The sequence below is a fragment of the Physella acuta genome, unplaced genomic scaffold, assembly GCF_028476545.2.
Source record: "Physella acuta isolate Inbredline_101_S28 unplaced genomic scaffold, ASM2847654v3 ptg001975l, whole genome shotgun sequence".
Lineage (NCBI taxonomy): Eukaryota > Metazoa > Mollusca > Gastropoda > Physidae > Physella > Physella acuta.
In genome coordinates, this window is record NW_026733480.1 from 1 (window position 1) to 125,152 (window position 125,152).

General features: G+C 38.2%; 5 protein-coding genes across 16 annotated transcripts; 3 read left to right on the forward strand and 2 right to left on the reverse strand.

The window, feature by feature from the left end:
• Positions 1 to 2,820: 2,820 nt before the first annotated feature.
• On the forward strand, positions 2,821 to 8,815 carry LOC131931462 (protein phosphatase 1F). The gene is made up of 9 exons (XM_059288265.1): positions 2,821 to 2,868; positions 3,452 to 3,731; positions 4,938 to 5,119; positions 5,372 to 5,571; positions 5,812 to 6,000; positions 6,096 to 6,239; positions 6,366 to 6,459; positions 6,637 to 6,761; positions 6,995 to 8,815. Exons 2-9 carry the CDS (start codon positions 3,553 to 3,555, stop codon positions 7,325 to 7,327), a joined length of 1,446 nt encoding a protein of 481 aa, XP_059144248.1. The 5' UTR covers positions 2,821 to 2,868; positions 3,452 to 3,552; the 3' UTR covers positions 7,328 to 8,815.
• LOC131931461 (E3 ubiquitin-protein ligase TRIM37) lies at positions 8,785 to 30,231 on the reverse strand (the record flags this gene model as incomplete). Of its 2 annotated transcripts, none has more annotated exon segments than XM_059288263.1 (26): positions 8,785 to 10,174; positions 10,664 to 10,883; positions 11,498 to 11,634; positions 12,066 to 12,156; positions 13,219 to 13,359; positions 13,475 to 13,557; positions 13,784 to 13,934; positions 14,103 to 14,207; positions 14,456 to 14,571; positions 14,854 to 14,982; positions 15,265 to 15,386; positions 15,606 to 15,868; positions 16,045 to 16,096; positions 16,468 to 16,531; positions 16,850 to 16,995; positions 17,672 to 17,756; positions 17,888 to 17,964; positions 18,161 to 18,293; positions 18,566 to 18,758; positions 19,311 to 19,434; positions 19,801 to 19,923; positions 21,055 to 21,142; positions 21,505 to 21,627; positions 22,023 to 22,063; positions 22,187 to 22,288; positions 30,035 to 30,231. In XM_059288263.1, coding segments are annotated over 26 exon segments (2,997 nt in total). In that variant the 5' UTR covers positions 30,089 to 30,231.
• A 4,137-nt stretch (positions 30,232 to 34,368) lies between these two features.
• LOC131931466 (NAD(+) hydrolase SARM1) lies at positions 34,369 to 89,911 on the forward strand. Of its 8 annotated transcripts, none has more exons than XM_059288271.1 (15): positions 34,369 to 34,770; positions 74,943 to 75,463; positions 76,518 to 76,643; positions 80,052 to 80,228; positions 80,905 to 81,045; positions 81,602 to 81,698; positions 81,877 to 82,021; positions 82,647 to 83,256; positions 83,872 to 84,048; positions 84,540 to 84,664; positions 84,992 to 85,227; positions 85,711 to 85,846; positions 87,591 to 87,780; positions 88,254 to 88,375; positions 88,813 to 89,911. In XM_059288271.1, exons 1-15 carry the CDS (start codon positions 34,686 to 34,688, stop codon positions 89,045 to 89,047), a joined length of 3,123 nt encoding a protein of 1,040 aa, XP_059144254.1. In that variant the 5' UTR covers positions 34,369 to 34,685; the 3' UTR covers positions 89,048 to 89,911. The 8 variants fall into 8 exon arrangements, with proteins under 8 accessions (XP_059144254.1, XP_059144255.1, XP_059144260.1 ...); XM_059288272.1 differs by lacking the exon at positions 34,369 to 34,770 and adding an exon at positions 48,629 to 48,706; XM_059288277.1 differs by lacking the exon at positions 34,369 to 34,770 and adding an exon at positions 49,564 to 49,582 and having other exon boundaries at positions 88,813 to 89,910.
• Positions 89,912 to 93,458: 3,547 nt separating this feature from the next.
• Positions 93,459 to 114,163, forward strand: LOC131931464 (cytospin-A). Of its 4 annotated transcripts, none has more exons than XM_059288267.1 (15): positions 93,459 to 93,550; positions 100,048 to 100,185; positions 102,676 to 103,905; positions 105,434 to 105,562; positions 107,115 to 107,323; positions 107,958 to 108,099; positions 108,646 to 108,835; positions 109,205 to 109,343; positions 109,555 to 109,660; positions 110,089 to 110,349; positions 110,665 to 111,107; positions 111,459 to 111,585; positions 111,753 to 111,869; positions 112,481 to 112,540; positions 112,756 to 114,163. In XM_059288267.1, exons 3-15 carry the CDS (start codon positions 102,691 to 102,693, stop codon positions 112,846 to 112,848), a joined length of 3,231 nt encoding a protein of 1,076 aa, XP_059144250.1. In that variant the 5' UTR covers positions 93,459 to 93,550; positions 100,048 to 100,185; positions 102,676 to 102,690; the 3' UTR covers positions 112,849 to 114,163. The 4 variants fall into 4 exon arrangements, with proteins under 4 accessions (XP_059144250.1, XP_059144252.1, XP_059144249.1 ...); XM_059288269.1 differs by having other exon boundaries at positions 102,679 to 103,905; XM_059288266.1 differs by lacking the exons at positions 93,459 to 93,550; positions 100,048 to 100,185 and adding an exon at positions 101,524 to 101,675.
• A 291-nt stretch (positions 114,164 to 114,454) lies between these two features.
• Positions 114,455 to 122,832, reverse strand: LOC131931460 (uncharacterized; the record flags this gene model as incomplete). The annotated part of the gene is made up of 7 exons (XM_059288262.1): positions 114,455 to 117,868; positions 118,360 to 118,413; positions 120,140 to 120,341; positions 120,944 to 121,151; positions 121,427 to 121,521; positions 121,838 to 121,985; positions 122,709 to 122,832. Coding segments are annotated over 7 exons (1,063 nt in total), but the record flags the coding sequence as incomplete, so codon positions are not given.
• Between the last annotated feature and the right edge of the window lie 2,320 nt (positions 122,833 to 125,152).

Consider the following 125,152-nt stretch of genomic DNA (forward strand, 5'->3'; position numbering starts at 1 on the left):
CAAATTGGGCGCCCACCCCCCTAAGGTCGGCCGCCCGGGGACCATATTGTCCCCCTCACCCCCACCCCCCCCCCCCCGCCCCCCCCCCCTTCGCTACGCTACTGCTGTAATGTGGCCTTGTTGCCTGCGAGATTCGTTTCATTTAGGCCGTTACAGATTTAAATGGGTTTATTTTGTCCAAATTTGGTTCTTTTACCTGGCTTTCTTTTGACAATTGTCAAAAAAAAAAAACTTACTCTACTCCTTTAATTTACATACATTTATGCTCATTATCTTATCTCTAGTAAAAGATCGTTATTAGAAACGGTGTTAAATAAGTTTTTTCACCTTTTTAGTATTTTAAATATGGTAAAAGATATACGAGTAACTCGAGATATGAATTTAAAAAATAATAAAAATTGTAATCTATTTTTTTCTTTGATATTTCTTGATTAGATTAATGTTAGCTACGTCGACCCTATTCCTCCTCCCCCCCCCCTTCCTCCCCTCCGCCCCTCCTGGATAAAAATTATTTAGTTTTATAACCGGATTATAACTTCTAAACAATTATCTGCGCCTAAGTCGAGTCTGTGTTCGTTTCTCCTGTATGAAAACGTCAGTGATTATAGTTCGCAGACACCATGTTGAAGTGTAGATCAAATACAGCGATAAAAGCATAAGTAAAGATGTGTTTAAAACAGCTGGGGACAGCCGTGTGGGAACTATCAACACAACAGATTACCTGGTATTTTTATGACTATATAAACTATTATAACGTGAAGGTAATGTACAGGCAAGACAAGTTAAAGGGGGGGGGGGGGCGACGACACAGGGAGGGGGGGTGGGGGGACTGATCGGATAAGTTCTGGGGTTAGTAAAGGGGGAGGTGGGGTGTAAAACTTACGCGTCATTGCAGCTGTCTAATGATGTCTATTCAAGATGGCCAGCCAATCAGATGAGTTCAATAGTGGGGAGCGGGATCAGTTCAATAGTGGGATGGGGGGGGGATGTTCCGTGCTAGGTCTGGGGTTTTTATTGCTAATTTTTTTAGTACTTGTATGTGCGAAAATGTCGAGGAACATAGTGGATTGTGGCAATAATGGAATATAGTGGATTGTGACAGTGGTGGAATATAGTGGATTGTGGCAGTGGTGGAACATAGTGGATTGTGGCAGTGGTGGAACATAATGGATTGTGGCAGTCGGTGGAACATAGTGGATTGTGGCAGTGGTGGAACATAGTGGATTGTGGCAGTGGTGGAACATAATGGATTGTGGCAGTGGTGGAACATAATGGATTGTGGCAGTGGTGGAACATAGTGGATTGTGGCAGTGGTGGAACATAGTGGATTGTGGCAGTGGTGGAACATAGTGGATTGTGAGAGGAACCTCGAGGGTTCGAACTCGAGACTTTTCGGTTTAGCAACCATTAGGTTTACCAACTCGACCACGCCGACCCCATACTTTTAGGGATCAAGCGATGTCTCGCGTCGTTGTCTACTGGAAACTAAAACTTCTTACAATTCTCTCGTGCGCTTCTCTGTAAAATATAAACTCTCATTTCTGTAATCCTGTCAATCTACCCCCCCCCCCCCCCAACTCATTACATCATACACACAATCACAATGCTTGTTTATGAAAATTAAACATCATAAAAACAACATAAAATATCAGCCCGTAGTTGTACCCTCGATAGTTCATTAAAAACAACTAAACAAAGACAGACAGGTTTTTAAACAATTTGTTTTTAACTACACACATCCATCAACTTCATGTCTAGCAAACAGAGATTTTTGTTTTTTGTTTTTCTTGGATTTGAAAGAAAAAACAACAAGGAGCATTAAAAAAAAACTAACAAAAAAAAACCGCGGTGTAAACACTTTTGTACTGTGTACTTTATCGTCGCCCTCAGTTTATGATTTGCACTTGGTTGGCAGGTAAAGTAGAAGGTTGCTTAGGTTTAAAGTCTGCTTCGTAGATACGGTACACAACATGTTACTGCAACCACCTGGTTCTACAATGGGTAGGGATGGGGGGGGGGGGGTGTTCATAGAGACATGGGTAGGGGTGTTCATGGGAGGACAACGTGGGTAGGGGTGGGGCTGTTCATGGAGGGAGAAACGGGTAGGGGTGGGGTTGTTCATAAAGAGAGACATGGATGGGGGGGGGGGGGGGTGCTTATGGTTCACCATCGTTGGCTAGCTGATCAAGCGATCGATAGTATTCAATTTTGTAATCTCCCCTTATATTATTGAATTTAGTTACCTTTTAAATAAATTTTGATTAATGTTATGTATAACAAGATTTAAAAAATGATATTCTTGAATTGTTCTCGGAGACGAATGTATCTGGAAAACAAAATAGATGCATTAAAATTGGGTTTAAATTGAGACATTGTGATCTAAATAAAAGTTTATAAAATGTGTGGGAGGTGAATAAATCGACATAATAAAATTAGTATTTTTTTAAAAATATAACAAAACTTGTTGCACTTTAATAAGTATATATATATATATATATATATATATATATATATATATATATATATATATATATATATATATATATATATATATATATATATATAATAAACATGTGTACGCATGTATTTTTTACATTTACTTCATTTACTTTCTGAATATCAATCAATGTAGGCCTATATAAAATTGTACATGAAACGGTTTATTAGTCTGCTATTAATTAAAACCCCTATTTTTTTTTCAAATGGAGCTTGTGGAAATCATTAAAACAAAATAGAAAATCAAGCCTGCTTGAAAGTTTGTGTAACTCAAGGGGAAACGACCGTAAAAAGAAACAGATTTTTTGCCTCATTGGAGTTAGTTATCCTGACAGCGGAAAAACTCAATATTCTTTCAATGACTTATGATATGTATGTAAATATATATATATATATATATATATATATATATATATATATATATATATATATATATATATATATATATATATATATATATATATATATGTGTGTGTGTGTGTGTGTGTGTGTGTGTGCGCGTGTGTGTGTATTAGTGTGTGTGTGTGTAATGGTGTATGTGTGCGTGGGGGGGGGGGGGGGGGTGACTCCATGAGTTACACTGTTACAGCACCACCGCCATCTTAGCAAATCACACCACAGCGGTTTAACTTGTACCTAGATCACTTCAAAAAGTAGGCTAGCATAAATGTGTTGTCTGTATACGTTTTTAGACAACAACACAGGACCTAGGCCTAACACCAACTATCTCCCCAAAGCAAAGAGTTAAGTTTAGTTAACATTTTTGTAAAGTCTAAAATCAAAAAGAATTTGACGACAATAACAATTTTTGGCATTTATTTGAAAAAAAAATGAATATTGAATCCTATTTCAAATGATAACGATACTAAATATGCATCAAAATATTTTATTTTTTAAAATTTGTTTATATCCGTCTCTAGATTCCGCGTCTTATCACGTTTTTAATCTACATCAGATGTTCCGGAAATGTGCTTTACGTATTTTGTTTATGTGCACACCAGGAAGCTTACAACAGAGAGCTCTTTGTAGTGTGAAAGCGAATGTTGTCTCATCGCCATGGAAAATGGTGAACAGCAGGAGGTTTACAGGAAGTTTATTGAACAATTTTGTGCAAAAATTAATAATTTAACACCAGAAGAACAAGAAGCACCTTTTAGACTAACTTCCTTGTACTTAGTACCTTCCGAGGTTGAGGCCGAATGTCTGGAATGGATACGACGCTATCTTTCACTCAAGTAAGTTGCAGAACAGTTGGGTGTTGTCGTTGTACTGCACTTTTTTTTTACTTTCAACTTAGTTTGTTGACAAAAAAACAAAACTATCAATATTTTGCTCATTTTCTACTTCTATTACCCGTTCACTTTAAAGAAGCTTCACGTGGATCTTGTAGTAGATCTAGAATCTATGTAGATTTCTAACTAGATCAGGTATGACAGAGTCATGTGTGTAGTAGTAGTAGGCCTAAGTCTCAAGTAATAGTAAGGAGATCTCTGTCTTACACTCTTAACCTCTCAAAAAACATTTCTCACTTTACTAGATCTAGATCTACTATAACTAGTATAGATTTAGATTCTAGATCTAAACTTACTAAAGTTATTAGGGAGCCTATAATTATGCCTAAAAGAATAGTAAAATGTTATGATTTGTATTTTTAAGTTTGCATATCATGTAGAATGTAGGCCTACCTACATACACTACATAGCTTAATTTGATTCAGCTAATAAAAAGTCCTAGATTTTCTAGATCTAGGACCACACGTTATGTGCATGACCTAGTTTTCATGAAATTAACATACAAGAGTCAGTGATAAATTGTATGTGTTCTGTAGCAAAAATCTTAAAGTGAAGTAGTATTTCAAGAACTAGACTATATTTGTATTAACAACCACTAATTCTTCTTTCTGAACTTTCTTGCAAGTACTCAATAAAATACTTATATAAATTTAGTGTGAATAGTCAATTTATTTGATTTGGTTTTTTTTCTTCGTTCTTAATTTTAGTGTTGGGTTTCCCTTTAACCCAATTAAGCATACATGTCTACCGGTTATGCGCCATTCAGGCAGTTGACTTTGATTTCAGCCTGCTTTTCTTTTTGGATTTGCTTCCATATTGACATATTTTTATGGGCGGTGGGGATGAATTTTAGAAAAAAAAAAACAATATATTTTTTTTTTTAATATTATAAATATGTTGAGATGTTAGGGTACCATCATATTTGAGTCCATGAGAAAATTCTTCAAAAACTTGCATTTCTAATTTAGAATTAAAATCAATGTATTTCTGGCAAAGAAAGAAAGATAATTCATTTCTGTATACTGTATAGTATGAGCTGTGTTTTCATTCATTTGAGTGAGGACAATTCTCAAAGTAAATAACAAACAATAGCCGCAGCGTGATGTTTTGATATATTATTGTGTTTTTATCTGTTGGTTCTCTCTTCAGCGACTGCCCCAGTGGATTGTTATCCCAGCTGACGAGGGCTATTTTTACAAACTTTGATGACTGTGTCCAGCTGTCTGAATACTACACCCAGGCTTTTGATATTAGCTCCAATAATCAAGATGCCAGTGATAACAGTCAAGACAGCTCAGAAGATGATATCGTTGGCAACATTCGACCTCCACGTAAGTCTTATTTGTCATCTTTCTTCTTTCACTGATATCTACTTTGTTGTCTAAACTTTACTTAAACTTGTATTTTATTGTTTAACACAAAGAATGGAGGTTATTTTTAACACAGTAACATCCTTGTGCACAAACTCACAGACATGTTCCTAAACTTCCTAATAAGAATTTATTTTCTCTTTTACCAAAGTTAACCTTGTGGCTTTATTTATTCACCTCACTCAAATGTATAATTCTTGGTCACGATTCTAGAGTTGGATGCAAATAAATTGTTGGATGCAGTGATCTCCCATGTCCATGCAACAGTGAAAGAATGGAACACAAAGCCCCCAGTCATGCTACCCTCCTCCTGTAAGCTCCATGTTTTCTCCCATGCCATTAAAAATACACGGCGCAAGATGGAGGATAAACATGTTGTCATCACTGACCTGAACGTACTTTATGATTTAAAGGTAAATTTATGTGGCAGATTAACTTATTTGTCACAATAAATATCAAATTCTTGACTTTGTTTTAAAGTTGGCTTCTAAAACATTTTTTTACATCATTGCGCCATGATTTTTTAAGTCGTTTTAAAAATTTGTAACAGTCTCTCTAATAATACAATGATTCATTTCTAATTTTTTAAAAGATTCAAACTCTTGTCTTTTGTGATTTATCATTAAACAAATTGTAATTTCTTGTGTGCCTAGGATCATCCCCCGCAGTCTTACTTTGCCGTGTTTGATGGCCACGGAGGGCTTGATGCTGCCGTCTATGCAGCCACCCACTTACACGCACATCTCTTGGCCGACAAGTTGTTTCTCACTGACCCGGCCGCTGCCATGAAGCAGGCGTACAAAACTACAGACATCAAATTTTTGGAAAAGTCAAAAAGAGAGGTAGCTTGCTTTTGCCAGATTAACTAACCATACTCTTTTGATTTAGTGCAATTAGCCTAATGCTGAGTGATAATTTATGGAAAATTTATTTCCAGAATTTGAGGAGTGGAACAACTGGTATCTCTGTATTGTTACGTGGGTCTGAGATGCTGATTGGCTGGTTGGGAGACTCTCAAGCTTTGTTGGTTAGGTCAGGCGAACCAGTCCAAATCATGGTCCCCCACAAGCCTGAGAGGGAGGTAAGTCACAGAATCCATTTAACCCACTATATTGCTTCCCTGTCATTATTGCTTAATTTTTTAAACTTTTCTTTTTTAAAATGTTTGCAAAATCTATTTTTAATTACATGTTTTTTGTATTGTTAGGATGAAAAAAGACGAATAGAAGATTTAGGCGGGTGTGTTCTCTTCAGTGGTACTTGGCGAGTCAATGGCCACATGTCTGTGTCAAGAGCAATAGGTTGGTCTTTGTTTACTCTTACTGCAGCTGCTGCATGTCAGTCATGTTTTGTTTGAAATTGGTTGTCTCAGCAACTGATATGTTGATAATTGTTTTATAGCAACTGATGATTGTTCAATACCAATTGACAATGGCACTATGGCGATTGTTTTACAGCAAGTGATATGTTTTGTTCAGGTGATATCAGCCAGAAGCCGTTTATATCCAGTGATGCGGATGTGACCAGCCTGCAGCTGACAGGGGATGAGGAGTACCTGGTGATTGCTTGTGATGGCCTCTGGGACGTCCTCACTCCACATCAGGTTGGTTCAATATCCTACAAAATAACCTACTCAATCTTTTCACCTTTGTTCACCTACAAAAAAAATTCTGTCACAATTAGCAGATCATTGTTTTTTTTTATTTTATTTTTTTTAAATTAGTTAATTTGCCAGTTTTACAATCATCCAGCATCTGACCATCATATAACAACACTAGCCAGTTAATGTTTTCAATGGTCCTGCATCTGACCCCCCCTTCTACCTCTTACCACCAGGTCACAGAGATTGTTTACAAACATTCCTTGACCAGTCTGGACAACGTGGCTGTTGGACTGGTCAATGCTGCAAGAGACTCCGGCTCCTCAGACAACATCTCAGTCATCGTGGTCATGTTCCAGACAGCCCTGTGTCAGCCCAGGACAGCCACGGACGGGGCCACCCTACTCGGCCTCTCCTCCGAGAGCTCACTATCATCTAGTTCATTCCCTAAAGCCCAGCCACTGGGCGAGATAACTAGAAACAGCAAAAGTGGACCAAAAGACAATTCTGTAGGCAGCATTCAGTATGTGCAGACAATGCACGTGACACTGCGGCAGCCAATTGGTTGACGTGTACTGGATTTTACGCTACCTCATGTCGCTATGGTGCCATAAGGAAAATTGTTGCATGCGCTGAAAGGTTGTGGACAGTCACCGTCCGGTTTTATCTTGTATCACAAATTGTTATCCCTGCCCTCACAAGCATCGACTATTTAAATTTGAGCAGTATTTTTTTTTTACCCTTGATGTATATTGATCTCTGTGTTGGGCATAACTGTTCACATGGCAAGTTTTAAAGGGTTGATTGTCGTCTTATCATCAGGTTTGTCTATTTGAGCACCCAGCTTTGGCTAACGGCATTGCTTCTTTATTACATATCATATATCAAATATTTTTAGTCTTCAAACATTTTATAACTGTGAAACATACATTTTATTATCAATTTTTTAATTTTTATTTAGTTGACGTGCAATGATAAATTATCATATTTTACAACTAAGTAAAAATTAGATCTGTGCTGTATACCAATTAAGATTTAGTTCAGAGTAAATTTTAAACATAGTTTTACTGAATTTTTTTGTTGTTGAGTTCATTAGTTTTTGTTATTGATATATTTATTAAAATGTTTAGCTAGTTTTAATGCCTGAATTTACAAATGATATTTCTTCTAGGGCATTGCTGTTCATAATTGTTACATTTAGGTAGCACTGAGACTAAAAGCCTTGTTTAAATTTCATGAAACTTTATGTTAAATTTTTATTCAGTTTTTATTTACCTTACCTTGGTCGTTATGAAATTGGTAAAAACTTGTGTTCACGTTATTGACCATAGCAAATATTTATATTAATACCACATACAACTGTAACCACATATGAATTGGTGCTACTGATATCTCCACCATTGAATGCCATGTTATGATCATATATATATATTTATATGTACCCTATCACACATTAATCACGTACTCATATTTATCATGTAAGACCAACTAACCATGTCATACGACTGACTTTTGGGTGATTCAGGGGCCAAGACGTTTTGTTTATCAGCTATGTCCAGGTTGACTTGACTTTTTATCAAACTGTTGAACATGTAATTCAGTGTCTGAATACACTGCTACATGTAATATCTTTTTTTCTACCTCACTAATCAAAACCCTGTAAAATAAATGTACAACTGTTCCTCATTGACAAGACCTTTCATGTACATCTGTTCCTCATCGACAAGACTATGTTCAACTGTTCCTCATTGACAAGACCTTTTATGTACAACTGTTCCTCATTGACAAGACCTTTGATGTACAACTGTTCCTCATTGACAAACCTTTCATGTACATCTTATCCTCATCGACAAGACCTTTTATGTTCAACTGTTCCTCATTGACAAGACCTTTTATGTACAACTGTTCCTCATTGACAAGACCTTTGATGTACAACTGTTCCTCATTGACAAGACCTTCATACACTATCACTAAACCTGACAAGATTTTTCCTGCACCTAAGACCTCTCATAATTGTAATCATCCCCATCACCATGTACTAATATATAGGGCTTATATTTATAACTATTTAATCATTTTTAACCATTGTCCTTACCCAACCATGTAACCTTATCTACCACTGGAGGTGGGAAGCCCTGACTACACACTAGAAGTCCTTCAGTTCAACAGCTACTTATCAGGACTGAGAACTTCAGTGTGGAGCACTACAAAGAGATTTTATTTTAACTGTGTAGTGCACTGTTTTGGTAACATTTTGTTTCAGCAAAAAAAAAAAGAGAATTCCCTGTACTGTTAATCACATTTAATGAGAGTTGTCTCTCTTTAGTTATGTAAATATTTGTTATTTGTTAAACTCAGTGTGGCAGCTTCTAATCATATCACATTTCTTGCATGTAGTTATGGTTCAGGGATTTCACAGGTCTGGTGCAGATGAACTGTTAAATGCTTTCTTATTGAACAAGTTTCTTTTTTTTTTTTAATTGAATACTCACTTCCCCCATAAAGTATTCAGAGGAACCCCCTTAAAAAAACAACAAACAATTTATATTTTGTTAGTGATGTTTCTTGTTAAAGATACAAAAATGTGGTAACAAAATTTGTTGTTGTACATTTTTTTTAAATTGTCTAAGGACAAAATTTTTTGTTACATAGATTTAAACATAAGTACAATGAGATCCCCCCCTATTTTAAAGCTGCTTGATTGACCGTAGTGTTCCTGTATATAAATGACATTTGTTTACTTGGGGTGTGATGTGTGAATTTAATGGAAAACTAGAAGGATGTGATACTTGATGTTGGTTCCTTCCCATTAGTTGGATGTTTGTTGTAGGCTGGTTTCTCCCCATTTGTTGGATGTGATACTGATGTTACAGAAAGTGATATTGTGTCAGCCCTATGTATACACCACCAAGACTTACATTAAAATTTGATACAGCAGCTCTCTAGTCTGTGTTATTTCTGACTAATTAGACAAGGAACAGCGAATTCTTTAATTTTTATCAACCATTAGCTAAAAAACAAGAATTAATTTGATGATCTCCAAAATGAACTTTATACCCTTTCATACCAGCATTCACGCACAATAAATAATTGACCAGACATTCATGTATTCAAGATAACATTTTTGTCTGGTCAGCTCAGGATGACCCAGTTACCACTATCAAAGAATGCACACCACTAAAACATCAACTACTTGCAAAAAGTGAACAAAATCATAAGAAACAAAGGATTTCCAAAGTGTAAAAACTTGAAATAGGCTGTTTGCAAAACAAATTGAAATAAGTTGTTTGATGAATGAGTATTGGACAATGTATTCAGCCTTGATGTGCCATGTCCATGTGTGAAGCTGTTGTCCAGTGCTGTAAGCTGTTTTCTACTGCTGTCAAACAGCTGATGAATCTTCTGGACTGTCAGGTCTACAGAAAGTAAATTGTTTTATTAGACCACAATTGGTGAATCTTGAGACTCTTGTTACACAAGTTTCAAATTTTATTTTGTGAACTGGTCTGACAATTGCATGTTTTGTCACTCTTATAAAGTATGAATAAGTTGCCATTGGTTTAATGCTACTTTAGAGATCATAAAATCTTATCTTACGTGTGTGTAGAAAATCTAGGTTTAAGTGTTATCACATGACCTCACCTGTGTGAAAGTGTAAGAAAATGACCTCACCTGTCTGTAAGTACTAAACTGACCTCACCTGTGTGTAAGTGTAATCAAAAGACCTCACCTGTATGTAAGTGTAATCAAATGACCTCACATGTATGTAAGTGTAATCTATGACCTCACCTGTGTGTAAGTACTTAACTGATCTCACCTGTGTGTAAGTGTAATCAAATGACCTCACCTGTCTGTAAGTACTAAACTGACCCCACCTGTGTGTAAGTGTAATCAAATGACCTCACCTGTCTGTATTGTTATCTTGGCTACTGTTTCCACTCTTCTTGTTGTTGACATTTGCGCTGGTGCCATCAGGACAGGCTGGGGTGGACTGGCCATCTCCGTTGGTTCGGCCACCCTGTGAGTGAGGGGCGGGGCTGGGCAGGGCGACTGAGGGAATCTTGTCCTTGTCCTTCTTGTCCTCCTTGTTGTGCTTGAGGAAGTTGAAGGTCCATGTCTGCAGGTCTATAGGATGACAAGAGGATCAACATTTGTTATACAAGTCTCAGCAATCTTCACTCTTATCCTAACATGCTAGTAGACATTGATTAGCTGAGGTTTTGATGTGTGATTGTGTGTTCAGTAGATCAGCTCATCAGTTTAAACATGAAAGAACCATTGGTTGATGTATACAAAGGACTTTAGCTGTTCAGGACAACCTTGCCAGTGATTGGTACCATTAACACGACAGAACAGTAAATGTCATGTCAGATTCCATTAACATTCAGATTATGATGACAGAACAGTGAATGTCATGACATATTCCATTAACATCCAGATAATGACAGAATAGTGAATGTCATGACAGATTCCATTAACATTCAGATAATAATAACAGAACAGTGAATGTCATGACGGATTCCATTAACATTCAGATAATGATGACAGAACAGTGAATGTCATGACAGATTCCATTAACATCCAGATAATGACAGAATAGTGATTGACATGACAGATTCTATTAACATTCAGATAATAATAACAGAACAGTGAATGTCATGACAGATGACGTGACAGGTCAGTAACTGATTGAACACAACATGATTCATTCCATGCCTGGTGAGGCAGACAAAACTTACTGTTGTGAGTGGTGTCTTTCTTCAACGTTGATGTAGCCCCTGCGGTTGAAGCTCCACTGGATGGTGCTGCACCTCTTTTGGGGGACTTGACGTCACGCTTGGCTGGCTTCTGTTGCTCACATTCTGGCTCAGCTTTTCTGTTTGAGAAAACAACACGTCAATTTGATAAACATAGCACGGCACATCTATGGAGGGCACAGCACACAGTTCATTGATAACATAGTGGGACTGCAGCATAGTTAAAACAGATAATCAACAGTCAGAGAAGTAACTTCTCTGCTTTTTTTTTTACTCTTCCTAAAATTTGCAGGAAAATTTTTTAATAAAGAACAATTAGTTTCAGTTCTCTACAAATGCTGTTATTAAACACCTAATTTTAATGTTATTTGTAGTTTATTTCTTGATTTTAAAAACAAAATCAAGATTTGTATGGTCTTTAAACACAAAATAATGACATGGGTGTATTATGATTTGGCTCCACACAGAAGTGGTGGTGTGCTGTATTCTAAAGATGCTTGTAAGATGGTGATAGGAAGGTTTATAGGAGGACATGATGTTCTCTACTTACAAGATCCTGGGCCCAATGGCTGTAGAGGCAATGCTGGTGGAGTTGAGGTCATATTCCTCTAGTGTCATCAGATCCTCCAGGCTGGCCTCATCTGTCAAACAAAAACTGATGTACATGCATGTCTAGAACAAAAACTGATGTACATGTATGTCTAGAACTCACCACCACACTCAGTGTTACTGATAGATGGCTTATAGAGGCCATCTGTCAAACAAAAAACTTTTGTACATGCATGTCTAGAACAAAAACTGACGTACACGCATGTCTAAAACAAAAACTGATGTACATGTATGTCTAGAACAAAAACTGATGTACATGTATGTCTAGAACAAAAACTGATGTACACGCATGTCTAGAACACTCACCACTACACTCAGTGATAGATGGTTTATAGAGGCCATCTGCCAAACAAAAACTGATGTACATGCATGTCTAGAACAGAAACTGATGTACATGTATGTCTAGAACAGAAACTGATGTACATGTATGTCTAGAACAGAAACTGATGTACATGTATGTCTAGAACAGAAACTGATGTACATGCATATCTAGAACAGAAACTGATGTACATGCATGTCTAGAACAGAAACTGATGTACATGCATGTCTAGAACAGAAACTGATGTACATGCATGTCTAGAACAGAAACTGATGTACATGCATGTCTAGAACAGAAACTGATGTACATGTATGTCTAGAACAGAAACTGATGTACATGCATGTCTAGAACAGAAACTGATGTACATGCATGTCTAGAACAGAAACTGATGTACATGCATGTCTAGAACACTCACCACCACACTCAGTGTTACTGATAAATGGTTTATCAAGTCCAGGTCATAGTGACATAAGGAAGACACAGAGCCTGGAACTAACCACCTGCTCACAGCAGAGAACCAGTGTCTCTGACCTTGACCTACCTGAGTTGGCCACTCCTGTATGAGATGGTCTGCTGTAGGAATCTCTGAACAGGTTGGTGGGCTCTGACCTTGACCTACCTGAGTTGGCCACTCCTGTATGAGATGGTCTACTGTAGGAATCTCTGAACAGGTTGCTGGACTCCGACCTTGACCTACCTGAGTTGGCCACTCCTGTATGAGATGGTCTACTGTAGGAATCTCTGAACAGGTTGGTGGGTTCTGACCTTGACCTACCTGAGTTGGCCACTCCTGTATGAGATGGTCTACTGTAGGAATCTCTGAACAGGTTGCTGGGCTCCGACCTTGGCGATGTTGTTTCAAGAGAATTCCTCAAAGGCTGCACTATAGCCTGGATGGTGTACTTGGACTTTTTGCCTAATTAGGAGGAAAATGTTGAGAAGACGTCAGTTGAGAGACAAACAAAACTATTTTAACCAGCTACAAAAAGAAATGTCAATGTCATTGTACAAAAATATTCAAACAGCCTTACCATTTCTAAATTTACGAGCCTCAGTTTCATTGGTGACAGCAGCATTAGCAACAGCGTTGGTTGAGGCCGTCAACTCATTGAACCTGAAGAAAGGGAGAGGGGGACTCTGATCATACAGTTATAGAGGACGTTACCCAATCAACCAAAACCATTGTGTCTGATACTTATTGCAAAGGCAACTAGCGATCTTTTTTGAACAAGCTTATATTTCTATAATTTAAGAAAAAAATTAGAATGCGATGCTCGTTATGTAAAGCTGGTGTAAGTTCTTCATGAAAATAAAAATAGGGTGGTAGAAAGTGCAAGAACCTCTGCTGGAACTGTTCTAGAACATCAGGTTTCCTGGCATCAGGCTTGTCCCTCCAGTGATCCCCACCCACAGGCTCCTCCAGTAGAGTTCCAGTCAGGACAAGGTCATCAAACGAGGCGCCATCAAATGTTGCACATACACCGGACACACCTGCAACAAACAAGTACATTGATCATGTGACCTTATTTATGTTCTCACCTATAGAACATGTCCTAGCCTATATAAACTTTGAACACATCTATAGGCTGTGTGCTCATTGACTTAAAATTGGTACACACCTACAAACTGTGTGCTCCCTGACCTACACTTTGTACTCACCTACAGGCCGTGTGCTGCCTGTGCGTGCTACTGACTTGTCATTATTGCTGAAAGGTTTATCAATGTGCCAGTGACTAGTCCAGTTGTCGTCATTGTTTTCATCTGCTGTTAAACACAGACAAAAATTAGTCAACAACTTTGGGTACATGCACTGAAAAAAGGTACTACTAACTCACCATACTACAAAGTAATCACCATACTTGTACACAGGTAATCATTATGCCTGTACATATGTATAACTGTCTGTAGAGAGAGATTCCTGTACAAAGTAATTGCCATACTTGTACACAGGTAATCACTATGCCTGTACATATGTAAAACTGCCTGTAGAGAGAGAGAGAGAAACACCTTACCTATACTAGTGTGACGTAAATGGCTGATGGCTTCCTGTAGTGACCAGGCACCCGGCCTATCAGAGGAATGATGTTCTAGGAACTGGAGCAGGGAAGCTTCTTCATCTTTCTTTTGGCTGAAGTTAGACATTTTTTTTTAAAGCACCTTAATGCTAGCATCACTTTTGGCTGAAGTTAGACATTTTTTAAAATCAATAAAACAATTACTGATTGTTAAAAATTAATGAGCAAAACATTGTAGTCTGGTTTTACAATGACTTCTCTGTGATTAAGACTGTGATTAAACCCTGAGATTAGACCCTGAGATTAGACCCTGAGATTAGACCCTGAGATTAGACCCTGCGATTAGACTCTGAGATTGAGTACACAAGCCATGACACACAGCCTAGTGGCCATACCTTGAAGGTGGCTGGGACAAGTTGTTGGAACCTTTCCCAGGGCGTGTCTTGCCTGCGGAGCTGGTTGGTGCCAGGGACAGGACAGCATCATCCCACTGTATGGCATGTTCCACATCATTATCTACAGACCTGGTGACACAAAACATAGGACATTAGCACATGATGACATGATATTTTAACATATTAACATTAGCATTTATTTTCATATAATGATATTAGCGTATGACATTTTTACATGACATTTGTTGTCAGATGAAATCAGAAATATATAGCTAACACATAAGGCTACAAGAATGTATTCTTCATAATACCCAGCTAGTTGTTTCTCACCAATAGTTGAAAAAAAATTAGGAATGTCTTTTGAATATCAACTAACTCTATTAAGAAAAGAAAATTATTTTAAAAAATTACATTGTTTCCTCATCAATGTCATTCTCATCAGCATTCAGGACGTTGTCAATACCCTCGACTGAGATGTTGCGTAGGTCTTCTAGCTCACTGGGGTTCAATGACCTCAAGAAGGCAACATTTTTCTGGGAAATGGCAAGGTACTTTAAAAACAAAGGATCTCACAAAGATCCTAAAAGGTTATAAAAGATCCCAACGATCATACATATCCTGAATATCAGACAACTTCCCCTAGACTTAAAAAACCTATCGATTGTATTAGATCTTAAAAATTCTACCAAATTAGTACGTTACAAAATATCCAAAAGTCCAAACAATCCCCCTACAAGATATGAAACAAGTACCTGACTATACTCCACAGCCTCCGAGTCAGTATCATCCGATCCACTCAAGCTCTCCGCATGCCTGTCCTCCACATCATCCTCCTCATCATCGTCCTCCTCTGTCTGTAGGTCTAGCCCAGCCAGGGGTTTGGATGAGGTGGAAACAGCTGGTGTAGTTGGTGTGGTGGCAGTTGATGGTGATGATGAGGTGGACGAGGCAGGGGATGAAGCCAGGGCTGTAGAGCCGGAGTTGTCCTGGGAATCGTTCAGTGGCACTTCAGGAACTGCAACAAACAAAAGTAGGTTTACAATCTCTACTCTATTCATATCTAGGGAAAGAGACAGGGGGCATTTTATTAGAAGTTGTAAGAAAAAACAGAGGAAACAGAGGGATAAGGACACAAAATATGAAACAAAAAGCCTTAGAAAGAAAACAGAAATGTATCAGTTAATATCCTACCTAAGAGATTGGCTTTCTTGCTTGTGTTTCGTGACATCTCCAACAGAAGCCGCTGTTAAAAAAAAACAATTTTACCATAAATAACAGACATATCATTCAATCTTTCTTTAAAATTTACTTGTCAAGGAAAATCTATATAATAATATGCATAAACAAGTGATATTTTTGTTTTTTTAACTTTCATGTACCAGAAAGTTTTTTTATAACTTAAAATACTGCATTACTTTGAGCATGTTTTAAAATAGATCCCAGACACTCATTTTTAAAGAAATTGGAAGATCAAGCAAAATAATAAGATGGTTTCTGGTACTTAAACTTTCTAGCAGACAGACACACTACTATCTTTCAACTCCCCAACTGAAGGCACTTGTATCTACAAGAAAAAGCAGCTATCTTTTCAAAACTTCTCAAAAGTTGGCTTACATCTTTCAAGTCATTATTCTGGTGAAGATATTGAGCCTGTAATGCTTCTAGTTGATTGATGTACCTGTTAATAAAAAGTTTGTTCAAGAAGTGAGATGTGTACTGTAAGTTTACTATGTGATGGATACATTTTCCAGTTATATCAAAGTACAAAAACATAAGGTGATATTTTAAAAATATATTTTATGTTTTGTAACATGTATCAAAAATGATAGGGTAGAAATAATAAAATAGATCTAAAATTAGAGACAGCTTCTCTAGTTTCCAGGTTTTTAACAAATATTGTCCCCTATAGTTTCAAGTGTTATTAAAATATTTGTATCTAAATGATAAAAGAGTAAACACATCCCCCCACCTGTTGCCTCTGATTAAAGGATCTTACCATTGTTGATCTCTACACTTCTGGTAAAAGGTCGGAGGTCGCACCTGGAACCTGAGGACTAGGGTATCAGCCTCTGGCTTAAGGTAGCCTTCGTTAGCCAGCAAGTCCAGGCGGAAAAATCTGTTGTAGCCCCAGCACTCTCCCACCTGTCAGCATACAACAGAGTTATGTTAACCAACATATCTGGTAACACACAGCACAGAGATAATCTGTTGTATCCCCAGCACTCTCCCACCTGTCAGCATACAACAGAGTTATGTTAACCAACATATCTGGTAACACACAGCACAGAGATAATCTGACCAAACACACAGCTTTAGGATGTCAAGTCACCATACAACATAGTTATGTTACCCGACATGTCTGGTAACATACAGTACAGAGATAATCTGACCAAATACACAGCTCTAGGCTGTCAAGTCACCATACAACAGAGTTATGTTAACCAACATGTCTGGTACACATAGTACAGAGATAATCAGACCAAATACACAGCTCTAGGCTGTCAAGTCACCATACAACAGAGTTATGTTAACCAACATGTCTGGTACACATAGTACAGAGATAATCTGACCAAATACACAGCTCTAGGCTGTCAAGTCACCATACAACAGAGTTATGTTAACCAACATGTCTGGTAACACACAGTACAGAGATAATCTGACCAAATACACAGCCATAGGCTGTGAAGACTGAAATCCTTTACAGTTCTGGGCTAAAGGCTGAAACCTCAGGATAACATAACAATTGTTCTTTAGGTACTAAACTAAACAGATAAATTACCATCTCATGACTACAATAAAAGGCTGATAAACTTCTTACTTCAAAGTCAGAGGCAAATTCTCTGACAATATTTTTGGTCCAGTCCCTTGTAGCTTGGTGGACCATCTCTACTCTATATTCATATCTAGGGGAAAAGAAGGGGGGCACTTTATTAGAATCTGTATTCAAAGACATTGAGAAAGGAAGACAATAAAAATACATTATGAGACTAAAAGCCTAACAAACAAAACAAAAATGTACTACAGTGAAACTTACTTGGATGTTTCAGGTAGACCAGCTGAAAGTTCTAGAAACACAGACAAATAGTTGCCACGCACCACACCGTTGCCATCCTAGATAAACAAACAATATCAGTCAGACTATCAAGTTCATGAAAACATGTCTAGAACAATCACTTTTTTTTAAGATATGAAAGAACTGTTTAAAATATGGAGTGTCTTTTTTTAAAAATAATATAGGTTTCTATTCAGCCCAAGTAACTAAATAGAACTTTAAGCCTCCAACTAGCTAATACTACACGTAACTCACTGGGTACACTTTAAGCCTCCAGCTCAGCCCATGTACAAACAATATGGGGCTATACACTGGGTCTGCCCTCTGTCTCAGCACTGAAAAGTTTTTCATCACAAAGGTGCTGGTGTCATACTGGGGGACAATTTCACTGAAATAAAAACATCAAATGTCATACTGGGGGACAATTTCACTGAAATAAAAACATCAAATGTCATACTGGGGGACAATTTCACTGAAATAAAAACATCAAATGTCATACTGGGGGACAATTTCACTGAAATAAAAACATCAAATGTCATACAATTCTACAAAACAAAAACTATTTCACTGAAATAAAAACACCTCTCAATAGTTGTGATAAACCTGATTGATCAGATACATTGTGTGACTGACAAGACTGACAGGTGCTAGAGAAATTACCTGGTGAAGTCAGCTGGCACTGGTGTGGTGACAAACGAGGAGGTTGACTGCCTGTGGGCTGTACGAAACAGTTCCAGCAAGTCCTTGCTTCTCATCACCAGCTCCGCCTTGCCGGCATCCCTCAGGTCAGCCTCCACCTTCTCAATGGCCGACTCCCACACACTCACTTCCTGGGACAGCTGATTTCTCTGGCCTGAAATTTGTCACAGTCAAATCAGATTCAAATCAATTCTATTTCAATAAAGTCATATGTAAATCAGTTAATTTTATTAAAGTCACATTTGAATCAGGTCAAGAAACTTTCAGTTAATCAAAGCAACTTATTTCACATCAAATGAAGTCACATTCAAATATGTTACTTCATTTAAAGTATGAGATAGCTGCTACCATCAATTTAAACAAAATTGTTCCAAAATGTATGGATGCTCCAAAAACTGAGTTTAATAAACTCAAGCAGTGTAAATTTAAATTAAGGTCAGACTTCTAATCTGATATTCAATAAAACAATATTTAGTTTGATGTACTGGTAGAACATATTTAGAGCAACTTTAGAAAGGAAATAGGAAAGATTATCATTAGACAAGCAGTGAAGTGGAACACATAAGGATGAGAGAGAACTAAAGGACAAAAAGGCATGGGTAGATAAGTCAAGATGGACATAGGGAAATAAAGAATGGGAAGATCACTCCTGATGGACATAGGGAAATACTAGTAAAGCAGTGGGGGTCGTCATCATGGGACTCACCTACAAGAGTCAAAAGTTTACTTTTCAGCTGAGCTTCCAACCTGGCTATCATCAGCTCTACGGCGTTTCGAATTTCTCGCACTCTTTCTTCTTTTGCATTCTTCACACTTTCAATGTTGCGCTCCTAGAAACAGACAAAAGTGGGCAAAAATTTCAACATAGAAGCTCATCACTAACATAAATATATTGCCTAAATATATGGCACTAATTGCAATTAAAATGGTGTGATTATCATTAAACTGGGATAGCCTGGTTGAGCAGTAAAGTACACAACTGCTAACCCAAACTCCTGAACTCAATTCCCTGACTCAAGCTCAAGTCTATTAGATGTTCTTAAGGCCACCCAGCTCTGACTATGTCAACTCTACTTCATCTACGATATTGACCTTGAGGTTTGAATGGGTAATTTTATTTATTTACACAATATAGCAACATTTTTTAACCAAAAAAAGGTTTAATCTATGGACTTCTATTTAAAGCTAGGACCTACCACATCCTGCACCAGACATATGAGCTCTATATGCTGTGACTTGAGCTGACTCAGCTCTGCTGACAGTTTGGACTTGTGTTCTTCATAGATTCCTTCTAGTGGTTTAAATGTGTGCCCTGAATGCTGAAACACAACATTTGCTTTTATTTAATGGTTAAAGGTGGAACAGTCTTTAGGTGGAAATCATAGGGACAGTCACACAAAATACAGGAACATATTTCATGAAATTCAATGAGAGATTATAGTTAAGAATACATTTTTGTGATAATTACAATGTTTAATCACATACAAACAAATGAGGGTACTACAAACACATACAAACAGGTGAGGGTACTAAAAACTTACTGTCCCTCCCCAGAGACTACATACAACATTTAATCACATACAAACTGGTGAGGGTACTACAAACACATACAAACAGGTGAGGGTACTAAAAACTTACTGTCCCTCCCCAGAGACTACATACAACATTTAATCACATACAAACAGGTGAGGGTACTAAAAACTTACTGTCCCTCCCCAGAGAGCACATACAACATTTAATCACATACAAACTGGTGAGGGTACTACAAACACATACAAACAGGTGAGGGTACTACAAACACATACAAACAGGTGAGGGTACTACAAACACATACAAACAGGAGAGGGTACTAAAAACACATACAAACAGGTGAGGGTACAAAAATCACATACAAACAGGAGAGGGTACTACAAACACATACAAACAGGTGAGGGTACTACAAACACATACAAACAGGTGAGGGTACTAAAAACTTACTGTCCCTCCCCAGAGAGCACATACAACATTTAATCACATACAAACAGGTGAGGGTACTACAATCACATACAAACAGGTGAGGGTACTAAAAACACATACAAACAGGTGAGGGTACTAAAAACACATACAAACAGGTGAGGGTACTAAAAACACATACAAACAGGTGAGGGTACTAAAAACACATACAAAAAGGTGAGGGTACTAAAACACATACAAACAGGCAAGGGTACTACAATCACATACAAACAGGTAAGGGTACTACAATCACATACAAACAGGTAAGGGTACTACAATCACATACAAACAGGTGAGGGTACTAAAAACACATACAAACAGGTGAGGGTACTAAAAACACATACAAACAGGTGAGGGTACTACAAACACATACAAACAGGTGAGGGTACTAAAATCACATACAAACAGGTGAGGGTACTACAAACACATACAAACAGGTGAGGGTACTAAAAACTTACTGTCCCTCCCCAGAGAGCACACTGATGACATATGCAAAGTTTACATGTCCAGCAGTAGACACTAAGTTTCTCTTGATGTTCATTACATCTGGGGATAAATGAACGGACATGTAGATGATTGGATGGATGTGCAGATGGATTTGTGGATGGATGGATGAGTGGATAAATGGATGGATGAATATACACGAGGAGGATGGATGTGTGAATGGAGGATAGATGTGGATGGATGATTGTGTGGATGTCAGCATGAGTGTGGATGGCTGTGGGGAGTCTAGACTAAGCAGTGTTACTAACATCTTACAAAGTATACATCTATGTTAAGTCCTCTTAGTACACTGACTTGCGTTAAGCCCTGGATACAAAGTACTGACAGCTACACGTTTAAAATTTCTATAAAAAATATCCTAGAGTACAGGATAAAAAGGATCTAGACAGCAAAACCTGGCTTACATTTCTTTTCTTGATGGGCCATCACCTCGAGATTGTGGGGTTGAGTGTTGCAGTGTGTCCAGCTGTTGAGTTACTTCCTCCGCCCAGCGACAGTTGACCAACTCGTGGATGTGCAGGGATGCTCTATAACAAACCAGCCGGATCATTAATAATTGTTCATTGATGATAACACATGTTGAATTAATTTAAGGTGAAATAACAGAAATAAATAATTTGTATTTGTTAGTAGTGTTAGGTGAAGAATAAAAATAATAGGGACATTTATTTTTTGTGACAGAAATTGAAAAAAGACAATTGAATTAGTAAAAATGATGTGATTAAACTGTTTAATTTTTTTTTTAAATTATGATGAGAGGGTGATGCAGGGACATAACTCTAAGTTTATTGTTATTCTTAAAGTGGATCTCCAGATTCTGACATTATATAATTCATTTTAGTGATGACATTTAGGTACTAATGTTTTTTACTGCTAGGCAAATGGGCTCAAATATCAAACTAAAACAATAAGTGAAACAAACCTGCAGTGTGGGCACTGAGATCTTTGCTCTGTCAGCCACCTCTACACAGATAATTAGAGAAGTTAAAAAAGGTTACACAACACACTATACAAAAAAAAACTTCTAGCTCATCTATCTCGACTATTTCTCTCAACAAATACCAGACTTGACCCACACAGACTTACCCGTATACATGGAAAACAGCAGAGCTTTGAGCAGTGAGGACACAGGCGTGCATCACGCAACTTTTCCATACAGATGAAACATCGAAACACTTCTGCAAGACTCTGTAACACAAAGCAATCAACAGGTTAATCCTCAGGTAAAAAAAGCACTGCACACCACCAGGGAAGATAGCCCTACATAAGCCACTGCAGTCCTACCTGTGCAATGATAGTTCTACTTGGGCTATGACAGTCCTACCTGAGCAAAGATGACTTCATTGTTGCTGAGGACTTTGTCCCGCACCACGTCCAGATTGGACAAGAGAATTTCTTCTAATGTGATGCTGGACACTTGACTGGAGCCTAGAAAACTGTCATAGTCGTAATAGTGAACAGATTTCTTGGTGGCCCTCATGACCTGCTTGGTTGAACTTGCTGCCTCTGCTGGTTTGGTCACACCCACAGCTGGACCAGCTCGTGGTGTGGCAGTTTGTTTTAAAATACTTTTACTCTCCATGGCGGCACCTGTTACTAAATTACCCTCCTGCTGCCTGACTTTTTTGCTCTCTACCACTGCAGCTATTATTTTACCCTCATGCTGCCTCAGTGTTTTGCTCTCCATAACTGCCGCTGCCATGGAATAATTAAGCTTGACCATGTCCGAGGATGACGGACGAGGCCGGTAGTCGGATCTCTGGTTGGGGAGCCTGGTGTCAGTGGGTGAGGTTTTGGGTGTGGTGGCCGCACTGCTGCTGCGCTGTGGGGAGCTGGCCTGGCTCAGGGAAATGTTGTGTTTGCCGTGAGATGGGGAGAAAAGGGCGGAGCCGTTCTGCTGGCCAGAAAAACTTTCTATAGACCTACTCCTCGGCTGCACGGCTTTGGCCAGCAAACCATCAGACTTTCTGGCAGTGGTCTCTCCCACTCTACAGCTTCCAGATAAGCGTGTTTCATGTAATCTGTAAGTCAAAAACATGTGTTTACTTTCTCCAGGCTTGAGGGTGTGTGACCCCCTTCCCGCACCCCCGGGCTCCGCCACTTTGTGACCATCGTCCCTGCAGTTCTCAGCACTTCCTGCTCCACTGAGGAACCCAGAGTCGTTAGATTCTTCATGCCTGATGCTGCCATTTCTCTCACAGCCACCTGCTGCTGCTGTTGTGTTGGACTCAGACCTGGACTGGTACATCCCATAAGCCATGCCTGCAAAGAGGTCAGAGACTGATCTTTTCATGGGGTGCTCTGGGCTAATACCCAGGCTGGTCATGTCAACCATCTGACCCATCAGAGACGTCCTTGACCTTTCATCTAAACTGTTCACCGACAACGGCCTTTTCTTTTTACTTTTTTGCCTCATAGTTCTTCTATACATAGACATAGCTGGGATCTTCCACACGGCAGTAGTAAAAACTGGACTGTAGCTTACCTCTTTTACTTCATCACAAGCTGTACCTACTTAAACACTTTTAAATCTGACAATCTTACATTGAGGCGTATCCTAAATAACAAACACAGTCGAACTGCACTATCTTTGAAAAGTCACTCAGACACTAGACCTAGCACACGAAACTGAGAAAACTGTCCGAATTCGAAATCAAGCCATCTCATCGGCACCGCACGCTGCACAACATCGTGAACCCCATCAGCCACCGTTGTATTCCAGTACACGTCGCTTGGTCGAATGATCGGTTCTTCAGACTAGCGACTTTATATATACACGGGCCACTTATCTGAGGAGCGGGTGGTGGGGGAGACGGGCCGATCGTAAATTCAATGAAGAAAATGGGCAGTGCTAAAGGCCATGTCCAAATGGAATTGGGTGTTGTCGGGTGGTGTGGTCCATCACAGAGTCTAATGGACTAGAGACGGGCAGCGGTACTTGAGCTCATGTGTGAGTGATTGGTAGTCAGGACTCGCCACAAAACTACGTCACTCAGTCCAGCGGGAGGGTGGGGAGGAACAGCACAAACGGTGTTAAAGATCAGGCCGTTTCACGGGGGATAATCTTAAATTGACTAAAACAAACTCAAGCAATCAAGGATTGACAACCGGCAACAGATTCAATAATCGATACCCGGGGTGAAGGGGGAGGGGCAAAGACGGGGGGCGTGTCGTGAGATTTTGCCAAGAGTTAGGAAGAGCAGGAAAAAAAAATTCCAATACTTCACGTTGGGTTCCTGTGTATGTCACGTGACGTTTATATCTACATGGTGGAGTGGGGGGGGGGGGGGGGAGATGGGCATATATCAACGTCGTGCCCGTGATGAAAGTTGAATGAGACGACGACCTTTGAAAGACGGGAGTGGATCTAATATTGGCAAGGGTGGCCACTGGGAGTTTTACATTACGGCAATTTGGACGGGCGGGGCACAGGTCGATAATAATTGTTACAAGACTTATGTTCTTTGCTCATACTCAATCGCTCATTTGACCGAACAATGATAAATAGGCATACACAATAGGAACGCAAACAGCAATGACGTAATCACGTAATAAAAATCACACTAAAACCACATATTACGTACACAATACACTACTGCAATTTACATAAAGACAGAGAGACAGGCAGCCAGACAGATAAACGGTAAGACGGACAGACAGACAAGATGGACAGATAGACAGGAACACAGACAGACATACATGCCGACAGACACACATACATACAGGCAGACATGCCATGCATGCAGACAGACTTACATACATAGAGACATACAAATATACAGACAAACAGGATGTGGGTGCAGATATGACAGAGACACTGCCAATATTAAAAGAATAACATGACACTGAAAGAATAAAACATGCAGAGAAGACAACACCAAACACAAAGACTGTATAGTATTTAATTCTGTCTGTGTCGGCTGATTTTTCCCACCATTTCTCCCACCGTGTACTCATCAGCATACACAGGAACCATGTACACATTAGCTCACTTTACGATGAACACATCAGCTTACATCAAAACATTGTACACATCTTATGTCATCATATACACGTCTTGCATGGAAACCATACACTCAATTCACTTAGCAATTTACATGGACATCATGTAGACATATCTTACATACACATCAGTACACATATCTTACATACACTTCAGTACACATATCTTACATAGACACCATGTACACTTATCTTACATTAACAGTATAAATACCTTACATTTACACTATGTACACATATCTTACATAGACACCATCATATCTTACTTATACACCATGTACAAATCTTACATACACACCATATACACATCTTACATACTCACCATGTACACATATCATACATACACACCATGTACACATCTTACATATACACCATGTACACATCTTACACACCATTAACATAGCCTACATGAGGAGAGTAAAGGAGCGATGAACACACGAGGTGCAGACATAAAATGTTTCCCCACGAAGTGTACACTGAATAAAACAATGCTAATGGATGAGCTTAGATGATAATGACGTCCATTACGGCCATTCGTGACGTGCCCCGGGGACTGGGTCACTCACACGCACGGCGTCAGCTGATACAAACACTTTTTTTATTAGCCACCCCTTATGAATAATCCCATTGTGACGTCGTCGCTATGCAAACCTGTCTTGTCATTTCCCTTCGTTTTTATATTATATCTCCTATATCATCATGGATGTTTCTTTTTCTGTCACCCCCCCCCCCCTCCAATTCTCAGAGATTTATCTCCCTGCATGCCCCGTCCCCCTTCCCCTCGCATTTTGCATGTCTATTCGTTCTCATAGATTTACCTCCCTTCATGTCTCAACATTCTCACAAATGTATACCCCACCATCTCTCTTCTCGTCCTCATCTCCCCCCACCCACTAGATTGTACTACTCATCCCGACTCTTAAAGTTATTTTCAAGTGAAAGACTGATAGAGTTGATTTAAATCTATATATAAATCTATTTCAAATATCGTTAAGTAGAAGTGAACTGTAAATGGACAAAAAAAGTGTAATGTGATTAAATCCTACATCAAAAGAGAAGACAATGGGTCTTGGTGTCACCCCAGCTACCGGGAAATACAAACGAAAACAACAAAATCTGGGTATTTGTACAAAACTGCCTCTCATCCCTATATAACAATGGAGATAAATTACAATGAAATCAGTCTATGTGAGCTTTATGTATGTGTGTTACCAACGTAAGTAGTGTGTATACTTTATATAGACACGGTGCTTGTAACTGCGAACAGATTCGCACCAAAAACTACAGAAAGACATCACATTTGGAAAAAATAAAATAGACCTAGCAGGAAACTCAAACCAACCCCATCCTCAGACGAGCCGCTGTGTGATTTACACAACAAGTGTGCCGTGATGCTGGTATAAGCCACGTATTGTTGAGCTAAGCCTCCTACTTAATTAAAACTTCACAATGGCATTCTGCGATGAATGGGCAACATGTTTCTAGCTACGAGCAATCTCGAAATGGTTCGAATAACGAGCAATCAACGCTTGACAAATACAGCGACCTTTTCATCGTCCGCTCAAGTTGTCCTAAAAATGCAACAACCGTGCATGCAATAATAAAGTACTGTACCATTAAAATAATCTATATTTATAAAATGTGTACCTACGTTGTAAGCGATAGATGAAGGAAACAAAATCAGAGATTAAAGGTCATGAACTCGATGTGGACTACGACTTATTAAAATGCTGCATCCGACCAGAGAATAATAAAAAAAATTTAATTGAAAAAAAGAAATGTTAAATACAGTTAAAAATCCTTTAAAATAAAAAGACCATTTTTACATAATAACATTGTATTGATTTGTCTCCACTCAATCTATATTTAGCATTCAATACCAGTATTTGACAACTGAAATTTCCGAGGCTATTTAATCAGTATCTAGGCTTCCTTTGTTAGCATCACGTTGTACACAAACACAATAGGTATTTGATTACTAGGTCAGTATTAAAAGTAAGTGTTGACCGTTTGTGACGTACACATTGGAAGGTGTGGGAGGGTTGGTGCAAAATGGACGCGTGAAAAATGTGATGGGGGCATATATTCGAATTTTTGTGAAGACGTTATTTGTGGATGACTCCCCCCCCCCTTTTTTTTTGTTATCTTCTTTTAACAGACAAGCAACAAGAGGATCAAGAAAGATAACTCGTAAAATACAGAATTAGTTTTCTTATCACTTATCTCCCCTAGTCGAAGATACATTTTCAGGGCAGTGAAAAGTAAGCAACACATTGCGAAATAGTTTCATGATCTTATAAAGATATAAACTTAAAAATAAACCGTTCAAAAAACGTAGTATATAAATCCATAAACGCACAAAAATCGAAATTGTATCAACCACAGATTAATTAAAGTAGAATCCAATTCAGTTCAGACTTAACAATTAGTGGAACATGTTTTATTTTAATTCTTTGATGTAGGCCTATAACTCAAGTAATTTATTTAATTTTTTTTTCCAATATCCACCCTAGAGCTTTCAATTGGCATCACAGAAGACTGAATGTGGTTGGGGCAACTTCTACCACTACATTCCAGCTGTCTACATGACGTTATTCAACTTATTCTTGATTGTTCACTGATTAAAGCTAAGACCTCTAACAAAACACACTGATTTTTAATCCACTTTCATACAGTTTAAAACTGAACACAGAACTGAGCCCACTGTTGCTTCATCTGCAGTGGAATTATCTTTAACTTTATCAGGCCCAAAGGGATAACTTACAGGTACGTTGGGCTGCTAATAAATTACACACATTTTACACGTCTTCCATTTAAATATACACGTAATAAGTCTGATCACTTTATCTTCGCTAACAATGTTATTTTTTTTATCTAAAAGATCTTGACAGTATTTTTCAGAAAACTTCCATAATACTCCTACAAAACTTTCATATTTAAATACAAGTAATTTGCATAAATGTTTGAAACAATAAGCAGACTAAGCAGAATATAGGGGCAAAAGCATAATCAAGTTTACATCTTGGTCTAGTGTAATGAAATACATTTAATATACATACATGAATTAGGGATTTGATGATTCAATTTTCATCAAATGGTATTTCTTTTGCAAAACATGCTAGGAAATTTATCTATCAAATCCAACAGGCTTTTTATTTTTTATCATTATAAATTAACTAGCCATAGGTAGGCTACCCATGATGAATTATAGGCACATATATATTTTAATGTAATACTTGTTTGAGAAGAATGTTTTATAAAATAGTTATAGGTCAAAAGGCAATGTGCTTTACTACTTGTTGAACAATATTAGTGACAAAGCAAAGAAATAACTAAATAGCTAAATATCAGACACATTTAAAATAACATAGACTACTAATACCTATTAGAAAACCAAATTATATACATTATTAGTCAACACACCACCATATTAAATGCACACACTGATTAAGAGACTTATGTTGTTTTTTTAAAGTAATTTGTATTACTTTTGGCTGAGAAAATTATATACATTTCATTGTGTACGTCTTGTTAAGTAGATCTATAGATCTAAATCAAATATGAATTAAATAGTTCATTTCTTCATATTCTAAAATTGGAGGATTACGCCATTAGTGTATGGGTACTTTCCGTAGTTTAAACATGTGACGTCATTGTTTTTAGCGTTCTTGTCACAATAATAAACACTTTTCTGGCTGCATAGTTAAAAATGTGCTTCTACATTCAAATATTCCTTTATTTTTATTTATCTTATTTAAATAAAATTTAGTTTAAACATTTAAAACATCCACCATATTATTTTCAACTTAAGTCTGTATCTTTAAGTTCTCCATACATACTGCACATAGCCTACTTAACAATGTATCGGACAGAGAGAGAGAAGTGCACAAATGGGCTTTTATATATCAGGATAATTATGCATGCATGTATGCAATATAAAGGCTAAATAGTTGACAAAATCTCACAGCAAAGTACGACTAACTACAGTCTATATTATCCACATACTGACATAATTTTAGTAATTCTAGTTAGTAGTACTGCTGCAATAAATGGTAACAGTTTAGTAGTAGTAGAAATTAGCAGCTGTACATTCACAGTCTACTACCTACACTTTACTTAGAGCGAGATATTCTGTGGTGGTGAACTTTCTTAGTGACTTAACTTTAAAATACTATGATGATCATAGTATTTTACTGCAAGGCCTATAACTTAACTATTTTGAATTTATTATTTTACTACATCTGTACTATAGTTTATAGATGACAATTGATAAAAATTATTAAAAATACTTAGATCTAGACTAGTTCTTAGACTAGACTTATCGGGGGAATTTTTATACCATTGTCCAATAATAGAAGAATCTTCTTTAAAAAAGGAGTGTTAGGTTACTGGTAGTTAACTAAATACACACATTCCTGGCTAATATAATAAATATCATGTCAATGCTAACCCTGACTCTATCTAACGGGCTAACCCCATCCTCAACCCTAGTTACCTAGTAGTAGAATCTAGTAGTAGATCTAGTGGCTCTCTAGTCCTACCATTTGCCTAACTATAACAACTATACTATAACTATTAACTATTAATAACTTTATTAACTACTAATATTAGCCTACTAACACTAATTTCAATTTGGATAATTGAATCATAATTGTTAATTTCTTAATAAGTTAATAAATATTATAAATAACCATAAAAAAAATTAGTCGAGATTACAATTACAATACTACTTGATCTAGATTCTAGATCTAACTAGATCTAGATCTATAACTAACAACCCAACAAACCTATTTTATGGAATAGTCTATTATCGGACATCGGGATCTAAAATCATCCAAATGCTTTTTTTTTTTTTTGCATGAATCCAAAACACTATAACTACAGTGACAACAGTGATGACTGACAGAAATCTTGAGAAAATGAAAAACGTACCTCCACTGTGTTTTCATCCCTTCGATTGTCTGAGCAATTGGAACTTGATGCCATAGTTGTTATTTTATTTTCGAAATGTTTTTCTATTGTAAAACTGTATAATTAAGCATATTTATTAATCCTTTTTATACGTATAACTTAAAATTGGCATCGCAACGATCAAGTGGAAACAGATTTGTAACTATTTTTACTCAGCTCAGAATGGCCAGATCATTATTTTGAAACATTGACAAACAATGACATGAAAGCCGAAGTAGTTTCATAAAATAAAACGATACCAATATGAATATTAAGTTATTAACTCAGCTATGTAAATGTATATTATGACGTAATTAGTAATCAGAGTTTCTTCCAAGCAACTTTTCGGCGGAAGGGTGGGGGGGGGGGGGGAGTGCTGAGCCTCCCGAAGAAAGTCCACCCCCGAACGAAATGGAATTTATATAGAAAACATACTTTTACCAGTGTCCGGCTCCCCCCCCCCCCCCCCCAGGCCAGTGTTTCTTCCAGACTTTTTTCTCCGGGGGGCACTTGAAATTTTCGGGGGGGGGGGGGGGCAGTAGACTTTCTTCGGGGGGCGGACACTGTTAAAAGTATATATTTTCTATATAAATTATATACATTTCATTTCGTTCGGGGGGGGGGGGGTAGATTTTTTTTTGGGGGGGGGGAGGCTTTCCCACTTTACGATATGCGTTCGTATAATACTTTTACAGCATAAAAAAACATTTTAATGGCAAGCTTTTATGTAATAATGCACTAAAAGTGAGAAAATAAATGATTGTTTTTAAATATATAATTACTAATATTTAAATATATATAAAGAAAAGCGTGTCTAAGTATTATTTAAGGTAGGCACCCAATAGATTATGTTGACCAACGCTTTTCTTTATTGTCCTGTTGTATTTCATTAAGCAGTTGTATAATATTTATTTTATATATAACCATGACGACTACAAAGATAATAAAAAATCCAGACTCACGTTAGCTCTCAGGTTAGTAGCCTACAACATGTTTATAGTTTCTTCTAGGCATCTCTCCGGGGGGGGGGTGGTTCAAGTCAGTGATAAGCCCTTGGTTGATATCGTATGGAAGGGGGGGGGTGAAGGTCAATGATTATAGTATATATTGTCTATATAAATTTTATTTCTATATAAATTCCATGCCTGGAAGAAACTCTGATTAGAAGAGAAGTGGGTCAAAATTTATTTACGACATTTAAAATTGCTACAAGGAAACTGGTGGACACACTTGTGAAGATTATAAAATGCATTTAAATTAAGTAGTCTAGCTAGATCGTATGAATCTTGTTATCTGTAGTGTTCCTTCTGCTCTGCTTTATTATTTTTAGAACCAAATGTTATAGTTATAGAATATTATAGATCTAAATGTCGGATAATATCTTACTACATAACAATTTACGCGCTTAATCTGTTAGCTTCCATGCAGTCACTTAGCTCAAGTAGCCTAATCCAGCCTAACAGATCGTCTCAATGGGGGGGTTCAAATTTTTTCCATCATTATATATATATATATATATATATATATATATATATATATATATATATATATATATATATATATATATATATATATATATATATATATATATATATCAGGGGCGGAACTACAGTGCCGCCAGACCCCGCAATGCGGGGGGGCCCACGCCATTTAGGGGCCCACGGCCGACCATAAAAAAAATTGTTATAGTTAAAAAAAATGTTCTTGCATTTTTGACTTAATGTTTTTTTTTGTAAAAAAGATTACCGTAGCTGCGGTTGGATTATCTTTATTCTATAGACACCACCCCACGCTCATTTTTCCTTCCTTTTTAAACCACTGTGAAAGCCGAGTCCTCTTTCTCCTACAATGAAACTTATCAAAGATAAGCAAACGTTCAAACCACTTCTATGACTTATTTCCCTTTTTTAAATAGTCAAATAGTGATGCTTATAAGCCACTTTTTAATAGATTTGTACTAAACAAATTAAAAAGCAATTACTTCTCTTTATTATTATTTGTTTATAAATTACTTACTAAAGATTGACACTGTATAAAAAGAAAATGTATTTAAAATTAATTTAAAATATACAAAAAAATATAAAAATAAACATGACACGAGACACCATTATTTACAGAAAGCTTTCATGTTTTATATTCTTTTTCCGATAAGAGATAATATAAAACTGATTTTCACAAAACAGACTAATGCACTTACACTCATGACATGATGTTGTAATTTGTTTTAATTTAAAAAAAAACACACGTATTTCTCATAACACGAACAGGCCAGCATGAATAAGTATCCTATGTTCGTATGTTGCAAATATATATACATATATAGGCCTATATATTTATATGGGGGGGGGGGGGAGCCTAAAAATTTTTTTGCGGGGTGGCCCCTTTTTTCTAGTTCCGCCACTGATATATATATATATATATATATATATATATCCTTGTTCAACTTCATTCACCACTGTCCAGTCACTTTAGGTCAATTATTCAAACCAGCGTATACGTAGGTGCAGAGCCGGCGTTAGGGGGTGGCAAACGGGGCGGTCGCCGCAGGCCCCGCGCTTGAAGGGGCCCCGCGCTTTAGCACTGTCATTGTTATCTGAATTAATTCGTACACTTAAAAAAATTGTTTCTGAATTCAATTGGGAAAAACTAAATGGTCGAATGCCGACGTTGTTGATTGTTATAACTGAGGCCACGGTTGATGTTAGTGAGTTATCACCCACCTGAACTGGGACAGGCCGTAATTCGATACAAAAACAGTGTCAGACCTTCCCTTTGTGCAGGGTACGGTCGCATGGCATTTGACCTGAGCTGACTGGAGATTGTTGGACGCGAATCAACCCCCGACCAGACATGGGATGTACATTTGGGAAACACGTAAAGAGCAGTGTTTTTTCGGAGGGGGGGGGGGGGGCTTAGGAAGAAATTCTGGTAAAGAGATACCCTATTGTATGCGGACCGATGAAGACGCCCTTTTAGTGAGCAAGCGGGATGTCTGTAGTAGACAGTTAGTGACCTGATGAACGCTAGTCCTGACTTTCTTGTTGAAGATGTCGTATATGTAGGCCTACTTGTCTTGGTATAACAAAATTAACATTCAGTTGCGTGCAGAGGGGTGGGAGGAGGGCGAAGAGGGGGGGGGGGGAAGGCTCTTAGGATCTATATCAGGGGGCATTAAACAGAGTGATTTATTATTATTTTTTGGAAGAAAGTTAAAACTGTTGTTATGTTGTGTCATCTTAAGGATTCATCCGTTCCAAGACAGAATGATTACTTTACCGTTTTCATCCAAATTGTTTTATTCAATCGTCTTCCAGTGGTGCTGACATGATATAGTCAGCGAATTGTCCTCGTCGCACAACTTTGTAAAAATCGTCCAAAAAAGCTATCAGTGTTTTTCTATTTCTTTTCAACTTTAATTACTTTAGTTTTGTTGATTTTGTTATTTGTCTAAAATTCTGTGCTTACTAACACTATCTTTTTTTTTTAGATACACCTAAAACGCATGACTTTTATATTAACTATTAGTCATTAACAAACAATTTAAACAACTTTATTTTCCTAATTTTATGGCACATGATTGAATTTTCTTAAGTGATTTGGTATGAATTACATAACTGTCAAAAGTTATTTAATATCTTAGCAAGGAAAAAAAAACTAAGAACATTGGGTTAAAACGTGGGAGAGGTTAACATCTGTTATTAAAGTGGAAAGTTTGGCATTAGTTTATAAACTCCAAAACATTTATGTGTTGTTATGTGTGCATGCACATTATATAGGCATATATCATATATATATATATATATATATATATATATATATATATATATATATATATATATAATGGAAAAAAGCAGGCCCCGTGCGGATGGTTGGCCCTAGGCCCCGCGTATTCCTAACGCCGGCTCTGCGTAGGTGTGACATTAATGTCGCTCTACACATTTAAGGCCTGTTCCGTTTTAGGTGGTGAGGTGGTGGGGGGGGGGGGGCGGGGGGAAACCAACTCAGAGTGAACTGAACATAGCGTCAGTTTTTAGATGTCTATACTAAACATACATATACAATTATACTATTTATACATATATACTGATTTTGAAATAGATTAAAACAAGTAACAGTTGTATTATGACAGTAAATTTTTTTTTACAGATGAGTCCATGGGAGGGTCCCCCTAACATCCCCCCCCCCCTGCCCATGACGCCACTGCAGCCTAACAAACATGTATTGATCATGCTTTTTTGGGGTAGGTTGGTTATTGTCGGATTACATCCCTTGATATTTTTCACAACAGGAAGTTGCGTGTTTGGGGAAGAGTCTACCGTAGCAGCCGATGTTGGAACCGAGTCTGCCTACCACAAGTTTCGAAGAGACGTTATTATAAGATTGTGTTTACTTTTTAATAATAAAAAACAATAGCTTGATGAATTGTTGTCGTATTTACTCTGCTATATTTATTTTATTTATGTAAATCTATTGCTACTATAATAAAATGTATCATCAACTTTTTGACCGAAACTGGTTGAATAGTTTACTCACACCCTTAACCTCCCTTTTTATTTATAATTAGAATAATGGAATCTTCCTATTTACAGCAGTAGTGAATGGAGTGTTTGGAAAGGGTTAAGTTTCGTCTGTGATGCAGTGTTTTATAAACCCATCGGAGTACTTATCGAGTTTAGTTCAAAGATTTGTTTACAAATTATCTGAACACGCGCAGGAGGGTAAGGCTTGTTATAATTGTAGTTAGGTCTATAGATCTAGATTCTGTACTATTTAATATTAGTTGCCTGTTGTTGTTCACATGAGCGATGCATTTGTTGAATGGGTACCGTTATCATTTATCTTGGTTTGTTTAAATTATGATTTTCGTGTAGGATTTGAGTATTTAGTTCAGTGTATCTTCCAGACTTTTTTCTCCGGGTGGGGGGGGGGGGGGGGGAAGAGGACACTGTTCAAAGTATATTATTATTAAGAATAAGTATATATTTTCTATAGGCTATAAACTATAAATTACATTTCGTTCGGGGAGGGGGGTGCCGAAGATATGCCTGGAAGAAACTCTGATTTCAGATTTAGTTAAGTATAAAGTAGATCCAGGCCCACTACTAGATCTAGATCTAGTTAAAAAAAATTCTAGATTTGTTTATATCTATAATTTATTATGCCTGTTATACTAAATTATACTCTATTAGTTTAGTAATAGCCTATACTCGATATTGGCCCACCGTAGGCCAAAATAATTATTAATAATAAATAAATTAAAGTATTTTTTAGTATAGGCCTACCTTCTGCAGTTTAAAAAAAAAACTCTAATTGCAGTCATGTAGGTCTAGATCTATGTTTTCATAACTTTTAAGGGTTTGTTAAGTTAAGTTATTAAAAATATGTGAGTAGCAAAATTGCATGCATTCACCAATAAAACTCTGCTGGTCACATAAATTAAGGTTTGCAGATTTTGATTAGGCCTACCTATGTTATATTTTAATTTTTATAATTAGATCTAGGACCTTAGATTCTAAAGTATTATGTTAATGTAGATCCCGCCATTTGCGATATCTAAATACTTGAAGTATAATATAATAATGTTGTTGTTGCATATGTTTGCTTGATTGGATATATTACTAAACTAAAAGCTTGTATTATGTAATAAAAAATTGAGTAACCATGGTATAATATTGTTTTTCTTTTAATTGTTTAGACACTTGTTTTTGTACTTTTGTAATTTGAACATCAGTAAAAAGGGTAATGGAGCAGCATGTTGTATGGTAGAGCTCATGACAGCTAAACCCAAAAGTTTTGAGTCTGTAAAACATTTCCTGAGTCCACCCAGCTCTAATAGGTACATAACTAGACTGGTTGGGTATAATGCTGACCACATGATCCCATGTAATGTCGAGGTCATTGAAATAGATAAACTCTACTTTATCTATCCAATGTGTCTTGCGCACTAGGGTACTGGGCTTTTAATAATAACTAAGCACCAGTGTTTGTTTGGGGTTGCAATAGTTCTAAAATTATTATTTTTTATTACTCCTTTAGCATTTACATTTTAGTATTTATGTCACGCATCTCCATATTACATAATTTGATATGTAATTTCATAAACAATACACAAAACAAATTATAAAAATAAAAAGCTTCCAAACTGTCACCATTAATTATTTTATTTGTACTGTCTCTACTGTTTTGCTATAAAAGCAATTAAACACTAGCAAGCAAACACATAATCAATACATGATATACTTCTCTTCATTTGTTAAAAAAGTTTTGGTTTTGATCTAAATGGTGGCTTTACTTTCCACCAATCCCCCTCCATTCAATTGTGGATTAAGGATAGCATTTATTGAAATGCTAATTAGCATATTTAATAAATAATACTTTACTAATTGATGTTTAGCTCAGCTAAATAAGGCTGCTCAAGTAAGATAAGATCACTAAAAAAATACAATACCAACTCGAGATCTAAGTGTTATCCATTTAGTTATGTATAACATAATGTTACAATTAATTATAACTAAGTCCTTAGAATAAAGAACTTTAAACTAGATTACTTTTGATATTTTTTTTTTACTCTATAAAAAATATATAAATCATGTCGACCTTTTGCCTGTGAAAGTAACGTAACTCAGCTGAATTCTGTTGTTAAAACATTTACATGGATAACGCCCCCTTTTTCCCCCATGCAAAAAATAAATACTCAGCGTCGGTTCTTCTTGGTTGATAAAATTTATTTTAAAAAATCCTTGAAACAATTTATTTTAATCAGAAACTCCACCATGAAAACAGAGATTACAACTATGTTGAGACTTATTAGGCCACTATCTGTTGCCGTTTTAAAATACATTCAATCTAAAAAAAATTCTATTTGATACCACAACCCGTGTGTATTTGGATCTATTGTACTGTTATTATTTAATGCATTTAAAATGAAATACCTTTTTTTTTTTGGTCGCTGGGGTCATGTGTTGGTGTAAGTTTTAGAAAACAAGTTGGGGGGGGGGGGGTTAAAGGAAAGTCACGGTCTTTTGTTTTTCAGTTTCTACCTGAAATCTAGCACAATAAATTAATAATTATCATATCCTGACTTTTTCTTATGTTGAAATAGTATAACAATATAATGCTGAAAATAATAAATGAAATAGCCTGTATAAAACTCTCCCTACTAGCTCAGCCCAACAACTCAACTAAAGTATTTCAAGTATATAAATAAGCGTGTATATTAGATTATTGAGACGGAACAATTTTCTTCAATTTCCCCTCGCGTGTAGTAGATAACTCCAGGGATGGAGGCAAGTGGTGTCGTTGCTATGTCATTATCAGATCCTCTACTCCTGTCAAACTTTTTGATGTAGCTACTTGGGCAGACCAGAGGCGTAGCGAGATGGGGGGGGGTACATATGTCCCCGGGCGCCGACCGTAAGAGGCGACAAAATGGGTTGGAAAAAATTAAAAATTAAAAGCTCATATTAACTGCAGTTTTGCATTATAAATATTAAAAAATTTAAGGGGGGGGGGATTGAATTTTGTCCCCGGGCGCCGAGAAGGGTCGCTACAGTCTCTGGGGTAGACTGTATTATGTTGAACTTGGGGGGGGGGGGGGAGGGGAGGTTTAATGTGTCGAATTAACACTAAAGGTTTTCTCTCGAGCCCTATCATTGAACTTAGACGTACAGAGATACTTGAAAAACGAGTGTATTGCGTGACACATTTTAACAAAGCAGATCAAGTTACGGGTAGGGGTGGTATACGAGTGTAGTATGATAAAATCAAATCTGTCATCAAATGAAGTCCCAACACAATTTATACGTGTATAGGAACACACCCCGTATATCATATTTTCTAATTACAATCTCTGCTTTGAAATTACGTGTAAGACCGTACCGGCGCACCATTGTACTGGCTAATATTAGTAATTATTACTGGATATATCATTATACGGGCTTATATTATTGAATCGTCAGCATGACTCATTCTTGTCAGGCTGTTATAGCGGTGACTGACAACATTTTTGACTTGGTGATTAAGATGAATAAAAACGTCAGACGGGAAATCCCATTTTCCAATCAAAACATCCGTTCATACGTTTTGTTAATTCCAATAACAGCATCATTAGCTTTATCGCGAGAGGTGATAAAAGATCTTCAGCTTGTTGTATAACTTGTGGAATTTTTTTCTCCCAACCCTGTCCCATAAAACTCAACGTGATTCGTCGTAGAACAAACCACATACATACACCATCACTAGGAACACACACATATAACAACTCTCATACTACATCACTAGGAACACACACACACATAACATCTGTAGGAACAAACACATACCCAGTTATATTTTGGAGTACACACGCATTTTTGACAAACCACACATGACATTTCTACGCCCCATACACCAGATAAAACGTTAGTATGTCTACTACAAAACAATTTATACAAAAAGTTCATGTAAGCAACTACACATTTAACCTAATGCTTTTGTTTTAGTTAGAATCATAGCTTTGTCACAAATAAACAACAGAAGTTCTGCAATTGTCTATGAAAATCAAAAGCACCGTCATATACCATCGTCCCCTCTTTATTAATAGGTACTCCGAACTGATTTTTAAATCAGTCCCACAATAATGGCTTTTGTTTTTGTGCGTAGTATTTAGTATTATATTTTGCTGTATTTAGTAATACTAAACATAGATTAGTAATACTAAACACAACAAAATATAACAAAACTATAAAGCACACTTACCCACTAAGAGATATATCTATGGAAACAAATCTTCGGGTATACACATTGATAAAATAGCAGTACAATAATTTTACTTAAAACATTCATCCGTAAAAAAAAATAATAAGAGATGAAAAGCTGATGTTAAAATAAAAAATTAAATTAAAAAAAGAATTTATCAAAAAATACTTCAAACCACTTACTGTTCTGTTTTCTTAATTTTTATTTTTTTTCTCTTTATATTTTTGTTTGATGTTGTTTTTCTACATCATTTGTCAGCGTTTTCACTTCTGGAAACAATTAAGATTGTTTAGTTTTGCTGCATAATTAAATTAACTGCATGCAATTATCTAAGTAGGTTGTTAGCTTTTCATACGCATTTTTTTTCTCATGTGTCTAGAGCTAAACCGTAGCTTTGTTAAATTTGCAACTTGTGGTTGAGTTAAGCTTCTTAGCACCGTCTGTGTTGGCAGCTAACCCTAGACCAGCTTACAACACAACTACATATGGCTTAAAAGTAACAATATTGGTTGAATTAACGTCACTGTATATCTACTACTGTGTACAACACACATAATATAATTTATCACAACCAGATTATATCTACCCTACAAGTTACATCATGTTTAAAATTTGTAGCAATTTATAAATGCGTTTTTAAATAAATGGGGTCGTCCATAAATGATGTCACACTCGTAGGGGCGAGGGGGGTCCGTAATTATGTGACGGTGTGTGATGAGGGGGAGGTTCAGATGGCGAGACGTCACACTTTAGCATTATAAAATAGCCATGTTAGAAAACTAATTTTAGACGTTATTTCGCGTTTTAGAAAACTGTTTTAATAAATTGTAATAGGAATTGATTAAAATACTCTATATAGACAGAGTTCAGACAAGATTTTGGAAAAATATCGATGTTTTAAGAAAAATTCAACTGCAATTATGAAGGGGGTTGTAGGCTGAGGTGTGACGTCATTTTAGGGGTGGGGGTCTGGCTTTTTGTGACGATGTGTGACGGAGGGGAGGGGGGAGGTAAAAATCGTCAAAAAAGCGTGACGTCATTTATGGATGACCCCTATGAAAAATCCAAATGAAATTTTAATAAGTATAAAAAAATACTGATGCCATTTAAAAAAAAAAAAAACATTTTTTATAGAAAGAAGGGGCAGTAGTTATCCAGTGGTCACTGGACAGAATGTGAATAGATAAGAGCTAAAGTTTGGACCAGAAGGCAGAGAAGTACGTGATATCAATCGATGATAAAACAACATGCTGGATTTATTTCTGCTTTCAAAACGTCATGGCCTTCTGGCATGTTTTTTTTTCTTCTTTTGCTTTTATCGTTAACCACAGCCACCCAATCTGGCACGCAGTAACGCGTCTTATCTTACTTTCGAACTATTTTTCTTCTAACACGCAAGTTGCCAGATTTTTACGACGTGGTGGTTGAATTATGTTATCCTTTTTTGAATTAGCTGCAACATGGAATTTATTTTTGTCTTTATCACCGGCAATCCATTAATAGGGAACATATTTGTATCCACCAACTTTTATATACTGTATGAATGACCTTTTATAAAACTATCTTTTAGTATATACGGCTGGTGCAAAAGAACTTAAAAGATAAACATACGATACAGATTAAGGTTCATCTTTCATAGTCGTCGTCAGAAATATTCAGACATTTGGTTACCATAGTTACATTCAACCTGAATAATCTGACTTGAGTGATGAGGAACATATTTAAATGGAGTGTTAGTTTGAACTAGGCCACTTGAATAATTCCTCACGCCGTTGCGCGAGACTGGTGCGCATCCAAGTTCTGACAGGCGACATTAACAGCTGACAAACACAAGCTGGGTCTTCTGTACTGTTGTAAACTAGATGGGCAGGGCGATATCCATAAGCTATTGCACATATTGGTTGGCCGAGAGATGGCACATATATAAGTTTGTAAAGGCAGATACGATATATATATATATATATATATATATATATATATATATATATATATATATATATATATATATATATATATATATATATATATATATATATATATATATATATATATATATATATATATAGGTACCCCCTCCCCCTTCCTTAACAACATCGTGACTACGCCACTGCTCTAAACCATCAATATAGATTATGTTCAACCATGTCTTAATCTTTATCGGTTTAGCAAAACTTTCAATCGTCAAGACAACGGTGCTGGGATTTGTATGTTCGTGCCCAGCTCACACATCTATGATTAATATTTTTACCGTAATAAAACACTTGTGATTTTAATTGGCCTGCCCTAAAGCACCAGATTGTTGGCTATTTATCTGTTCCATGATCAGCTATCACTGTCAGTTAGTTGTTTGCACTTATATGCTTACAGAAGTGTTTATAGACAGTATTATATACTTAGCTTGCAGGGGCGTGTACATGTCTATACTCTCGCTAGACCACCCCCCCCCTCCCTTCCCCCACCCACACGAAGTAACACAATTTTACTTTTTTCATAGTACAATTAAGTAGTCATCCGTATATGAGGTCACTCTTTCTTTTTTTTTTTTTACAATTTTTACCTCCCCACCCCTTACCTCCGTCACATATCATTGTCACAAAATTATAGACACCCTCTCCCTCTAAAATAACGTCACACCTCAGCCAACAAGCCCCAAAAAATTGCATTTGAATTTTCTTTAAAACATCATTTTTTTTCTATATAATATTGACTGATCTCGTTCAACTTAGTATTTTAAACAATTGCTACCACTACTACCAGAGTTTTTTAAAACACAAACTAACGGCTAAAATTCGGTTACTTTTATTTGTAAATGCAAAAGTGTGACGCCTCACTATCTGAACCCCCGGCCCCCTGATCACGCGTCACAATATGACGGACCTCCCCCCCCTTTCTTACGAGCGTGACGTCATTTGATGGACGCCCACTTACATATTTCACAGGGAACCTAGAAATATGGTTTTAGTAGTAGTACGATACCTATACGCGTGCATACTATTAACGTTTATGTATTTAGTTACAGTTAACGTTAATGCCCTAGTTAGATTTGGGGTTTACATTTTGTTAACGGAACTTGTTAAACAAATTATGTTGAACCTGGTTGTGGCTTATCAACCCACATACACGCACCATATTTTTAGAAAACTGTTCCATCATATTATTTTGTTTAACTTTGAGCTCATTTGTTACAAAAATAAACTTCATTTCGTGGGAGCGAATTTAATGCACCTAGTGAGTTCCCCTTAATTGACAGATTCATTGCCATAGGTTGGCGGTGTCATATTCTTTTTTTTTTTACCTTACTTCCCTCCCTCTTATGAGGCCCACCATTGTTGACGCTGTTGTAGTCTGCCCAGCTCCGCCGCTAGGGGTCGCTATTGACACAGTCACGTGAGGGACACAATCAATCGGTGGGAGATTTGTAATGATTTCTGACATCGATGTGTTCGATCAGTTGCTGTACTAACCTCGTCGGGGGATGTAAAAAAAAACAAAACAAAAACGGCTATCGTGCGCTGCTCTCTATTCCTAGAGAAAAAAAATTCTTTATAAATCGCCTTTCATGTGGAGTGGTGTGTTTGTTTATTTCGTTAGCTTGCCACAAGCCATTTACTTCGGATTTTAACAATCTCATTCATTGTACTGTGTAGGTTTGCGACTTTATGCAAGTTAATCTAATTTTAGTTAACCGATGTATTAATGTGGTGAATATATTCTGAGAATAATAGAGTGAATACGTGTATATTATACATTGTGTTGGCCAGTTGTTTACGTTACCCAGTATTTTTGTCGAAATATGTGTTCATTTTGCTGTTTGAGAGGAGTTTAATTTTTAAGTAACGTGCTACGCACATACAAACCACAAACTATACACATACAAACCACACACAGCTACTCACATACAAACCACAGTCAAACCACAGACAACTACTCACATACAAACCACAGACAACTACTCACATACAAACCACAGACAACTACCCACATACAAACCACAGACAAATACTCGCATACAACTACTCACATACAAACCACAGACAACTACTCACATACAAACCACAGACAACTACTCACATACAAACCACAGACAACTACTCACATACAAACCACATACAACTACTCACATACAAACCACAGACAACTACTTACATACAAACCACAGACAACTACTTACATACAAACCACAGACAACTACTCACATACAAACCACATACAACTACTCACATATAAACCACAGACAACTACTCACATACAAACCACAGACAACTACTTACATACAAACCACAGACAACTACTCACATACAAACCACAGACAACTACCCACATACAAACCACAGACAAATACTCGCATACAACTACTCACATACAAACCACAGACAACTACTCACATACAAACCACAGACAACTACTCACATACAAACCACAGACAACTACCCACATACAAACCACAGACAAACCACAGACAACTACCCACATACAAACCACAGACAAATACTCGCATACAACTACTCACATACAAACCACAGACAACTACTCACAGACAAACCACAGACAACTACTCACATACAAACCACAGACAACTACCCACATACAAACCACAGACAAACCACAGACAACTACTCACATACAAACCACTGACAACTACTCGCATACAACTACTCACATACCAATCACAGACAACTACTCACATACAAACCACAGACAACTACTCACATACAACTACTCACATACAAACCACAGACAACTACTCACATACAAACCACAGACAACTACTCACATACAAACCACAGACAAATACTCACATACAAACCACAGACAACTACTCACATACAAACCACAGACAACTACTCACATACAAACCACAGACAACTACTCACATACAAACCACAGACAAATACTCGCATACAACTACTCACATACAAACCACAGACAACTACTCACATACAAACCACAGACAAATACTCGCATACAACTACTCACATACAAACCACAGACAACTACTCACATACAAACCACAGACAACTACTCACATACAAACCACAGACAACTACTCACATACAAACCACAGACAACTACTCACATACAAACCACAGACAACTACTCACATACAAACCACAGACAACTACTCACATACAAACCACAGACAACTACTCACATACAAACCACAGACAACTACTCACATACAAACCACAGACAACTACTCACATACAAACCACAGACAACTACTCACATACAAACCACAGACAACTACTCACATACAAACCACAGACAACTACTCACATACAAACCACAGACAACTACTCACATACAAACCACAGACAACTACTCACATACAAACCACAGACAACTACCCACATACAAACCACAGACAACTACTCACATACAAACCACAGACAACTACCCACATACAAACCACAGACAAATACTCGCATACAACTACTCACATACAAACCACAGACAACTACTCGCATACAACTACCCACATACAAACCACAGACAAATACTCGCATACAACTACTCACATACAAACCACAGACAACTACTCACATACAAACCACAGACAACTTCTCACATACAAACCACAGACAACTACTCACATACAAACCACAGACAACTACTCACATACAAACCACAGACAACTACCCACATACAAACCACAGACAAATACTCGCATACAACTACTCACATACAAACCACAGACAACTACTCACATACAAACCACAGACAACTACTCACATACAAACCACAGACAACTACTCACATACAAACCACAGACAACTACTCACATACAAACCACAGATAAACCACAGGCAACTACTCGCATACAAACCACAGACAAACCACAGACAACTACTCACATACAAACCACAGACAACTACTCACATACAAACCACAGACAACTACTCACATACAAACCACAGACAACTACTCACATACAAACCACAGACAACTACTCACATACAAACCACAGACAACTACTCACATACAAACCACAGACAACTACTCGCATACAACTACTCACATACAAACCACAGACAACTACTCACATACAAACCACAGACAACTACTCACATACAAACCACAGACAAATACTCGCATACAACTACTCACATACAAACCACAGACAACTACTCACATACAAACCACAGACAACTACTCACAGACAACTACTCACATACAAATCACAGACAACTACTCACATACAAACCACAGACAACTACTCGCATACAACTACTCACATACAAACCACAGACAACTACTCACATACAAACCACAGACAACTACTCACATACAAACCACAGACAAATACTCGCATACAACTACTCACATACAAACCACAGACAACTACTCACATACAAACCACAGACAACTACTCACATACAACTACTCACATACAAACCACAGACAACTACTCACATACAAACCACAGACAACTACTCACATACAAACCACAGACAAATACTCGCATACAACTACTCACATACAAACCACAGACAACTACTCACAGACAACTACTCACATACAAACCACAGACAACTACTCACATACAAATCACAGACAACTACTCACATACAAACCACAGACAACTACTCGCATACAACTACTCACAGACAACTACCCACATACAAACCACAGACAACTACTCACAGACAACTACTCACATACAAATCACAGACAACTACTCACATACAAACCACATACAACTACTCACAGACAACTACTCACATACAAATCACAGACAACTACTCACATACAACTACTCACATACAAACCACAGACAACTACTCACATACAAACCACAGACAACTACTCGCATACAACTACTCACATACAAACCACAGACAACTACTCACATACAAACCACATACAACTACTCACATATAAACCACAGACAACTACTCACATACAAACCACAGACAACTACTCACATACAAACCACAGGCAACTACTCACATACAAACCACAGACAACTACTCACATACAAACCACAGACAACTACTCACATACAAACCACAGACAAACACTCGCATACAACTACTCACATACAAACCACAGACAACTACTCACATACAAACCACAGACAACTACTCACATACAAACCACAGACAACTACTCACATACAAACCACAGACAACTACTCACATACAAACCACAGACAACTACTCGCATACAAACCACAGACAACTACTCGCATACAACTACTCACATACAAACCACAGACAACTACTCACATACAAACCACAGACAACTACTCACATACAAACCACAGACAACTACTCACATACAAACCACAGACAACTACTCACATACAAACCACAGACAACTACTCACATACAAACCACAGACAACTACTCGCATACAAACCACAGACAACTACTCACATACAAACCACAGACAAATACTCGCATACAACTACTCACATACAAACCACAGACAACTACTCGCATACAAACCACAGACAACTACTCACATATAAACCACAGACAACTACTCACAGACAAACCACAGACAACTACTCACATACAAACCACAGACAACTACTCACATACAAACCACAGACAACTACTCACATACAAACCACAGACAACTACTCACATACAAACCACAGACAACTACTCACATACAAACCACATACAAACCACAGGCAACTACTCACATACAAACCACAGACAACTACTCGCATACAACTACTCACATACAAACCACAGACAACTACTCACATACAAACCACAGACAACTACTCACATACAAACCACAGACAACTACTCACATACAAACCACAGACAACTACTCACATACAAACCACAGACAACTACTCACATACAAACCACAGACAACTACTCACATACAAACCACAGACAACTACTCACATACAAACCACAGACAACTACTCACATACAAACCACAGACAACTACTCACATACAAACCACAGACAACTACTCACATACAAACCACAGACAACTACTCACATACAAACCACAGACAACTACTCACATACAAACCACAGACAACTACTCGCATACAACTACTCACATACAAACCACAGACAACTACTCGCATACAAACCACAGACAACTACTCACATATAAACCACAGACAACTACTCACATACAAACCACATACAACTACTCACATACAAACCACAGACAACTACTCACATACAAACCACAGACAACTACTCACATACAAACCACAGACAACTACTCGCATACAACTACTCACATACAAACCACAGACAACTACTCGCATACAAACCACAGACAACTACTCACATATAAACCACAGACAACTACTCACATACAAACCACATACAACTACTCACATACAAATCACAGACAACTACTCACATACAAACCACAGATAAACCACAGGCAACTACTCACATACAAACCACAGACAACTACTCGCAGACAACTACTCACATACAAACCACAGACAACTACTCACATACAAACCACATACAACTACTCACATACAAACCACAGACAACTACTCACATACAAACCACAGACAACTACTCGCAGACAACTACTCACATACAAACCACAGACAACTACTCGCAGACAACTACTCACATACAAACCACAGACAACTACTCACATACAAACCACAGACAACTACTCACATACAAACCACAGACAACTACTCGCAGACAACTACTCACATACAAACCACATACAAACCACAGGCAACTACTCACATACAAACCACAGACAACTACTCACATACAAACCACAGACAACTACTCGCAGACAACTACTCACATACAAACCACAGACAACTACTCACATACAAACCACAGACAACTACTCGCAGACAACTACTCACATACAAACCACAGACAACTACTCACATACAAACCACATACAACTACTCACATACAAATCACAGACAACTACTCACATACAAACCACAGATAAACCACAGGCAACTACTCGCATACAAACCACAGACAAACCACAGACAACTACTCACATACAAACCACAGACAACTACTCACATACAAACCACAGACAACTACTCACATACAAACCACAGATAAACCACAGGCAACTACTCGCATACAAACCACAGACAAACCACAGACAACTACTCACATACAAACCACAGACAACTACTCACATACAAACCACAGACAACTACTCACATACAAACCACAGACAACTACTCACATACAAACCACAGACAACTACTCACATACAAACCACAGACAACTACTCACATACAAACCACAGACAACTACTCACATACAAACCACAGACAACTACTCGCATACAAACCACAGACAACTACTCACATACAAACCACAGACAACTACTCACATATAAACCACACACACACACATACTGGTCAATACGAGACGTTAGAGTCGCGTCAGGGACTGTTGCGTCCTCCACTGGGTTGTAAGCGGAGTCTGCTGACGCCTCTGGTGTCTCTAGCGAGTCGCCGGCTGTCACGTGACTGCACTGTTTCATTCTGCTCATTGTTTTCTGTGCTAGAGTTGACCAGTGGCTCATTGTTTTCTGTGCTAGAGTTGGTCACTGGCTCTGATCAGCCCCAGTGGTGTTCGCCCCAGGTTAACTGTGGCAGGTTTAAACTGTGGCAGGGTTAAACAATTCACACGGTGTGTTAAACCTTGATGTTCTCTCTTAACCCCTTGTAGATCAAGTTATTTCTTTTGTGAAAACACCACCACTAACTAAGCTGGTGATTGTATATGTGCTAACTATAACTATAAAACAGATGAAACTTTCTTCCTGAAGCCGGTGTTATCCTAGTCTAACGGCTGTTTTGTTGTGTTTTTAAAAAAATTCGGGACCAGCTTTTTATTCCCACGGTTGTAACGTTGTCCGGTTCAATGTTTCACCTGGAGCTTAATGAAGAGAAGATGGACCAGACCAATGGACGGGCTAATACAGGTACAAGCTCTTCATGTTTTATGTACACCGTGCTTGAACGTGGGGGGGGGGGGAAGAGAAATTTGCTGGCACGTGCCGTCTATAAAATAGATATAACTAGTTTCATGTGCTATATCTATATTACAGTGGTTTCTTAAAATAGTGAAATAAAGATATTAATAAATATTTTCATTAAAAATTAATTTTCTAGGTGTATAAAAATATAGTCAGTGAAGTAGAGAAGCCGTGGGGGGGGGGGGGGGGGGGGAGGGGCAGGTTGAACCCTTTACACTGTGCCATGCTGAAGGTTTTTTTCAAGGTTTGAGCTGTGTTACAGATGGTAGGAATTGATCCGGTATTTCATGCAACCTTTCTTTCATCCTCTACCACCACCTCCATTGATTATTCTTAAGTATTAGGCCTACATAAAATGTATGTGTTGGTAGATCTACTCTTGTATGAGGGGGTTTAACTGGTAGGCCTATATGTGTTCTTAATTAAATAAATATAGAATAATTTGATTTATTATACTTAAGTGTGTTATTTGATGTGGGTTTAGTTTTCAATATCTGTAGGTTGTGAGAGAAAAATATACCCTAACAGCCCCCCACAAAAAAAAATGGCATCAAACGAAATTGTTTTAAAATGGTGCCAATGAGGCAGCCACAAAACAGATCCGTAATTCTTTGATGCCATCTACAGCAGGGCAGATGTTCTAGACCTCAGGTGTCTCTACCTGTACCGTCAGGCGTTTTGGTACCACCTGGTGCCGACACGGCAGAGTACCTTTAATAAGAAGCACGGCAGGAACTACATCGAGAATTAGTTCCACTAGTTCACCCGTTTAGTTCCACCTCATCTTTAGGGTGATTATAATGCATGGTAGTTAGCGTAAGGGTAAGTAGTAATTTATACTACGTCCTAGTTGAGTGCAGCCTATCTAGTTTATGTAGAAGGCTGTCTACCGTGGCAGAGGCGTAGCGACCCTTCCCGGCGTCCGGGGACAAACTTTCAAATTGGCGCCATGTATATTTTATATTTGTAATGCAAAACTGCAGCTAAAATGAGCTTTTAATTTTTTTCAACCCATTTTGGCGCCCCCATAGGGTCGGCGCCCGGGGACATATGTACCACCCCCCCCCCCATCTCGCTACGCCTCTGTACCGTGGTAGGGTTTGTAATCTTGCAGTTAGAGCCAGTAAAGTATGTCGTGATTATGGTTTGAAATCTCGTAAACATATTGACTTAGTTAAATAGTAAGTAGTAGATCAGGTGTGCGGAATGCAATCGGATTAGCGTGGATGCTAAAAATACCTCTTCGTTTGACCTCGTTAGTTTACGTCCCCACAGCGGGAAACCCCAAACGAGGCCAATATCCCTCTGTTTATATAACTTTAATATAAGCATTCCAATTCCATGGAGGGGTTTGGTTACATGCTCGCCCGTGTCCTGTAATTTATCACACAGGTTAATTAAAAGATTTTCATTGCACGTGACACATGTGACCAGTTTGAGAATGGAGCAGGTACAAACTTCTCAACGGCTTTAGATGATGGAAATGTTTGGGTCACAGTGACTGACGAATTGGGGGATTAATGTTTTTTAAGAGGGTAGAAGGGGGTTAAAACTACGTCCATAACTACATATACTAATGTCATTGTATATATATATATATATATATATATATATATATATATATATATATATATATATATATATAATTGTGGTTTTGTAAAATTCAAAATTTTGAAATTGAAAACGACACAAATACGGTTGTAATTTTCTGTGTACTTGGGGGAGGGGGAGCACACATTTTGCCTACGCCACTGCACTGTAATACTTGTCGTTCGATATAAAACGTGTGGGGCCGTACCATCTTTCCCTTGTTTGAATTAACAACAGAAACGTGCCGGAAGAAATTATACCATTTTGTGTGAGTCTTGTTTTAGACTTGTGAAAGTCTTTTGTTAGACTAGCGTTAGTATTTTGTTAGACTTGTGAAAGTCTTTTGTTAGACTAGCGTTAGTCTTGTGTTAGACTTGTGTTAAACTTGCCTTGATGTACAGAAACTCGACAGACTGTCTGAACGTGTTGGGAGTTAGAAAAACTCATCCGGTTTTATCGAAATTTTGTGCCGCTTTTTTACGACAGGCGTCAAATATTCATGAATATTTCTTGCGAAATTCCGTTAGGGGTACCAGCAGCTACTCGCATCGATTGTGTGTGTTGGGGTTGTGTGAGGGGTTGGGGTTGTGTGAGGGGTGGGGTTAGCCAAGGACTAGGTCAAGACTTTACAATTTAATTGCTGCTTTAATCTGAATGTTTTGATTAGTATAATTGCTAGTTAAGACCAGTGTTTCTTTAAGAATTTTTTTCTGGGAGGAGACCCCCCCTCACCCGTTGAATAGATGCCTGAAAGAAACTCTGGCTATGATTACTAAAGCCCGTACCTCACTGACAACCTTTCCTTCAGTTTAAAACAATCACTAAGAAAACCCACCCCTGTATCACACTGACACCCCCACCCTTGTATCACACTGACACCCCCCACCCCTGTATCCCACTAACACCCCCACCCCTGTATCACACTGACACCCCACCCCTGTATCACACTGACACCCCCCACCCCTGTATCACATGACACCCCACCCCTGTATCACACTAACACCCCCCACCCCTGTATCACACTAACACCCCCACCCCTGTATCACACTGACACCCCCACCCCTGTATCACACTGACACCCCACCCCTGTATCACACTAACACCCCCACCCCTGTATCACACTAACACCCCCACCCCTGTATCACACTGACACCCCCACCCCTGTATCACACTAACACCCCACCCCTGTATCACACTAACACCCCCACCCTTGTATCACACTGACACCCCCACCCCTGTATCACATGACACCCCACCCCTGTATCACACTAACACCCCCACCCCTGTATCACACTAACACCCCCACCCCTGTATCACACTGACACCCCCACCCCTGTATCACACTGACACCCCACCCCTGTATCACACTAACACCCCCACCCCTGTATCACACTAACACCCCCACCCCTGTATCACACTGACACCCCACCCCTGTGTCACACTAACACCCCCACCCCTGTATCACACTAACACCCCACCCCTGTATCACACTGACTAACACCCCCACCCCTGTATCACACTGACACCCCCACCCCTGTATCACACTGACACCCCCACCCTGTCACACTGACACCCCACCCCTGTATCACACTGACAACCCACCCCTGTATCACACTGACTAACACCCCTGTATCACACTGACTAACACCCCTGTATCACACTGACACCCCCAACCCTGTGTCACACTGACACCCCCACCCTGTCACACTGACACCCCCACCCTGTCACACTGACACCCCCACCCCTGTATCCCACTGACACCCCACCCCTGTATCACACTAACACCCCACCCTTGTATCACACTTACACCCCCACCCCTGTATCACACTTACACCCCCACCCCTGTATCACACTGACACCCCCAACCCTGTGTCACACTAACACCCCCACCCCTGTGTCACACTGACACCCCCACCCCTGTATCACACTAACACCCCACCCCTGTATCACACTAACACCCCCACCCCTGTATCACACTGACACCCCCACCCCTGTATCACACTAACACCCCCACCCCTGTATCACACTGACCCCCACCCCTGTATCACACTAACACCCCACCCCTGTATCACACTGACACCCACTCCTGTAGCATACTAACACCCCCACCCCTGTATCACACTGACACCCCCACCCCTGTATCACACTGACACCCCCCCCCCCCCACACACACACCGTTCAACCTAAATTATATATAATACATACACACCCATCCCCATCCAACTATACGCCTGTATTACACACCAGACACACCCCGCCCCTAGTAACAGAGAACCACCCCCATCCACAGTCCTGTATCACATACAATCCTCATCATAGTCCAACGTAAAGCCTGAATTACACAGAACTACCCCTCCCCCCCCCCCCCCCCCAAACACACATATCGTCCTAAAGCCCTATCACCCTATCACGCAATACCACATTGATCACTCACACTAACTGCCATTTCTATTTATACACATAAGCATCGCCCCCCACTCTCTCCCCGACTCTCAAACTATAATGCTTATCATGTGAAATCATTACGAGATAAAGTTGCAGAACTCATTCCGTCCGTGTTGTGAGAGTTCTTTCCCTTGAGTTGTGTGTAGTATTGATCTCACAGAATCCCCTGCCTGACACACAGACACTGGACTGGAACACGGGCTGGGTGAGTACACATGCCTCGGATATCTTATTAGCGCGCGCCATCAGCACATTGACGGGACGCGGTTGTTGTTTTTTTTTTCGCCAGGAGACGCGTCAACGCCCACTCGAAGCGCGTGACTTTATTTTTAGGGACACGGGTCACACTCGGCGACCTCTGTGGCGGAAATTGTCGCCCCTGGTTTAGCTGTGTCGTTGTAGAAACAGATTGGATTAGAAGCTGTTTGTTTTTTCTTAATTTAGGTGAGTACTAGTAGAAGAAAGCGACGTCTATTCTATAAATAGACCACTTGAAGCCGTTATCGATCGAATAATCATCAGCCCAACTCATAGAGGCGGAAATCGATTCCGGCAAATATTTTGCATTGTTGGTTATCAGCTAAAATTTGAGCAGGATATTTCGTGCTAGCATTTTTTTTCTCTCATTTTTTTTACGCTGTAGCTTTAAAAATGTTTGACATTTAGGCGACTTGACAGAGACATAGACATGACATGCAGCTTGTTACCTCTGTGTGACCCAGTGTCCTGTTCTCTGAGGGGGCCGAGGCACTGTATGGGGGTCAGGGGACGGGCTAGGGTTAGTGCGCCATTTAGGCTCGTGGGGTTGTTTATTATAAAAATGTGTTAGGGCTAGCCGTACAAAAATACAGGATTAGAAATAACAAGATTTATAGGCTAACGATTAACATGACATTATTTTTTGTTATTATAAACGTTGTTGTGTAAGGATTAAGATTAGTTGCATGCTTAGAATTCGGATTATCGATGTAAATTTAAAAAAAAAGATATTTAGAAACAGTCGGTGGTACGTTTAAAACACATCTAGGGGGTATATTAGAGCGTGGGTTATACACGGTTATGTGTGCTATTGGCTTAGACGTACCCTCACAATGCAATATTGATATGTAATCAGTTTCTTCCAGGCATCTCTTCGAACGAAATGGAATTTATAAAGAAAACTGAAAACATACTTTTACCAGTGTCGTCGTCCCCCCCGCCCCCCGGAAAATGTTGTCCGCGCCCCCCCCCCCCCCCCCCCCCGAAATATCAAGTGCACCCCGGAGAAAAAAGTCTGAAAGTGTGTAATGTAAAACAATAGAAAGAATCTCTAATACAAAATCTGCCCAGCGTGTTATGTGTCCAAGACCATATGTCAGCAGTGCTGTCCTATGTAACCGGGTAGACCACTGTAGAGTTTCCCACGGTCTGTCATTAACTAACATATGGTGACATCATTTATGGGAAATTTAGAAGGAAAAAAAAGGCAACGAAATTTTAAAGGGTAGTGTGTGGGTGATCGGGGTGCTTTGTTTATTTTTAATAAATACAATCCTGTCTTAATCTCCAGGTAGTGTTAGTTTGGGAGGGGGTTGGAGGTTAATAGGGCATTATTGACATCTTACACCCCCCCCCCCCCCCCCGCGTTTAATTATTTGAAGGACCATGAAAATGACATTTAAATCCATGCTAAAGCTTTGTGTGGGGGGGGGGGGGACATGCCATGAATAGGATAAACCGAGCGTGGGAGATTAGGCAATGTCTTATTTTAAATTGTATGATCTCTTTGTTGGGTGTAGGCTGCTTTAACCTCTGTTAACATGTTTTTGATAAGATAAACGGTTTAAGGGTGACTTCCCCTTGTAGTCCCATTTGATAACACTGGCAAGAGGGGACGGGGAGTGCTGTGGTAATGGGACAAGGGAGGGACAAGATGCTGCTTGACATCTGATGCTAGCCATACAACTAGTGTTGGTGACCCGAGGCTTAGACCAAGTGATGGTCGTCACTCAGGTGCTGGTAGGACTTGGCTTGACATCTGATGCTAGCCATACAACCAGCGTTGGTGACCCGACACCTAGAGATGGTCGTCACTCAGGTGCTGGTCAGACTTGGCTTGACGCTAGCCAATAGCCAGTGTGGTGTTGGATATAGTTTCTTTCAGGGTTCTCTATGGAGGAGATGCCCCCCACCCCCACCCTCGCAACATATTAGCGCCGAGAAAAAAATATTGTTTATATATAATACTATGCTTTATCTCTGAAAGAAACAGCGTATACAGTGTTTTGGTCATATACAATGATGACTGTCGTATACGACAAGTGATAATACATATGTGATGTTGGTGATAAATGTGTGATGTTGGTTATACATGTGTGATGTTGGTGATACATGTGTGATGTTGGTGATACATCTGTGATGTTGGTGATACATGTGTGATGTTGGTGATACATGTGTGATGTTGGTCATACATGTGTGATGTTGGTCATACATGTGTGATGTTGGTCATACATGTGTGATGTTGGTCATACATGTGTGATGTTGGTCATACATGTGTGATGTATATCATACATGTGTGATGTTGGTGATACATGTGTGATGTTAGTCATGATTGTGTGATGTTGGTCATACATATGTGATGTTGGTCATACATGTGGGATGTTGGTCATACATGTGTGATGTTGGTGATACATGTGTGATGTTGGTGATACATGTGTGATGTTGGTGATACATGTGTGATGTTGGTCATACATGTGTGATGTTGGTCATACATGTGTGATGTATATCATACATGTGTGATGTTAGTCATGATTGTGTGATGTTGGTCATACATATGTGATGTTGGTCATACATTTGGGATGTTGGTCATACATATGTGATGTTGGTTATGCATATGTGATGTTGGTTATACATATGTGGTGTTGTCATAACAGTGACTTCGGTCATGTGAGTGATGGTCATATAACGCAGTTGGTCAACTACGTGATATGGGTCACACAAGTAGGCCCACAAGTGGGTGTTGTTCATATAAGAGATATAGGCCACTTAGTGTAGTTGACCATTCACCGGATGTCGTACATTATCTATACGCTCGTGATTAGAATTGTCACAATGCGAGGGCTCATAGCTGACTGTGGGGGGGGGGGGGTGTAAATGTAGACCTGATAGATGAATCATACGTGCTTATTAATTAAGCGAAACATGTTAGTGTAAATGTCATATCACCGCCCTGTGATAAGAATGTACGCCTAAAACTTAACTGGTTAAAAACTAACTGAAAATTTAGCTAAAACTGTCAAGAACAAGGTAATTTGTTGAACACCTTGAGGGATAGATTTAGTTTTGTCTTCAAATGTATGTAAATATTCACTTAGTCATGCTGCAATCTACATGAAACACTAAGATTTGGAATTATATGTCCCTAGATGTGCATCATCTTGGAATCATTAAAAGATGCAATCGAGGATCTTTTAAAAAATAAACAAACATTATAAACCGCCTCCATAAGTATGACAATGATGAAATCAAAATGTGTTTTATAATGCAATTAAAAAAAAATGGTTAGGTTATTAATCTATAGAACATGACACAAATTTTAAGTTAAGGAACAGAAACCAATATTGTCATAAGGTCGTGTGCTTGTGTAGTATCTCGCGTATGAATATTTTTAAATGTAGCAACCACTAATACAGGACGACATCTGTCTAAAGATGTCTGCACCCGCTAGTGTTATGTGTAAGCAGTGTTTCTTCCAGACTTTTTTCTCCGGCGGGTGGGGGCTCTTGAAATTGTCGAGGGGGGCGGTAGACTTTCATCGGGGGGGGGGGGGGGGGTGGGGCGGACACTGTTAAAAGTATATATTTTCTATTTAAATTATATACATTTCATTTCGTTCCGGGGGGGGGGGGGGCGGTAAAAAAATTTCGCCCCCCCCCCCCCGTAGATATGCCTGGAAGAAAAACTGACGCATGTGGCGTTCAGGTGTTTCATGTAAACAAACATGTAATGAAACCAATTTGTACTGAGAGATATGTCTCCTACATACCAGACTACTGTTTCCAGCTTTAACTTGACCAGTTGGTCAATCGTGAACGTGAAAATTTTCAGATTTTACAAACATATTTGAAATTGGGTTAGCAACCCGGAACTTATTGTTCCACTTAATATATTACACCCCCCCCCCCCCCACACACACACCCATGGTAGTTTCTTGAAGCTACTAGCCCCATAATGCACCACTTTAAAATTTTAGAACTATCCGCACCCCAAGCACATATTGTACCACTTAAATTGTATAGTAAACCGCTTTCACTCCACCCTACTCACACACACATCCCGTCCCTCCCTCCACACATACACACACAGCGCCACTTAATTCCTTGTTTGTATGACGTTACGCCTGCCACCAAAAGTGGCCGGCCTAGAGGGGTTAATTTTTGGTAAACATTTCATCCCGTGCACCCGCGCGCCATCTGTACGGTGTATGTAGGTATGTACGTATGTCCAACCCCCCGCTGTACAACGTACCAGAAGATCGCCCTCTTACTTTTTTTTAAAGCAATAGATACAAAATCTAGACTAAAATACGACTCGAAAAAGATGTTCGTTTTTCATTAACGTTTTTTTAGTCAATGAAATACTTCAGTAGAAAATGTACACAATTTGTCTTTAAAATTCTGATGATATGGTTGCTCCCTTGTTGCCGTAGCTTGCAGTGTTAAAGATCTGTAAGACCAATCTGACGTCCCAGTAAGGTTAAACACCGTTTAGTTGTAATTTGTAAAACATTTAATTTAACATTTCGGCGTCATTGGCATCCACATTTTGCCTTTATTATCCCCATAATGCGAGAGTCTTAAAGCGAGCGTTTTGGTAGCGTTAAGTGATTTTTTTATGCTGACAGAGTTCCTTTTCTAGAATCTCTTCGAGAGAACGAGCCCCCCCCCCCCTCCCCACCCCATGCAAGTCTACCGCTCCACTCGAACGAAATAGCAAAATTAGATAATCTATATAGAAAATATATACTTTAACACGTGTCCGTCCGCCCCCCCCCCCACTCCCCTGAATTTTCTGTCCGACAGCCCCCCCCCCACCTCCCATCCCAGAAGTTTCAAGTTCCCCCCCCCCCCCATCTACCCCCGGAGAAAAATATCTGAAAGAAACCCTGCTCGCTGGTGTTGTGCTTGGGTGGTACGTGTTTTTAGTCGTGGGTTCGGATCCTAGGACTATCTGATGTTCTGTTATTAAAGCAGCATTACCTCGCGATTGTCTAAAAATAGCCTTGATGCAGTACCGTGTGCGGACACCTGTTTCCGTGTTTTTTTTTTGGGTTTCATGACTTCTAAACATTAGAGGTCACCCATAAACGTCGTCCATAATAGATTGACTGCACCCGGACCTAACTGCATCCCACACAGAGTTTCTTCCAGGCATCTTTTCGGGGGTCTCCCCACCCCCCTGAACGAAATAGAATTTATATAGAAAATATCTACTTTTAACAGTGTCGTGTGTCGTCGTCGTCCCCCGTCCCCCCGGAAAAAAAAGTCTGGGAGAAACATTGACCCCACACACGTTTTTTACTGGGGATCACAAAATTCGACTGAGCTCGATCATCGACTACATACATATATGAGCATTTTTTTTTCCTATTCGGGGATTGAGTGCGATGATAGCTATTAGACTGTCCGTTACTTTAGGCTGGGAGGTGGTTCATTATGTAGCAGGTTGTGGAAATGGTCGTAAATATGTCCTGGTATTCAAAACAGCAGTGAATATAGCCCGGTAGCCGATATAGCAGTGAATATAGCCCGGTAGCCGATATAGCAGTGAATATGGCCCGATAGATGATACAGCAGTGAATATGGCCCGATAGATGATATAGCAGTGAATATGGCCCGATAGATGATATAGCAGTGAATATGGCCCGATAGATGATATAGCAGTGAATATGGCCCGATAGATGATATAGCAGTGAATATGGCCCGATAGCCGAAATGGTAGTTAGTATGACCAGGCCATACTAAAGGTCAAGCGATGGCAATGACATAAATTACCAGCTACAAGCCCAGCCATTTTGGTGGCATCGACCACGTGATTAACATTAACATGGGGGAGGGATTCTACAACCAAGCAGTCATGGGCTGAAACTTACGGTTTTATATTTTCTTCTTGGACTCATATGCATTTTATAACACCAGTCCTCACACATCAACCGACCTTACGAATGTACACTAGTGCTGATGTTTATAAGTTATACAGTAGAAAAACTTTTTGCTAAGAAAAGCTGGACAAAATTAAAAATAACAGATTCATGGAGGTTTTTTATATTACACGGACATGACCGGCCCAGGTGGTGTCTCCCATTAGCCAGGCAGGCCTCAACACTCAACACGGCAAACTCCAACTAACTGGCTTGGATATCGGTTTGATTATTGTGTATCGGTCGCTTCTGTCCTTTGGTTATTAAACTGGCCAGAGCTAAAAAGAATCTGGTGCCGATTCCTGTTTTGTACGCGACTACCTACCAAGTTATCAGAATAAAATTTAATTTAGCATACAACCAATGTATGTGTACTTTCTCTATGATAGTTTGACAAGCTTAGATCTTTCCTGGTTAGACGCTGCAGTATTGTATTGCTATGAAAAGGAAGTAAATCATATCGTGTGTGAGTACACACACTCTCTACAGGAGAGTATGTGTTGTAAAAATGTTATAAGAAAAAACTTGTGCGCTGTAGAGGTATAAATAGCATACAGGTTTTAGGCTCAACCAACATTCAATTGTATTCGTCTAAATGCATACCAGATACATTTTTAAAAAATGATGAACCAAATCTTTTTTAGCTCAAACATTAACAGCTTTACGGTATTTCGAAAAATCGACATAAAAACTGCACGATTTTAAACCCACCTCCCCCTTCCCCCATTACCTACACATTGGCCTCTGCTATAGGTAAAAATATGCATGTCGGCTTTTTTTTTCTTTTGATATTCATGTGATTTCCAGCCAATAACCTGAACATATAAAATGTACTTGCATCAGAAACTAAGGTGCTTCTTTAATCACGAAGTAGCTCGAATACCTTGCCAGGAAAAAAAGAAAATTTTTAAGCCAAAGTTTTGAAGAAAACTATAAAACTGAAATTGATCGTGGTTTGATGGCAACAAATGTGCTTTTCTGAACGAATTATGTTGCTGTATTTCTAGAACAAAGATTTTTTTCTTCAAGAATAGGTAGTCAAATAAATACGGAGAAGAAAAAAACAATGCAAGGGAAGTAATACATCTTAATTTTTTTTGAAGGGAGATAATTTAACCAGTCAGAGCCAGAACTCAAATTTACCGTGCAACAGGAACTGCCGTAAAACATTTGATAGTACAGTTTTCTTGCTTCTGGGCTGTATATCACAAAGGTATAAGTACCTGCCCCGGCGCTGGTGCAAGCAACGGTAAAGGTCAACTAGCCTGGAACAGATAGTCAGTTGGGGGGAGGGGGGGGGGGGGGGGTCGGATATCTTGCACTCTCAAGGTAAACAACTCGACCAGGGGGAGATAACTCCCATGGGTGTGATGACGTAGCTGGCGCCTATCTCCCACAGATTGTTGCTGCTGTACTCGGGGATATTAAAACATGGCCAACGCATTAGTTCGATGTTAGAGGGTCCGGGGGCGCCATAAGGGTTTATGTATATCTACTTCTTAGATCTTTACATAGAGATGAGTGGGTTGTGGGATAGAACGAGGTTTACAATGGGAAGAGATGTAGATCTAGTTCTTGTACTTGATTTGTTATATAAACATTTCATAATGGAAATATATACACGTGCAAGGTATTTGATATTGGCCAGTTAAGTAGAAGGTTAAAATTGTGTCCAGTTATATTGATAATTTATATTGTATTTTTTATTTATACATCAAAACTTTTAATAACTTTTATGGACGTATATTATTGGAATTGCCATTAAGAAATGTAAAATTGTAATCAACTAGGCTATAGATGTGATGATGAAGACCTTGGGTCGAAACGTCCATTGTACCTGTCTTTAGTTTGTGGTGATACTAACACTACCGGTTGTATTACTTCTGATCACCTTAAGCTGGATGTACAGTTATAAATATTAGATTTTATATAAAGACATTTAAAATTTTGATCAGCTATATCGACATTTGAAATTGGATTTGCTGCTTTATATTGGCTGTGCTCCAAAGCTATAAAAACCAATTCAAGCCACGTACCGGCATGTAAAGGACTCTCAGGTACTAAATCTAGAATCGCCAGGTATTTTTACACCTGGAGATAAGAGAACTCTCAGGTGGGATGTCAATCATCAAAGCCTCGATTTTATCGGTGTATTTTATACCTGCGTCTGGCCGTGTTTTACACTTACCATCTACCTTATCACGAGACTTACCATCTACCTGCTCACGTGACTTGACTTACCATCTACCTTATCACGTGACTTGACTTACCATCTACCTGCTCACGTTACGACTTACCATCTACCTGCTCACGTGACTAGACTTACCATCTACCTTCTCACGTGACTTGACTTACCATCTACCTGCTCACGTGACTTGTCTTACCATCTACCTGCTCACGTGCTTGACTTACCATCTAACTGCTCACGTGACTTGACTTACCATCTACCTGCTCACGTGACGACTTACCATCTACCTGCTCACGTGACTTGACTTACCATCTACCTGCTCACGTGACTTGACTTACCATCTACCTGCTCACGTGACTTGACTTACCATCTACCTGCTCCCGTGACTTGACTTACCATCTACCTGCTCACATGACTTGACTTACCATCTACCTGCTTACGTGACTTGACTTACCATCTACCTGCTCACGTGACGACTTACCATCTACCTGCTCACGTGACTTGACTTACCATCTACCTGCTCACGTGACTTGACTTACCATCTACCTGCTCACGTGACTTGACTTACCATCTACCTACTCACGTGACTTGACTTACCATCTACCTGCTCGCGTGACTTGACTTACCATCTACCTGCTCACGTGACTTGACTTACCATCTACCTGCTCACGTGACTTCATTTAACTTCTTCTAAATTTACCCCAGTGTGATATCGAACATACTAATAGAAGGTTTTTCTTCTATTCACATTGAACATTAGACCAAAGAAAAATGCTTTAAATTTTTAGAATCCCACCATTTAGTACAACAAAAAGCATCAAGCCCACCATTTAGTACAACGAACAGCACAAAGCCCACCATTCGATGCACACACACAAAAAGTGTCGACACACGGCCAGTACAAAAAGTGTAACGTGAAGGTGAACTATTTCACTCACTTCAACATTGACGGCATTACCCTCAAACGTCTGGAAGGCTGGGGGGCTTCTGGAACTTTCTATTATTACCTGCTTGCCCGGGTACCACCCGTATCAAAAGTTGCGCTTCTTGTGTTAAGTTATAAGGGGGGGGGGGGGGTAGGGATGGAGGGAGGGGGGATGCAAGTCGGTGCCGTGATGGACTTTGGTAGAGTTCTTGTGCCTGGCTTCTCCTAACGTACTCACCCGCGGTTTTAGGGAACAAATGGACGTGTCGGGTCACGTGACTTCAGGTGTAAATCAGCTCCAGGGGTTTTGTGCGTTAGACCCAGTGACGTCATTTTTTTGGGTTCTCTCCCCGTCGCCACCTGTCAACGGGCAAGGGAGATCAAAAGATGAACATTATTAAACTCTGGCACGGTGGTTTTTGTTTGTTCTGGACCCGTGGGCTGGAGTGTTGGGGACCTGGTAGACAAAGCTGATGCTGGTGGGTGTACAGAACCCAGTGTAGCAGATGTTGTGTGTACAGAACCCAGTGTAGCAGATGTGTGTACATAACCCAGTGTAGCAGATGTGTGTACATAACCCAGGGTAGCAGATGTTGTGTGTACAGAACCCAGTGTAGCAGATGTTGTGTGTACACAACCCAGATGTTGTGTGTACATAACCCAGTAAAGCAAATTCTGATGTACACAATTTTTGTACATATCTTAGTGTCACAGGATAATGGAATATGTGTGGTTCTATTTTATGCCGACGTGCGTACACATTGCTTGTACACCTTGAGACTTGTACAATTTGAGGACACCATTCTGACACCGTGGATACACCACACATCCGTTGCTTGAAGGTGTGCCACCATTCAATCTACTCTGGACACCTAAGAACACCACACAACTTTCACGTGAGCTTCGTCTCATTCCATCTACGATTCTTGTCGTATTTTTAACCTACGCGTACTCAAATTGCGTCAAACGTGTACTCAACTTTTGTTACCAGTCAAACGTTGTGTACTCAGCTTGTCTCACCATTCAAACGTTGCGTACACAGTTTGTGTCACCATTCAAACATTGCGTATTCAGCTTGTATCACCATTCAAACGTTGCGTACACAGTTTGTGTCACCATTCAAACGTTGCGTACACAGTTTGTGTCACCATTCAAACGTTGCGTACTCAGCTTGTGTCACCACTCAGCTATCATATACGCATCTTGTGTCACCATTCATCTCGTCTCACCATTCGATTACAGACCACCTGCCTTCCAGATCGCACCACCTGACCTCACCCCCCCCCCCCCCCGCCCGTCCCAGTTTCATCTTGTAACAACACATGTTTACCTAATTTAGCATCTGACGTAATGCATGTCTACACACCTCACCACCTGACACACATCGATGACCCCGGTGTGTATTAGCAATAAAAAAAAATATTTGATTTTTTTTTTCACCGCGCGCTGTTCACGTGCCAGCAAAACCCGGCCGTCCTGTTATCAGTCGGGTGGTGATGCTAGGCGGCGAGCTTCTACAATATGTTTTCAAGTATCCGCCATCCCAACGTGATGAAGCAGCCACCGGTGTAGCAAGAAGTCTACCTGCACAATGCTTTATTTCGATCTTCACATGATTTCAGTCGAGATGGGGAAATTTTTTCTTGTTTTTTTTTTTCGAAAGTGGACGTAGTTTCCCGCCTCGAGACTTTGTGCGAGACGTCTGGTCCGCGGTGGATTGTGGGTCGTGTAACAAGGTTTCCTGCTGACGTAGTGAAGTCTTATTGTTTGAAGAGTATCGAGTGCCGTTAAGGTTGTTGTTTTAAGCTTATCAAAAATATAAAAAAAAGCTCTCTAGGAAGGTGTTAAGTGAAACTGTTTTTGTAACAAAATTCACGAGCAAAGAACGGATCTCTCGGTGAAACCTCGAACTTCGTTATTTCCCGAGATTTGCTCAAAGTTTGGACTAATGTGAATCAGTGTTTGGCTATGCTAAGCCCCCGCTGTGATTTTTGTTGTATTTGACTTAAGTTGTGTTCGAATGTTGACTGAGGATTACCTTTTGTACCTGTTTGACATAGTTACCTTAGGGGTGACGCAGTTGATGTACAGTTTGTTGTCTGATCATCATGTGACTGCTGGATCCAGACCACTACCATGGATCATGAGAACAGATCGCACTCTACCAGCAGCAAGGTCAAGCAAGACATCGAGCACTTCAAGGAGCAGTACCTCCATTTCCTGGTCCAGCATGAGCCGTTACTCGTCTCGGTTGGTCAGCAGACGACCGGAGTTACCCCCGCGGCCATCAGACGTGAAAGTATGCCGGGTGTGTACTGTGGGCGGGGCGCGACGTCACCACAGAACGAGCTCGGTGGTAATCCGCTGACGTCACAGTGTGACGAAAGAGATTTTTTCGCCCGGGCGTCGCACGACGGCCAACGACGTCACAGTTTCACGCCGACCGGAAGTACACGGGAAAGTGTGGATTTCGATGCTGAAGGATTATCCAAGGATGGGCTAGACCGGGTGAAAATTAAAGAGGCTTACATCGACTCGTTAGGGCTAAGCCGACGGCCTCCGCGGCCGAAAGGAATTCCTGTTTTTAAGTACAGAATTTCAAAATTTGAATCGTTGTCTCAGGCGAGTTCAGACTTTTCAAACCGCTCGCAGGGTAAGTGCCGGTCACGGTGGAGCAGAAGTCTGTCGACGGATGAAACAAACCGGGTAAGTGACGTCACTTCCTCTGTGTCTCGTGTTTCTAAGGACATCAGTGCTAACGCGGGGTTGTCTGTGAAAGAAGCTGGTGTGTGCTACACACCGTGTAAACAAAACAATATTTCTGCTGATGCTTATGACGCCACTTTACATTCTGATACCGTCGACTCAAGTTTTTCAAGTATATCAAGTTTTTCTACTGGTGACTCGCCAAATAAATCAAATTTCTCTACGGGCGACTCGCCAAGTAAATCACATTTTTATACCGGCGACTTGCCAAATACATCAAATGTTTCTACCTGTGACTCGGCAAGCACATCCAACAATGATACCACATACACCAACGCCTCACCAACCAAAACGTACCACACAGAATCCACTTTGGCCGAAAGTTCGACTAGCTCTGAGCATCGAGTGAAACCACCAAAACCTCCTGTTCCGCCGAAACCAAAATTTTATAAATATTGTAGACCCAAGCCACCTGACTCACCGGCTGACCCGTGCACAGCTGACCAAAGTACAGTTGCACCAGCACAAGACCCAACTCCCCCCTCATCAACCATTCACACCCGCCTATCGCCAGAAAAGTTCACATCTTTAAGTTCCTCCATAGCTAGAAAAGATCTAACACCTAACCAGGATCTGTCCGAAACTTCAACGAAAAGAATTCGCTTGAAAAGTTTTGAAGCAGAACAACATGCTATAGACAAAGCCTACACCGACAAAGAGAAGGAGTTTATTTTAGAATCCTTGCGTCTTTCTGGACGCAGACTTGCCAGAACACAAAGCCTTGATTGTTCCATTGAAGGAGTCCCAAACTCCACCACCACCAAGCCAGCTAACAGTTCCAAAAGTCTGGCTCAGACAACGCACTCCGTGTCTAAAATCGTCAGTCAGTTCGAGACAAAAGCCACCCGTAAACCTGACATCAGACCGAGGCTTTCGGTACCCAGAGATCTTCAGACCAGTGCTGGGGTCGGTCGGTTCTTTGTAGATCACCAGCCGGAAGTCAAAGCTCCACCGGTCGTTCATGGGAAACACGGAAGTAGTGCGTTAAGAGAGACTTCCGGTTCTAGTCGAGATGATCCTAATTTAAAAATGAATGCCTTATCATGTTCTGAGTTACCGGATGATATCACTAGCACATCACCGCGTCCTTCAGATGATGTCATAATAACATCAATGCACTCGCAAGAAAATGCCATCACTATATCAACAAACTTACTCGGTGAAACCATCATTACATCAACAGACTTAGGAGAGGATACCATCATAACATCACAAACATCGTCAGAAAATAACATCACTATATCAACAAACGTAACCGAGGATACCATCATACCATCACCAAAACCACCAGAAAATACCATAACTATATCAAGAAACTTACCGGAGGATACCATCATACCATTACCAAAAGCATCAGAGAATATTATAACTTTATCAACAGGCTCACCTAAAGACACTATCATAACATCAATACATTCGGCAGAAAATACCATCACTATATCAACACACTTACCCGAGGATACTATCATACCATCACCAAAACCATCAGAGAATACCATCACTAAATCAACACACTTACCTGAGGATACCATCATAACATCTTCGCATGCACAAGAGGATACCATCGTTACAAAGTCCCGTTCAAACGTTGAGAGCACCACACCATCAACACATACACCAGATGATACCACCATATCGCCACAGTTATTAGAGGATATCATTAGTACAACACCACATGTACGAGAGGGTACTATCCCAACAAATGCATTGTGTACTAATGATAAAAATAATTTAACATCGTCAGAAGAGGACACTAAACCTACATCAGTAGAATTTAACCCAGAAATGGGGTGTTCTCAAGAAAATACCATCACACATTCAGCAGCAGTGCAAGAAAATGTGACCAAAACATCACCACCGCCTGTAGAAGACACCACCGAATCATCATTGACTGCAGTAAACACTATGAAATCATCACTGCCTGCAAAAGACACCACCAAAACATCACTGCAAACAGATGACACCAAAACATCCCTGCCAGCAGAAGATATCAAAACATCACTGCAAACAGATGACATCAAAACAACACTGCAAACAGATGACACCAAAACATCACTGCCAGCAGAAGATATCAAAACATCACTGCAAACAGATGACATCAAAACAACACTGCAAGCAGATGATATCAGAACATCATTGCCGGCAGAAGATATCATCAAAACATCACCAGTGTTTGAAGAAGACACTACCAAAACATCACTTCCAGCAGAAGACACTACCAAAACATCACTTCCAGCAGAAGACACTAAAACATCGCCACTGCTAAAAGACGAACTCACTAAAACATCACATCCTATAGATGACATCCCTGATGATACTTCATCCAAAAATCTTGCTGCCGATATCCCTTTGTACTTTAATGGCTGTGATAATATTACTTTAGACACAACAGAACCTACTAGCATATCCCGAATTGTCGAATCTTGTAGCGCCGAATCCCTTTTTGCGACCACGGACCAAGTACTAAGTATTGACAGTATCTCCACCTCTGAACTCAACCAAACACATTCCACTGTTGAAGCCACACCAGCAGACGAGAACTCATCCCCCATCATTCCTCACACCGACCACCAAGAAGAGTTCCTGCTCGTGAGTAGACCATCACTTGTAGGAAAACACGAGACTAACACCCTGCTTCATCTCGACCACCTCCTTAAACCTCGCGCTGAGGAGGTCCGTGAACCTGACGGCCACTTTATGGTAGGAACTCTGGATGCTTCTTCAGATACCGGTTTTAAAAACTCGACATTTGGCTCTGATGCATGTGACGGTCACATTGTTGACTGTAAATTATCTGACGAGTGTCTTGTTGATACTACATCTGGCATCAACACCACTCCTGGTTCTAGAGACGCCTCTGGTTCTGTCAGCCTCCTTAGTGCTGTTGACAACCATAACACACAGGCCAGTTATAGCGTTGATATATCTAGCATTGATGCCACCCCTGAAACTCAACCCACCCCCGAAACTCAACCCACCCCTGACACTAATACCATATTTAGCTCTACACCCAGGAATGACTTCGACACCCCTAACACATTCAGTATCTCTAGTGCTGTTGCCACCCCTGAAAGTGGAGCCGCATGCGAACCTACCACTTTTCTGGGCGTTGAAGTAATGGCAAGACAGACATTAGAACCACCAATCCCATCTAGTCAAGAAATCAACACGTGTCAACCTTTGACCCCAACGTCTACTGTCAGTCAGCTGGCATGTGGAAACCCAGGAGACTTCAGTATCGTTGGCGTGTGTCTGGAGCCAATACTTCTAGAGGATTCTAGTGCTTCTAACCTTGAGACCAAAACAAACCAAGACTATGCCCAGGTCAACCATGCTACCGAACACCAACAAGACTACACGCTGGACGACCATCCCACAGAGCACCAACAAGACTACGCCCATGACAACCTACCTACAGAGCACCACCAACTCTACGCCCATGACAACCACCAATGCGCCGAATGTTCCAACGCTGATAAACACGGTGGTGCTTTCATTCTTAGAACAAGCTACTCGGAGATTTCCGGCAGCGTCGAGTCGTTTTATTCCGGCTACTCGGGTAGCCTCGACTCGTTCCAGTCGGCGGACGACGTGCTGGCAGAAGACGGGCGGGAATACTTCGTGTTTACGAAGAAGCACGAAGGTCTCGCGGATGACGATTTCGTCCACGTAGAGCCAGCTGACCACGAGCGTGCCGGTACGCCTGATCTCAATGTCCAAACTGACCCTTCTGCGGTCTCGCTTCTCCAGCCCTCACCCCCGGGGCATTTCTCACCCCCTAGCCAGCTGTATCCTGACCTAGTGGACAACAGTCACGTGGTCAAGTCCATCTGGGACAACTGTGACGTAACGGAGGATTCCTTTGAAGACTGCTGGGGTGAGTCAGACGCCTTCAGCTGTTTAGTACCACGTGACATTCGGGCGTTGAAAACGTCTGGTGAGAAGGGACTGTACGCCTGCTTCAACAACGAGACTGGCCATGAGTCTGATAGCTTAGAGGACAGTGTCTTCATTAATGAAACATTTGACAGTGTGGAGTCTCAAATTAATTTGCTGTACAATCAGGATGTTGACCATTCGGTTGATAGTGCTAGTGCTGGGACTTACAGTGAAGAAATTTCCACGAATTGCCCAAGTTTGCGTGAGTTAAAGAGCTCAGAACATGTGGATACAGTCTCTGTATCTGGTGGGCATGGTGACTCGAATATTGAGGGACCTTTTAGCTCGAATATTGAGGGACCTTTTAGCTCGAATATTGAGGGACCTTTTAGCTCGAATATTGAGGGACCTTTTAGCTCGAACGTTGATCAGCAGATTGGTTCTAGCGTTGATGGATGTTTCGACTCCTGTGTTGATGGGCATTTCGTCAACAAAATCACAAAGTTTAGGCCTGATCCGATCAGTCTGCAACCTTCTAAAGACATGCCTTTAGTCGTAGAGCCATTTCAGACGGTCGCTCCTGGTTCTGTCGTAGGTGTGGAGCCAAATCAAACGGTCGCTCCTGGCTCTATAACAAGTGATGACCGTCTCGGGTCTGGAAGTCCAAACAGTCATGTTGCCATCAGCTCCCCTGCACATGACCCTGTGGGAAAACAGAGTGACCCTGAGTCAAATGACCCAGGGACAAATGGTTTGGAGGTTGTGGGTTTTATAAACACTACAGGGCAGGAGGAGCTAGTTATTCCTGAATGTGTGGAGGAGAATACGCTGACTGGAAGCAAAACGGGTAATTTTGTTAGTTCTTGTCTTTTGGACATAGCAGGCGCCAAGTCTGCGGACTTGACACAAGTGGTCAGTGCTAAGTTAGACTCGGACACGACATTTAGTCGTGAGGTGGCTGCTGAAGGACTAGGTCTGGACACTGGTCAGATGGCCATCGATGGGTTAGGCTTGGATATGGTGCATAAAAAACAATTGACAGAAGATGGACAAGACATAGATACAGGTCATCAAGTGACCACTGAGGTGTCCGATCTAAACGATAACTGTGACGAGCTAGCCAATGATAAACTTTACCCAGATAACAACAGTAGCGACACACGTGACCCTAAATCCTCACATTTTTGCGACCAGGCTAATAATAGCTCTGACCCAGATAGCCCATGCAGCCTTGAAGGCACAGATGGTTGCCTTGACCCCGAGAAAGGTCTGAACATCAACTCGTTGCAGATGTACCTGAAGGAGCTATACACCCTAGACAGCACTGACACTATCTACGAGGACTACGCCGAGGCCGAGGACAGTCTAGCTTACAGCTATGAGGACAGTGTAGCTTACAGCTATGAGGAATACGACAACGTCGATCCTCAACACCGCTCCGGGCAATTTTCGGAAGAGCCGGAGTACTTCGAGGGGGGCTACACTCACCCCGGGGCTTTTGGGTTGTACAGCTTTCAGCCCGAGGGACACCTGGGGACCATTTTCGAGATGGACGAAGACGACCCGGCGTGCGGGGAGTGCGCATGTCACGACGGCCATGTTTGCTCGAGCTGCCGGCTGAGGCAGGCCGAGAACGACCACGAGATCTCGCCGGCCGACGTGGACTACACGCTGTCCAACTCGGAGTCATGTGACAGCGACCTCAGCCGGTTCCGGGGCACGCGGGAGAACAGCTCCAACACGATCAGCGAGGACGTCAGTTCCGCCGAGTCGATGGATTGCGACTCGTTAGAAGAAGACGCCGAGGACGCGCCCAAATACAAAGCTGTGAAGAAAGTTTCTGGTAGGTCATGTGATCATAGGGTACAACACACAACATTACTAGCATACTATAGCTGTATGTAGTGTACCGTCTGTAGCTGAGTGTGATTATAGAGTACAACACACAACATTACTAGCATGCTGTAGCTGTATGTAGTCTATCGTCTGTAGCTGAGTGTGAGCATAGAGTACAACACACAACATTACTAGCATGCTATAGCTGTATGTAGCTTATCGTCCGTAGCTGAGATACACGTGTGGGTAGAAAGATCGATCAATCGATGCGGAACTTGCGGTCACGGCCTAGCTGACCTAACCTTTCTGGGGTTGGTGGGAGAAATAGGTGTACTGAAACTGTTTCAAGAGGGGGGGGGGGGGGCGAGTTCAACAGTATGCCAAATCGGTGGGTGGGGAAGGGGGAGGGGAAAAATCCTATTGTAGCTGTCTTCATTCATTCCTTTGTCGCTAGGTGGTTGTAGTTGTAGTTGTTTTGAATATCTACCTCATCGTGAGTCTTTGTCGTTTTGTTGGTTCTATGCTTGGCTTTTAACTTCAACTGGAGTGCTAAGGATAAGATGGATGAATCACAACGGGAGAATGGTGGTTATTTTCTGGTTATATCGTAGTCTATTTTTTGTTGACTTATTTTGTTAATAATGTCAATACTGTCCAGAGTCTAAATGACTGGGTAAAATGTTTTATAAGCGTTATGGTTAGGTTTGGGTTAGGACTATAGTGTAACGAGAAGCTCGTCGGCTTATAAAAGAGGGCTAAGATGTGTTAATGGGGTTACTGAGTACCGCATGGGAACTCCACACAGTACGTCGTCTTTACTTAGCGGTGTAATTACATCTCTAGGACAAACAACCGCACATTTATCTTGATGAACCAGCTGCGTCCAATTATCGGGGAGTTCGTCAGCCGTGTCGCCGTCCTCACCAGCTACAGCTGGAGTGTGAAGCTGGAGTGTGAAGCTGGGTTGTGCCTGCCCGAGTGGGTGGATTCATCAGTCGAGGTTTGCAGCATTGATTTCTCTGATATAGGCCAGCCATCGGGATTTGATTCTTGCGTGTGCCCCTACGTTTTGTTGTGGTGAAAATAACCTGTCTCGATTGTTTTTTCTCGCGACAGGTAAGTGATGAGGTATCGTTGAAAGGGAGGTTGGTTAAGGGAGGGGGAGGGGAGTGCACGACCTGAGAGTTTCAGGGAAATTGTTTTACCGTGAGCACGTTATGTAATACTGTGCCAATAGCTGATACTGGTGATATGTTTTTTTTTTACTCATAGCGGCTGATTGGAGTATAATCTTTATATTCTTAAAATAGATATAAAAATTAGTACTATGACAAAATGTGTGCGTTTATATATATATATATATATATATATATATATATATATATATATATATATATATATATATATATATATATATATGTGTATATATATGTGTATATATATATATATATATATATATATATATATATATATATATATATATATATATATATATATAAAATCTTCAGGCTGTATAATGTTTATACTTCTTTTAGTTTCGAAATTGTGTATTTATCCTCACTGATACGTGCATCGGCTCATTTAACTTTTTACTCACATAAAACCGATTTATTTCTACCGTAGGATTTGAAAAAATGTCTTCGTTTTTTTATGCACACCTTGATAAATGGTTTCAGTTTTTTTTTCTGGCAACTTGTTGGTGCATATCTCTAGCACATAACTTTTCTAGTTCACTTGTCATGGAAGGGAATCTTGGAAAGGATATTAAACGTTGTGTTATTTGTACGCCTTACTTATAACAGGATACATAAAATAGTCAGTAAAAAGACAACAATATACTATAGCCATATGGAATCCACGCTCAGCATTCCACAAGAAACCGATCCACACCGCCGGCCATGCGTACAAAGACCACAACCAAACTAGCCTGAACTTAACACGTCACTCTATAGGAATCTGGGTTGTGGGGTGGGGCGGGTTCTGTGGCTAATCTTTTAATGTAACCCAAGTACCTGGGGTAAAGTACTGCATACCTGGGGTAAAGTACTGCATACCTGGGGTAAAGTACTGCATACCTGGGGTAAAGTACTGCATACCTGGGGTAAAGTAGTGCATACCTGGGGTAAAGTACTGCATACCTGGGGTAAAGTACTGCATACCTGGGGTAAAGTACTGCATACCTGGGGTAAAGTACTGCATACCTGGGGTAAAGTAGTGCATACCTGGCGTAAAGTAGTGCATACCTGGGGTAAAGTACTGCATACCTGGGATAAAGTACTGCATACCTGGGGTAAAGTACTGCATACCTGGGGTATAGTAGTGCATACCTGGGGTAAAGTACTACATACCTGGGACAAATTACTGCATAGTGCGGCTAGATGTGGGGTGGCTGGATTGTTTACCTACTAGGTGTTCGCCTGCTAGAGGCCTGCAGTTTAAAACAGTAGCAGGGACAAACACTCGTGCTATTCAAGCGGCGAGGGTGACCGCCCTTTAATCTGACCTGCTTACCGGCATCTGTGTACAATCATGGCGGCTGTTTACATTGGTTACTCCCTAGACGCTGATACTAACCACTTGGTATCTATTCGTTTCGTATCTATTAAGTTGTACTTCCGTATCCGGATAATTCGTATTGTCATTAACGGTGTTATAACGTTAGAGTTAGTGCTAGGGTCAGATGTTGGTTTCAATACTTTCATTTTGAGCTGATGCTAATTTAAAAAAATGCTTTAACTGCAATTCTTCTTGTAAATAACAAAATGGCAACTTTTTGTATATGTATATATATATATATATATATATATATATATATATATATATATATATATATATATATATATATATATATATATATATATATATATATATATATCGAGCAAGACTTGCCACACACCAAAGGACAAACACTTTGTTTATATTGCTTTACCCATTGATTTGCTCCATTTGCAGCATAAATTACTATTTATTAACTGGTTACCCCCTCCACTGTCTGAAAAACCAGGTCTATCAGAGAAACGTTAGTACAGAAGTTGGGAGATGTATTAGGGGTATGTGTGTGGGGGGGGGGGGGGTTAAACGTTATATATATATATATATATATATATATATATATATATATATATATATATATATATATATATATATATATATATATATATATATATATATATATATATATACAACAAACAAGACTTGCCACGCATCAACGGACAAACATATTGTTTATATTGGTTCACCCAGTGACTTGCTCCGTTTGCAGCATTAATTACTTTTTATTAACTCGTTACCCCCTCCACTGTCTGAAAAACCCGGTCTATCAGAAAAACGTTAGTACAGAAGGTGGGAGAAGTATTAGGGGTATATGGGGGGGATGGGGGTTAAACGCATGAAATGAAAAGGAAAGTCCCAGAAAGATAACAGAGTCATAGACGGGTAAGAAAGAAAATATTTTCCCAACAGGTAAAGCAGACAGCAGACTCTCTCGAGTCTGGACAACAATCAGACTTTTTAAACAGGGTGTTTCTAACTCCGACAGTGAAGATCTACAAACTTCCATTCTCCCTCGCTGTGGAGACGTACAAACATACCGCAGTGTTTTAAAATAATCATGACAATGGAGCCGCTGGGAGGGTGGGGGGGGGGGGAGATGCTGCACATTTATTTTCACAGAAGGGCGCATATATATATATATATATATATATATATATATATATATATATATATATATATATATATATATATATATATATATATATATATATATATATATATAGGCCTATATAAGATAGTTCTAGATAATTAAACGTAGAATATATCACACGGTTTATATTACTTTTGTCATTTCAGGCACATAACAACGTCTAAAGTCTATGCCTTGCGAAAATATACTATAGGCTCACTACTGTTATTTTTGTACTTTCCAGCACGTCGAGAATGTTTGACTTACCTCTCTTTACCTGTAGACAAAATCTATTTTCGTGTTACCTCCCCTTTGTGTCGTAGAGAGTTGTTGTGTGTAGATTATACAATGCTACAGGTCCACGTTACACGGACACTTTTCTACACACCTGCGTTACACGTCTACACGTCTTTGTAAAACCGCTACACATATTTGTAACACACTACACATTGCATAACACGGCTACAAGTTTTTGTAATACGTCTACACACCTTTAACACGGCTGTGTTACCCACCTGCGTTCTTGCGTCTACACGCACTCGTCAGTCGCCACTTCACACACCGATTTAGGATTAACGTTAAATTACACCTGACTGATTTAGGATTAACGTTAAAATTGCATCTGACTGAGTTAGGATTAACGTTAAAGTAACTTCTTAAGCTGTACTAACCCGTGATCTTTTTTAATCCTAGGTCCTCGTAAAACAACAGGTCACCAGTCTACGGGTCACCAACCCTCGGGTCACCAACCCACCTCCCCGCTCTACCCTCGACCTCACGACCCGGAAAATGAATCGCCTCCCATGAGTTCTTGCGTGAAAAAAGACGAGCACTCGGAATTCCTCCCAGCCAATCGCGTTGTTTCACCAGCAGACGATCCAATGACCTTGGGTCAAGCCCAGCCAATCGACACTGCAGCAGCCGCCACCAAAGGAAAAGAGAAAGCCTGGAAGGAAGCGGAGGATGCTGGGATGGGCACGAACGTGAACCCTGCTCGCAGGCTGCAACAGAACTTCCATCTAGACCTCGCCACAGGGGGCTTGACGGACGAGGCCGAGGACGAGGAGCAGAACCTTCTCGAGAGCCCGGGCTCAGGGCTCCACCGCATTTCGTCCGAATCGACTTTTCAGCAGAGTGACCTGGATTCGAACCGCCAGCACGACCCGTACAGGATGTTGGAGAGGTCACAGTCTGATGCCAGCCTGCTCAAGAGGGTGAGTCTAGTCAGTCGTTCAGAAGGTACTCACACCGGCCACTTCCGGTAGTGTATATATATATATATATATATATATATATATATATATATATATATATATATATATATATATATATATATATATATATATATATATATATATATATATATATATATATATATATATATATATATATATATATACACATATATATATATATATATATATATATATATATATATATATATATATATATATATATATATATATATATATATATATATATATATATATATATATATATATCAGGGGCGTAGCGAAGGGGGCGGGGGGGGGGCGGATCGCACCGGGTGACACCATTTAGGGGGGTGACACCAAGGCAAAAAATAGCAAAATATATAGAGAAAAACTTGAGGGGGGGTGCAAATCGAAAGTTTGAGGTGGGGGGGGGGGGTGCAAATCGTAAACTTGAGGGGGGATGCAAATCGAAAGTTTGAGGGGGCGGGGTGCAAAACGTAAACTTGAAAGTTTGTCCCCGGGAAGGGTCGCCACGCCTCTGGGAGGTGACACCATTAAGTGCCGCACTTATATATATATACAGAGTCGTAGCTAGGGGAGGTGGGTGGGGCGTCCGCCCTGGGCGGCGACACTAAGGGGGCGACAAACTTGGTAGGATAAAAAATAAATTACTGCGTTATGCACAAAGTTCAGGAAATGGACTATTACTTTCCTCTCCTGGTTGATTAACTATTATCTGCATCAATCTTGTGACATCACAATTAAAGCGCCCCCCCCCCACCCAAACCATTTCCCAGGGGGGGGGGGCGCTTTCTCGTCAACGAGAATAACTATTTTTATACCAGGAAGGGGTCGGAAATTTGATAGTTCGCCCCGGGCGCCGGAATGGGTCACTACGCCTCTGCATAAACATGCACATAAACATATACATACTCATATACATACACACATACATGCACATATACATACACACATACATGCACATATACATACACACATACATGCACATATACATACACATATACATGTGACCTCGCATTGATGACCTTCCCAGGACCTGGAGCTGCTGCCTGACAATGACGAGGTCCACCTGACGGCCGCCGAGTCCAGCAGTGTACAGAACATCAGCGAGTGTAACCGGGTCTACCTGGACCTGTCACGTGCTGAGGCTTTCGAGAGGGTGAGTACTCTCATCCGCCTGCTCACGTGCTCTATATTTAGATCCGAGTTATCAAGAGTCGGACCTTTATGACGTCATCTTTTATCAGTCTGTTCTTGTCTTCATTCCGCCTTAATTCACGACCATCTGTCTGTTTTCATCTGTCTTTTGTCTATTTTCTGTCTGTCTTTTGTCCGTCTGATGTTGTCTAAGTCGGCCTGCTATTAATGTTCATCAGTTATTCAGTCATTTCTTTTTGTCAGTATCTCAGTTCTGTAATAGTGTTCATATAAACAGGCTTTCTTTCTGATATTACTCTAAGGGTACAGGAAACACTTGTTAAAATATATATTTTCTATTTAATTTTTTTTTTAAATTTGTCCAGGGGGGGAGGGGTGTACGTGCTCCAGGGGAGTGCCCCCCCCCCCCTTTCCACTGGAAAAATGTCTGAAAGAAACAAGTTTCTATCAGAACTCTTGGGACAGAACAGTTTAGAACTTCTTGCCATGACCTTTGTTTATATGTTCTTGAACATCAGTTCAGCCTTCGTTAGTATCTTCAATATTATTTTAACTTTCCGTGTAATGACGTTTGTGTATGTTCTTGAACAATACTTGTTAGGACGTTTGTTCAGATTTTTCTTGAACAATAGTTTACCTTTACTTGTCAGGATCTTCGTTCAGATGTTCTTTAACAACATTGTAGCCTTGTGTTCCTTTCCACACACACCCCTACCCCTATGACTAGATGACGTATTTGCTGGGCATTTGTTGTCTTCCCTCAGAGTTACCGTCCCTGGCTAGCCGCCATGGCGCTGTACACTACATCCTTTGATCAGACACGTGTTTGGCTTGTACGAGTGGAATCTGAATGTGCTTGACCTAATTAGTAGGCTAACATTACTTTCCACTTAACCAAGCCTACGTTTGTGATTTGTGGTTGGGGGGGGGGGGGGTCATGATGGTTTTTGGCAGTAATGGAATTAATGAGGACTGTTGTTTCATTGTTTGTGCAGGTACACGTTGCATCTCTAGAAGAAGAAAAACACAATATATTTTTAGTTGTTTTTGTTCACTGTTTGCCAAAGTTTTCCTGACAGATTTTTTTTTTTGCTCCGTGTAAACAAATATTTTGATTGTTAAGTTTTGAAGATTAAAGAAAAAAATTGTGGATTAAAAAAATAAATTGATTATAAAAATTTAAAATAAAAACGCGAATTATTCATCTTGAATGTATTTGCTATTGTTTGATGTGTCACAACAAAAGGATGATGTGCTGGCACCTGACAAGGGCAATCACTGCTGCCTGCCCCATTTTGTACAGGTGTGTTCTACGTTGCATCATCACCTTTCATCAGAGGCGCCGACGTGAGATCAGATAGCTGTTGGCTGGGGTCTCTAATGTCGAGATTGTGTTTTCTGGGTTAGGTTGTGTTTTCTGGGTTAGGTTGTGTTTTCTGGGTTAGGTTGTTATGATTGTATGATTTACTTGTTAATTGGGGGGGGGGGGGAATCTTGGTCTTTTTTGACGTGTTACCATAGTGTTTTGGGGTGAGGGCTAACGTCGGCTACAACTCCGTGCCCGGATAGATTTATGTTAGAATGTCTTAACTCCCCCCCCCCCACACACACATATCAGATACTGCTATAAATGATGGTACATCTCACCCTATCATGTCTAATACACCTCTAACGAAGACGCCCTAACTTGTGCACTAAAGCCCCTAGTGTTATTCTCCCTTTGTGGATCCCATTAATGTATTTCCCCATCACCCACCTGTACCTCCGCCCATGGCTACCTTCACTAGACTACAACCGTTGATTTAGAGACGTCATAAACAGGCGAGGGGCGGGGCGGAAGTAAACAGGAGGTCATGACTCAAGGTCATCAAGTAGGTCACAGCACGTGCGCGGGTGTAGCGCGTGTTGAGGGTGAGCACACACGGTGTGTCGTGTGGAACAGTCTAGAACTCAGGCCACGGTTTGCTGACAAGAAATAGCGTGTGGCAGGAAGTGGTTGCGTCACTGGCTGTCAGGCTCGGTTGTTGAGGGAACAGTTACGTCCTTGTTGGAGGCCGATGATGGGTGGTCTGTCATAGAGGCAGCGGTCTGTCATAGGGATCTGTCATAAACTCAGGGATCTGTCACTGCACACGTTGGTCCGGCAGGATCTGTGATTCCTTAATTTGTCGTCCCTCAAGATTGACAGACCACCAGTTCTAAAACTGCCAGTACACACAAAGTGTTGAAGGTTCGGTTTTGAAATACGTGTAGGCGTGTGTAATCAAAACAAATGTAACTTGAGCACCCACACATAAATGAGCAGACGATATTCGGGCCTGGACAAGGTATATGGGCCAACATTTGAATCTGGACAAGGTATAGAGACTTTCTTCGTTCTACCCCCGCTACTGGCCTTCGTTTCACAATGGACGACTTCTGTGTAAGTTCGAGCTACTTTGTTTCATTGCTGCGTGTTTTTAGGTTATGTAATCACACAGAAGATTCGGGATTTTTGTTATGTGGATATATAGGCGTAGCTTGGTTAATACAATGATTAATTCCATGCTCCAAGAATGATCAAAACTGTGTTGTATATTGATCTTAAAACATTGGCTGTTAAAGATGAATTCAGGAACAACTTCGTGCTAATCTACACGTCAACAAACCAAACATTTTATGAACAAAATATCCAGTTGATGACTTGCTTTCACCCTAGAACAACAATTCACAAACTACACACTAACATCAGCACAGCTGCACAGCGGTGTTTATCAAAGTTTAGTCATGTGACTTACGTTTCCATAGGAATGAATGTACGTTGTTGAAAATTGTCTGAACCTGAAAACAACTCAGAAGTCATCTCCCAGCACCTGGTGTAGATCTAGATTCTAGCGAAAAATTCGGTCCGACTATACTTTGTTATTTGTTTGATATCTAGTTGCTGTTTGTTTGTCATGTAGTCGAAGTTGACCTATATCGAGCAATTTCTTTCAGGCATCTCTTTGGGGGGGGGGGTTAACTTAGGTCCTGGGCTACGTCCCACCCCCTCCTAGGAGAAAAATGTCTGATCGAACGTAGTTTAGGTTGTCTTCTTGCTCATTTTTTACTCACTTCTAGTTTAGATTTGATCTCAATCTCGTGGAGGTTATAATTTAACTAAATCCAAAATATTCCGTTAAAATTGGAAGGGCTTGACACATCTCATTGTTCGTTATTTTCATAAGGTTATAGTCTGTTTCATTCATTTTCTTCCTCTCCTTCTCATTACACTTGTTCGTATCTAATTAAAGTTATTATCGATACATTCGGTATCTTCTGTTTCATCAATTTTCTTCTTTCAGTACACATGCCCTTATGTTATTCAACTTATTATCCATATATTCGGTTTGTTAAAGAAGGTAATTCAGGAACTTGTTGAACATGACAGGTGGAGCTTGGCGAGACTTCCGGTTCCATGATGAGGACAGCTTCCGGTCGTCTGCTGGAGACCATCCCACAGGACGAAGAGCTCAAGACGGGCGACCTGAGCTACGTCTACGCCACGCATCGATCTTTTTCCCAGGAGAGTTCCTCAAGCATGGAGGACCTCACGTTCTGCTCCAAGGTAACATCCCTTGGTCCGGACTCCTAGGATGATTTTAAAATCCCGGGGGGGGGGGGGTGTTTTGAGATGGGTCCTGTAAAGCACAATTTATGTTTGAATTGCTAATATTTGTCATAAACATCTTTTAACCGTCAGAGATAATTGTGCACTATTTATTTTTTTTAAAATCTGGGTAGATAATTTATTAGACCTTTTTTAAAACAGGTAGGTATTTCATAAGATTTTCTTAAAGCTCTATTTCGATCATTTCTAAATGTAAATTGTTTAATTATTAATTATCATACAAAGGATAGATGAAAGTCAGATATTCCTAAATAAAAAGTGTAGATAATTTATAATATTATTTTATAACAGGATAGATAGAAATGAGTATCATTTTTTTTATAAACAATGGAAAATGGCTTATATGTAAACTATTTTGTGTATCTAAAGACTTCTAATTCTCTAAAACAATGTAAATAGCTATGCATTTTAGCAAAACATCAAGGGAGATAATTTCATATTATTTATCTTTTTTTAAAAAGACAGATAACACACTTAAAACTGTACAATAAAATCCAGGTAGTTAAAACATGATTGTGTAAACGAAGGGAGGTAACTTCTTATGTTTAGAGAAAAAGTAAGGTAGATAATTCATATGATGTGTAAACAAAGGGAGATAACTTCTTATTTTTAGAGCAAAAGCAAAGAAAAATTCAAAGCGTGTGGCAAGTCAGCCAGTGTCAGCAGTACATCTGTCAGTGACAGCAACAGCCTGAGTTCAAAGTCCAACCTGAGGTCCAGCTTTCAGATCTACTCACACTCTCTTAAACAGAAGGTCAGTGGAGCACACTGTAGGTCATTCACTCACTTAAATAGGTCAGTGACTCACACTGTAGGTCATTTACTCACTAAAATAGGTCAGTGACTCACACTGTAGGTCATTCACTCACTAAAATAGGTCAGTGACTTATACTGTAGGTCATTCACTCACTAAAATAGGTCAGTGGATCAAACTTTAGGTCATTCACTCACTAAAACAGAAGGTCAGTGACTCACACTGTAGGTCATTCACTCCCTTAAACAGAAAATAAGCAGCTCATACTGTAGGTAATTCACTCCTTTAAACAAAAGGCCAATGACTCTCAATCAGTATCTAGAACTCTCTTAATTTTAGCCAGCAAAGGCTAAAATATATAGGTCTCATCCACACTTCACTTAATAAGGCCTCAAGTCCAACTACAAATAAGCTCACTTGTGAATGAGTAAACTCTGTCATGTCTATAAGCTGTAAAGGTATTTTTCTAGATTCAAATGATACCACATTGTGAAAGTGCAGTCAGTCTCTCTAGGAGAATTTAGTCTGTTTATGCTGACAAAATGGCTTTCCTTAGGTACGACAGCTACAGATGGGTTCCATTCCAGAACAACTCAACGCTCTCACTGAATTAAACGTCCTCATGGAGCAGGCGTGGTCCATGCCCATATATGGTGTGTAGATTTTATAATGCCTTTCTCTTGTTCTATGATTTAAATAGAATACAATTCTACTACCGGAAAAATTGGAAAACAAAAATATACTTATATGAAAAAATAAATTATGGTTAAAGATTTTTTTCTGTAACCTATATTTTATTTGCTGCTTATTCTTTTCTTCCACTCTATGTAGGCAAAGACTTGGCTTATGAGTTGTGTGACATTCTGCGCACGGAGAGTGCGTTGGACATTATTGTCAGCAACTTGGCTTCCAGCAACAGGGAACTGATGAAAGCTAGTGCCAGACTACTGGAGCAGTCACTGACCACATCAAACAGGTACATTTTTTAATTTGAGTCTTGGTGCCGTATGGCTGGTCCAGTTGTGCAGTTTTTACTCTTTTTTTTAAAAAACTGCTTTCACATAATAAAGTGAAAGCTAGCTATACTATAACTAATGAGACAGCTATCTTAAGTTCATTCTATATAACATGTTTACACATTGACTAGGTTGTCGGTCTATTTCTTTGTGTATTCTAGTTTTTAAACAATGTAAAGTATCTTTGTAAATCTTATGGTATATGGAGCAGGTGAAGTAGAGTTCATCTGTTTCCATGACCTCAGCATATGAAGGGACAGTGTGGTCAACACTATGCCCAGCCACCTTTACTTATCTTAAACCCAGGGACTTCCTACAAACTTTTGGGTTAGCCGTCTACTGTTTTACCATTTGTCCCCTCAGAATGAGCTAAAGACAAAGCTAAGAATGTTGAGTAGGGCTCTTGTTTCTAAAAACGTTTGATTGAGTTGGTTTAATGTAAATCATATTGAGGTTTTTTATGTACTGTGTAAAGCATGTTGAGATTTTGTATATACTGTGTAGGTCATGTTGAGATTTTTATATACTGTATAAGTCATGTTGAGAATGTTATTTAAACTCTGTACACGGTTGTTTTTGCTGCAGGCGACAAGTGTCAGAGAATGGCCTTGAACTTGTGGTGAAGATGACCCATGATGCACGTGGAGACTGCGAGCTGGCCCAGACCTGCACCGGAATCCTGGAAAGTCTGTTCAAGACATCGGAAGACACCTGTGCCAAGGTGATCAAGCTCGGTGGCCTTGACACGATCACCTACTGGTGCAGGTGTAACGACCGGGTGACACTGAAAAACTGCGCCATCGCCCTGTCGAACCTGGCGCTGTACGGTGGGGGAGAGAACCAGCAGGAGATGGCCAAGCACAAAGTCCCAGAGTGGTTGTTCCCCCTGGCCTTTGTTGAGGATGACAGTGTGCGCTACTACGCGCTGCTGGCTATCGGTGTTCTTGTGTCCAATAAGGAGATTGAGAACGCTGTCATCAGCTCCGGAACCCTGGCCTTGGTCCTGCCTTTCATAGACTCGCACGACCCAGCGGAGTTTGCTGAGAGGGATATGTCACACCGGCACGGTCGCTCCCCTGGGTGGTTGAAGCGGTTAATTCCAGTCCTGTTTAGCAAAAGGGAAGAGGCGCAAGCTCTTGCTGCTTTTCATTTTGTCATGGAGGCAGGGATCAAATCAGAGCAAGGCAGGAAGGAGGTAATTAGTTTTATTGACATTTTTTTTAAAGAACCTTGTTTATGTTATTTAAATTATTCGTAAAATCACTCTATTTGCAAGGGGTCGGCGTGGTCGAGTCGGTAAAGCTCATGGTTGCTAAACCGAAAAGTCTCAAGTTAGAACCCTCGGGCAGATGAGGCTCGTTAGCTGGGGACAGCCACTCTTCTAGGAGAGACAACTCCAAAATTAAACAACTGCTGCCTTGTAGTTTGTTCTTGGTTGGACAAAGGCTATGGAAGCAAATCCAAAAAGAAAAGCAGGCTGAAATCGGAGTCAATGGCCTCAATGGCGCATAACCAGTTGACACGTAACGCTTAATTGTGTTGGAGGCGCGGTCGAGTCGGCAAAAAGCTCATGGTTGATACATTCGAACAAAGTCTCGAGTTCAAACCCACTGGCAGATAAATCTCGATCTCCCTCAACACTAATAATTAAGAACGAAGAAGAAGAAAGAAGAAGACTCTATTTGCAAATTTAAATATTTATTCAGTAAATTTACTGACAATAGTATTATTTTAATTACTGTACCTGATGGGAAGTATTTCTCTATTTTGTTTTAAAATGAGTTATCTTCATGAATGTAATGTTCCCCAGGTTTTGTATAAAATTGAGGCAGTAGAGCCACTGAAATGGCTGGCAAGTACACCAAATAGGGTGGCGTCAAAGTTGGCAGCACAGGCTTTGAAGATCATCGGAGAGGAAGTTCCCCACAAGTTGTCTCAACAAGTTCCCCTCTGGACCTGTGATGATGTTGTCCACTGGATAGCTCAGGTATGTCACATGTCCTTGCTCTTATCTTTTGAAAATCAACTATCTTTTTTTGTGATTTGTGACTCTCCACCATGGTTAATTCTTTTACATCTCTGGTTATTTCAAGATAAATCCAAATAGGTGGAGAATGTTGGTTATAAAAGTCCAAATTTTAGTTATTTCTAGTTGGTTATTTTTTTTTTAAAGCCTTACCTATAATGATTTTTTGTCTTTTTTTTATTTTTAAGTTTTGTGAAATAATTTTTTTTTCATCTGAATCATATTTTACAAAGAAAAATAGCCCAGGGTCAGACTTGTTTGTTGTCTGTTTCTTTAAAATGTGCACTGTTACAGTTAACATAAATAGTGCTTTAAGACTTATACAACACTGACATGTTCAAAACATTTATCATTTTTAAAACATTTTGACCTCTTATGCTATTTATCTATTTTGAACAAAGTTTAAGGTTTTATAGCTGAGATACAATATAAGGTTATGCTTACAATTTCAGGTGGGCTTCAGTTCCTACTCTGACAGTTTTCAAAGGTGTCAGGTTGATGGTGACCTGTTGCTTCGATTGACTGAAGAAGAGCTGATGGAAAGTATCAACATGACTTGTGCCATCACAAGGAAAAGGTAACTCTAAGGAACCTTTTTAGGCATGTTTTTTTTTTGTTTCTACCAAATTACTTCGATTTTTTAAAATTCCTGTTTTTCTGATCTGTACTAGCATGAAAATTCTAAAATATTATGCATTGTTCAAAGAAATTTATTCTTTGCTTGTTTTCAAACTCTCAATGGTGGAGACACCACCAAACTAACTGATTTAGCAACAGTTGATAGTTACTATTTTTTAAAACTCACTTACACAAATGCAGAATAAAATAAATTTTGGAACTTTTGTCACTTTGTCCTAAGTAGTACATTTTTTCTTATCTTGAACCTTCCTAAAATATGCTCTAGGTTTCTCCGTGAGCTGCGAGATCTCAAGATTTCCTCAGACTACACTTCCTGTGACCCAAGCATGCTGGGGGCATGGCTGCGTGATGTCAGCGAGGACATGTCACAATACACCTACCAAATGCTTTACACAGGAGTGGACCGCCCACTGCTGCGCTCAGTCAAGGATAGCCACCTGTCTCACGATTGTAAAATTGTCAATGGTATTCACAGAATGAAAATTTTATCCAAAATTGAAGGTAATGTTCCCTGTCTCTAAATACTTATAAAAATTCTTGGATTAGAACCAAATGGAGATAAGGATGTATTGGTATTTGTGCAACTTTCATAGAACAGTATACTTTGGATTAAGTAAACATTTTACTTCGCATAGTTAACTGTGTTCAGACAATATTTTAACTCAAGAATGTATATACAGGTGCTAGTTTTTTTTTACTTCCTAAATAATAGTTTTTATAGTGATTTACAGTACCATAAATTTAGAGTAGAAATATTTCCTACTTGATGATCAAATTGTAATTTGAAATAAACTAATTTTTTACATTTTATTATTAAACCTGGTTCAACTAACTAGACTTTGGGATCTTAACTTTGACTAAAAACTTTAACTACTAAATTTTATATTAACTTTTTCTTTCAGCGTACCCACATTGTCTGTTTTTCCATACAGTAAAATACAATATCCAAAGCCACCCTCATAATATATTTCTCTCTCCCCACAGAACTAAGATCCACCCTAACAAGTCCAGCCTCTGCCCCGTATGACAGTGTTGATGCTTTGAGTTCCTCAGGTGTCCACAAACCCCCCATTGATGTATTTATTAGTTACAGGCGCTCTAACGGTTCCCAGCTAGCCAGGTTAGACATTCTTCTACTTTCACTTTAACATACAATAGTGAGATTTAAAATCTTTACATGCAGACCACATTGAAGGCTTTATGATTTGTGCTTGTTTTGCTTTTTAATTTTTGAACTGCTCAGACTGTCATGTCTGAAATTAATTCCCCCCATTCCATCTCTCAGTTTGTTAAGTAAGATATCCAGAAATGTTTGTCTAAAGGAGTACTACATTTAAGTTGGTGTAAGTACCGGAATGTGTACTTAGTCTCTTGGTTGTTTTTTTTTTTACTGTAGTCTCTCTTATTTTCATGTTTGATAGAAGTTGATCTGTCTTTTAGACTTAGTATTTCTAAAGCCACAACTGTGGATTGTGGCCCCTCGACACTGTTGTGTGAATGTTTGCAACTTCTTGGGTAGAAATGTGGTCCGCTTGTAAAGTTTAGAAATTTAATAGACATCTCAAAATGTATTTTTAAAATGTATTTAAAATTTGGACCAAATAAATTAGGTCCATTAAGCATCGTGCCTTAATTTAACCTAGTCTTACCTTTGTAATTATCTCTTCCTATATAGGCCTATAGTTTCAACATTATATTTTACTCTAGCCTGTGAAACACTACAAAACTAAAATTATGTGATAATAAATCAAGCTGTATTAATAGTGCAATATGCTTTAGTTCAAGAGTTAGAGTAAATGTCTCAGACATTCTACTTTGAGAAAGTTAATCTCTGATTTCACTCAACCTAAACAGTGTGTGCCATGAAAATTTAAATAGCATGAGGAACTTTAAATTTATTCTTTGTTTGAAAACAATTAGTACATTTTAAAACTATAGTCTTATATGGTTATATTATAATGATCATACGTTAACTTGGAGTGGGGTCCATTAAAAATTTAATGATTGAAAAATTTAAATTTTTATAGTCTTCCAGTACTGTTACAATTATACAGAAACTCCTTCCTCACAAACACATACTCAAGTTGTCAACAGTTTTTTGCCCCATTTACTAAAGTTATCACAGATTTCAACAACCATAATATATTATCATTGGCCCCATAAACCAAAATTATCATTTACTTTGAAGACCCCATGACCATTGGTGACCAATAGTGACTTGCCTTGCTTGAACCCACCTATTTTTTTCCTAGTATTTATACACCTTTTTTAGTTATAATGAAAAATTGCATGAAATGTTGTCTCTTTTCTATGCCACCAGCCTCTCCCCTCCTTACACATCCACTAGATGTATATGCCTACACTGTCCACCCCATCTTTAGCAGTCCGTGAGAAAATGAACTCTACCCATACACCTGTTTGGTTGCTTAAAAACCAAAAAAGTTATCTAAAAACAAATATTAACAATTATTTCTTTGAAAAACCTGTAGCTGCTTGAAGTATCTGTTATAAAAATAATGATAAAACTTTTTGTAAAAGAAAAGCTTTTTTTTGTACAACCATAATGCAAAATCTTTTTTAATCATTACAGCTAATGCATATTTTATTTATAATGAACCAACAGCCTTTTAACTTTTCTTACACTAGATGCAATATATAAGACCATAGATCCAAAATTATTTTTACAATTACTTTTAAGCTTTGATAACTTAGGCAAAGCATCTTACAGAAATAACAGCTTGCTGTGTTCATTTAAAAATTATAATATTGTTTTAATACATACTTATTAATTTCACAAATCACATATTTTATAAAATTTTATACTGTAGAATAATCAGTAAAAAATGTGTTTGTTTGTTCCACAGTTTGTTAAAAGTTCACCTTCAGCTGCGTGGTTTCACTGTTTTCATCGACATAGAGAGATTGCGTGCTGGCAAGTTTGATGAGAGTTTGTTAGAGAGTGTCAAGCAGGCCAAGAACTTCATCATTGTACTCACCCCCAACTCATTAGATAGATGCATGGGAGACACAGAGAAGAAGGACTGGGTACACAGGGTAAGGTTGGAGGGGAGAATTTCAATTATGAGTTGAAAGCACTTGATTGATCTTTTAAGTGTTTTGAAAAATAAAAATAGTTTCAAGGGAGGAAACTCTATGTGGAGTATTTAGGTGTAATCCATACTGTTGAAATCTAAGCTTGTTCTGTCTGCCTTATCTTGAGTATTTCCCAGACTAAATACACCTTGCTTATAAAAATAATCCCCACTTAATGATAAGAAATTATTTCGCAATTTTTAGTTCAAGATAGAGGCTCTAAAAAGAAAACTAGAAGCTTTGAAATTTTAATACCTTGATATACAAAATTAAATTATGTATAAAATAAGCAAGGATTTAAACTTAAATATAACACTGTTGAAGGCAGTCTTAAAGACTTGTGTATTTTTTAAAACTCCATTTTAGACTTGATGCTTACTTTATAAACACATGTAAAAAATTAAGTAGCAGCCATTTTGTTTTCTTCTGTGTAGGAGATAACAGCAGCTATTGAGGCAGGTAGTAACATCATACCTTTACTGGACAACTTCAAGTGGCCAGCACCTGACTCCCTACCAGAAGATATGAGAAATGTGTGTTACTTTAATGCAGTCAGGTATGATCATAGATCTGAATATATATTATTCTACTAAAAAAATTGCTCTTGTCAGATATTGGTCTTTTAAATTTAAAAAGTATTTTGATCAAACTCTGATTTTTTTTAAAATAGCCCCTACAAAAAAATAATTTAAAAAAAAAATCAACTTTGTTTATTAAAAACTAACATGTGGTTTTCTAAATATAAAGGACTGAATTTTGATTTTAAAATAAAATTAGGAACAAAAAACAATTTTTTAACTGTGTCAGCCATATTTTATGAAAAATTGAAGTGCCTTTTAGATCAAACCTTGATTTAAAATAAAATAATTTTTTTGAAAATATAATAAGAAGTTTTAAAAATCTGTTTTACTTCACTTGATTAAAAATAAAGTTACTTTTTTTTAAACACACCCTAAAAGCTTTTTGAATTAAAATGCTTTATTGTCTTCTCAGATGGATCCACGACTATCAGGATGCATGTGTTGACAAGCTAGAGCAGTTCCTCCGAGGGGAGGTCAACCCACAACAGAGAGTTCCAGCAGGTCCCTCAAGTACCCACAGTAGCAATAATACAACATCAGTTCCCAGACAGTCCACAACAGCATTTGAGAGTCCCAACTCACCTCCCTACCAACGGGCTCAGGGCTTAAGTAAAACTGCCTCCATAGACAGCCCTGGGGAGTCTTGACCTTTCACCTTGTTGAACCTGACATTATTTATAAAGAGTTGACTCCATATATGAAGTAAAATGTGATCATTCCTGAAGTTTTTGGCTTTGGTGGTAGAAACATTGGCTGCTTTAAATCCACAGACACATATCATTTTAATATGTCAAATAAGTTAAGGTGTCCAACTACTGAACTCAGTCTTGTTGTATAAACTTCAACAAAAACAGTAGACTTGACATCATTAGTAGGCTGCAGCAATGGTGTCTTGGGGGGGGGGGGGGGGTGTCACCCCCTCCTAGTGACACCACTGGACTTTAAGTATATTAGTTGAATTATATAAAGCTAAAATCCTTATTGATAAACTCAATACAATTTGTACCTGGATGGTATAATTTTAAATTTAAACAATCTTTGAATCTCCTATCACAAAGATTATTTTTGTTGCCGAACTAGTTTCAAAATTGCATGGTTAAGCCTAGATTAGCATGTTGATTGGGATAAGTAAACTTGTAAAACAAAAACTACAAAAATAAAATATTAAATTATGTGTATTCCACCAGGCAATAATTTGTGCAACCCTAAACCAATCATAATAGAAAACACTTGTAAAGAGCACCATAGTGGTCCTCTCTAGGACACACAAAAGCCTGCCTCATCTAGTCAGTAACACCAGGTACATCCAGCACACAGATTTATGTTGTTGCTATATTTTCTGTTACACTACTCCATCAACTTGCTGTTTAAATTAATCATCTTTGCTTGCTCTAAGGCTATAATTTGTTCTGTTGTGTAAGCAGATATTTATTATTCCTACATATCTTAACATTAGCTAAGATATGTGAATATATAATTATATATATGTATATATATATATATATATATATATATATATATATATATATATATATATATATATATATATATATATATATATATATATATATATAAAACTTTTTTAAATGATATGTACAACAACATTACCAGGTTTTTATTCAAAAACTGTATTTATGGTAAACATAATATGCAGTGTATTACGCAAAGGTCATCATGACATAATTTTTTAAACAATGCATCATCAACCCTTATTTACAATTTGCCAACTTAAATAAAGGTATTGCAATAACCAAGCAATTTCTGGCTAATAATACTCAACTTGTGCAAAACTGATAAAGGGTCTAATCATTAAAAGTGGACCCAACAATTTATTTTATCACAAAAATTAACCAATAAAAATTGAGCCCTTTGTTTCATAAATAAAAATTATTTAACAATTAGAAATTTAGCTGACCTTTCTATCACTGGTGGAAAAAATGTGTAGACTTGTGTGTATGTGATAAATTTATAAATTGGACCATAGAGACAAGTTTGCTGTTTCTTTCATCGAGTATCAAAATATGGAATATTAATTCACAGCAAAGAAAAAATTAAATGAATTAATTTCCAACTGCCTCATTATTATTATTATATATGTTTTTAATTTCTTAATTATAATTTTACTATTATTTTTACTGTTATTATAAAGTTATCTCTACATCGCTTGCATGTATACATTTGACTTTAAAAATGTGGATTTTTGTGTGGTTAAAAATGAAAAATTGACACATAAACATGTGCTTACTTGGTGAATGGAACATTTGGGGGAAGATGATTTTCAAATAAAATCATGAACTGATTTTGTATGGATCATATTTCATGGTCTGTGGTGTCTATCTAAAGTAAAATAAAAATGACAGGCAGTATTCGGGATGAAAATGTGGGAAAAGTCCAAAGTGGAGGAAATTCCATTCATCAAAATGAACATACCAGTCACTGTTCATTTGTTATTTACTCACTCTATTTACAGTACATGAATGACATTAACTTTTCTAAATAGTATTGTCATATTCAAATATTAGTGGATTTTGTCAGATTTAGTGTCACTTTACATAATGAATGTCAGTTAATTAAATTCCCCTCCCTTTTTTCCATATTTTCCACAGTAACAGGAAGTGGAATATAGATCTATGTTTATCATCATATTCTATGAAATAAGGTTATATATTTCTGATGTAAAGGTGTTTACCGTCTAGTTATTTAAACAATGTGTTTGACTATTTGCTATTTAAAAACAGCCTTTTTACATCATCACATGTTTATTGTATGACTAGGTTCCTCTGGATGGTCATGTGACTTGTCACCAGTACATTGGATAGGTCATTAGTCAATCAGAAACATAATCAGATACCTGTATATAATATTTGCATGTCTGTTCTGGTTCATACATGTATGTTTGTATATACATCATATAAGTTTGTATGTTTAAGGAAATGAGAAAATTTGCATGATGTGTATGTTGGAATTTATGACAGTAAGTTATTGAATAAATTGTTCTTCAGTTCTTGCTTGTTTTTGTCATATTTTCTAACAGTTTATAATACATTTTATCTTTTTTTCAAACATCAACCCATTTATTGATATTGTGTGTTTGTTTTTGTTAATGATCAAATGTTCTAAATTAAATTCTACTTGAGCTATTTCTTTCAAACTTTGCACCTAATGTATGGTATATGACAATGCAATAGTATGCAAAAAAAATAATTTCAATCTAATATTTTAAAAATCACCAATCGTGCATTTTAAGTCACTCAACCTTGTTTTTAAAAGAATAAAACTGATATATTTAAATGTAAGCAAAGCAGCCGCTTTATTTCTTAGATTTAGTTGTTGGTGAGCAGGTTTGTCCACAGTAGCTGCCAAAGAACATGATGTATGAAAGCCTTGAGTATAGCCTACATTAATCACCCATCAAAGACACTAACACATGGGCGCCGACTACATGCAGAGGCGTAGCGACCCTTCCCGGCGCCCGGGGACATACTTCCAATTTGGCGCCCCCTCGAGAGCAAATTTTCGATTTGCACCCCCCCCCCCTCGAACTTTTCATTTGCACCCCCCCCCTCGAACTTTTCATTTGCACCCCCCCCTCAAACTTTCGATTTGCACCCCCCCTCAAACTTTCGATTTGCACCCCCCCCTCAAACTTTCAATTTGGCGCCCCCCCTAAGGTCGGCGCCCGGGGACATATGTCCCCCCCCCGCCCCCCCCTCGCTACGCTACTGACTACATGTCCCTACTGTACGCTGCTCCTTAAAACAAATGTATACGCCATGGTGCTCGCGGAGGAGCTCAGATTTTTGCAGGTCACTTGACAACCTGAGCGCCAACGGACACTACTCATTTGATTTAGTCAACGATTATAGTAGCCCACCATATTCATAGGGATGGAGTCGCCTAGAGCTCGACTGCTAACCCGTAAGTCTCGAGTTCGAATCCGGGTTCAAGTCCGTAGACCGTCAGTGAGTCCACCCAGCTCTAATAGGCACCTGACTCACGTTATGGAAAGTGCTGACCACACTATCTCTTCACATGTCAAGGCCACAGAAACAGATGAACTCTACTTCACTTGCCCCATAGATCGTCAGGTTTGGAAGGGGAACTTTTACTTTTACAGTATTCATAGTGTATTGTACAGTTTAAAACGAACATAAATGCCTTATTAGTACTTACGTAAACTTGCTAACTATAGAGAATACAATGTTACACCCAGCTGTCCCATTAACCGACTGTTGATAAACATCATTACTTTATTAAGTGTGCACATTTTAAAGCTAACACCTTGGTAGAGGTGTGGTGGTGACACCAGTTGCAAAAGCTACAGAGGGGAAAACGTTTGTTGAATATTTTCAGTAACTGATATATATTACGTCAATTAGTGAAAGGGGCGGGTCTGACATACGTCTAATAATCCCTATGAAAACAATTCATTTTCCACTTGAATTAATAGGTGGATTTTAAAATATATAAAGATAAAGTGTGCACAAAATGTGATAGATGTGCGTGGGGGGGGGGGGGGGGGCGGGGGTGACAAAAAAGCCTGACAAATTTTGGACGGTCCCACGTCATGCTCTCACCAACCCTGCTTAGATTTTCAATTATGCTTATTTGGTGCATGAATAGTAGGCCTATATATTATATATGGATCTAGATTTGATCAGTGTTTCTCTCAGGCATCACTCCGGTAGGGGGGGGGAGGAGCAACAAATTAGAATTTACATAGAAAATAAAAAAATAAAAATTCTTTTACCAGTGCCGCCCCCCTCCGGCCTCCCCCGGGGAAAAAAGTCTGGGAAAAAACACTGGATTTAATTAGAACGAGATCGAATCTATATTCTAGATCTACATATACAATATATTTTTTGAAACTTTATTTTCTTTTACAAGATCCATTAAGTCTAAACTAACAGAAAATGAATATTATAATCTTAATCCTAGGTTAGCCTAGTCTTAGATATGAAAATGATGCATTTGAACTGTCTACATTCCGAATGCCAATTTTTATATGAACCTGCGCAATATACTTGCGCGAATCATTTTCATCATCATTATTTTAAAATTTTGGATACGGAACATATTGAACTTACGATTGATTGGATAAGCTAAAAAATCATTGTGAAATATTTTTTTTATTTATGAAAAATATTTCGGTGAGTCATGTTTGTAACTTGCTCATATTGTTGATGTGCAATCATTTTGGAATTGTGGAAATAGGCGTGGTGATTAATAAATATTAAATAGGCTTAGAAGTCTAGAACTTGAAATAAATAATAAAATCTTGATTCAAGCAAACAAGCACAAGAGTCAGAGTGAGAACCAGAGATTCAGAGATCTAGACTCTAGTTCTAGATCTAGAATTCAGATCTAGATCTTCTAGATCTATTTACTAGATTAACTAGATCTACATCTGGATAGATCTAGAAAAGAACTAGATCTATGATTAAAATCAGATTAATGATTACGAAGTGTCTACTCGGAATAAGATTTTTCGGCAAAAGATAGTTCTGCGCATGCGCAGTGACCTATGGCTAGGGTTAGGGCTAGAATGAGGGTTAGGGGTAGGATTAGGGATAGGGTTAGGGATAGGATTAGGGATAGGATTAGGGTTAGGGATAGGATTAGGGATAGGGTTAAGGATAGGATTAGGGTTGGTATTAGGGTTCTGCGGTTGTAAACACACGCATGCGCAGTACCATCGAAAACATCGCCGCTAAGTCGTAGTTTCTCTCCATTGCGCATGCGTATCTTATTCCGACTAGAATCGGCCTAATGATTAATGGACAAGCGAGAAGGTATTTGACTCAGTATTCGAGAGGCCCATTACATTCGGCCTAATTAGTAATTAATTAATTTAAAAATCATGCACGGCGTAGTTACAATTGATATAGTTATAAAATCCTGTCGGTCTGGTTTTTTTCGGACTCTACTAAAGATTGGATGTAGACTAGGCCTATTTGATGTTTTTAATATTTTCTGTAGGCCTACTGTAACTAAATAAAAATTTTAAAAAAGCAAAAATAATTTGGTTTTCTTGTGTAATGGCGACATAAACAATGGCATCCTGCTATTCGATAGTCTGCCATAAATTTTATTGTACACATTGTAAGCTAAAAAAGAAAAACTACTAAACTAGGTCATGGGGTTTAAATTTGCATTGTAATTTTGAGGTGTGTCCTTTCACAGTCGACTGTGAATAGCTGTATTAAGGCTATTCACAATCGTGACCGTTTTTACTAGATTTAATGTTTAAAATACGATAAATGGTATGAAGAAGTGTGGTCGAGCGGACATGGGGAGTGGCTGTCGTGCCTGAAGATGCGGGTTCTAACCCATCAGATGCATTATCATTACGACTCTAAATGTATGCCACTTATAATCATAATACTTTTTCCCAGTTACTCATGGAAGGGTTACCTTTTTTTTTTTTTCTTTTGTGACGTAATTGTTGGCATATCAGCAAAAAAACAAAAAAAAAAGACCTGTCCCGTAGTTTTTCGCTAAGAGAAAAAACACAGAACTGTGATGGAAACTGAATTATAGCTGATGGAAAAGGACATCCTATTTCACCTGATATTTATTCTATGTGAATTTTTAATGGTAATTGATAGTTGAATAGCAATGTGAACAACCAACCAAATTGATGCTTAATTAGTATTATTTATTTAAAAATCACTAGATCTATTAGTCTAGTATAGATTTAGAGTGCATAATTGATCATCTATGACCTACATTAGTACATAGCCTGTAGGAGATGTCTGATATGAGCCTAAAAGCTAAACTAAACTTTAACCGTAATAACTTTTTTATAAAAAAAAATAACACAATAAAAATAGTACAGCTCTCTTAATAGGCCTAAATGCTTTTATTATTGTAAGATATTATTCCCAGTCGTATTTAGCATGAAATGACAGACGTCTGAAAAGCCGTATTGGGGCTATTCACAGTCGGCTGGGAATAGCCTTGGCCTTGTTATTTAAAAACTTTATCTGCAAAGTTTTGTAAACAAATAATTATCGATCACGGAGTTCCTGTACAGCCAATCAATATGTGTCTTCCGAAAGTGAAACATCTGGTTATAACTTAGGCTTGATGAAAAAATTAGAAATGTAGCCTTAAACTCGGCAAATTATTTTCAAGTTCTCTGGATTTGCAACTTTAATAGCATTTATTATAAAAGTATAAAATTTGTAAATTTTAGGCTTAGGTTTTTATTTTTTTATTATTTTACGGTCTAAATCTAAAAAAGCATGTTTTTATTCCATGTCAACAACATTATTGAAGGATTCTGTTCAACTCGCTCACGTCCATTTTGTTTAGTTAGGGGCCTACTAGATCTAGATTTTAAATTAGATTTAGAATTCCAGGGCCTAGTTTAGATCTAGATGATCTATTTCTATTTAGAAAATTTTAATGTAGGCTGAATTTTAGAACTCTTCTTTGTCTTACTGTCTTACATAACAGTGACAACACACTAGATCTAGTCTAGTCCAGCGGTTAAAAAGGTTAAGAGTTTTTTAAACTTTTGTTTTTGAGTCAAATAATTTGAGGTACACCAGCTTCCTTTGCACATTCTTTGAACTTTTCTTATAATCTTAGCAATAGCTAAAATACAAGTTGCTAATAACACCGTCAAACCTAAGCTTAAAATTTAAAATATAATTTTCACACGAAAACATAGGCCTAATGAATCTAGAGTAAAATATAGCGTACTGTCAAACCACTGCTATGATCACTTTCCTGTTTTTCGCTCAATATAGTAGGCCTAATAATTGTTTGGATGTTTTAAACTAAACTACCACTATCTGCTGTACATATGTCCATTTCTAAACACACCCAGGCCAAATTCTTTGGTTTTCTCCTTCTGGAAGACAAGTTTTAAATTTTCAAAGTTTCGAGGTACATCGTCGTATAGGTAAATACTACAGGCTGTAAAAACAATCGTAGATGAGAAATTGGGGTGGCTGCAGCTGAGGTATCAAGTCTAGAATCTAGGCCTATGTATTTTCTAAATTTGTCTGCTGTTTGAAATTATTTTCGATCATCTACTTCTTCTAGATCTATTTTCCCACGTTTTCTTTAACTTGCTTTCTCTATTTGTTTATTTGTCTTTCCAATCAAATCTTGCGATCGAAATTTCTGGCACTTCCCAGTTAGCTAGCGCGCTGAAATTTTCAGGGAAGCTTTCTTTTGGATGACCATAGAATATGCAATTGTTATTATTACTAAATTGATCAATGGAAACATTTTATTGAGCATTTTAGACCGCTATATAATCTATATATATAATTCTCCTCTGCGAGCCATTAGAAAAAAAACCAGCGACGCGTAGCTCGCGTGCAGTGAAGCGAACGATTCCACGACGCGACAGGCTTAGGGGCAGATAATTTAGTTTGAACCGACTTAAAACTTACAGGAGGTAGGCCAGTTTGGGGGAGATGATATGGTCGAGTGGTTGGGCACACGATTGCTATCCCACTCGACACGGGTTCAAATCTATGTGTTCTAGTCAGTAACGTATTCACACGTGTTTTTTACGAGTTGTCTTTTTACGAGTTGTCTTCGTTTACCCAAAAAAAGTGAAAAGATTAAATCGATAGCAAGATTTTAATGCAAACAAACAGACAAAGACTAAAAAGTAGAAAATAATAATCATTAAAAAAGTTTTTAAAAACCCACGTTTTCTGATTGAACTAAAAAGTAGAAAATAAACGCTATACATCACAATAATGCAAGCAATCACTCTACTATAAGCGATCAAAAACGTGGGGCGCCGTGATTTTCTTACAGTTTCTAATACTGTTGACTCTCTACAAGCTCCCTAATAAAAGTCGATAGTATTATCTAATCAATAGAAATATAACTTTTACTTCGGCGCCCCACGTTTTTCATCGCTTATAGTAGAGTGATCGCTTGCATTATTGTGATGTATAGCGTTTATTTTCTACTTTTTAGTTCAATCAGAAAACGTGGGTTTTTTAAAACTTTTTTAATGATTATTATTGTATTTCTACATACAAACATGACCAAACAACCAGTAAAAAAAATTCTCTAATGTACATAGCCCTGAAATTGTTAATGCTGCCATCACCAGCATAAAATCCAAAAATTTCTTTATAGGGCCTAGTTTAATAATAGTTTATACATTTATAACATCTACCATATTATTTTCAACAAAAGTCCGTATCTTTTAGTTCTCCACAAAGCTCTGAACATACTGATCACAACACCTCAAAAATGTTGCGGACAGAGAGAGAGAAGTGCGCACATGGGTTTTTATATATTAGGATGTTATCTTTTATTAATAGGAAAATCCATTTTTAAACTGAAAATTAAATTCATTCATCATTCTGTTATCAAAGCTTAAAAAACAGGGCACTAAAAAGTTTTCCCCGTTTAAAAATTTTTTTAATAGGATGAAAAATATTTTTTATACCAGTGAGTAAAGTAATACCTGTAATCCTATTATTCTGATATGAGTTTAGTCAGCAATAATTTCCTAATCCTTGTTGTGTATAATATTTTGTTACTAGGTCAAATGCAGTTTATTTTCAATGATAAATTTAGAGATGACTGCCAGCGAGGCATTCAGAAATAAATTTAACAATTCACAATAACTTTCTTAAAAACGTACTTAAATTGGTGGAAATAATAAAGGTAATTATGCTATTTTAATTGGTAATGATGTAATAATTACTAAGTTGTTTATTTAGCTCTGTATATAGGCCTATCTTTTCAACATTCAAGAATCAGAAATACTTAGTTTTGCAATCCTGTCTGTCAGTGTGTTTCTGTATAAACATAATAACTTGAGCCCTGTTTCAGTTATATTCATGACATTTCATGCTCAAGTATTATATTGAATTTGTAGTTTTTGATCAACTTTTGGGCAATTTGAATAGTGTTTTGGCTGGACAAAATTTTATACATAGGTATAATATCATATTCACTGATTGCTATCACATTTTGAGTGGTTTCTGATGACCAGAAGCAGTACTTCCTCAATTAAAGCTATTCAGTTTTTCCTTTATAAAGTAATATTTTTGCTCGCACTGTTTGCGCTCATTGTTCATTTGGTACGCAATATAATTTTGTATGCGATTCTGTTAAAATAAAAAAATGTAAATATTGGACAAATTAACAAAAACATTTCTATTGTCCGATTGGAAGTGCCACCTCCCCCCCCCCTCTACTGTTATATAAGAATACAAGAAAGTTTAGGGGAGATCACTCCAGTTTTATTTATATCAGGTCTAATTTCAGCCATTATTTTGTGGCTTCAAAAATCAAGGTACATTAGATTCAACAAAAAAAAAGTACTTCGACTAGAATTAGAAAAGTTGATGTAAAAACTTACTTGAACCAATGCATGAAAAGTTGGCTGGTTTGCTACCTGGTAACTAGAGTAGTGTGTAGTATAATAAGAATTTCTTCTAATGTTTTTATGGGGGTTTGGAACTTACAGGGGAGAGCAGAAGTCCTAGTTTGTCTTTGATCTCTTCCCTGCTAGGCAATAAGGGTCATAAATGACATAACAAATCATCTGCTTGGCTGAGATCAAACTGCAGCCTGTGGTTGTTGCCTCAAAAAGGGATCTGTCATTTTAGGGAGTGTTGTGTATGCTGCTAGTTGGTTCTTGTCCTACTTTCCCTGGTATACCACTTTACCCTAACTAAGACAAATCATGGTTAATGAAAAGGCAGCAAATAATTTGTTTCATATTTTCATTAAAAGAAAGTCCAACTCCCCACTTTTCAAATGACAAAATTCCACTCAACCCCCTCACCAAGTGGCTTGATGTCAGACCTGTTTGTACTAACTTGTGTTTGGTCTATAGACCATAAGAGTCACACATGACTTCATCTCAATCATAGGCTTGGCTTAGTGGATCAAAGAACATCAATTTTTTATACTTAACAGAGATTAGTACTTGTATGATTATGAAGTATCTTGGGCAGGTGTTTTTTTCTTATTACCACTTGATCATTAAAACCCCCATTTTTGTAATGGATCATCTTATTTATCAGCTATCCCTTCACTGTATTTTTATACCTAAGTATTGTCTCTTAAACCTCTCACTAGACCTTAATTAAATTTAATGCCAAGTAGGCCTATTCAAGTATTTGTTCTTCAGAATAAAAGTTAACACTAGTGTTTATTAACACACTAGTATTATTTTATTTTTTGGGAGAAACCCTTGGATGTCCCCATTTGTTTTCTAGCCATCACAATAATAGGACAGGACACATTACTTTCTTTTGTGAAAACTAATCGCGGTTGAAACCAGGTTTATTTTTCTTTCAAACAAAAGTTTCTTTGTTTAGCTCAGCTTGAAGTGGACACGGGCTAGGCAGGTATTTGTTGAGAACAGGGAAGAAAGTAAAGATGTGCTCATCAACCACATCTGATATTTAATTGGGCAATATTTGAGCATCAAAGTGCTTCTTAAAGCACACCAAGGATCATTTTGTCCCATTGTTTCCTGTGGCACATCTCTCAGGGGCCTGGCTTACAGTCATCCTGGTTTTAAGGTTGTGCATGCAGGGATTAGTTATAACTTACACTACCATGTTTGTTTTCAGGTTTATTCTAAGCTTGTTTATTTTCTTAAAAAAATATTTACCAGTTTCTTTTTTTTTTCTATTTTTAGAGAGACGTAATGTAAAGCCCATGTTGTGTCTCCTGCAGTGTCTATGGTGCAATGTCTCTAGAGGTTGTACAACCTTCTGCAGGCCAGGCTCTCACCAACTGTCACCTCTAGCACTACTTTCCTGGGACAGTTTATCAGGCAAGTTCATATTTAGCTTACAAAATAGGGGATAAAATTATCTGGCTATTCACAGTTTATTGACCAGGGACAGTAATTTACAAGTTTGCTAGATTGGTCATCCAGAATTAACAAAAAATCTTGTCAGAAGTCGAAAATATAGTCTTAGCTATTTATTTTAAAACTTTTTCAGGCTTTTGACATATTTAATTATTATATTTATTCTGTGATAAAGACATAGCCCACAATTTAAAGAAACATACAATACAATTACAATTTCCAAATCATAATAGTTGTTCTTTTATAATAACAGCACACAATTCATAGCAATCTTCATTTCATAGTGATCATATTTCACCATTTAGTATTTAAGTTATTCAGTTTACAAGTGTGTTTGTTTACCTAATGAGTTGAGTTATTCAGTTTACAAGTGTGTTTGTTTACCTAATGAGTTGAGTTATTCAGTTTACAAGTGTGTTTGTTTACCTAATGAGTTGAGTTATTCAGTTTACAAGTGTGTTTGTTTACCTAATGAGTTGAACAGCTATTTGCGGGGAGTTTATTTTAAAATTAAAAAAACGCAGTAAATGGGGTTACCTGTGTCAAAGGTGAATTGTCTGCCCCTGTGTGGCCCTCCTGTTTGAAGCATTTGTATGACAAGTTGTTTGAGATATAAATGGCATCAATGTCATGCAGGCTGGTGTCATGCACATAATTTGGGACCATGAAATAACATACGGCAGGGAATGTTTGCAGTTGACAATCATAAAGAATGCACATGTTTAATCATAACATTTTTATGTTTGTTTGCCTAAACCCGAACAAAATCATTCTTGTTAATCTTAAAATGGTTGAAAGTCATTCTAACCCTGTTATACACTTATAGTTTAAGATAAGAGTTTTTTTTTTAAATTATATATTTAACTTCAATAAATTAAATGATTTTATAGAAAAAGTATTCAATTTAGTCTTAGAACATAAGTTTTAAAAATTGTAAGATCTTAAAATTAATCTACATAAATCTTAGTTAATTCTAACAAATGCTTCAAAGGAAGAAAAAAGAAAATAATTATCTATAGCTTTATGACATAGTTTTTGTATGTAGAAATAATACTGTCTACATATGAAATACATAAATATATGCTTCTTGAGAACACTTAGGAAATAGGAAAATATAACCCTGTGTTTAAAATCATCAGTGATTCCTGTATTGTAAGCAGTGATAATTCTCAGGCCAGTAATTAAAGAGGGTTGTAGAACTTGTTCTATTGAAAAGTTTAGCTGTGACCTTTGTGTGTGTATGACTTGTGAGGAATGTCTGTCATATAGGGCTTGTTGTGCAGGGGGAATGGGCTGTACAGGAAGAGGCAATCCTGTGTGCTTGACAAACTACTTGACTGGTGATACAGGCCTTCTTTCACCATCTCCCCTCTGATAAGCCAGGCTGTCTCTTGTTTACTCTCATCATGGATTAGCTTTTACTTAGCCAAGTCGGGTAGTTAAAATGGAAGGTAAATAACAATAGATATAAACATTGTAATAAGAAAATGTTAATAGTTTATAATATAATATTTTTTTACAATTATTTTATTTACTTTTTTTTTACCAGGCTTTTTTTTTTTTTAAATATTTTTTTATGCTTTGGTAATTTTTTAACTGTGTATTTGGTAGTCTGTGGACAGATTTCTCTCCCATGACAATTAATTGGTTGTTTTATCAGATAAAAACCAAAACATGCAAATTATTTTTTTTTTAAGTTTATTAGTACTTGAAATAATGCACTCTGGACTTGTTAGAAGATATTTTAATGTGTTCCTTCAGTTGCTTGTTGGTTATAGCTGTGTGCTCTTATTATGTCATTAGTGTGTATTAATTTCCATAGGTAGTCACCTTTTGTTAGATACTGTCAACTGGCTATTGATAAAGTTATTTAACAACAGGAATCCCTTTAGAAAATGCTATGAACAAAATGTTACCATATTAATGAAATGTGAAGTCCTAATAAATATGCCACACCAGTGGACTTAGAGTCATGTGTATTCATAATTCACTTTTTTCTGAGTCACCTAAAGACAAAGCAGGAGACTAAAATATATGCAAATAAGATAGTCATGCAGGCTTTGAAGCAATTGGTTCATTGTCTTCCTCGACTGTATACTAACAGTTGATTTAAGTAAATAATCCTTTTGGTTGTGGGCATGTCCTGGTTGTGTCAGTTGACTGAAATAGATATTTTGTGTCATCTTTGTGTGTCAGTGTACCATACTATGGTCCCTGCAATTGATTCAAACTATAGATTTCAAACAACTAGGTTTTTAAATTGATATTTTTATTAACGCATTAATTTCTGTGGTTTCACATTCTGATGGCACTAACTTTAAAACTTGCAATACAAATGGTGCAGGTCTTAGCATTGACCATTACTCATGGCTGTTTGATGAAATGTTTGTATTCACAATGACCAGTGGTCAAGACTTGAATGATGAAATGTAATTGTTGTGTGATCCCCAGCAGTTGCCTGTGGACATGAGCACCATGAAACAACAAGAGAAAGTGGTGAAGATCCTGCCTGCACCCAGCACTGACCCTGACCAGCACGCCATGGGTATGAAACACTCTAAGTCCGACCATTCAGGCCTGATCCGCAAGGACAAACACAAAGCTGACAAGTCCACCATGGGCAAGAAGTTCATCAGCAAAAGCCAGGACAATTTGAGCAGCTCCAAGAAAAGTCGGCCTCTTGCGCCTGTCGTGGAGTCGCCAAAGCCCAGGGACAATGCGACATCTCTCGCCAGGGCTGAGGCTGTCAGGGCAGCAGAAAAAAACAAAGAGAACGTGGCCCTGAAGGAAAAAAATGCTGTGTTTGTCAAACCAAAGCCGGTCAAGCCCAATAGTCTGACCAACATCCGCAAGGCTTCCAGTACCCAGTCCATAGACAGCCAGGCTAGTGTCAAGTCAACCTCATCCAGATCTTCCCACAACCTGGCCATCAAGCGCACCCAGAGCACACAGAACATATCCAAAGACAAGCTGATGAAGAAGAGGACCTCAGCCCCTGCTGATGTCATGGCCTACAATGCTGAACTTTTAGCCAACTTTGAGCGCGAAAAGAAAATTTTAGAGGTCAGGATCTCAGAATTAACCAAAATTGCAGAAAGCCGAAAGGGTGAGATAGAGAAATATAAATACGAAATAAAAAGACTGAAGGAGTCGTCGATCAGCTGCGCGGGAGACAGAGAGGAGCTGGAACTGTTGAGGCACCAAAACAAACAGCTGATGGACAGGCTGAATGAGCTGGGTTTCCCAGCCGAACAGAACACAGACTCTCAGAAGCTGATCCTCAAACTCTCCAGCTCCACTGTGCTAAAGAGCCAAAGCAGCAACTCAGATATTTGTCTGCCTGCCAGCACCAGCTGCGACAGCTTGTCCACAGAGGGCGCTAAAGCCCACACCGCGTCCTGCCCCGACAAGATGGTGCTGGACGTGGTCGGTGCCCAGCTGCGCAGGTCAACGTCCTTATCGGCGTCCGAGCCGGGTCTGTCTATACCAGACCTGTGTGGGACACCGGAGCACCCGTCCATCCTCTCGCTGGACACGGCCAACTGGGACAAGCAGAGCAACAAGTCGGCCAACAGCGACGGCTGCCTGAGCGAGGCATCCGTGGCCTGCCTGACTGAGAGGATACTGCAGATGGAGGAGACCAACTATTCAACAACAGAAGAGTTGCAGGCCACGCTACAGGTGGGTGCTCTTTACATGGCTTGCTCTCGTGTGTCACAAACAGCATTTGTCTATGTTATTACATTATACTTGTCTACCTTAAGAGTCTGCATTACTTGTCCTAAGTATTTTTCTGTTATTTGTGTCTTCATTTTTTATCTACTGTCCTTGTTTTCATTACTAATTTACTTTCCCGTCATCAAAAAACTTCACCATTAACCAATCAACTCAACTGTACTTAAAAAGTAAAAGTTCAAGGTTTATCAACATCATGTCTATGTATTATATGTATAGTTCATAAAAATATCTTTTGGTGCATTTGTTGGTTTTCTTTTTAAAAAAATCAGTGAAATAGTCATCTAATTTTTAAAAAGAGTCATGGGTAAAATAAAAATAAAAACCCATTCTATAGTAGTGTATATTTAACACAGTTAAGATAAAAACTTGAGTTAAAAATGTAAACATCTTATATTAGAGGCTGTCTGAAACATTAGATAGATCTCTACCCACCAAACTCCCACAACTATTTTAGAACAATGACAAAACAAATCTGTAACAAGATGAAAGAGGAACTGTAACTAGCTGGATCTACTGGCTTATACAGTCTACCAATGGAGTTTTGACTAGATGAAACTTAATGACAGCTGTGGTCATTAAGGCAGTAATTAATTGAGTCATTAGTACTGTATGGTATCAAACTTAAGTATCTTGTCCCCTAATGAGGAATGATTGTGATACTGTCAAGACAGGTTTTACATGACCATAATGTGCTCAAAGACAGATCGTGTTCTTAGACAGATTGTGTTCTTAGACATAAATTGTGTTTTTAGACGAATTGTGTTCTTAGACAGATTGTGTTCATAGACAGATTGTGTTCTTAGACAGATTGTGTTCTTAGACAGATTGTGTTCTTAGACAGATTGTGTTCTTAGACAGATTGTGTTCTTAGACAGATTGTGTTCATAGACAGATTGTGTTCTTAGACAGATTGTGTTCTTAGATTGTGTTCTTAGACAGATTGTGTTCTTAGACAGATTGTGTTCATAGACTATTCTTGTCATTCTGGGACTAAGTTCAACATTCTGTATCATTTTGGGACTAAGTTAAGCATACTGTGTTGTCATTCTGGGATTAGGTTTAACAATAAACTGTTATTTTATCAATAGGTTTAACAATAAAGTTTGTTGTCATTCTGGGTCTTAGCAATTAACTTGGCCTAGTCTAGTCACTGGGTTTGACATGTTGGTGACCTACAAGTTGTACAAGATACATTGAGTGTTCTGCATGACCTATTTTTGTGTTTCTAGAAACTTTGCAACCTACAGTGAATGTTTGACATGACCTATTTTTGTGTTTCTAGGAACTTGGTGACCTACAAGATACAGTGAATGTTTGACATGACCTATTTTTTTTCTAGGAACGTGGTGACCTACAAGATACAGTGAATGTTTTATATGACCTATTTTTGTGTTTCACTGTGAATGTTTGAAATGACCTATTTTTGTGTTTCACTGTGAATGTTTGAAATGACCTATTTTTGTGTTTCTAGGAACTTGGTGACCTACAAGATACCGTGAATGAACTGACAGAGGAGAACACAAAGTTGACAGATGAGAAAACTGTTTTGTTGGAGTCTTTGTGTACCCAGACAGAGAAGTTGGAGAATACAAGAATACAGGTCAGTCATGACTCTGGGAGTGTTTGCTGGCTTGGGGTCACACTACATCATCCCTTCAAACCTCCCAATGTATCACTGAACTAGCAAACCTCAAACTATGAATTAAGGAAAATCAATATTTGCATGGAGATTCAGAACTTGTCTCAAATGAGTTTGTCTCTACAGTCCCATAAAATGATCTGTGTATCCATTATCACATCATTAGGTGGTGGTGTTTTACACTGCTCTAGATTCATTACAAGATTTTGTTTAGAGTTCTAGTTAAATAATTAAATAATTCCACTCTGAATTTAGTATTAGTTTGTAAAAAAAAAATAGTACATCTTTTTTTTACCTTATTTGAAACATAATTCTTGTACACTGTAATACAAATGATATAAATGTAAAACATACCTGGTTCTTTAACACTACTTTATTATTCAAAGTGGTGACATGCCAGTTTAAAAAGATAGAATTGTCGAATAAGAATGAGAAATTGCATCGCCTTAAGGGCAGGTTAAACCCCCCCAAAATACATATTTAAGTCAGAAATGTTGATTTTTGAAAATCTATTGTTTCTGAAACTACATTCAATTCTGAACATTTTTGTATAATGATTTTGCAAAATTTCGTATTGCTAGTATTTTTTATAATTTTTTAATTAATGAGACTAATGACGTAATTGACCTATATTAAGCAACATTTAGCAACATAAAAATTAAAAACTAACTAAAATAGATGTTCTTATTGCTGAGTAAGAGGCACCAGATGCAATTTATGTAACTGGGAGGTTTTAAAAATGACTTATTTGGTATAGTTTTCGATTTTTCTCGTTTTTTTCAAATTTAGTATATTTTTCACTATTTAGCGTTTTTCTCAAAATGTTACTTTTCAACAAAATAGTACCAGTTAAATCACTATAACTCAAAAACTACTTGAGATATTTAGCTGAAATTTTGCACACATGTTTACTAACCACTGCTTGTAAAGGTGAACTAAAAGAATTTCTATATCTTTGAAACCTATCATTTTATTTAAAAAAAGCTAAGTCTACTCCCTACTTTTTGGAAAAAATTTAGGTCTCTTATTTAAAAAATTTGGCTAAAATCCATTTTTTATTATTTTCTAATTGTTTTAGTTCAACTTTTTTGTAATTGCGTATATTACACTATATTAAAGATTTGTGTTATTCTGACAAACAGAAGCAGAGTTATTGTGATTTCAATGAGAGCTAATTTTGAGCTATTTTACCCTAAAAATGACACTTTTTAGAAAATATTTTCACAAAACCATAACTTTTTAGTGATTTTTTTGCATTTTTTTCATATACTATACTAGTTACAACTTCCTTATCACTCAAAAAAGTCCTAACACCTAAATTTCAATTTGGGGGTTTAACCTGCCCTTAAATCATGCTCATTGTTTTAGAAAATTTTAAAAGCACTTGTTAATGCTGTACTCATTACTTTCCTTAGCCATTTTAAGTTTACTATCAACAAGTGTGTAGATCTTATTGATTCTCTTTAGAGTACTGTATGAATGAAAAGTTTTTGCAACTACTGTCTTGTACCAGCTGGAACAACTGAAATGTCTGCTGATATCCGGGGAGCTGCCAGACAAGTCAGAGAAGGACAGCCATCTCCTGGCCCTGCTCAAGTCAGCGCAGGAGGAGAGGGAGGAGCTGATGAGGAAACAGACGGAGTGGTCCAATGCCCTGCAGGCTCTAGAGAATGAGTACAGGGAGGCGCAGGATGCTGCTGATAGTCTCAGAGAGAGATGCAGGTAAAGGGGGTGGGGGCAGACACGTGGGGTGGGGGTCTGGTAAAAAAAAGAAATTAAGAAGCCACACTAAGTGTTGCTGTGCTTCAGTTTGGATCTGATTTACACATACTCTACCATTTCTGTCACTATAAAATTAAGTTAACTTTACTTCAAATGTCTTGTTTCATGCCTCCTATGTCTTGTTTCATGCCTCCTACCATTTCTGTGACTATAAAATTAAGTTAACTTTACTTCAAATGTCTTGTTTCATGTCTCCTACCATTTCTGTCACTATAAAATTAAGTTAACTTTACTTCAAATGTCTTGTTTCATGTCTCCTACCATTTCTGTCACTATAAAATTAAGTTAACTTTACTTCAAATGTCTTGTTTCATGTCTCCTACCATTTCTGTCACTATAAAATTAAGTTAACTTTACTTCAAATGTCTTGTTTCATGTCTCCTACCATTTCTGTCACTATAAAATTAAGTTAACTTTACTTCAAATGTCTTGTTTCATGTCTCCTACCATTTCTGTCACTATAAAATTAAGTTAACTTTACTTCAAATGTCTTGTTTCATGTCTCTCTGCTATGCTTCTTGCTGCATTTCTATATGAAATAGATTGCTTAACAACTTTGAATCTTCTCTCCCAGCCTGCTAGAGGACTCCAACTCTTCGCTGAAGGCTGAGAAAGATGCTCTAGACAAAGTGTGTTGTGAGATGAAGGAGGCCAAAGAGGCTGAACATATTGAGGTGGTCAGACTGAGGACATTGCTGGACCATCAGAAATCTAAGGTTGGTCAGCTGAGTTGAATGGTCAAATGAACATTCTTGATCCCTTGTATTGTAGATCAGAAATCTAAGGTTGGTCAGCTGTTGAATGGTCAAATGAACATTCTTGATCCCTTGTATTGTAGATCAGAAATCTAAGGTAGGTCAGCTAAGTTGAATGGTGTAATGAACATTTTTGACCCCATGAAGATGGGGCTCACAATATTTACATTTGAATAGCAAAAACTCCTTTAAAATACATAAAAAACATAATTGGTTCTAATTGTATTGTTGGTGTGATGATTTATTTGTAAAAATATATCTTAATCATTTTAAACCAATGCATTAGTTAATGTGTATTTTTTGCTAATAGTTGTTTTTTTTTTTGGACTTTAAATGTTTCCTTTTATGTTTAAATTTTTGCTTAAGCAGTTTGAGTAAAATACTGTTTTTAAATAGCATATTATCTTGTTGTAAAATGGTTCATTAAAAGTCCAGAAACAAAAGTAAACTTGTAAGACTGAAGATGCCCACTTTAGAGGTTTAAAAGGTTGTTTACACCTGATGCAGGTACAGGAGCTGGAGGCATCGCGGAGGACGCAGGATAAAACAGACTTGGAAGATCTGCTGGACGCAGCCAGACAGGAGAAGGACAAAGCTGAGCAAACCATCACAGACCTGACTGAATCACTCTCCCTCTCCAAGTGTGAACTCACCAAACTCAAGGAGGCGCTGGCTAGCAAAGAACAGGAATTACTGGGTAGGTTTTGTTATGATTAAATAGTTCAGTTTTTGAGATCATATTGTTTGTGTTACTGTTGTTGATTGATTAAGTTTAGAAACTATCAGTTATTTTTACGATTAATTGGCCAAGTTTGAGCACAATTTTTAAAAAATGATCTATGTTGAATTTCTGTCAGTAAAAATTATTTAAATACAGTTCGAGCCATAAAAGAATTTTTGTAGAAGATTTATTTGGGCCTACGTAGCTGCAAGAAGAGATTAGTGTATTATCACTGTCTTCTATATTACAATTTTTACACAGATTTTTAATAAAACTAACCAAATATGAATTGTTACATTGCATTAGCCAGTGCTAATGAATCTGTTAATGTATCTCCCTCACCAGTGGCCCGTAAGAATGCCAAAAGCCAAGTGACAGACCTACATTTTGCTCTAAAGACAGCAGAGAAAGAGAAGTTGGATGCCCAGAGAGAAGTGGCAGCGTTGAGGGAACACACAGAGCAGCTGGAGTTGGATTGTGAGAGGTTGGTCTGCTCTAGCAGCTTGTTCTATCTATACAGTCTTCAAGCTACGTTCTTACAATTTTGCAATGACAATTTTTGTTCCTAACGGTGGATACACAGCTTTTATTACTTGTCTGAACCAGTTTGTTTTCTCTATGAGCACTTTCTCCAATCCTGTACTCACTTTTTCTCACTATTGACCTGTTCCCTCCACTTTGTTCCCTCCGTGCAGGTATGTGGAAGACAAGAAAAACTGTACGGCCAACATGGAGGAACTTCAGACAGAGCTGAGGAGAGTGAGACAAGAGAAGCAGATATGTGAGGCAGAGCTACATGAGGTAAGGCTGATAGCCACAGCTACATGGCTGGTAGCTAGAGCTACATTGGGTAAGACTGTTAGCCACAGCTACATTAAGTAGAGTGGTAGCCACAGCTACATTGGTTAATGCTGGTAGCCACAGCTACATTAAGTAGAGTGATAGCCAGAGCTACATTGGTTAAGGCTGGTAGCCACAGCTACATTAAGTAGAGTGGTAGCCAGAGCTACATTGGGTAATGCTGCTAGCCCCAGCTACATGAGGTGATGGGTATAAATTCAAGCTCAGATTTGTAAAATGTTCTCAAAGCTGCCGTGTCTTGACAGAATTTAGCAGTAATGACTTGTTGTACTGGCAATTTGTCATGTGTTTTGTTTTACCATGTTTCAACAAAAGATACTAAACACTAGATAAAATCTTGATAAAATATTTTCTGTTATGTTGACTAGATAAGCTCCAAGCATGATATGGAATCTGAAGAATGGAAGCAGTTCCAGAAAGATCTCCAGACGGCTGTAGTGATCGCCAACAACCTGAGCCAGGAGAGTCAGGAGAAGATGGAGCGTCTGACAGCAGAGAACAGTCAGCTGCATGAGCAGTGTGCAGGGCTGGAGGTGGAGGTCAACAAACTCAGGCATGAGATGAAGCTCTACAGGTCAGCTGATTCCAGGAAACCTTCCATATTCACAAACTCTGAGCTCAAGGGGAAAGTAAGTTAATTTTTTTTTTATCTTTCCCTGAGTGGCAGGATTGTGTGTGATATTAAGGTTTGTAGCAGGTGGAGTAGAGTTAACTGTTTTATTACTCAGCCAATGAAGGACTTTTTTGAAAACAGCATGCTCAGCAGTTTTAATTTACCTGGCTAGAAGCAGGTGCCCATCAGAGCTGGGTGGACTCTGGGACTTGTAGGTTAGCACTAATCCCTCAATCTGCAGCATTAAAACTGTCAGATGTTGGCCCATCATTTACTTAACAACTTTTGTTTTCTTTGACACTGAAGAGATTCTGTCATTTTTTTCACTCAGGTGTTAAAGAGCATGGACAGGAGCACACTGCGAGAAGGACGACCCTCCCTGGACCAGCGCACCCAAAGCATCTCTGTGAAGTCCTTGATCCGCTCCATCGAGGAGCAGGTGAAGTCTGGCTGCTCATCCATCCACTCCAGCCACTCGGAGTCCCGCCGCAGCTCCACCTCCTCCGACATCTCCCTGACCTCTCTCAAGGAACTGGTCAAGTCTCCATCCTCGCCCCTCCCTGACAGCCCAAGGTCACCAACAAAGGAGTTTTCCCTCAAGCCCCACAGTTTCCGCAGCAAACAGGAGGACAGGTCCCCACAAGATAAGGACGCCCAGGTCCTCAGCCCAGAGGGTCTCAACAAGTCTAGCTCCAGGGGGGATGAGGGCAAGATGACACAGATCTCTTCCATACTCAAAGACAGGGGGACACCTCGACGAGGGAGCACAGTGGTGTGAGTTTCTGATACTAGGGCTAATCTACTACAGCATTCCTTTTTGTTACTAGAGCATTCCTTTTTGTTACTAGAGCATTCCTTTTTGTTACTAGAGCATTCCTTTTTTTACTACAGCATTCTTTTTTGTTACTAGAGCATTCCTTTTTGTTACTAGAGCATTCCTTTTTGTTACTAGAGCATTCCTTTTTGTTACTAGAGCATTCCTTTTTGCTACTAGAGCATTCCTTTTTTTTACTACAGCATTCTTTTTTGTTATCAAAGCATTCCTCAGCTTTATTGTTACTGTATTGAAAAAACTATTAAAATGTAAGTTCCATTATGAAATTATTCCAATATTTGTATGTTCAGAGAACCAGATACATCAAAGAAAGAAACACCAAGCAGGGATCCACTGGCTTCACTGGCCAAGCTGATGAAAGGCTCCAAGAGGAATGCTCTGCTCAAATGGTGCCAGCTCAAGACTATTCCCTACTCGGTAAGGTCATTTTACTCCTGGTGCTAAGTTGAAAGGTCCTTGCCAGTTGAAGACTATTCCCTACCCAGTAAGGTCATTTTACTTCTGGTGCTATCTATTTTAAAGTGTGTTGAGTATTTGACATGTGAGGCCAGGTCTGATGATGAATGTCATTTCTTGTTGTACAGAATGTTGACATCACAAACTTCAGCAGTAGTTGGAACGATGGCCTTGGATTCTGTGCTCTGCTGCACAGTTATCTGCCAGAGAAAATTCCATACTCGGAGCTGTCAACAGAAGATAAGGTGAGAGCTTGCCACAAATACACTAACTTAACCCTTTTAACACTACGGTCATGTATGTGGCCAGAAAAATATTTCCATAACCCTTTAAAAAGAAAATGGATTCCTCTTTAGGCCTAGCTATCCATTGGTAGATGAAGTAGTTTGTTTCTTGACCTCCACATATAAAGGGATAGTGTGGTCAGCACTATGATGCCCAACCACCTTAATTTTCCCCAATGTAAGACAGTTACCCATCAGAGCTGGGTGGACTCAGGGACGTCCTACAGTCTCAAGTCCGAACTGAGATCCAAACTCTAGACCTTCGGCTAGCAGCCAAACGCTCTACTATTCGTGCACACCCTTTAAAACCAGAGTTTTGTATTTGACAGAAACCACAATTTAACTTGTTCTACAAAGTAGACAAGTTTTTAATCAAGAACTACAAATTTCTGTGACAAAAAAATACACATGACTTAGTGGATAAAAGAATGGCCAAAAAATGTCTAGTTTAAAAAAAATCATTAAAATACATTTTTTATTAATCTGTTTAGAACATTTTTATTTTACCTAAGTTCTATTTTTCATTGAATGTTTTTTTAATCAGTCAACAATTGTGTTGTTTCTTTTTGTAGAGACAGAATTTTACATTAGCATTTACAGCAGGGGAAAGTGTGGGGATCAAAGCCACACTGGTAAGTCACTCAATGGCTCATGGTTCATTTGATTATTTATTTTAAACTTTAGTTTTTTTTAATTCAAATTTCTGAGTCTTGCCTGAAATATTTTTAAAATAGAGCTAGAGCAAATATTGATAAAATAATTCAAAGACAATGTTTTTGTACTTATTTAATAAATTTAATACCGAGGCATGAAACTTATCATAAAACTGCAAACATTGTTTCCCCAGAACATCAATGACATGGTAGCAATGGAGAGGCCCGACTGGCAGGCGGTGATGAATTATGTGACTGCTATCTACAAACATTTTGAGAAGTTGTGAACAGCCAGCTGAGTTCTGCTGACAATTTTATTTTCTTGCACATCCAGCAAGTTGTATGTGAGGTTTTGCTACAGTTCTGTCCCATGTTGCACATCCAGCAAGTTGTATGTGAGGTTTTGCTACAGTTCTGTCCCATGTTGCACATCCAGCAAGTTGTATGTGAGGTTTTGCTACAGTTCTGTCCCATGTTGCACATCCAGCAAGTTGTATGTGAGGTTTTGCTACATTTCTGTCCCATGTTGCACATCCAGCAAGTTGTACGTGAGGTTTTGCTACAGTTCTGTCCCATGTTGAGCACTTGGCAGTGTGTCCCTGCTTTGTAGGATGTCTCGATGGTTAACTTGTACATAGGGGATCATTGGCTGAATGGATATCTTGGCCGTTGTCAAATGGATAGAAATCTAAATGAAATTTTGACTAGAGCCTAGTGAGTGGTTGGCTGATTGAATGAATGTTTGAACTACAAACAGTTGAATGGATTGATGGCTGAATGAATGAATGTTTGAACTACAAACAGTTGAATGGATTGATGTCTGAATGGTTGGCTGAATGAATGAGTGTTTGAACTACAATTGAATGAATACCTGGATGAAAGACTTAGAGCATTCAGCATGAGCTGCTCCTATGGAGTTCAATCATTTCACAACTTGTTTCCTCCATAATTGTTTTACCATCACTGGCCAATGTAAATACCGTGGCTAGAGTTGGCCTTGCTTTTAACCAGTCACTGGCCAAGTAATTATCTTGGCTTGAGTTGGCCCATAATTGTTTAACCATCACTGGCCAAGTAATTATCTTGGCCATAGTGGCCCAGCTTTAAACCAGCATGTCACCAGCAATGGAGACCTGTCCCAGCTTCTTTACCTGTACTTAATTAATTTATGTCTATCAAAGCTTGAAGTGGTCAGTATTTGATAGTTCTAGTCTAGTCTCTTTCGTTTTAATTTTTTTTTAAATAAAATGTTTATCAAATTTTCAATTAGTCACTTGTATCATTTGAACAATGGCTGGTGTCACTTCAGCTGTAGTGTATCCAATTGATCAAAAGCCAACACCACTACCATTCTTTATTCTGCCATTGAAAAGCCACGGAGATACACTGAGAACATAGGAGTCATCCATTTAAGATACCCACAAAAAAACCTGTGTTTTAAATAAAGCCCATTTCTCATGTGGACATCCAATATACGAATTCACAAATGTGTTGTATTATATGTATATTATTTTGCAATTAAATTTTTCTCCTAAATGTCTTAAGTATAATAGAACCTGGAACATCTTGAGTAAAATAAAATGTTTTCAATGTTTAAATATATTTTTTAGCACTTGCTTAATTGTTTTTTCCCCCCCAATTTCAAACAAAAACTGATGCAGAGCATTCAACTTATTAATTTTTGTAGTCATAAACGTCATCTTAATTAGTAGTCAGCAACATATTGTATATTTGTTTTCATTCATTACTTAATTTCTGTAAAAAACTGGTACTGTGGTTTAAGAATTTTGTTACATTTAATGTAGACATCCACTCGTATCTGATCCTTCCCATCCACAAAATACATTTTTCTGTTATGGAGATGAACACAGTGACATGACAGAAAGAGTTTTAATATCATGAACATACAATTGTTTGGCTAACCAACTATCAAGTCTTCTACACAGATAAAGGACCAATACAATCTTTAAGTAACCGTACAAATTATTTGTTTTTTTTTAGAAGAATTTCGTAGTTTAGAGATAAAATATTCCATTCAAACAGATCTCATTACAAAAAATATCACAATAGATAAAATTGAAAAAAATTGTGTTGGTTGCTGACCAATATTTTTAGTATCCGTGACAGAATTCAGTTATAAAAATGTAATTTCTTCTGATTGCTAATCCCCTAACAAATACAGCTCATCTTTGGCGTAAGTAACAATGGTATGACACTGTGCTATTGTAGCAGACCTTAAGCTTTACCACAACCACATGATGAAATGAGCTTTGCTGCCTATCAACAAAACAAAAAGACAGAACTAAAGCTAAGACATGTATTTATCACAATCCAAGCAGATGCTGCCAATTAGGTTCACAAGCCATTTAGTCCAATTTGTACAAGAAGTAAAGATAAAACCTACCTAAGTCTTTGATCTAATGTGACCACCCCTCCCACCTTTCCTCAACCACTATGAAACATTAATACATGAGGAGAGGTTCTAGGATTTTTCTATTTATAAATTATTCTTATTGATTATTTTTAAATTAGATTGTTCTATGGTTGGTATTATTAAAGATGCAAGATATCATATTATTAATTTTTAAGGATTAGAAAATTAAAACCAAGCTACTACAGATCATGTAGTACAAGACATATCAAGTATTTTATCATTAGCTTGACTAATTAAAACCTTAAATTGTACACTGGCAGTTAATGACATAGGAACCAGAAACCATACAACACAGATCTTAAGTTCTAACAACATATCACACACCACAATCATTTGCTAAGAACTTTTAAAAATAAAACAAAAATGTGTGAGCATTTTCTTTGCAGTCAAATGAGCAAAATGTGCAGATAGGCCAGGTAAATGTTACAATAAAATGCCAACAAGCAGATTAAGGGACCAGAACTTGTATAATATTCATGCTTATCACAACACTTGTTACTTAAAAATATGTTCACTGTCAATATTAATAGACCAGATTTCAACGGCAAGGTTTCATAGTTTTCCATTTGTTTGAGCTTAGAAAAAATTGGCTTACAGAAGCCTTGTTGGCAACTCGCCAGATTTCTATGGCAAGTTTGTTTTTAAAAATGTGGTTAACATTTAAACTAAGTTTAAAGTCGCAAGGAGTTCTTGTTGTTAAAACAAAAAGAGATTAACGTTAAGTTAAATGTAAAGTCATGAAAACAAGCCGAGACATTTTTTAGTCTTTAAGAAAAAAAAAGCATTTTGTCAAGGGACAAAGCTGAGATCACATCGAACCATCACAGTGAGAAACGGGAGAAGCTACCTTTCCACAACCCAACCACATGGCACCAAAGACAGGTGTAGAGATAATTAACACACACACCTGTCCATGAGAGTAAAATACATACATCTGTTAACACTGACAAAAACACTGGGAATATCTTCTCTATAAATATATGGATATACATCTATTAATATAAATTTATATTAGCAATATAAAGTTGCTGCGCCCAGACCAGATGAACTCAAGTATGTAAAGTATAATGAAACTGCTTCTATACTTCAGGTGTGAATTCTTTTTTTAAACTAATGTATCAACAAAACATATTTAGCTAATGCTTCACACACAACACGTTTGTTAATTTAGAATTTGACTGGCAATATGAAATCAAATGAGCAGTTAATTCATGCAGATTGCCTTGAATTTTTTAAAAAGGACTTCTGGACAAAACAAACAGTAGATAATGAAGCAGACTTGTGTATGTGAACGGTTTAAAAGATTTGTACCAGATCTGTGGTTTGTCTGCTTGTTAAAGAAAATATTTTACCACATAGAAATGTGTCACCTATGTGCATGCTAGATTTGTTGGTGGTAGAAATAATCTATCTGCACTTCTGACAGTAAATTCATAGAAAGGGAAGCTACCAATGTTTACCTAAATATCATTCTTATTACAACTACAAGTACACAAAAAGTTATGATCAACACAGTAAGTATTAGAATAACAATCTATGTGTGGTTCAATGATACTAACAAAGTTTGATTTAGTAAATCCTGACATGAAATATTTTAGTTCAAAGTTTGATTTAGTAAATCTGGACAAAATGTACATTTTAAAAATCTGTGAATATAATAAAATATGATGTGTTTATAGTTTAAGGGAAAAAAGAAAGATCTTTTGATTAATTCTGGGTTCTTTTTTTTTTATCTTAAATGTAATGATATTTATATTGACCTCATTGGTAGGATATGAATGAAAAAGTTTTTATGTAGAAAAATTGATCAGCCAAAGAATGGCTCAGTAAAATAATAGGTATTAATTTACATTATATAAGTACTTGATACCAAAAATATGTATAATAATAATTTTTGAGAATTATTTGAATTATTAAGTTATTTTTAAACAAAATTAAAGGCTCTTTAATAGCATTTTTTTAAAAATACAATTAATTATGTAACCAGTCAAAATGAAATGTATGTTGCCAGGGTGATTTTTTACTGATTTGAAAACAAATGAAGCTGCATTGTTGTGATAATATCATTTGGCCAATCAGGCATGAGATGCATTTGTAAATGACCTGAGATCTAGAAAAATGGTTTTGATGCACAAATGCATTTTAACTGACTAGATATTTGTGGCCGGACAGTTCATCCAGAGATTCTAGGCCTACATCATGGTTAATTAACTTATTATGGGAAGTAAAATAACCTGTTTGTTAGAAGGGAAATGTCACTTTTAGCAGTTGAAAATAAACAGCCTAATATGATAGGAATTTTTGAGGTAGTTAAGAAGGACATTCTGATCTACTTCTATAACATTCTAATCTAATTATAGAACAGTTGTCCATTTTAAGAACATTTAAGCAAAAATATGTTTGCCCTATATTATTTAAAATATTATTTATTCCACATACTTTATATATTTGACAAATGCTTGGGTATAAATTAAATAGAGATATAAATAATAAAATTAGTAGAGGTACAGGATAAATTATTTAGTACAGTAAAAAAACTCAAGAGTTAAATAAACTGAGATTTAGCTTTGACCTAGCTCATGCAAGAGCTGAACAAACTCAGCTTTAGCTCACGCAAGAGCTAAACAGACTTTAACCTGGTTCATGCAAAATCTTCAACTTTGAACCTTTTCTTTAAAATATTTCCAAAACTATCCTCGGCCAAGATGGTGATGGTGGGGACATCAGCGGGGAGGTTGGAAACTTTTGATCTGTGCAGGACAAATTCTGTAGGCGGCGCCTGATTCAGGAATTCCCAGTGATGGAAGACAGAACCTTCCGGGTCCGTGCGCAGCTCAACTATACGTATCCCTACTGGTGATTTGATTCGTGCTCTACAACATAATATAATTTCAATAATTAAAGAATATTTTAAAGGAGGGATATTATTATATTTACAAATTAAATATAACTGTATTGTTTTGGGATTATCATCTACAGTGTTTTATGAAGTGCAATCTTTATTTTAAAAATAGATTTTTTATAAATTTATTACAATATTTTAAAAAATGTATCAGCCTTCCCCGACAAACCCTGGTGTCTTACATAGGTAATAATATGTCTAAATAAACAAAAACCAGTATAGACATGCAATGATTGTAACATTATTTCTATAACTAATAATATTTATGCCGTCAGTTTCTACACAAGATGAAACCCAATCTCTTTCAATACATAGACCTATATGTGGCATGTGAAACACAGCCAGGTGTAGACATATAGAGAGATCTAATAGCCCCAATAAAACCATAAAGTTGACAGCTGCTGTAAATAAAACAGTTATCTCCCTTGTTATTGCCCAAATCAAACATATTGAGTTACTTACCCTTGTAAAGTGGGGTTTTTCCGGCAGTCACTGGGATCACATTTATTGAACCATCTTTAAAAAAAATATTTTTTTGTTAGACTCTAAAATGATTTAAACAAGTTACACTAACTAATAAAAGTAATGAAAATAAAAGGGAAACAGAAAGGCATTAGATGTTATTTATCATCTGGCTTGCTTAAAGAGACAAAATGGCAAGTTTTATGGTAAGATAAACTGATTACCCCTTGGTTGGCTATGACAACAATAATAAAATCAACTAGATGCTATACCAACAACATTAGTGATTGAAAGAAAATTTTTTTTTTACAGAGCTTAGAGGCTATAAAAGACCAAAATAGAGTGAAACAAACCAAACATTTGTTATTTTCCCACTAAATCTAAACTTAATGTAACATCAATAGGAAATGTATTTTTAAATTAATGTGACAAAGCTGATTTTTCATAAATTTTAGCAGTTTCTTAAAATAGCCATTTTATTTTTAGAAGTTAGTAGGCTCATCAATCTCATCACGTTATTGTTACAAAATTGTTAAATGCTGGGCCTCGTTAAGGTAAAATTGTTAAATGCTGGGCCTCGTTAAGGTAAAATCATTAAGGTAAAATTGTTAAATGCTGGGCCTCGTTAAGGTAAAATCATTAAGGTAAAATTGTTAAATGCTGGGCCTCGTTAAGGTAAAATCGTTAAGGTAAAATTGTTAAATGCTGGGCCTTGTTCAGGTAAAACGTGCTCTCAAGTACTGCTACTGTAGGCAGTAGATAAGGTCAGTAGCACTGTGCCCAAGTATATTTTCCCTAAAATTTGATTTAAAACAAAAAGAACTAAAATTCAAATTTTTAGAAAATTTGTATCTAAAATATTTGTTAAAGAGCAGAAGTTAAGAAGCAGAAGTTTAAAAAAATGTCCATTTAGTACATGCATAAAAAATATCTTTTTACAAAGAAGCATTTTTATTTTTTTTAAAAGTGGAACAAAAAATAATTTTTTAAAAGTCCAGTGAAAAAAAGTTTTTTTTAATTGTATGGTGTTTAAAAAGTAAGCTGAAACTATGTAATATATAATATTATAATAATAGAAAAGATAAATGGACCATTAGCAATAAGATATCAAGTGACTTAAGATTGCTCAACAAACTGATATGTTATCAAATGAAAGAAAACTAGCTAAAAGTGATTAATTTCAAAATGAAATAGAAAAAAATTTCAGTAAGAGCTAAAAAAAACTTTCTACGAGTGCTGGAAGAAAGCTTTACCTCACAAAGCTCTGAGGTGAATGGAGAAAGAATGGTATTTATACAGACGGTTTTAAAAATATGTTATTTTAAATCCTAGTTTTCTCCCTTTAATTGATTTACTTCCCTTTAAACACTGTTATGTTTTTGAAGGTTGTTACTACAAAATATGTTGCAACAATTTTAAAAGTTTAATTTTTTTTTTAAGTTTTTTATTAGTTTTTCAAAAAAAATGTTTAAGGTTGCAATTTCTCTAATCATGAAACAAAACAAGTTAATAAAAAGCATTTCCATTCAACATGGGATTTTTGACTAATGATAGTTTTGTTGACCAAGATTTTATGGTCCAAACCAATGAGTACAAACAGGGATGTGGACAATTTTGGCACACCACAGAGAATAATCACATAGTTAATTAAACACATTGTAAAGCTGTATAGTTCATTTAATGACAACAAAGGACCTTGGCATGGTCACAGACTAAATATAAAACTAACTCAAACAGCCACATAAAATTAACAAAGATAAGATGTAAGGTAAAAACTTACTTATGAAAGCGCAGGACAACAGCAGACGAGCGATACCAGTGGGCTCCTGCATCCACAAAGTTGACCTCTGAGGTTATGGTGAGGTCAGAGGTGGAGGGTGGGTCCTCTGGGGAGTTGGGTAGTGTGGAGGGGCCGGGAGAGGTGGGGGACAGGGAGGAGGACGAGCCCACAGAGGTCAAGGACACCGACGAGGGCCTGCGGTCTGTAGAACAAATGAACATTCTGGAAGTTTATACTGTGTCTTCTCAGACCAGATGGTTCATGGGGCAGATGAAGTAGAGTTTAACTGTTTCTCTGAACTTCAACAAATGAAAGGCTAGCGTGGTCAGCATTATGTCCAGACACCATTTCTTGCCGAAATCAGGTACTTATCAGAGCTGGGTGGACTCAATAATATTCTACTCCTCTAACGATTAATTTGGAGAAACTAGCCCAGGACAGAAATGCCTGGAAAGCTCTAGTCAGCTGCCTAAGTCCCAGGACGGGCAACAGGCTAACTTAACCTACCCAAGGACTCAAGACCATTAACCGATGTGGAGAATTTTGGATTATTATTATGTCCTCTAACTTTTGACCACTCAATATTAATTTGTTTTAAATGTTGACATCACCATTAAAAAAAAATTCAAGATGATTTTGTTATTACCAGCACTAGATTTTAAAATCTTACATATATATATATATATATATATATATATATATATATATATATATATATATATATATATATATATATATTAGGATTAGTCTCAAGTATAATTATACTTTATGAAATATTTTACAACAAGAATGTACAACTATTACCCCCAGTCATCTTGGTAGAACTCCCTTCTCGCACCACGGTTGAGCGGATAGTCTCCCCTTCCACGATGGTCTGCCGAGTCTCGCTGCCATCGTAGTTTTTTACAGAGAAGGTCATGGTCGTTGGAGCGGCAATCTGCCTGAATCCCGACTCAATGCTGACCACAAGAGGGGCAGGAGGGGTGTAGATTCTATCACTAGGTGTTAGTGCCTGGCAAAATTATAACATTTTCTTAAAATTCTTGTTCGTCATTCAAAATCACATGTTTACACATAGTTCAAAATCACATATTTACACATAGTTCAAAATCACATATTTACACATAGTTCAAAATCACATGTTTACACATAGTTCAAACTCACATATTTACATAGTTCAAAATCATAGATCTACATTTATTAAAAATTCTAAAGGAAAAATGAACAGACTGCACTTGATAAAACTGAATATAAAACAAAAAGCTGTGTGTTTAGCCCAGAGCTCACCTGCTTATTGGGGCTGCCATAACATATATCTGTCTGTCTCTTGAGGGCGGCACTGATTGCACTCATGGCACCATTAGCACTATCATAGCTACTGCCTGGTGATCAGATACAACAGTTAGACCACAACCACATAAAATATGGGGGAAAGGGACGTCAGTTATAATTGAAATCATGATACATATTTTATTTTTCTACTTGACTGAATTGAAGTTATGATTGGCTTCAATTTTTAAAAAATTAAGAAAAACCAAAAGGCCAGTAAATGACCTAAAGACCATCAACTGACCTTGACCACTGAATGACCTAAAGAACAGACTGTCCTAAAGACCACTGACTGATCTAAAGACCACTGACTGACCTAAGGATAAGATACTGACCAAGACTATCACATGACCTTTACCACTGACTGACCTAAAGAAGGTGAGGTGTCATCAATGCTGCTGGTGGATGGTGTGCGTGACACCTCGGAGTTGCTGCTGCCACCACTGTTGTACCTCTGGCGCTGCCTGTCAGACCTGTGGTGGTGCCGGCCCTTACGTCTACGTTGTACAGTAAAAACCTGGGGAACCACATACAAATATTCATATTTTATGTGCCTATGTTGTAGTTGTACATACTTATTATAAAAATGCAATCTTTTGTCCAAGTATACAAATATTTAAAAATTTAAGAAACTGAAACATTGACAAAACTACTCTCCAAATACCTGGTCATTAAACATAAAATGTTTTACTAAAAAAACTGACCCCATCAAACAGCTGACCCCACCAACAGCTGACCCCCACCAACAGCTGACCCCATCAAACAGCTGACCACACAAACAGCTGACCACACCAACAGCTGACCGCATAAACAGCTGACCACACAAACAGCTGACCCACCAACAGCTGACCCCACAAAAAACTGACCCCACAAACAACTGACCCCACCAACATCTGACCCCCACAAACAGCTGACCCCATCAAACAGCTGACCCCACACACAAACAGCTGACCCCACAAACAGCTGACCCCCACAAACATCTGACCCCCACAAACAGCTGACCCCATCAAACAGCTGACCCCACACACAAACAGCTGACCAAATCAACAGCTGACCCCACCAACATCTGACCCCCAAAAACAGCTGACCCCACCAACAGCTGACCCCCATAAACAGCTGACCATATAAACAACTGAACACATAAACAGCTGACCCCACAGACAACTGACCCCACCAACAGCTGACCCCAAAAACAGCTGACCACACCAACAGCTGACCCCACAAACAACTGAGCACATACCTTATGCAGGTCATCAAAACCTCGTGCCATGATGCCAGAGGGTGTGTGAGCCAGGTCAAACGTGTGACCCAGTTCATGTAGAGACGCGCCTAGACCCGTGGCGTAGTTGGCCCAGTAATACTCTCTGAAATAGACAATAGCAATATGAGTTAACAAATCTAACAGTAATACTCTCTGTGATAGATAATAACATAATGTGTTCACAAATCTAACAGTAATACTCTCTGTGATAAATAATAGCATAATGTGTTCAAATATCAGTAATACTCTCTGAGATAGATAATAGCATAATGTGTTCACAAATCTAACAGTAATACTCTCTGAGATAGATAATAACATAATGTGTTCACAAATCTAACAGTAATACTCTCTGAGATAGATAATAGCATAATGTGTTCACAAATCTAACAGTAATACTCTCTGATAGATTATAACATAATGTGTTTACAAATCTAATGTGTTCACAAATCTAACAGTAATACTCTGAGATAAATAATAGCATAATGTGTTCACAAATTTAACAGTAATACTCTCTGAGATAGATAATAACATAATGTGTTCACAAATCTAACAGTAATACTCTCTGAGATAGATAATAGCATAATGTGTTCACAAATCTAACAGTAATACTCTCTGAGATAGATAATAACATAATGTGTTCACAAATCTAACAGTAATACTCTCTGAGGTAGATAATAACATAATGTGTTCACAAATCAAACAGTAATACTCTCTGTGATAAATAATAGCATAATGTGTTCACAAATCTAACAGTAATACTCTCTGAGATAGATAATAGCATAATGTGTTCACAAATCTAACAGTAATACTCTCTGATAGATTATAACATAATGTGTTTACAAATCTAATGTGTTCACAAATCTAACAGTAATACTCTGAGATAAATAATAGCATAATGTGTTCACAAATTTAACAGTAATACTCTCTGAGATAGATAATAACATAATGTGTTCACAAATCTAACAGTAATACTCTCTGAGATAGATAATAGCATAATGTGTTCACAAATCTAACAGTAATACTCTTTGAGATAGATAATAACATAATGTGTTCACAAATCTAACAGTAATACTCTCTGAGGTAGATAATAACATAATGTGTTCACAAATCAAACAGTAATACTCTCTGTGATAAATAATAGCATAATGTGTTCACAAATCTAACAGTAATACTCTCTGAGATAGATAATAACATAATGTGTTCACAAATCTAACAGTAATACTCTCTGTGATAAATAATAGCATAATGTGTTCACAAATCTAACAGTAATACTCTCTGAGATAGATAATAACATAATGTGTTCACAAATCTAACAGTAATACTCTCTGATAGATAATAACATAATGTGTTCACAAATCTAACAGTAATACTCTCTGAGATAGATAATAACATAATGTGTTCACAAATCTAACAGTAATACTCTCTGAGGTAGATAATAGCATAATGTGTTCACAAATCTAACAGTAATACTCTCTGTGATAGATAATAACATAATGTGTTCACAAATCTAACAGTAATACTCTATGAGATAGATAATAACATAATGTGTTCACAAATCTAACAGTAATACTCTCTGAGATAGATAATAACATAATGTGTTCACAAATCTAATGTGTTCACAAATCTAATGTGTTCACAAATCTAACAGTAATACTCTCTGATAGATAATAACATAATGTGTTTACAAATCTAACAGTAATACTCTCTGTGATAAATAATAGCATAATGTGTTCACAAATTTAACAGTAATACTCTCTGAGATAGATAATAGCATAATGTGTTCACAAATCAAACATGCATCAGATTAGAATCATAAAACCTGTCTCATATTACTCCCATATAGACAACTAGCATAATGTGTTCACAAATGAAACAAGCATCAGATAACTGTCACCACCTGTATCATACTATTGCCATATGTGACCACCGCCCAACTTAACTAGTGCAATGGCCCACACATATGTAAGCAACTACCCTGATTAGGCAAGGGAGGTAAGGAAACTTTAAGTAACACTTTTTGTAGGACTTGAAAATGAAACCCAAAGAAATTTGTATAACTCATAATTCTTTGTGAATTCGGGTGGGGTTGTATATGGGTGTTTTTTAATAAGGGTGAGAGGGAGGGGCGGTGAAAGGGGGGGGGGGGTGTAAAAATGAGGGGCACAGAGAATAGCTATTTATAAAAATGGGGGGGGGGGGGGGGAGATACTGATAGTTTGCCCCTGGTGCATGAATGGGTCATTATGCTTCTGTTGTGTATAGAGGGGAGGGATGTAGAGATATTGCTAAAGATTATTATGGTCAGACAATGAGAGAAGTTCTGTGTTTAGATTAGGTGAGGTTATGTAATCAAACATGTAATTAACCATGTAATCAAACATGTAATCAACATTGTAATCAACCATGTAACCAACAATGTAACC

What these genes read in the sequence shown, in the direction of transcription:
- LOC131931462 (XM_059288265.1), top strand. Translation starts at nt 3,553, where the DNA reads ATGGAAAATGGTGAACAGCAGGAGGTTTACAGGAAGTTTATTGAACAA. An exon ending in GTCTGTGTCAAGAGCAATAG is followed by an intron (nt 6,460 to 6,636) that starts GTTGGTCTTTGT and finishes TGTTTTGTTCAG; the next exon opens with GTGATATCAGCCAGAAGCCG. An exon ending in ACGTCCTCACTCCACATCAG is followed by an intron (nt 6,762 to 6,994) that starts GTTGGTTCAATA and finishes TCTTACCACCAG; the next exon opens with GTCACAGAGATTGTTTACAA.
- LOC131931466 (XM_059288270.1), top strand. Translation starts at nt 70,022, where the DNA reads ATGTACCTGAAGGAGCTATACACCCTAGACAGCACTGACACTATCTAC. An exon ending in ACCTCACGTTCTGCTCCAAG is followed by an intron (nt 80,229 to 80,904) that starts GTAACATCCCTT and finishes TCTTATTTTTAG; the next exon opens with AGCAAAAGCAAAGAAAAATT. An exon ending in TGTGCCATCACAAGGAAAAG is followed by an intron (nt 84,665 to 84,991) that starts GTAACTCTAAGG and finishes AATATGCTCTAG; the next exon opens with GTTTCTCCGTGAGCTGCGAG.
- LOC131931464 (XM_059288267.1), top strand. Translation starts at nt 102,691, where the DNA reads ATGAGCACCATGAAACAACAAGAGAAAGTGGTGAAGATCCTGCCTGCA. An exon ending in CAAAGAACAGGAATTACTGG is followed by an intron (nt 108,836 to 109,204) that starts GTAGGTTTTGTT and finishes CTCCCTCACCAG; the next exon opens with TGGCCCGTAAGAATGCCAAA. An exon ending in CTGGAGTTGGATTGTGAGAG is followed by an intron (nt 109,344 to 109,554) that starts GTTGGTCTGCTC and finishes CCCTCCGTGCAG; the next exon opens with GTATGTGGAAGACAAGAAAA.